General features: G+C 37.7%; 1 protein-coding gene, 1 long non-coding RNA gene and 1 other non-coding gene across 8 annotated transcripts in view; 1 reads left to right on the top strand and 2 right to left on the bottom strand.

Annotated features, from left to right (window-relative positions):
- Window positions 1-5871, bottom strand: part of LOC148114924 (uncharacterized) — a 6716-nt gene extending 845 nt beyond the window's left edge. The window contains exons 1-2 of the mRNA XM_087890628.1: window positions 5444-5871; window positions 1-487 (exon numbers count right to left, since the gene is read on the bottom strand). The exon at window positions 1-487 is cut by the window's left edge and continues 845 nt beyond it. Coding sequence (XP_087746754.1) covers window positions 425-487; window positions 5444-5698 — 318 coding nt within the window. The 5' untranslated portion in view covers window positions 5699-5871 and the 3' untranslated portion in view covers window positions 1-424. The remainder of the gene's footprint in view (window positions 488-5443) is intronic.
- Window positions 5872-37329: 31458 nt separating this feature from the next.
- LOC117672923 (U6 spliceosomal RNA) lies at window positions 37330-37436 on the top strand. Its single transcript, XR_004593420.3, has one exon. It is a non-coding gene; the product is annotated as a U6 spliceosomal RNA (small nuclear RNA).
- A 31084-nt stretch (window positions 37437-68520) lies between these two features.
- Window positions 68521-132117, bottom strand: LOC117672842 (uncharacterized). 6 transcript variants are annotated; one of them, XR_004593391.2, is made up of 6 exons: window positions 131958-132117; window positions 123829-123954; window positions 121500-121543; window positions 117732-117879; window positions 102770-102922; window positions 68521-68646 (listed from the first exon to the last, which is right to left on the bottom strand). It is a non-coding gene; the product is annotated as an uncharacterized LOC117672842 (long non-coding RNA). The 6 variants fall into 6 exon arrangements; XR_004593392.2 differs by lacking the exon at window positions 68521-68646 and adding an exon at window positions 99305-99372; XR_004593393.2 differs by lacking the exon at window positions 68521-68646 and adding an exon at window positions 101201-101371.
- Window positions 132118-144179: the final 12062 nt, after the last annotated feature.

The raw sequence follows: 144179 nt of genomic DNA, 5'->3' as shown, positions 1-144179 counted from the left end.
GACTTGCTTGGTAAAGTGAAAAACATTAATGCAATAGCAGCTGCCCATTCCCAAGAGGTTCGAACAGCCCATTTAGTTTGGTGACAGTGTCTTTGTGGGAGGAGGAGAAGGAGGAGGAGGAGGAGGGGTGGCGGAGGAGGAGGAAATGGAAGAGGAACGGGGTAAGAACAGAAACACCACCACACGTTAAACCTGGCAGTAATTAAATCAGAATCAAATCCTGAGTGGATCCTGTGGCAGGAGGACTGCTTTACCAGGACTGGAGTCTGGTCATCAATGACTTGACTCCTGCAGTGACTGGACAGTGGCATCTGGCTTCTGCTTCTCCACTGCACTGGCACTCTGTTCCAATCCACAACAACAAATGCCCGAAGAACCCAGTTGTCCAAAGACCCCAGCAATAGCAGCAGCACCAGAGCTTGAGCTATCCAGAGGAAGTAGAGGGCGAATCATACACCGCAGGTCTTCTGGATGATACCTCGGTCTCCTATGAAAGAAAAGCAAAAGAGATCATGAGAGAAAAGGTGCCTGCTGCCTGGACCAGCATGAAAGTGCTCAATGGCTGCAGGTGACAAAGGCAGCAGAACTGGGATGAAGAGGGGTGGGAGTGCAGAGGGGAAGGGAGAAGAGGGTTGAAATAAACTGGAGAGGAAAACCTAAGACAAAAGGTGGGGGAGTTTAGTTTCCCCGACTGTCCCACCTGAGAAGAAGAAGCTGCACTTTTCTCTGATCAAGGGTGCCCTTTTGGGCCGTTTGTCTCAAAAGCTGTTTCCACACGGATTAGAATCCAAAACTGGCCCAGGAGTTACATCACAGCCACCACAAGGCTTGTTGGGTTCTTTCTGAGCCCAAACTGAAGCAACCTCTTAGTTTCTCAGAGAAGTGCAGAGGCCGTGCAAAAGACCATTGAAAACAAAAGCTATGCATTCAAAGGCAGGCAGGCAGGCAAGGAAGAATATGAAGCCCCCACCCCCACTCCTTTCACTCTCCCAGATACAAGCACCCCCCTACCCCTAAGGAAAAGGGGGAGGAAAATCCAGGACCATCTCCAGACCTCGAGCAAGTCAAACATCTCTCTGAATTTTGGAGGTAGCTGTCGATCTTTCTCCTGGGTCGGAGGTTGGGCTCTGGGAGGAAAGAGAAAAGGTCCGGAGCTGTCCGACTTGCTGTGTGTTCGCCCTCCTTTGCTGCTTCAGCATTAGGATTAATGGCTCTCCAGCCAAACAAATAAGGCATCTGCCTCCAGTACAAGAGGATTATACGGGGCTGCTGACGTCATCGGGCAGGCAGATGTTTGCTCCAAAGTCCTGCTCGCCTCCCGGTGTCCTTGAAAGCCGCTCTCACCCGCCCGGAAGCAGGTCTAAGCCCCAGTTGGAGCAGGAGATCTGCCCCCTTTCCATGGGGGACTGTCGTGCCTCAAAGCCATGAAAAAACCTCCATGTAAAATACGCTCATCAGGGATTCCAGATTTTTCAAGGTCAGAGCTTCTGATGACTGATTTCCCCCAAAGTCCAGCATTATCAGCCTAGGTTTGACCTATCTCATCAGTGAGACTGATACTGGTGGCCATACCTTGCCCAGCCAAGAGGCTGGATTTCTTCATCTGGCCTCTACCTGAAGAAGGCTTTCTGCAAGCCCAGCACAATATCCCCTCCCCTTGCCATCGAGTGGCCTCATTTACCAGCAACAGAAGGCGGCTGCTGCTCCAGCATCTTGCCCCCACCCCTTCCATGAAATGAGAACAGATTTGCTTTAAATACTCCTGGTGCGGAAGGGGGTGGGGGGAGAAAAGAAGGCAGGGAGGTGGAAGAGGAGGCAGGGTTGATCGCAGATTCACAGCTAAGCTTGCATTATATAAAATTCAGAGTCCTTTCTCATCACAATGGAGGGCAGCAGAGAGACAGAAGAGTTTGTACAGCAATTAATACAACTGCTGTAGATGCTGCATTACTGTGAAAGAATTACTAGCCTTCTTTCTCCAAGGGTTGCATCTTTCCAAAACGGTGGGACAAACAGGTAACAAGGGAGACATAATGTAGCGGTAATGTCATTACATTTGCTCTGATGAGTAGGAAGCATGATCACTTGACACAGTAGTCCCAAGGCAAGGTATGACTGAAGACCTTATCTTCACATCTGCATCAGATGTGACAAATTGTAAGCACCAAACACTGAAGTATCCAGGTATCAAATGCTTCTGGTATGAGTTGGTGTCAGTATGACAGCCCCAAACCCTAAGGTAGTTCATGAGCAGTTGGCAATGGTTGTCTGCAATTGTCCACAAAAGAAGGGTGATGTACTTTAGTACCAACAAGGCTTCGGGTAATATTTGCAGTTTCAGCAGTGTCTTCAGCTGAATTTGTCCAGAAAACTCAGAAAGAAACATTAAACCAAAGGCTCCATCAAGCAAACAAGAAGCAAAGTCTATCTGGTAGAGTTCCTGCAACTCTTAGGATTCCATGTATGCTTTTAGAAGTGCCAACTGGGGCAAATTCCCCTGTTCCCTGCTGTGAAGAGATCAGAATGGCAGGTCTTCTCTGCTGCCTCCATAAAAAGAGGTCCTTATATCCTTCTAATACCCATAAGAAGTAGCTGGAAATTTTGGGATGTGTTGCTGATGAATTTAAAAAGCTTGGCAATGACATCAAGGTCTTCAGGAAGGAAGAACTCAAATTCAAAGTGCGATAGGAAGAAAAAAAAAATATCCAAAGGGACAAATGTTGCTCTAAAGTCAGGATGTTGCTTTGCTTGGCTCTGAAACAGATGACTCATCATCTTGGTCCCTTCGAACTAAACAATAGTGTCATAATTCAGCTCCAACCACTAGGGAAGCCTAGATCCTGGCGTCCCTTGTCAAGAGAAGAATAGATCGCCAGTACTGAGAGGCGAGTGATACGCCTGGCCTGCATGCCTTACTGAGATCGGCTGTGTATTATCTTTGTCTGTCAGCCTGGCATTTCATTTTTTCCATTTGGGAAGTGGGACACTGATAGCATCTATTTAATTTATACTGGTGTCACTCAGCTAATGGAAGAACTGAACTGTAGCTTTTCTTTTGTCTTTCTGAACACGCACACATGCACACACGCTCACATTTTTCTTTGACAGATGACAAAATGTGTGTGGTATTATAACTGCTAATGTCCTGTAAACCTAGCATACTAGGCTAGTTTATAGGGGGAAATTGCAAAGGGTATGCATGCTTTGACATATAATAGCTCTATATGGACTACTTGTGCCTGTCCTTATAAAATTCAAAATAGGCAGCCCCCACCAAGCGTCTATGGATGCTCCTGTGGTGTGGAATGACAGAATCTGCAACAATAATAGTGATATTATTATTCTAGACAGATAATCCAAGTTTAATATCCGTTCGCTGTCCATGGTTTTGATTCCCAAGATAGTCGATGGAAGAGAACTGCTGTCCTTTTCACCATTTTGATTATTTGGTTTAGTGGGTTGTAAAAATGTAGAAGTAATTTCACATTAAATTCTATATTTATTTTGGGACGTTCTCATAGATACACACATACACACACACACACACACACACACACACACACCCCTTTTAGAAAATGTGTGAACATTATAAGAAAGCCAGAATATATGTGTTGTTATGTAAAACAGACTGTAAATCAGAAAGTAGTTTTCAGAAAGAAGTGAGGAGTATGTAATGAAATGTGCACACAAAATAATGGAGTTGTAGCTGAAACACAATGTTTCTATTTCACATTTGATAGTCACCATTTCAACATGAATATAAAGAGAAATAAATGTGGCATGGTGTATTGGAGCAAAAGCTAGTTGCTTAAAAGAAAACTGTTACTGCACTATTCAATTTGAAGCCCTTCAAATACTGCTTTGACTTATACAACAAATGCTTTTTTAAATGGCGAGCAAAACACTAATTTCCGCCATGATTTTGAAAACTTTATGCATGCAGAGGGATAATTTAAGGGATAGCCATTATTTCTACCCAGCTGGAACGTCTCTCATTGTGCAACATCTTTAGAATCTGTGACCCAGCCGCAATCGCAGGCGGTATCAGTAACATCCTCTTTTGCCTTTTGTCTTTGGAATCACGTCGCTTGGGCTAACGTTTGGGTCTCGTTCGGAGGTTAAAAATACACAGTGGTACATTTAATCGGAGAACGCTTGATCAAATCTCTTCCTTCCCACAAGGAATAGCATCAGATCGGCGCCCGTTGGTTTTTCAAGGAAAAATCTTTCTTTCTTTCTTTCTTTTGCCTCGTCTTTCCTTTCCCTGCCGTTCTTCTCTTCACTCCCTATCAGAGAAGGAGGTTTCCATTGCAGGGAAGACACGTCTTCCATTCTTTCCTGGGGCTGCGAGGTTCGGTTTGGGAATAAGGCGGCGATGCGTTGGTGGCGATGGGGCACTCGGAGCCCAACAGGACCGGGAGCCCCCTTGCCCTTTGCCTTTCTCCCCTTTCAAGACCCGAAGTAGCTCACTGGGGAAGGCGGACTGGCCACTGCGGAGCCCACCAAGTCGGAAGAGGGGTGAGGGGCTCGGTCTCCGTCAGGCAGGGCAAGGGGCGGAGGAGGCTCTTTTCAAAGGCTCCACTGGGCTTGAGGCGGCCTTCCCTGCCTCCTCTCTCCTCTCTCCTCGGCACAAAGCCCCTCGCCATTTTCCCCCGGCCTGGCAGGCACCAAAGCGGCGCCGCGCCGCATAGCTTCAGCACCACAACAAAGAGAAGCCCGTCGGAATGCTCCCCGTGGCCCTTTCCCGGCCAAACGGCTTTGGGCTGGCCTTTGCCCCCGCTGGGTCCGGGTTCCCCGGGAAGGAGAGACCGGTCCGGAACCGCGCACAGAAGCGAGGAGCCCTTTCAGCGCAGATCAATCGCGGCAGAATCGGGAGGGGAGAGTGAGAGAATCCCAGCCCCCCCCCCCCCCCAGGCAGTCGCCGCATCCTCCCCGCAACTCTCCGGGCTGCATTCCTTTAAGCCGCGCGCCTCCCGCTGCCCCTCGCCCAGATCGCCTCCCTGAAGTCCCGGCCCAGGAAAAGCCTCGCTCGGAAACCGCCCAGAGACCGCTTCTAGCTTCGTCCCGCCCTCTCCTGCTCCGCCAGTTCTCTAGACCCGGAGCCTTCAAGACACCTTGACCTGCCCATCAGGGCGATCTCTTCTTGGGACGCTCTTGCTCGTCTTGCTTATCCGCTCCTCCGGCTAAGCTCAGAGCACCAGGTGGCTCCTTCCTTCCTTCCTTCCTTCCTTCCTTCCTTCCTTCCTTCCTTCCTTCCTTCCTTCCTTCCTTCCTTCCTTCCTTCTTTCCTTTCTTCCTTCCTTCCTTCCTTCCTTCCTTCCTTCCTTCCTTCCTTCCTTCCTTCCCCTTCCCTTCCTTCCCCTTCCCTTCCTTCCCCTTCCCTTCCCTTCCCCGCGTAGAAACCAGCGCTAGCAAGTTGGGAGGCGATAGCGGTGGTACTTACAGGAGGCGCTGAAGATTTGGTCCGGCTGGGCTGCTGGCGCTGGCGGAGAACCCTCCCTGGGACTTGCTGCTTGACATCCAGCCGAAAACGGCGGTGCGAGCCTGCCCGCCTGCTCCGGGAGCGCTGTAGCAGTAGGTGCACTTCTGCCGCCGCCGCCGCCTCCCGCTTGCTCAGTCCCTTCCTCCACTCCCGCGCTTCGGCTCGGCGTCCCTCATTGCTCTTCTCTTCCAATAGGGGGCAGGTCGCCGCCTGCATCCTAATCGGAGCGAAACATTCCGTCCCTTTCCGTAGGCATCTGGGTACCTCTTTGCAAGCCCACGGCCGCAGCACAAAAGAGCATCTCTCTCTCTCTCTCTTTCTTTCTCTTCCTCTCTCCCTCCCTCCCTCTCCCTCTTCCCCTCCACCCCCCCTTTCTCTCTCTCTCTCTCTCCCACACACCCCTTCTCTTTCTCGCTCGCCTTGTCTGCCTCCCAACTATTTGCATGGTTGTGACCTGTCCTTAATGCGGGAGGGGCAACGTCTTGATTTTTAAAAGGATATTTATTTATTTATTTGGCAGGCTGAACTCCCTCCCCCTCCCCCTTTAAGTATCACGTCAAGTTTCCGCGTTGGAAAAATTATTCGCTGGGAGGAGGAGGAGGAGGAGGAGGAGGAGGCGCGCCGGCAGCCCTCCTGCCCCTTCTGCGCGCGCTCAGTTCCTTCTCCTCCGCTGGCCCCACCGAGTCCCACATAGATCATCCCAGAGAAAAATCCGCGATTACCCTCCCGCTTGTGTCCGAGCGTCGCTCTCAAGGGATTGCAAACTTTTCAGAATCGGGGTTTTAGGCCGTTTGTGTTTGCGAACCGGGTTGAACCAGATGCGGGAGTTTAAGGAATTATATTTATTAGAATCCACCGGGTCACAAACCGACCTGTACCGGCTTGTTATATTTTAGCCGAGGAAGTCCAGTTTTGCTTTGCGTTTCCTTCTTTAAAAACAACCACCACCACAACTTCCAAACATGTTTTACTGTATTCAAGGAAGAATACAAATGAAAAGTCAATGCCTTTTTTTTTTTTAAAGTACTCTAGGCAGCTTGAGAAAAGCGCGCAGCTACACCGTCCTTCGCGTTTGTCTTTGCTATTCATCACAAATCGCAGGAGTTTAGGGAAAAGAGCGTTTCAGTCAGGTACCTGGAAAACGGCGATTGAGGGAACGAGTTGCAAGGAGGCACAGGAGCGCGCGCGCGCGCGCGTCCGCCCACCGCCCCCCCCCCTGTACACGCACACACACGAACCCCCGCGACCCAGAGAAAGCCAAAGTTACCAACGCCTGGCTGCACAGCTCTTCTCCCGCCCGCCCTCCCGCCGTTCAGAATTGCGCGGCTCTTCCTCCGGGCCAGATGAGGGATGGATGGCGAGCTGGGTTGCGTCTCCCCTCCCTTTCTTCCCCCTTCCCACCGCCCGTCGCCCTAATCTTGCCCGCCCGTCTTGCTTAGTGCGAGGTTGCGGTCTCTGGGGCTGGGAGCGCTTGTCAGGCAAGGCGACGAGATGCTAAACCGCCTCAGCTCCTGTGGCCGCCAAGCCTCCTAAATCGGAGCGACGGGTAGTGGCTTGCCGGGGGGGGGGAGACGGGGGACGGCGGGAAGGGGGACCAGCCGCGTTTAGAGCCCCTTGTTTTTCATAGTCAAACTCCTTCGTTACGCCTCCCCTACGTACGCCTAATCTCTAAGAGGTGTCTTCAGCCGAGACTGCAGCGTCTTTCCCGAGGATTTAGGAGCGCCGCGGGCTCTTTGCAGACGTCTGTAAGGGAAGCAGAGAGGTCCCCCCGGAACAGGGACGATTCAGAAGTCCCCATTACCTTAAGTTTCCCCTTTGGGCTTCTTTGGTGCCCCCATTATCTTCCCGGTTCCAACGGGATTGGTTTAAATGGGTTCTAATCCGACTCTGAAGGAGATTAAAGAGACCGACATAGCTGCAGTCAGGATTACCCCAAAGGAAATAAAGGTATCTAATCCCCATCGTTCTTGCCTCCTCCCTCCGGCACGTATTGTCCAGTTGTAGCCTTTCTCACGTTACCTTTGGGGGAAAAAAAAGTGAAATGACCCGAAATCCCTACAAGGCCGAGAGCCCCCACCAAAGATGGAGGAAGACTCTAGGCGCCTCTTTTAACTCCCGAAAGAGAACGGCGTCGGGGGGGCTAAGAGAGGACAAGTCGCCTCAGGATCCTTGACCTCCGTCTGGGAATTGCGCCGGGAAAAAAAGTGGCCGGAGGAAAGAGAAATCAAAATTCACTACTGCCCAAGATCTGGCTGGGGGGCGAGAGCATTGCGGGGAATCTTGAAGACGGTTTTTCCCTGGAGATACGAAGCAAGCGAGGCGCCCGCATTTCCCAGCCATCTGAACTAATGGATGCGCCCCCCGCCCCCGCATATCAGAGCCCTCAGATATGCTGGACTACATCTCCCATTATCCCCAGTGGACATATTGTTAGGTCCTACTGGTGGCTGTCTCAGATACCGAACAGTAGAATTTGAGAGGTGGAATCCAATCAACTGAACTTCACTGGGGTATTGAAGTATTTTGATTTCAGTGGAGAAATAACTTTTCGGAAGATTTGCACTTTCTGCCGACCCTTCTAAGTACGGCTCACCCACAGTTTCCCGAGGCAGGAATGGATGAGGTTGCCCTTCTTCCAGTCCCAGACTATTGCCAATACACCCAGCGCTGGCCAATGCCATTCAAGTGCAAGGCCTCCCATCCTCGCCTTTCTCACTTCAAATGGTAGAGGCAGGCCTCCAGAGGCGGAATAATGCCAGCAGTCTTACTTTAAGACAGGGCAAGGTTACCATGTAATGGTAAAACTCTACAGCTTGAAGCCCTTTTAGCACCATGGTCGTTTGGAGCCCAGTAGCACAACTTCCTAGTTTCTAATGTCTCTCCCTCTCTATTCATCCACTTCCACAGATGTTAGCCATGACACCTGACCGAGTAAGCGAGGCTAGAAAAATTAGCTGCGGTTTTTAGTGGATTCTCAAGATCCCTGACCTGGCTCTGTTTTCATAAACTGGAATAGCACTGGGACTGCTAAAAGGGACAATAGAAGTCTTACCAATCCTTAGGCAATCCTCCCTGCCAACTGTCTTATAACCTCATAATTCCGGCAAGAATGCTTGCCAGCTCATTTTTCGGATGGACCAAGCAATAGGCTTGACCTGCTGCAGTTCTCACTCGTTTGGAAACTCTGATCCAGCCTGATCACTCAGGCAGTTTTGAAAATGTAGCCCAGCCTATTGCAATGATTATCCAAGGCTGCATTTTCGATGGTCAGAAAGAAATGAGTAAGGGAGGGTGGGGAAGGGCTTTTTAGGGCTTTAGGAGCCCAAGGTGTTCTTTGTTGTGTCGTCACAAGGGACATTAGCATATCAAGCGAGGAGGGGAACAACAGTACTGGATTTTTCCCCTCCCCCTCCCCTCCCTTCTTTCATTTGAAGACAATGTAGCGCTCCTCATAGAAAATCTTCGGAGAGAGTTCTTGGCTTTGTGCTGGATCTCCTGCCATTCGCTTCCATCCAATTGCCAGGCTAGACAGGAATGTCATGGTAGAAAGGAGGCTTGAGATCCATTCTTTTGTCCCTTGGTTCCATCTAACTCTGTTCACAAATTTTGCCAGAACCTAGCTATAGTCCAGTCTGTATCTGGTTGCCCCCAAAGCAATTTTGTGGTCAGAGACCTGCCTGTGATGATGTTCAAAGCAACTTGGTTCCCTGCAAATGAAACATAAAAATATCGTTGAGGTACTGCATTTGCTTGTAAGATGCCTTTATGATAGGGACAGTAAAACAATGTCTAAGGATCATTCCTAAAATAAATTCATTTGAGACTGCCTTCTTCTAATCCAATGACAAGGAGCAATAGTAGCAGTAATAATATTGATTATGGTAGCAACACATGTAGGGACCAAAACCCAGGGTTTTCTAAAAACCCTGTGCTTAACTTCATCAAGAAAATTATGATTGCCATGAACATTTCTGCCAATCTTCTGGCCTTTACAATGCTCAGTTTGTGCTTGAGGCTGCATCCCCATTGAGCTCAACACAGTTTCTCCTGCTGGTATTTTATTTTCACAGGATTCTTTTTTGCATTTTCAAGTGGGTGCTCCACACTCCCATTCTCTTCCCAAACTGATCATCTGAATCACCGGGTCCTCTTTCCCATGCCACTTTTTCGGCTGTGTGCCATGACTTCAGATATGTGCCAAAAGGATTTATATAAATAATTGAGGGGAAATTTTAAAAGCTGTGCTGGGAAAAGGAAGAAGTGCTCAGCAGAAGAAATTTTCATGGGGAAAAAAATATACATTCAAATTATATTGTATACCCTACCCTGTCTTACATCATCAATTCTGTCTGTGTTCAGATGAGCCTCAGGTTACTCAGGTATGCATCAGAATGAGCAGAATTAAATATGATCACCATCGTCTAATGTGAAGGAGAAAGCCAGCCAATGCCTATTGTGCAGATGTTTATATTAATAGCAGTTACTGATTACGTAATAGGTGGCTTCAATATTAATTTGGGCTCAATGCTCTTAATGTAGAAGACATTGTAAACTAAAACATTCCAAGAATGCTAGGTTGGAAAAGCCTGCAATGGTGCACAGCTTCTGGCAAATCAAGTTTATTGACTTCTCTTGGGTTCATTCCTAGTTTCTGAATAATTATGGGAAGCATCTTTCTCTAGTTCTGACGTACTGTACTACACATCCCAGAATATTGTCTATAATGGCTAGGAGTTGTAGCCCAATCCATTAGGAAGACTTACATCTGAAAAAGGATAATTTTAGACTCACAGCATCAAGTAAGCTGTAAATCTTCATCCCGTCTTAATGAAAAATGTGTTTTTCCTCTGATTAAATACTGGAGCTTAACATTGTCCTTCTCAGGCTTAATACTAATATAAAGGCCAGCACCATCATAGACACTCAAAATGACATTCAGATCCATAGAATAAATGAAAATTACTAAATCCTAGCTTTGATTTATTTTTCATTAAATAATGTTGAAATTAGTGTAACAAAATAAATAATAGTAGCTTGATATGTAGCAATGTTCCTATCCTATCCATTTGTAAGAAAGGAAAAAAGTCAAGTTTAGCTAAAGCAGAAGAAGTATAAAGTTAAACATTTTTAGCATTTTGTTAAACAGTACTTGCTCATCAGAACTACTGCTGGTTTTAGGAAATAGTCTGGTTGGAGAGAAGAGCTAAGATACTGTGTGTTCTCCACTCTCTGTCAGTGTAGATCCTGGCCTTCAAAACTCTTTTGTGAGGGTATCAGCAGAAGCAGCAACACAGTTTTGATCTGGAAAGGCACAACAATACGGTGCGCTTTGGTTTAATTCAGAAAGTCTGAGAGATGTCAGTGGATGGGGATTTTCTAAATTTGAATGCATTTCTAGAAAATCCAGGCTAACAGCCATTAAGAAAAGGGGAAAAGGAGTGGGGGAGGAACCACATTAAGGATTGCTGTGGCCAAAGTTCCTTTTGCAGGCTGGGACCTGAAAGGGGGCTTTTCCTATTCTGTGTGAAATCTCTGTTGTTGTTTGGCAAACAATGGGCGACTGGGAAGCTGAAGGAATGAATAGGCAATCTGCAGGATGCCTGTGGGTCAGTGCTTGGGGTCTCTGTCCTAAAGCCCTATTTCTCAGCTTGCCACAATAAAGTAGCATGGGGTTTAAGGCTTTGCTGGGTCACTGGCCATCTTCTATTATTCAGCATCTCACAAGGTGGGGGGGATGCTTATTAATCAGCACTGACCAGAGGCCCCCTTTGGAAATAAGAAAAGAAAAGAAGGGGGGCACATATTCATACAGAGAAAGAGACAGAATCCTGAACAAGCCTTCTTGAAAGCAAGCTCAGCCATTGGCACTTTGGGCCCAAGTTTCCCATTGCCCTCTCCCTATTTATCCCTCCAAAACTTCCAAATCAGACCACAGGACAACTGGACTCTGCTCCCCCTGTCTCAGGCCTTCTCTCCTTTCCTTGGCTCTGAAGATGATGGAAACTTTCTTGAAAGTAAGGACAGCTTTTGTTCCAATGCTGAGCCTGGCGGGAAACTGAAATGGGTATTGGAAGCACATACTGGCTTCTGACTCTCAATTTAAGAGAGGCTGCAGGGCGCCCACTGTCCTGGGAATAGAAGGAAATTCAGACTTGGAGCTGTGGGCTTTTGAGTTGATGGATGAGATATCACTCCTGAAATTATCTGAGGATTTTTTCCTTTCCAAGTGGAATGGAAGGTTGTTGAATATATTAACTGGAAGAAGCTGAAGTTTCTTGACAAAGTTTTAACTAGTGTACTTGCTACCGTCCATGAACCACCCTAGGTTGAAGGGCGAAAAAGATTGTGTTGGGAGAAATATGATGAAATTATAGGCAAATGATTAGAGTGAAGCTTTAGAGCTAAATAATTGGTTTTTTCTATGTGTGGTTTTCTTGATTTCAGATTTAATTAAGGGTAAAAGAGGTACTGATTTTCCCAGAGTTAGGAATATATTGGTCTATTATGGCTTTGTATTACTGGTGCTGTATATGTGAAACAATCTGTTGAAATTCGTGTATATACACTCCTGAGAAACTGTCTTTCCCCTTTAAAAGTTTACAAATGTGGTATTGCTTTTCTTTTTTTAAATGCAGTTCCCTACAAGCAAATTTTGACTGAATTTTGTTTAGAAGAAGTGAATAAATGCAGTCATCATGGATTTACTTCGTTGTAAACTCCATTTAACAAAATGCAATTTACTTCTGAATATATATATATATATATATATATATATATATATATATATATATTTCTTAGAAATATATATAGAAGTAAGATATATATATATATATATATATATATATATATATATATATATATCTTAGAAATATATATAGAAGTAAGATATATATATATATATATATATATATATATATATATATATATATATATCTTAGAAATATATATAGAAGTAAGATATATATATATATATATGATTTCTTAGATATGCTTAGCTGTGAGTTATACTAAGCTCAAAGTAACTTAGGTGTGAGTTACACTAAGCTCAGAGTAATTTACATCCAAATAAACATACATAGAATACCACTGCCTGTTTCATTTGATTAGAATCAAGCTTTTTATTGTTGGTTAGTTGGTTTGGCTTATGTATTTATCGAGAATTAGTTTCAAAATGTACAGCTCATGTTAAAAGTGCAAAAGTGTCCATGAAGTAATGTATTTGTTTATCATTGCAAATACTGAATTCTTGGTTATTATTCTGTTCCTCTCTTTCTGTCCCTCCCCCACAGATATTAACATCAACAGTAACCCTCCCAAAGTATATAAGAGAACTTGTCTTTATTTATTTTTATTTTCAGGATGGATTTGGAGCCTGGTCAAATGGTTTATTGATATGTAGGAGGTGATAATGTTTTTTTGGGGGGTGGGGGGGCATTGGAAGCCTCTGTGAGTGTTTTGATTTTTAATGTTTTATGGCTGTTTGTTACCTGCCCAGGGTTATATTACATGATATGAACAACTATATAAATCAAGTATTGAAAGAAACAAGATTGTAAAGAGTCTTCCCTTTCGTCCATATTATTCCTTTGGGTATTCCGGTTAAAATTTTCTGAACTGTAGAAGCTCTATTCATCAGGTCTTGCAGATGAAGACAAGAATAACTTCACTGACACTCCTGCAGGATTTTCACAGTTCCCATTGGAAGCTCAAGATCCATACCATTTAAAACACATTTCTTTCAGTGATTGCAGTGGGCAAAAATGCTTTCTGGATACCCCCCTCCCATTTTCTCTCTCTCTCCCCCCCTTCTTTCTTGTCCTCTCAAGACTGTGTTCCTCAGATTTTACAGAAGTTGACATTTTAGCAAAGAAGTAATCAAATGTTATCTAAATTATTTAGAGCCTGGGATTAAAGCCCTTAATGCTGCATGCTGACAAGCTTTCAAATGTAGTCTGGAGGAACAATTTTGTTGTAGTCTTCCCCCTTAGTGTACTCTTTGAAAATATTTTTCAGATGTACTGTGAATTGTTCCTGGAATTCATGCGTTGGGAGGATGAATAATTCTTTTGCAAATTATGCTCCAAAGGAATTAATAAAACCATTCAAAATACAACCCAAATCTGTTATACATGCTATTGTGGCACCTGTAATGACATTCCGTTAGAAGATTAGTGGCTTTCATGGGTATTTGTTAAAAATATTGCAAACTTGTTCTTTTGAAACCCTGTTTGGTTTCCTATGCAGAATGGACATTAATTCAGTAAATCTTCATATTTTCAGTGTTAATCTCTGCATTTGAAATCTTTCAATCTGCTTCCCTGGTCTTCCCAACTCCCACTGACTTTTTTCTCATACATACCATGGAATAACTGTGACAGTTAATCACAACATTTAACCTTCTCAGTTAATGTTGATAAATGTCACTCTTTATATCAGCATATGGCTTTGGTTTGTGATTTGAATATGTGTTTATTTAACTGGGACTTTCCTTTAGCAAAAACATGTTGCCTTATCAATGAATTGTACTCTACCTGATTTGCTATTCATTTTCAAATGTTGTAGTAAGAGAACAGATTGCAATGTATTCAAATGGAGTGTATCCTGGTGTGAATTTAATGCAGAGTACTAGAATGAGAATCTCTTTGACGTATCATTTAGAGCTAATATTATCTTAGATAATGGGCAACTTTCCCCAGGTTTGCTAACAGAGAAAAGGGAAATGTCAAGGTTAGATTTTGCAGAATGTTATATTTGAATAACATTCATATATTATTCTAAATTAGTAAGATCATTCCTTTTTTTACTTGTATTAATATGCCATTTTATAAGGTCAGATTCTACTGCATTTTCTCATGCTCTAAGTACCATTTTCTATTAGTGGCCTCATCAACTCAAAGAACAGATTCTTGATGCTGGAAGGAATGGCTACACTTGTTCCATAGGGATGCACAGTAGGACTTTGTAGAATGAAGGAAAAAAGATTTTTCATATATTACAATACCCTTCACAATTCTCTAGTGTCATAAATTACCAATTTCTTATTCATGGAAGATGTCATTAATCAAGTAATATTGAAATGAAGATGTGCACAAATTCATAAGTAGATTGTCCTGAACATGTTCAAAATGCTGAATTTAGATTTGGGCCCTCTAAAAATCTCTGCTCTTTCTTCCTTCTGTCTTTTTTTCTTATGCATCTTGGCGGAGGAATTTTCTGGTGATAGCACCACTGTAACATTTGATAAACTCATTGGTTATATCAGACATTTAAGAATCCTTGATGGATTCTTCAGTTTACCAGGCAATAGATATGTAAAATGTTGCATTGTATCCAATAGTAGTTTTGTGGTAGTGGAAAGTAATTTACTCAGTGGAAACTGGCTTATTATTTCCATTTCCTGTGCATGGTAACCCATGTGGTTCTAGATGATTCCATATCAATTAAGAACATATTGTCAGGAAACAGTGGCTGTATTATAAGGATATATTTGTGAAAATCAACATATCCCACACCCACACGTGCGCGCACACACAGAGAGTTCTTTCCATTTATTTTCCAGCACTCCTGTGGAATTCTAATGCACAATTCCTGTAAACCAGAAGCATGGATTTCTATCATTTCTGCTGGAAATGCACAAAAAACCCCCGCATAGCTAAAATGGAAAGAAAATCTTCTGAACATTTTCATCAATGGGGGCAGGGTGAAAGAAAATCACAGCTAGCCTATGTGCGTGTGACATTGCCCCATCTACTTTTCACATCACCCTACCCATTGAAGACTCATCCTTTCTCAATTCTGCCAATATTTATCTGAAAGACAAGCCTGCCCCCACCTGATAATTCCCCTTTAAAATAGGCGCATTGTCTTTGATCTACTGAGAGCATGGTGGTGGGTGAGGATTCCCCCACCCACCCTTCCTAATCTTCCTTTTGGAGAATGGAGGGAAGGAGGAGGGGGAGGGGAGAATAATCTTATGTTTAGTATTTTTTTGCTTTTCAGGTAAATGTAGTAAGTGCACCATATATGCAACCTCCTTACACACTCCCTTCATTATTACATTCCACCCTGAGGTGGATATGATTCCTGGCTATATTTAGAGTATTTATCCATCTTAGCTCTGTGTTGTCTATTCTGATTGACAGGGGCTTTTTAGAGACTCTGACAAAAGGTCTTCCCATCCCTTATTATCCGATCCTTTCAGCTACAGATACCAAGGACTGAACTTATGTCCTTGCACTGAGCTACAGTTCTTTTCCTATCAAAACCAGGATGGGACAGATATCATCTGAAAGGTTTCTCCTTCTTTATCATATAGGTGGTCATATTTTTTTTCTTAAGATGTTTCCTGCTGTGATCCACTTTTTTCATTGTATAAAACACAGCATGCCTTTTCTTCTTCAAAACTATTTTATTCATATGTAAATGAAGCCAATCAGTCTATTAATTAACCAAAGGAACTGTCCTATGTAGGCCTACTTAAATGTAAATCCTTTTAGCTCAATAGGGACAGTGTGCAGCAAAACTTATTTGATTAACCAGCTAAAATTTCTAAGTAGGTTTATTATTTTCCTTTAAACACCCATCAGGACTTGAAATTTCAGTGGGAGCCATTTCAGAGATACTTATGTTATTAATGCTCATTTATAACATCCTCACTAGCTTTTTGCATCAAGCATTTCATTTTGAATTATCTGAGTTTAAAAATAATGTCCCTCTCCCCTCAATCATTGATGTGTCATGCAGGAATGTTTACTAGAAGCAGAAAAGAAGGGCACATTGGTTCAAGCATTTATTTAAAAGAGGTGGAAAACAAAGAGGAAAGTTATAGAAGCATTAGGCCTGGAACATCAATGCTTAGAATGATATATTGAGAAATAAAGTAGGACTCCCTCTTATTCCAAAAGAGTGCCAGAGAGTGAGCACCAACAAACAATAGAAAATTGTGAGCACAGGCCCCTTAGTGTTGGCAGAAAGAGGGGCAAGAGGCACTAGGGCTATATGTCAGACTGGCACCAGCAGGGGTCATCTGAACCAGTAATGCTAAATCATTTCTTTTTTTCTCCTTTGAGATTAGCTGGATCACCAGGACTTCCATCAGAATTCCACCATGATGCCACATCATCGGTGCATTTTTCTTTTTGAATCTGTATGTATGTAATTAAAACAAGAGTAGCAGTGAGCCCAGTCTTGTGAACTCAGCAGTCTGGATCATTGATTTTTTTTTTAAATGAGTGATTACCTAATGTTTGTGGCTAAAAGCTGTCATATTTGATACTGGCACTTGGCAAAGTCTCTGCATTGGAACCTGGATACTATATCTGACATCATTCTTGCCTGTGAAATTTTCCCACCACTAAATTCAGATTATGGTCAACCTTCAACATTTCAAAACCTTCACTACCAGTTCCAAAGGCAAGTCAATAGGCTGCAATAGCTAGCATTAAATGACATGTAGTCTGCAGATGTTCAGAAACCTTCAGAGGTTTCAGATGTATTGAGATAGTTCCTAATTTTCTAATTCTGTTTTGAAATTCCAAACTAGTGAGTGTTTCCAAACTAGAAGCACTGTTTCACTGAAGAAACATGAAAAGCAGATCCTGTTGGATACTGTCTCTCTAATTTACAATTAGAAAACAAAAATATTCTCATCAATAAATTATACTAGCAAGTCTTATTTGCATGGAGTCACTTGTTTCTCTAATTTATTCCTTTTTTTTTTCCAGAAGTCATATTACTTTCATTTGTATTCTACCTTTTCATTCATGGAGGAGATTTTTTTTTCTCCTTTTGCATTGTTCAGCTTTCTCTTCTCTCAGCTGGGAAAAGCATTTCTTACCTGGGAAGAGGAAGGAAGGCATGAAATACAGTCCTCGGTGTTTTGCATATGCTTTAACACTGATCCAGCTTTGCATTTGACCTCAGATTATTTTGGCAAGTGAGGTTATATAGGTATATGCCTGTGTGTGCATGTGCAGTCACACACAGAGAGGCTGTCAAAGATCTCTTTTTTAGTTGCTGAACTGAATTGCTGGATTGAGAGAGAGTGAGAGAGAGATTGCAAATGGAAAAAGTGTGGAAAATATTCAGAATTCCTGTAATAAACAGTACTATAAACTAAAACTCAGTGGAAAGGAATAGATGGATGGATACAGATAGGCAGACAGAGATAAATATAGTTACATAGGTAGCTAGAAAGACTATATATAATATAGTATTATTATATATTATATTGTATTATTAATATAATATAATATAATATAATATAATATAATATAATATAATATAATATAATATAATATAATATAATATAATATAATATTTATTAGTTCGATTTATATGCTGCCCTTCTCTGGAGACTCAGGGTGGCTTACAATGCGTTAAGCAATAGCCTTCATACTTTTGTATATACCTGCTTAGTAGGACTTTTGCCCCCCCCCAAGCGGTGCTCTTTTTTTATACAAAGTCAGCTTATTGCCCCCACAATCCGGGTCCTCATTTTACCTACCTCGAAAGGATGGAAAGCTGAGTCAACTAATATAATATAATGTAATATAATATATGTACTGTGTTTCCCTGAAAATAAGACCCTGTCTTATATTTTTTTGAACCCTGAAATAAGCGCTTGGCCTTATTACCATGCACTCAAAAGCCCGACTAGGCTTATTATCAGGGGATGTCTTATTTTGGGGGAAACAGAGATATATGGATGTGTGTGTGTGTGTATGTATATGAGATAGAAGATAGAAAGACATTAAATAGTGCTTTATTTCCATGCCAGATTTCATTTAGTCTTTTTACAGTAGGCAAATGTGCTCTGAACACACCCCACATGTGAGCAGAGAAATGTTTCAAATGTTTCCCAGTACCTGTATCAAGACTTTATAGAGCTGCTTCTGGGGCCAGCTCAGGAAAAAAGGCCAAGGGAACAGTAGGGGATCAAGGTCAGAGTGAAAAGGTCGGAAGTGATGAGTCTCATGTCAAAACAGCAAAATTTATCATGCCTCTTCTGTGCAAATGAGAATTAGAGGCCAACATTTGTTAATTTAACCTGACCCTCAATTAATATGCAGACTACTTACCTTGCTCTAGTTTTAGACAGCGAAGTCAAGCAGAAATAACAATTTCAGTTCTGTCTGTCTTCAGATTTGTGAAATCAAATATATGTGCATGACTATGAAAGGCAGGGAAAGAGTGAATTAAAAAAAATACATTTTTCCATTACTCAGCAAGTTGTTTAGCACAATATATGTTCCTTTGCAGCTGAGGAGATGGGAATGCTGGGATTATTCCAAGAATATTTTTCAGTTATGAAAATATGGTAATGCTGTTAATAAAGTACACCAAACTCTACCCCAAACTGTCGTCAAACTGGTGGCCCACAGGCCAGATGTGTCATGTGCAGGCCATGCCCACCCCAGCTCCATGAAGGGAAAAAAACATTGCAATAATCACATGATAGCAATGTGATGTGGAAAGTTTGACAACTGTGCTCTACCCTATGACTAAGAGAATTATTTAGAGAGAATTATTCTCTCTAAACCAGTGCAGTTCCTAAGAATCCTCATTGACTTGATAGCATATAATCAAACAAACAAACAAACAAACAAACAAGCAAGCAAGCAATCAACCAATGATAATTAATGATGTCTTAATTAACACCTGTACCAATGGATCCACATAAGGTCTAAGCCATGTTGCCATGTTGTCTGGACAGACTACCAGCCATTTTGGGTTCCTTATAATCCTATCCCTCACCAGACGCCTGTTCTGGTGGCCTCAAATGAAGTCGGAAATAGAGAATTATATAAAAAGCTGTCTGGTCTGTGCAACCATGAAACTGTAGCTAGGGAAACCCATAGGCCTCTTACAGCCTGTGGCTGATCCCTCCTGGCCTTGAGAGGGGATCGCCATGGACTTCATCGTAGAACTGCCAGAGAGTAACAGGCACATTGTGATATGGATGATCATTGACCTCTTTCCAAACAGGCCCATTTTGTGCCATGTTCCGGATTGCCTTCAGCTCAATGGCTAGTGAAACTATTTCTCATACATGTCTACCATCTCCACAGGGTTCTGCAGTGAGTCATTTCGGACAGGGGGGTGCAGTTCACTGCTAAGTTCTGGCGAGACTTCATATGCCTGATTGGTTCCTCCCAAGGACTAAGCTCAGTGTTCCACCCCAGAACAAATGGTGTATCAGAAGGTATGAATGCCATGGTGGAGCAGTATCTGAGATGTTATATCACCTATCAACAAAAGAATTGGGCAGACCTCCTTCTGTTTGGGGAGGTGGCCTGCAATAATGCAGTGCACAGTAGTACCAGTTTCACCCCTTTTTGGGATGGAATTTGTACCCATTCCTGAGTGACCCCAAGACCCGCCTTCCCCCAGTAATCCAAGCAAGTGGGCGAACAAGATATAGGGAGTATGGAGCACTGTAAAGATGGTGCTGAAGAAAGTGGCCAAGTCTCATAAGGCTAGGCTGACAAGAAACGGGCTTCCCACAAGCCTTTTCAGGTATACCTCTCAACTAAATATCTCAAATTGAAAGTGCCTTGCAAGAAACTGGGCCTGAAATACCTGGGCCCTTTCCCAATTCTTTGGGTAATCAATCCCATGACCATGGAATTGGAACTTCCCCTTGCTGGGGACGATGCACCTATTGTTCCACAGCAGCCTACTGAAACCTGTGGAAAATTCCAATAGCTGGCCCCTTCCCCAGCTATGGGTCCTGTAGGGAGGGACCGGTACAAAATAGACCAGGTGTTAGACTCACAACTAGGGGCAAACTGCAATACATGGTACGGTGGAAAGGATACCTCTTGCCTGATGCCTCATGGGTGGCAGACCGGGATATGAGGGCCACACAATTGCTTAAGAGGTTCCACAGGAAATATCCCCACAAACTGGGCTGAGGGGAATACATGTCAGGTTGCTGTGCCTAGCACCTATATCTCCTGTCTTTCAGGTGTGGCCCTGGTAGGGGGGAGCTGCCTGTTGAACCCTGATCCGGGGCTCACCATACCTGGGAGTTGGGATGATGGGAAGGCAACGGACCAGCGCATAGCATAGAGAGTGACTGGAGCGAGAGGTGAGGCTGCAGCTGCGACAGTGGGACTTCCGGTTGCTGTGCCGAATGGCTGCTTACCAGCTGCTTGCTCTCCTGAACGAGTCTCCGGGAAGGCAATGGAGCAGTGCACAGCAGAGAAAGCAACCAGAGCAATGAGCAAGGCTGTGGCTGTGGTGGTGGGACTTTTGGTTATTGCACTGAAAAGCTGCTCGCCAGCTGATCGTTCTCCTGAATGGGCCTTTGGTCAGGAGGAAATGCCAGATATGCGAGCGGCCCGATATGCGAGCGGCCCAGAACATGCCTCCAGTCAGGTGGATATGCCTCTGCTGCCAGATGTGTGACGAGGCCAACACATCTTTGGCTACCGGATGTTAGTTGACCGGTGGGCATGACTGGATGGCCAGAGGATGTGGTCCCTGGACTATAAAGTGTGCTGGGAGGCAAGAGCTCCCAATGCTGACTTTGCAAGGGACTTTGTTTCCTACTCATTGTGTACTGAGGCTCCGGCCTGCTTTTGAGGATTAAAGTTTGGTTTGCTGACTTTTTCGGTTTCCTGAGTGTTTTTCCTTTGGTCCAAACAGGTCCAGCCTTGGACCTTTGAGATCAATAATGTAATTTGGGATAATACAATTATGACAGTCTATATAGATGATAACAAATGTTTCTGGTCACTATTTTTATATTTAACAGGTTTTATATGTTGTCTGAGAGTCAGTCTGATGTAGTGATTATTCCATCTGGCTAAAAATTGGAAAACCCTGAGTTGTAAGTTTACCTTAGGGACAAAGCTAGCTGGGTCATCTTAGGCCAGTCACTTTCTTTCAGCACTAAAAATGAAGCAATAGCAAATTGTTTCTGCCAAGAAAACTTCTTTTCTTATATTCTTTTGCCCTAGGATTGGCCCAGGAGTCTTTTTTTTTTAAAGCATTATTAAAAGGGACCTTTTTATCAATAACTTGGAAGAAGAAATTTGTGCAAATATTTTCCACTGGGTGGGTAATACCATAGCTTCCATCACTTTCCTTATTTATAGTTCCACCCACTGATACTACCGGTACCAGGGGTGAAATCCAGCAGGTTCTGACAGGTTCTGGAGAACCGGTAGTGGAAATTTTGAGTAGTTTGGAGAACCAGTAAATACCACCTCTGACTTGCCCCACCTCCATCTATTCTCTGCCTCCCGAGTCCCAGCTGATCGGGAGGAAATGGGGATTTTGCAGTAACCTTCCCCTGGAGTGGGGTGGGAATGGAGATTTTACAGTATGCTTTTGAGAATTTTGAGTAGTTCGGAGAACTGACAAATACCGCCTCTGGCTGGCCCTAGAGTGGGGTGGGAATGGAGATTTTGCAATATCCTTCCCCCATGAGTGAGAAGGGAATGGGGATTTTGCAGTATCCTTCCCCTGGAGTTGGGAGGGAATGGGGATTTTGCAGTATCCTTCCCCTGGAGTGGGGAGGGAATGGAGATTTTGCAGTATCCTTACCCTGCCACGCCCACCAAGCCACACCACGCCTACCAAGCTACACCCACAGAACCGGTAGTAAAAAAATTTGGATTTCACCACTGACCGGTACCATGTATAGTCTAGAATAAAATATTATCTGGGACAATCAGACTTTTAGAGAAGTTGTTTTTGCTCCTACTTGCTGCATAAACATACATACACATACACACACACACACATATGCCCAATCTGGGAGAAAGAAATTGTTCTGTCCATTGTTGTAGTAGCAAAACTGTGATAGTCACCATTGCAACAGGAAAATTGGTACAGCTCTATCTTGCGCTTTCTATAAAAAAGACAGGCTAAAATGTATCCTGATAAAGCCTTGATCTTGTCTTTGCCTTTGCATTACAGAAACTTTGTCTTTCCATCATTTTTCACTCAATCGTATTGAATGAAATTGTCTTGGTTTTATTCAACCCATTATACAAATTCACTAGCTAGTTAGTAAAGTGACACTGTTGAACCTTGCCAACTCCTTTGACTGCTACTCCCAAATCCTTTGGGAAAACAAACAAGCAATGCTCCATTGATGTCTGGACAAGTTTATGCTGTTTTGCCTATGGCTATCCCACTGTAAAAAAATGCCACCACCACCACATATTGGGTGCATTGCCTTGGGTTTTTTTGATAGCTATGAAATTTTGAAGAACAAATATATAAGAAGGTATGTATTTACTACATGTCATGAGTAGAATTACAGGTAAAGGTATGGAAAATACAGATTTAAATTTCAATTCCAACCATACATTCCATTGGACTGTCACAATTTCTCAGTGAATCATACCACACATTGTTTTTATAAGTTACATGCTTAATTTGCATTCCATGGAAAAAGGGTAACATAAATATATTAAAGTTGTTTTGTTCTGTCCCCCTTCCTCACACAGGCAAACGTAATACTAAGCACGCCTGCCAATATTTTATTAGGTAAACAGATTAGAATTCTTGGCAGACCAAGATTTTGGCAGCAAACTGCCAAATACTTGCCAAGATAGTTTTCACTCCCATAAAGCAGAAGAGAACTTATCTTCAGTCCGTTCCAGGAGCAACAAATTATCCACGAGGCAAGAGTTTAGTCAATGTTCAGTCCAAAATATATCCAAGCTGAATTTCAGAGATCACGATGTGACTTTCAGGGTTTAACTTTGTCCGTCACAAAGCCTGAAGAGCAATCCCACCCACTTTTATTCCTGGTGGGCGTGGCTCCGTGACTCAGCTCAATCTCTGGCCCTCCCACGCCTCTTCCATTGCTGCGCACGCTTCTCCCTCTGACGCTGCCTGGTCACAAGCCAGGATTCATCATCCTCGCTCCCTATCAATTGGTGCTCTGATATGCCTTCCTCCTGGCACATCCCAGGCTGTTCCTCCTGGTCTTTGGATGGAAACTGAGGCATCGCCAGAAAGGAGGGTCCTGGAGAAGGAGGCCTTCTCAGTTCCTCCCCATCACCTTCTGAGTCTCCTTCCTCTGTTAGGACAGGCTTGGGAGTCGGGGTCACAACATGTTTATTATTGGGAATATGTAACAGTAATAGAGTTGGAAGGGACTTGGAGGTCATCTAGTCCAACCTCCTGCTGAAGCAGGAGACCTGGGATTCAAACCACCAAACTGCCAACCTTTCTGATTGACAAGCTCAGTGTTTTAGCCACTGAGCCACCTAGTCAGGCATATAGATATGGGAGATGGACAATAGTTCACCTACTAAGAAATACTTTCTGTGTAAACATCTATTTCTGGGCATCTCTGGACAGGACTACCTGCAGACGTTGAAAACTCCTGTAACTCAACTCAGAATTATAATACCCCAATGCAAAATAAGACACATTCCTGCGTTTCTACAGTATGTTGCAGGTTATGACAAACTAAATCTTGATACCATGTGCAGTGAAGAGAAGATAAATTGCTATTATTTATTTAAGAATTGTTCAACTTCCCATTGAGTTAAGTTAAACAAATATTTTATTTGTAGATTTACAATACTAATGGTATGAAAAGGAAAATAAAAAAGAGATAGGGTGGGTATAGGGAAGAAGGTGCAAACATAAGTTCTCAATCATTATATATTCATTCCTAAAAAGAACAGTTTCAATTAAGGCCACCTAATTAAGGGAGTAGAGAAATAAGATGCCTCTTATCCAAAAACAATGGAAAGGTCTTCTGCCTAGTTTCTTTCTCTGCTACATTGTGATGGAACAACAAACATCATTTTCCATATCAGAGCATTTTCTTCTCAATCAACAACATCTCGGCCCTGCTTCTTTTCACCAAGAAATGCCAATGACTGAACTAAGGATCTTCCACATGCAAAGCATGTACCTTCTTACTGAGCTATTGATCCAAGTTATAGACTCCAAAGTCTATTGATCTTAGACTAAGTTTAGTTCCCACAAGGTATCATAGTGAGGTCTTTGAGATTTATTGGCATCCAGAGCAGAAAATATTTCTGGTAAAAGTATCATTTATACCAGATCATTCATAATATAAACCATAATAGTTATTCTTTTTTTTTCCTTTAATGAATTGTTTCCCAACTGAAGTTCAAAGCACAGGAATTAGAGTGAGAATTCAAAACAGCATTAAGGTAAATAACAATAGCCAATCATTTCTGAAGGATAGGAAACACTTGAGGAGTTCCCAAAGAGTCTAATGCAGGGATGCATTGCTTCCAAGGCCAAGAGCTGTTCCTGGTCTTGAATAGCAGGGCAGTGACCACACTTCCAAAAATAGTGAGTTGGACCAGGATAAAAACAAATCTAATTTAGAGGTAATTAGAATAAAGTATAACTAATCCTGGGCTCCAAGATCACTGCAGATGGGGACTGCAGCCAAGAAATTAAAAGACGCTTGTTCCTGGGTATGAAAGCTATGGCAAATCTAGATAGCTTACTAAAAAGCAGAGACATCACCCTGCCAACAAAAGTGGGTATAGTCAAGGCTATGGTTTTCTTAGTTGCAATGTATGGCTGTGAAAATTGGACCATAAGAAAGGCTGAGCACCAAAGAATTGAGGCCTTTGAACTATGGTGCTGGAGAAGACTCCTGCGAGTCCTTTGGACTGCAAGGCGATCAAACCGGTCAGTAGAGGAGATTAACCCTGACTGCTCTTTAGAAGGCCAGATCCTGAAGATGAAAGTCAAATACTTTGGCCACCTAATGAGAAGGAAGGACTCACTGGAGAAGAGCTCACTGGGAATGATTGAGGGCAAAAGAAGAATGGGACAACAAAGAACCAGGTGGCTGGATGGAGTCATGGAAGCAGTAGGCATGAGCTTAAATGGACTCCAGAGGATGGTAGAGGACAGGAAGGCCTGGAGGAACATTGTCCATGGAGCCACGATGCGTCAGACATGACTTCGCAACTAACAACAACAACAAATAACTAACAAATTAATTTGCAATCATATATTCAGTTTTATTTCTCTCAATAAATACTGATATTCTTCTCATTCAAGTACTCGGATGCATTTCTGCATAGTTTTCATGATCACTCCCAGATGTTATTTCTTATCTAGCACAATTTATGGCTCTTTGAACCATAAGTTCAAAGAATAAGTTTAGGACTACCATAAGTTTAAGGACCACAGAGGGGGCTGAGAAAGAACAAGGGAACATGGCATAAATCCATCAACATTCAAAATTGTAGCATTGGATTTGTTTGGACCTTGAATCCACCATTAGAAAGGCTACTTGGAAAGATTTATGGCAGGAGACACCAGAAGCAAAGCAAAGCTCCTGTAAAGCTATTACCAGCAGTTTGTCAACTGAGACCAATGTTTGATATTTTTTTTCTTTCAAACCCTTCACATAAAGATCCACCTCCACTCCCTTTTCAAGTAGGATGAGCAGATAAGAAGAGAGAGTACAATTTTGTGATTAACTGTGTGAGATTTTAACCAGAGATTTATGGTGACTTTCCAGTTGTAGATCTTTTTGTTTGTTTGTTGAAAAAGACCATTTTGGATTATTGTATCCTTGCAATATAATGCTTTTCCCCCCTATTTACTCTCACAGAAACTGAAAAATGGGGTTCCTGAGAGGAACTTGTGAGGGATTAGTGTTAAAGTTTTTGCCTGGAAAATGCTAGATATTCAAATCCTAGAAAATGCTAGATATTCAAATCCTTTGGCCTTGGCTGAGACCTCTGTTCACAACAGGACTGTCTAAAGCAGGTCTCCAACCTTGGCAACTTTAAGACTTGTGGACTTCAACTCCCAGAGTTCCTCAGCCATCAAAGCTCCTCAGCCAGCAAAGCAAAGCTGGCTGAGGAACTCTGGGAGTTGAAGTCCACAAGTCTTAAAGTTGCCAAGGTTGGAGACCCCTGGTCTAAAGTGCATGGTCAAATGAGTCAAAATGTTGGACATGATGGTGTGGTCGAAGCTGGTTTTCTTTCTTTAAAAGAGAGACACACATAAAGAAATCAGGCATACTATCTTGACTTTTTTTTATCCCAATCTGCAAATATTCCTACCTCACCTAGATCTATGATGGAACTCACTTTCTGAAAGTGTAGAAACCCTACACTTCTGAAAGTGTAGAAACCCTACACTTTCTGTAGTTGGAAAGTTTTGCTAGCTACTTTACTAAATCCCTTGACTAGGTTGTCCTCTGCAAAGAAAAGAGCTTTGAAATAATCAGACACTCTTCCATTTCCTTGTTTGAGGTTTAGGAAGTAAACTAGCAGTGGAATTTGGAATAAAAAGAACCATTTAAAAAGGTTGCGAAAATGAATATTTTTAAGATGTAACACCTTGCTAGTTTTAAAAGTAGAATAACCAAAGACAAATCCACATACAGAAGTAAAATGCCTGTGATCACTTTAGTTTGTCTCTCAATCTAACCTGCTTAACAGGATTGTTGTGAAACTAAAAGCACTCATTGATTCCCCACAGGCAAGCACACTAAAAAGATGGCCAAATAAATATTTAACAATATACAATAAATAATATGAGGATGGAACCGACTAAACCTGAAAACATTATTCTTGAAAAGCAAGCGTGTCGCCCTGTGCGCTTTAAAAATACATCAGTAAGTTTTCGGAAACTGTAGCAAAGAGGCACTTTTAAATTTTAAACAAGTGAATAGATAAACAAGAGAACAGTGTTACTTGGTGCACTCCTAGGAGATTCAGAGAATGTCACCAGGCTTGAAAGTGAGCTGCTTGAGATGAAATTTGTGTCTCTCTATAGGGTGAGTAGCAGGTGAAGAGATACATATTATGGTTTGGTATCTTTTTAAGCTCGTGCTAAACATTTGTGCATTATGTTTATCTAAATGACACAGAGTATTTAAATATTCTTTACTGAACCAGGTGGGATAGTTCTAGGACATGAGTGTACCAAATGATATCAAATACAGACCAGAAGGGTCTATAGCAGTGGTGGTTTGCCCCCAGTTCGGACCAGTTCGCAAGAACCGGTAGTAAAACAGGTGGGAGGCTCTGCCCACTGACCCAGACATCATCATTGGTGATCTGCGCATCCGCAGAAGCTTCTGCGCATGTGTGGAAAAGCGCATAAGGGCGCAATGCGAACTGGTAGTAAAGGTAAGTAGAACCTACCCCTGGTCTATAGCAGTGGTGGTATTCAGCCGGTTCTATCCGGTTTAGGTGAACTGGTAGCGGCGGCGGTGGGAGGCTCCTGCCACCCACCCGGATGTAATCATATCCTGGTTTTGACGCTCTGCCCATGTGCGGAAGATCCTGCATATGCGCAGAGGTGGTGCGAGCGAGCATAATGAGCACACACTTACATTTGCAAACCAGTTGTGAAGGTAAGTGAATACCACTCCTGGTCTTTAGCACAGTTGTAAAATTTGCGGCATCATGTTGCCGTCATGTGACATTTTGTGAAGTTTTTTTCCCTTTGTGGAGCTGGGGTGAGCGTGGTCTGTGTGTGATACATCTGCCCCTCAGGCCGCCAGTTTGACACCCATGGTTTATAGGGTATGGTAGACAAGATGGTGGCTACCATACAGTGCCTTGTGGTTATCCCTTCAAAGAGATGAATTGGTCAAGGTTTCTCCATCACTTCATTTGTTTACCATTCAATAGCATTAAAAAGGAGCTTTGTCTTAAGATTGCTTTGATGCAGCAATACATATCAACATTTTTTTTTATTTCTTCTGCATGGGGACTGCATTAGAAATGGGAATAGCAGCTCCTCACCCTAGGTTATCCTCTGGGGCTGCAAACCACCCAAAAGCAACACAGGACATCTACACAAAAATTGACTTTCTCTGTAGATTAACCACAACTGAGAACAAATCGGTGACCTTTATGTGGGTTGTTGGATTTCTGCCTGTGCATTGACCCAAAAGAGATGCTGGCAGAGGAGATTCAACTCAATTGGACCATGAGGGGCTACTTCAGGGAAACCTGCATGGCACTGTGATAATTAATTTGCCTACAGATACCTTCTTTATAATGTCAAACAAAATGATAAAGCAAACAGGCCGCCCCAGTCTTTGGAATCATGTTTCTGTTCAAAATGCACTCTTAGATCCTAGATGGATGCCACAGTTAGGAAATAAAAACAGGATATGCTGCCTGTGCTACTTTTGTAAATGGGCTGTCTAATGTGTTTGTGATTGGCAAAACACACCGGGGCAAACGTTTTGTAAATACAGGTAGTTCTCAGGTTACAATGACAATTGTGACTGGAATTTCTGTTGCTATGTGACACAATTGTAAAATGCAGTGCCCCATGAGAGATGGCAATTCTGGTAGTCCCCGTTATTGGCATAATTCTATAATCACATGGGTTGTTAAGCAGGAAGAAGAAGAAGTCCCAGGCAAGCAGACTTGTCAATGGGAGGGTGCTGTGGAGGGTATTGTGGGGTGCTGTGGGAGTGCAGATTTGTGTGCAGGTATTATGGAGCAGAGTCAGGTGCATGAATGCTGTGTGCAGGGTGCAATGATAATGTATTAGGGAGCATAACTGGGCAAGAAGATTATGAGAGCAGGAGAGGCTTCTGAATTCCTGCTGGCTTCCCCATTGACTTTGCTTGGGGGAAGTCATCAAGGAATGTTGGAAATTGCAATAATATAACTGAAGTTCGTTGTGACCTCATAATTTCAGCCTGGCATTGAGTGCCTGGATCATGATGATTGACTGCAAGGACACTGTAATGGCCCAAATTTTGAGGACCAGTCATAAGTCTCCCTCATTCAGTATCATTTGTAACTTTAAACACTTTGTAACCCTTTTCCATCCCTGCATGCACAATTGTCATTTTTGTTTAGTAGTATACCATGCTTGTTGAATGCCAAATGTCTTCCTGGCTTTAAAAGATTGGGGAATCCACACGAGAAATGGGGAGCAAGGAAAAGGATATATTTGACTATTAAGCTTGTGATAGTTTAGATGTGACTAAAATGAGATGCTTATACTATTTTTATGGATTTACTTTGTGATCATTCCAGCATCCTAACAGACACAGGTATTAGAGCAGAGATGGTATTCAGCAGGTTCTGACCAGTTCTGGAGAACTGGTAGCGGAAATTTTGAGTAGTTTGGAGAACCAGTAAATACCACCTCTGACTGGCTCCACCCCCATCTATTCTCTGCCTCCCGAGTCCCAGCTGATCGGGAGGAAATGGGGATTTTACAGTAACCTTCCCCTGGAGTGAGGTGGGAATGGAGATTTTACAGTATGCTTCCCCTGCCATGCCCACCAAACCATGCCCACCAAGCCACACCCACAGAACTGGTAGTAAAAACAATTGAATCCCGCCACTGTATTAGAGGTATTAAAAGTAGTAACACAAGACCTGGGAGACTTGTAGGACATACCTACACCTTAACAGACTTAGTAGAAGCAGATCCCTTTGATCATAAGGCATATTCAATTTCTGAATTGAATATGCATAGGATGACATGGTTAATTACAAATAAGTTTGTTTGCTGGTTCATCGAGTCCAGCCTTGTCAAATTACTGTTGCTCCAAACTATTCATTTACATTGAGAAATAGAACTCTGCATAATAGGTTTCTCTCTTTACCAGTTTAAAAATCAATATGTAAGGTGAGATATGCTGATGTTAGTAGACAATGGACCTGTTCAAAGTAAGCATATGCTTTGGCAGTGACACAATCTGCTTCAGTATCCCAAATGGATCCTCAGAGATGATGAAGAGGTCCCTTTTGAGAAGAGGTGCTGTGGGGCATATCAACACTGACTGTCTACTTTCCTAAACATGTGTTGTGCATGCACAGAAAACTACTGAAGGTTTAAGGATGCAGCTAAAGACGAGTAATACAGCTGCTTCAATATGGTAGACAACAGTTCTAAACTACTTACTGGATCTGCTCTAGTAATATGTTTCAATTGAACATGGTCAAACTGAATAATATCATTGCAGCCTTAGAAAAGCTTATAGTTGAATTATCAAGCATCTACCTGTTTATGTATTTCTCACCAGAATGAGCTGGCTATTAGTCTTACAATCAAAAATAATAAAATATGGTTCAACTTCACTTCCTACTTTATTCCATTCATTTCTTTGTCTTCTACCTAATTTACTTAGTGCTCAAATCCTTTCCCTCTCTCGATGTACTCTATTTTCAACAGCACCCTGATTCTAGTAAATTAACTGTTTTAGATTCCACCTGCATTTCAAATTTACTTTCTTGTTTTATAAGGATCCCAACTAGTTGGGCCAGGCTATTAATTTATCCTTTTCTTGGTCTTCTTCTAAATTGAATTAGAATTTGTTACTTTCTATAGTAGAGTTGCACAAAAATTTGCAACCTTCAAATGTGCTGAATCACATACTTTTATACTTAGCTAGGATGTCAAATGTGTATAATATGGAAATTGACAACCAGAGGTTTGTTGATTAGATTGTCAGTTAAGAATTGGGAGAATCAAGGTCAAATCCATACGATGGCTTGAAGCAAATCTTGGTCTCTTTTGATTATTAGGATGAAGATTCAATTCAGAAATCTGAACAGAAGATACATTAAATCTCCAAATGGAATCATATTTCTAAGTTAGTTTGGATCAAATTGCTTAATCAAATTGGCTGCTTCATTATCAGTCTGATGATTCAATGGTTTTTTTCTGTGGGTAGAGTCAGAGAACTGTAAGGTTTAAAGGAATTAGAAGAAGCACATACAGTATTTTAACCTTCTGCAATCTGTAGGAAAATCACTTGTTTATCCATGAGAGGTGGCTTTCCAGTGTCTTCTTAAAACCTCCAGAGATGGAAAAGCCATAACTTTTATAAGATGACTGATACAAATTCTTAAAAATCTTACTATCACGAAGTGTTTCTTTATATGTAGATGAAATTGAGGTACCTGCAATTTTTACTTGCAATAACTGGGCTTAGTTTCTGTAGCTGTGGAAAACAATTTTAAGTATCTTCCACATAGCTTCCCTTTATATAGTTTCTAAGCACAGACCACAATCAGAATCAGACTAGAGCTGGAAGGGACCTTTGAGATCTTCTAGTCCAGCCTCCTGCCAAAGCAGGAGATCCTATACCATTTCAGACAAGTGACTGTCCAGTTTCTTCATAAAAACCTCCAGTGATAAAGCACCCACAACGTTTGAAGGCAAGCTGTTTCACTGATTAATTGTCCTCATAAGTATCATAAATTCCTCTCAATTTTTCTCCAGACTGAACATTTCAAGTTCTTTTAATTATCTTCATAGATTATATCCTTAAGTCCACATATTATCTTTATTAGTCCTTTTAAAATCTGCAGTAAACTGTCAATATTTTTGGAAATGTGGTGTTCCAGACTGTTCATAGTATTTCCAATGTGTTTTAGTGGAGGATAGAGACAAATAATAAATCCACATTTCTTTGATATGCAGCCCAGATTGCCTTCCAGAAACTTGTCACATTGTAGACTCACATTAAATTTGTTGTCAATGACAACAGTAGCCATGAATTCTCCATCTTGAATGTGCTATATAGTTCTTTCTCCCTATGTTTAGAACCTTACAATTTTTCCTATTAAAAGACCTCTTGTTCCTCTCACAACCATTTTCTATCCTGTCAAGATTAGATTGCAATTTTCTTTCAACATCCTAGGTGTTAGCCAGACTTCCCAGTTTTTGTCATCTATAGATTTGATAAACAATCCATCAGTTCTACCCTCCAAATATTGAATAATGTTGGCTCCCAAACAGATCCCTGTGGAGCTCCAATGATTATTGCTCTCTGATTTGATGTAGAGCTGTTAATATTAACTCTTTGAGTATGATAAAAAAAACCAGTTATGGACTCAACCCACTGCAGTGCTATCTAAACCATACCTTTACAGTTCACTAATGTAATATGAAATTTTAGTAAAAATTTATATCATCATCAGTTTTAGTTGATAGAAGGCTATAATTCCAAGTTTGAGAAAGATGATGCTGGGTCTTTAAAAATTGCTCAGTTTATAAATACCAGATTCAGTCAATGCATGAACTATGCTTATTTTTAAAAGACTGCTGGAGAGGGTAGAAGAAGTAATATTCTACCATGTGTAAAATCAATTCTTTGTTTTGAAATGATGAAACACTTCTTCAATAGAGCCCACATTTTCTGTTTTTTTTCCTCTTCCTTTTTCTTTCTTTCTTTTTTTTTTTGCATAGATATGCATGTCTCCAGAGAAGATGAAAGAAAAAGAGGTCTTAAAAATTATGGTGATTTAATTTTATTTTGCCCAAGACTGACATTCTCCTGAGTATTTGTGAAAATGAAGATGAATATGTAGGGATCCATTTGGTTGCTTTTCCGCCAGATGGCCATTGCAGACGCTGAACTAAGCTGAACGAATTGATTCATTTTTACCATATTGTAGGCTGGCATTTACCAGAATTCACATCATTCAAATGTTAACAATTTTGGTGCATTTTTACTTTCTGAAAGATGGCTTCTGCTTTTCTAATTGTTTTCTTCATTCTTTAATCCTTAAGGAGAAAAGCAATTTCCTCAAGCGAACTGTACCCCCTCCATAAATCATCATGAAGATGTAGTGAAACATGATAAGAGGTAAAATGCAAGAGACAATCACACACAGAATGCAGTTTACAGGTCTTCTGCCAAAGAAGTTTCTTTCAGAGTTGAAAAAGCATTGAGATAGGTGACCTTAACAAATATTCTTGAAAAAAAGATTGCACCAATGTCCTCTCAAAATCCTCTGCTAAAATTGTGAGCAGAATAATAAGTGGATGATTTTCTCCTCCTCCTTCTAGAATGGGAACACTTCTCCCTCCAATATCTCCGCCCCATTTTTTTCTGACATGCTCTTTTCTTTCTCCCAAGCAGCAGACTACAGAGAAGAAAGAGGCAGTGCTTAAAAAAGATGATCTCTTCAACAAAGAAGAGCCGAGGTGGCACAGTGGTTAGAGTGCAGTACTGCAGCTACTTCAGCTGACTGCTAGTTCAGCAGATCAGCAGATCAAATCTCACCGGCTCAAGGTTAACTCAGCCTTCCAACCTTCCGAGGTGGGTAAAATGAGGACCCAGATTGTTGGGGGCAATATGCTATTTAGTATACTGTCTTTGCTGTAAGCCGCCTAGAGTCCTCGGAGAGGGGCGGCATAGAAATATGACTAATAATAACAACAACAACAAAAATGAAAATTAGGTTGAGGGCTCCATGAAATTAGCCAGAAGCTTGCATATTTCTTTTATTTATCTCTAAGGAAATGCCTAAAAGATGGGTGATAGATGTTCTTGAAAGCTAAGTTCATGCACTAGGCATCCCTGGATGACTCATAGATATTAATTCCAATAAAATAATGGGAATACCCATGCAGTTCTGACCATTCAGTCCACATTCTGCCTCTCAATGAACATTCTAAATAAGTAACGCATTAGGGTTGTGTAAGGAGTGGTTCAAAACAAGGAAGCTTCAATGGAACCAGATTCACAAATCATGATCTAGACTCACTTCTAATCAAGTGGCTTCTTTTCACAGCTTTTAAAATACTTTGCAGAATAAATGGCTTTTTTTGCCATTTCAGTAAACAATATTATAAATTCACTTTCATATATGTAGAATACCAATGTTGCATATACTGATATATGACATTGACTTGAATAGTTGGACAGGTTTTATAACATCATTAAATTGTCCTCTTATAAATGATCTTTTAGGATGGCAGACCTAACAGTACTTTAGTCTTCATTCATTTCCTCAGCTCAGTTTCCAACTTCTTTGACCACCCATAAGCCTTAACTTTGCTGTTTCTTTTGGTAACAGAATATTATTACACAACTTGAAGTTCAATTCAGCTATTTGCACTCTGAACATGGGTTTAAGTCTGATATATACTTCTTGTGAATATAGGCTATCTACCAACCCCTTATGCCAGAATGCTAGTAGACATACAGGCAAGAAACAGTTACATTTTGGGTCACTTATAGGATCAAATACTCTGCCGGAGGTGGTAGAAAATGGTCATTTTGGTCATTTTAAAGCAAAAAGCAAATTGTGGGAATAGTCCACTCAAGATTATGTACTGAAATTGGGAAAAGTACTACCATGTTTTCCTGAAAATAAGACCCTGTCTTATATTTTTTTGAACCCTGAAATAAGCGCTTGGCCTTATTGCCACACACCCAAAAGCCCAATTTGGCTTATTATGAGGGGATATCTTATTTTGGGGAAAACAGGGTAGTGTAATATAGCCCTTCATAGATTCTGATTAACATTGGATTTCCAAAAAATTAAGAGAAAGCCCAAGTAAAGGAGAAGAACTTTGGAAAATGGATAATTATGTGGAAATAAATAAAATATTTAGGAAGAAATTGTTCTAGGTCTGATTCCTGAAGTCTGATTCCAGATTGCTGTGTTGTATTAAAATTTCATTTTTTATATTTCTGCATAAAAGCTACAAAATGCTTTTATTTCTACTTTGGGATACTTTCCAGAAAATATTTTTTTCTCTGTAGAACATTTGTTTAATCTAATTTTTACTAATTTGGAACTCTCTATTCCAACTCCTTTTCATGGAGAACCTGGGATAGTCAATGGCTATTTGTATAGACCAGCATGATCTGGAGATGTGCCCAGTGCATTGTTTTGAATTTTGCAGTTTTCTTAATTTTATATAGCACAGACCATATTGCAATATACATACAGATAATTATACTAATTATTTTTTTAATTTCCAGAAAGGGAACACAAAGTGTGAAAGTTCTATATCATAGTCCAAGGCCAAGAAGTAGATGTCTCCTGGTAGATAGATGGTAGCAGTAGGAATTTTAATTTTAATATTTTTAATACTCAAAGTTTAAATTTGTTTTAAATTGATTGGGGTTTTAATCTGTCTGGGCCAAACTATTTAATTTGATTTTATTTCTGCTTTTTAAATTTTGTATGTATGTATTTTATTGTTGGCTGTTCACTGCCCTGAGTCCTTCAGGAGTAGGGCGGTATACAAATCAAATAAAAGTAAAGTAAAAGTACTGAGACACTGTCCCAAGGCAGAAGGTATGAAAACCAGGGGACTCCTGAGAGAAGAAAAGTGAAACCTTCAGTATTCTCTATATAGGCTTAAATGCCTACTACAGATTTGTTGCATCTAACCAATATGTACTTTGGGATAAATTTTGTGTGATTGGAGCAATAATGAGTGAGTAAGTGTCAGGGTAATATTATAGTGGCTGGCCCAAACATTTACTATTTTTTTAAACATAGGGATGTATGGCTATGTATGTTACTTTTACCTCTGCCAACCTTGTGCTTTGTGATTTGCCTATTTCTGTGGCATTGAATTTCATTGTGCCAACTTGCTTCTGCTTCCATTGCAAGTCAATTAATTAGCGTAGGTAGGCCAACTAGCTGTAAATTTGATAGCATGAACTTTTTCCAATGATGTAGAAGTTCTTCTCAGGTTGGTCAGGTTTGTTAATTGGCCATGTTTATTCCCTTATGACCCCAGAAAGTTTAGGTTTAGAAGCAGCAAAATATACTGTCCTACAAGAACAAGCCAATGTTTATAATTCAGTATCATGAGAAGCCTGGAAAGTGAATGAAGAAATAGGAGATTACTTTTTAAACTGTTATTCAATGTTTTTATTTTTAAGTTGGAGTAGGACACTTTCATCACTGGTTCCACAGTATTTATGGTCTTTGTAGAAGCAGTGGTGGTGCAGTGGTTAAAATGCAGCATTGCAGGCTACTTCTGCTGCCTGCTGGCTGCCTGAAGTTTGCCAGTTTGAGTCTCACTGGCTCAAGGTTGACTCAGCCTTCCATTTTTCTGAGTTCGGTAAAACGAGTACCCAGATTTTTGGGGACAATATGTTGACTCTGTAAAACCACTTAGAGAGTGCTGTAAAACATTGGGAAGCAGTATATAACTCTTCAGTTCTACTGCTATTGTTGGCCCTGATATCTCTCCTCCATCTATGTAATCTCTGTGTTACAAAAGAATCAGGAGCAATATTTTGAAAATTATTGTGGTGAAACTCTTGAAGAATCCGGCTAAAACTTTATATAGTTAATATCCTCCAAAGGATCTATTATCCTTTCATATTTAATCCAATTATGCTCCAAATGAAACAGCTTTAGGCATTTTGATGCTTTTCCACTATGATTAATGAATGACCTTTCCTTTAAGTGAAATCTTAAATTTTAAAATGTCTCAAATAAAATTAGTTTGCTCTTAAATTGAAATCTTGAATTGAATCATTCCTTCTTAATCTTACATCACAAATTCATAAAATCTACTTTCTTCTTATCAAGTACATTTATATCATACTTAATATACTTTTATTCCCATCTATATATCTATTATTTTGGAGATTTTTAAAAAGAAGATCCTAATATATTTTATTTTATTCTGAGTTGCAATACTGTATTTTAAAATTATTTTAGTTGTGGACTATAAGTTCCAATGGTACAAAAGATAATGTTCCTTCTTAAAAACAGTTGTAGAATTTTTGAGGGAAATTATGAAGCTGGCCTTGGTTGGAAACAGAGATGTCCATGGAAGAGTATAAAGGAAGGCAAGTAACAAATATGTATCATGACTCCACAATGTAAACTTCATACCTTAAGTAAAGGCATACAATGTCGCAACAGAAGCACCAAAGAAGTAGTTTGTATTGTTAAGGTCCATGCTTTATCATTTTTTTGTCATTGTAGTTGGAAACAGACACCTATAGCTAAAAATTGAATGTTAGACAGAAGGTGCAAACTAGTAGTACAGTCTTTAATCTTTATTACTTCCCTTTGTAGAATTGTAAAGAGCTATAACAACATGGAGGAAGAAATCCCTGTGAATATGACCCATAATTTTGCCATTTTATAGTATTTTCTTTTGTGCTTGCTTCAGCAGCACATATCCTAAAATTGGAACCATACAGAGAAAATTAGCATGGCCCCTGTACAAGGATGCCACACAAATATATATATATATATATATATATATATATATATATATATATATGTATGTATGTATGTATGTATGTATGTATGTATGTATGTATGTATATGTATAATGTTTCTCATAGTTGAATTGAAGTCAGCAGGCCATTTTGCTTGACTCTACTTGCTCAGCTGGAAGAAGCAATAAAAAACCATGTCAGTAATACACCAAAAAACTTATAAGGCCATGTCCCCAAGTTCTCAGCTCAGCTTGAACAAGTTTCAGTTGGTAAGATAATTTATGGCAGCCCTCATAGGGAAACAAAACAGCATTGTGCCTATCTTACTATTAACTGGTCTTTAGAAAGTGGTGAACAATGTGATATCTATATACAGTGGCTAGGAGAATTTTTTGCATTTAGAATCCAATGGCCTAAAATGTTTTCAAAAGCAGAATTATGTATAAATTCAGTTTGTTACTATTGTAGCTTTATTCCAACTCTTCAGTACCTTTGCAGACTGAAGCTTGAGTTTGATAATAGAAAGCTTCTCAGTAATTACGAAGTAAATCTTAGCAATGTTACAGTGTCTGAGAAATCCATTACATAATCAAAATAAAACAAAAAGTAGCATCACCAGACTGCTTGTGAAACAAAAACAAGTGTTTCCTACTTGTAATTGCTTGCCTGTTTTCTTCTTCATTTCAGCTGATGGAACAGGTTTACTTACAGATTTGTTTGTGCTCTTGATCTCATGCATGGAAGTTTCACATGTGCATCAGAAATGGCAGTCCAGATCAGAACAACTGAACAACAATCATGCACCTACTTATACACACCTCAAGTCACTACAATAAAATCACAATAAACTTCCATTTAAATATCTGGTTTCAACACATTAATCATAAATTAGCAACATACAACATGTAAGATTAAGATATGGCTGGCTAGTTTGCAGTTCAGCATGTTATGCAAAACCGACTACAGAAAAGCTACTTAAACTGAAAGAGATTAAGGTCATAAAAACAACTGTAGGACTTCAGTCTATGCAATCCATGTGTGCTGCCCATATTACTTGCAAAAAAAAAATAAAATAAAAAAAAATCTGGAATTTTCCTAAAACAGACTGAGAGGAAAATTCTGAAAGGGTTTAAGACTATCTCCAGCATCTTAAAGAGATACCACCAAACTACCAATTAGCAGGGCTATTATTTCCAAAGGTACTATAGATAATGTTGGGGAGCTTTTCTGAATTTGACTTTCATGCAATTTAGTACAAAAGAACATTTTTATCGCTAAAGCATTTGGCACATACCGTACAGTATATATAGGAAAGCTGATAAAGGAAACATTGATTTCATATTTTCATATAGGACTGATTAATATAAAGACCAACATTTTTTTAATAGTCTATCTTACATCAGACCAGACCCCAGCCTATAAAATCAAAAGAGATTAGAAAGAATATTTATTGACCTAGATACTTATATTAACTGATCTGATCCGATAATTATTCCAAGCAGGGCTTACAGTTCTTACAATATGATAACATAACATGCTTTATATTATATTATATGATAACTCATTCACATTGGCCCTTGTTTTTAGGTATAGGGATCTGTTGGGAAAAGAATATGGGTGGTTTTTCTGGTCCCACCAGAGGAGAAACTTATCTAATGTGGTGAATAGCATGTGTGCATATATGCATGAGTTATAAAGATAAGTAGAATGTTCTTTTATTTTCTTAAAGAAAAAATGCAAGGATGCATGCAAATTCATTTTTATTTTTCATTATGTTCAACTTTTTTTAAAAAAAACCTGCAAACTTTCAACTAAGAGGATTTGTGATTTGTAGCTCAGATTTTTTTTAAAAAATGAAAGGATGCAGAGGTATTGCTTTGTATTTAATCTAAATCCCAGAGTCTTATAGAACATGAAAGCCAAACCCATTTATAATGTCATAAGCTTTTGGATACTGTAGTCCACGTATTCAGATAGACAAATACATATGCCATCAGGTACCACCAAAAACTTGTCATTTCTGTTTGCTTCTTTCTTTTCAAAAGAAAGTCGTTTCCAACAGATATTCTTTAGCCTTAACCTTAACCTTTTTGGTATGATTTTAAGATTTCTGGCATGCGAAACCAAGCTGGAATATTCAGAGACAAAATTAACATATGTCTGAATTGTAATTAATTGTAATTAACAACAGAGCTTTCTTAGATTTCCATAATATCACTGTATTCTAGTGATAAAGTACTTTAGGTGGATAAAACAAGAGCAACATCAATAACCATTATAATTTGGGGTGACTGAGCACACAGTAATATGATTTTCTAGAAATTAGAGCAGACAAAAAAGTATACAAATGAAGACATTATTTCTTTTAGAGTAGCGTGTGCAGTCCAATCCTATATAGATCTGCTTGGAAGTTAAGTTAAATTACATTCAATTCCTAGTTAACTATACACAGTATAGTCCTGGACCTAAGCTATTTTTGCTTTCCACTCTACATTTTCTGAATTCCTACCCACCATTTTTAATGGAGTAAGAATCAATCAACCTGAAATTTACTTGTGTACCTGAAAAATTATTTCTACTCACTTAATCAGTGGCTAATTAAAAATCAAAGTTCTTTGAATATTTACATTTTTTGTTGCATTTGGTGCATCTATTAGAAATGAGTAATAAATAAAAGCAAAACTGATATTTTAGTTTTCTAGTTTTTCTAGATTTCTTTCTCTTTTAAAAGAAGTTTTTAATTGTGATTCTTACACAGTTCCAAAGAGTAGTATTGCAGTATTTATGTAAATCCATTTTATTATTAGATACTTCTATTGTTCAGATATTTATAATAATATTTTTTACAATACGTTTTGCTTTTGTCATGCAAAACATACATTATATATTTGCTATTTTTAAAATAATTATGCATAATCCATGCTATGTGCTCAAAGCCTTTTCAAAAGAATTTCTTGGAGATATTAAAAGTAAGTTAAAAACCTGTTTGAATCAATCTCAATTCCTAAAATGTACATGTTTTTCTGGCAATAATGTAGAAGGTTTGCCATTTCTTTCTTTTGGTATATTTCTTTAACAATTCCTAGTCTTATTTATTGTCTTTCCTGATGGTCCTCATTCAAGCACTAACCAGATCTAACCTTCCTTGGTAGTAAAGATTAATCAATGACAATATACTGTAGAACAAAGCATAGTTCCTTCCTTCCTTCCTTCCTTCCTTCCTTCCTTCCTTCCTTCCTTCCTTCCTTCCTCCCTCCCTCCCTCCCTCCCTCCCTCCCTCCCTGCCTCCCTCCCTTACTTACTTTTTTTCAGGGATGAATCTTAAAATGGCATTTCTCCTTATTGAACATTGAACTACATACTGGGACAGTTCTCACAAGGTCAGAAACAAATAGAAAGGCAGGTAGAAATCATCTGTCCTGTCAAAAATGAGGGGCTTCAATTCATTAAATCATACTGGTGGGTTTCATTAGCTTTTCTATACAAAGTCAGAAAATTTGCATACGTGAATACCTTGTATGCCTTCCCCCAGCCTAATATCGTCAAGATAAGCCTTACAATGCAACTGCCCCATGAGTAGTCTGAAATATTCCTGCAAAAACCCATGATTTGATTTTATTGTTACTGGTGACTGAGTCACTCAGTCTTTCTTTATCATGTGTCAATTATTCTTTAATATAGCTGTTCTTGATCTTCTTCATTGGTTGGTTTACCAACCAATTTTAAATAGAAAATTGTTAAAATGCATCCCAAGGTTTTATCTCCCACTATAAATTGTTTGGAGGACACTTGCACAATAATACAGAAACATGATACACAGATCAATATGTTAAAAGTAGATGAAGCAATGAAGTCTGATTTGCACTTTCTCACTGAAAAGGTATGGACTAGATTTGAGATGGGTTGACTGGGATAAGGTTAAAAAGGAATGGGTAATATATCCCACCAGTGGATAACATTTTGTTAGCTTAAATTTTGAAATAAAAACTTGCTTTCTTTTTTAAAAATAATTTTATTGAAGTTTAAAAGAGATAAAAAAACTACTACAAACTAAAGAGAGATAAAAAAAGAAAAGATGAGAAATGCAGAGAGAAAAAAGAAGAAAGGGGGAAAAGGGACAAAGAGACAAATCTATTTATTTATATAAAAGAAATTACCCCCCCCTCTCAAAACAAGTACCAACAATTTCTGCAACTTAACACCTTCAGTAACATTTCAACCAAAAATATCTTCATCCCATATCCATCTTTTATTTATTAGCAAAGCCTCATAATCAGGTGTGAAATCTACTTACCCTCCCTACCGATTCGGAAGTGCATGTACATCCCATTTTCGGCGTCCATGCGTCCCATTTTCAGCCTCCACACATCTCATTTTCAGCCTCCGTGCACTCATTTTCAGCCTCTGTATGGGCATTTATGGCCTCCACGCGTCCCATTTTCGGCCCGTTCCAGGCGGCAGGGATAGGCAGCGGCAATCCACGCTACCTGGAATGGGCCAAAAACAGGCTGTGTGGAGGCCAAAAACAGGATGTGCAGAGGCCGAAAATGGGGCACACAGAGACGGCTATAGGTGCTGGTGACAGCAATGGGTGACAACAGTGGTGGTGATCCCCACAGCCTGGAACAGCTGATCAGCATATTCTGGGAGACAGAATACTAATCAGCTGCTTGTGCTAAATCAGGTTGGGCTGAAGCTGACCAGGCTGTTTGCAGTTTGCTGCAAGGAGGCAAATTGCTGGGAGTCAGAGGCAGATTTTTCTTGTTTTCCATTCCAAAAGCTAGGTGCGCCTTATAGTCCGAAGCGTTTTATAGACCAAAAAATGCAGTAATTCCTGTATTTTAAATCTATATCGAAATAACCTTATTCTCTGTTGAATTCTCTTCTACTCTCTTCTTTTGAAGCCAGTTTTATATGATCAATCTAAAGGGAAAGTAAGCAAATTATTCTTAGGAATCGGCATGAATGATTGAATGATTACTGTTCAGTTTGGAGTAAGTTCCAGTCATACAACCTGTGTCTTTTCAATGATGGAGGTGATGGGGACTGAAGCAGTTGTTAGGCAGGGCTTTTTTTTCTCTTCTTGCCCCAAATGACATATATTCTTATGTATAGTTATGAATGGATAACGTAAGAGGATGCCTTATATAGAATCATAACTAGGACATCTACAGTACATTAATTGTCAAGAACCTGTTCTGAGCTTCAGAGAATGATTTGTCCTAATCCTGCTTGCTGGGGAATAAATCTTGAACTCTCTGCAGGTTAAGTCACATCCTTAGGCACTGAGTTACAGACCTTCCTCTAAAGTGAGAAATGTGCATGGTTTGGATGAATCTACACATCCACGCATAAATGGATGGGGACAGGATAATCTATAGTGTGAGACAGGTCTGTATGTTAATTCCCTCCTCCTGGTTCTTTTTTTTTTTTTGGGTGGGTGGGGGAAACCATAGAAAACTTATATATAAGAAAAGGGTGAAAAAACCACCAAACAATTTATCAAGAAATTCTATGAGGCTAAATTAAACTTGAGAAAAAGGATGGAGGAAGAAAATGATCTAGTAACATTGCATCGTTCCTTTCAAATAAGCACTTTCAAAACACAATTCTATATTGACACACGCCAAGATAAATCTTATTATGATCAATAGGACTTTCATGTATATTTACCTTCACATAAATAATAATGGATTGCAACATTAATACAATACAATAGTTATGAATACAGAACACTCTTTATTATAGGATTAGCCCATATTTCACAATTTAATATTCTGCATGTTTTGGAAAAAAGTTACATTTTCTCCTGTATTATATTCTTATTAAGAAAGAATATTTTTGCTAATCTTCTAGTACTGAAATATTCCTTCTAATATTAAAGTACATCTATCCTCTAGAAATTATATTAATTATAGTTTATTTAGCTACATCCAATTTGTATTGCTTTTATAATTTTTTTCAGCTTTGAAAATCACTTTATGCTATTCAAGAAGAATATTAATAGTTGTGTTAATGTTTTCTCTTTCTTTTTTATATAAATAATGAAATGCTTACAATTTCTTGAAAAATAAGTCTTGAAATTTTTATAGGTGATTTTATTTTATTTTTTCTGAGTTTGGAAAGTTTTTAAAAATACAAAAGGGAGACCCAGATTTTATATTAAAATAAAATTATATATTACTATGAAATCGAATTTGTTTCATTCAACACCATTAACATACTTTATATGTAGACCTTCATTAAAGACTTGCCACATTTTTGGAATTGTTTTCAAACCTAAAACATGAGTTTAGTACATAAAATATTGCTGCAGCTGGCTTGGTCCAAATCATTACAACATTTTCTAATATTAGATTAGTAAAATCAGGTACTATCAGTTTAGCAATAATTCTCCCTCCTGGTGTTATTACTATGAATTATTTGCTAACTGTACATGAAAATAAGTGTCTGGCTAATTGGATATATATGTACAAATATATAAATGAGACTTCTGGCTAAGAAGTCTTTTAATTCTATAATTTACTTTGGTGCATGGGTAAAGCTAATATTCTGGCAAAGAAATAGTAAATGTGACTATAGTTTAACTTAGATATGAAGAATCTCAAGTTTGCACAATGGGACATGTTTAAGTCTTAAGAAGGCATATGTTTATATTTTTCCAATTTACACTTGGTCTTGTAAAAACAAAATTTCCACTGAATACTGACAAGATTTCAGGTTACAAAAAGGATACTGTTTTGGCCAGTATGTCATTTTGATTTTGTTTGGTTGTGTGCTTTTAATCTCTCTCCTTTTTCTTTCTCTATATAGGTCTTATGTAGATAAGAAGTTCAGTATCTTAAAAAAAGATACATTTCACTATATTAAAACAATTTATTTTCATCTTTTTTGTTCTGTTTACTTTCATTTGAATTTTCAATTACACTGGACAAGCAAATGTTTGCCTGACTTGATAATAAAAAATAATGGAGTCGTTAATAGTCATGAACATAAGATCTGACACTAGTCTTTTAATGTGGACTTCAGAAATATTTCTGTTCGTTAACTCTTTTTAACCACTGATTATTTATATCAGATAAACAATATTTGTTGCATGACATAAACGCAAAATAAATCTTAGTATTTCATACTAAAATGCATTTTTGTGAATGCGCACATGCAAATAAATTTACCTATCCATGAGAAAAATGTTTGTGCATAGTTTCTGCAAGCTAGTTTGCTTTACTTAAATTTTTTTTTTAAAAAATACATCTTTCACGTAATCATTAACATGATTATTTTCATTCTTTTACAAATCAATAAATAGGCTGCAATCCCACCATTGTGCTTCGGTGGGACTGTCAAAACGTCCTGTGCACTTGTGGTAAGTAGGCCACATTGGCTATGCCTATTAACTACTTAGTATCCTTGGCTAAGTACAGAAACATTGACTTGTAGAAAAAGAAGGGGCATCATGGCTGATTTTATGCCAAAATGTGATGGACTGACAACAGGATGCAAGGAATCCACATCCTGCACTATTGCTTTATATTTATGAGAAACTTGCTCTTTGATGTCTAGAATACTGAATAAGCTCCAAAGGGACAAATGGACAGCCACAGTAAATGCACAGCTTATGCTACATTGAACATTCAATTGTTATCCAAGAACTCACGTCTGACTTATCTTCCTATATGCATATTGTGTGCTGATAAGGCTGAAAGAAGGAAGAAAACTATATGTATCATTTGAAACATCTGTTTGTGTGTGTGCGTGTGCATGTGTGAGCGCTTGCGTGCATGCATGCAAACGTGTGTCTTTATACACGTTTTCATATCCTTGGGTGAATGAATCAAAATGAATATAGTATTTCCTTATGAAAAATATCTGTATGTAGTAAGGGTAACTCAAAACTATTCAAAATGCATCAGAGAAACTGTCTAAGGCTGAGACCACAATTTAAAAACATTATTGACTGAGTTGAAAAGTTGATTTCACTCTCTTAATTGCTCCCTCATACTATTTATTTGTTTATATATCAACATTTTTATCCTGTCTTTCTATAAAGTGTGCCACCAAGATAAAATGTACCCAAGAAATAAAAACAATAAATGTTTAAAATATTTAAAAATGTTTAAAAACTAAAGATAAAAGGATTATATTGCCTCTATTATGTTGTTGCTAGATTTTAAAAAGAATGAAAAAAACGCCCCCACGAAATAGCAAAATATATCAAAAATTAAGATGGGGTTAGTAACAATTAACTGCTGAGAAATAAATGATTTAAACTTGTACAGAATTTGAATACAAAAAATTGGGAAATATTTTTTTTCAGTATAATTTCTTCTGCTTTATCTTTTTTGGCAGGTGATAGCACAGTGAAACAGTTGAATTAAAATTGTAACCTTGTTTATGAAGGCTCAAGTAAGTTTAACCATTTCAAAACTAATTTACAAATTAGTTTTGTATTATTTTACAAACCATATAGCTATAGGAGTGTAGCTTGGTGTCATCATTGTCTTACTATAAGTTGTGTTTGCATATATTGTAAAAGAATTTCTTTTGGACATTTTAAATTTCACAAATTGCTCAACCCAATTACAAATTTGCTTTCCTGCTTCTTTCTTTTTATAAAGTGTCTGAAAATATTGCTACATGTTGTTTCATCACAATCTTCATATGAGTAAAATAGAAAAATTGTGTTCCTTGAATACAAAGCAATACGAAATAAAAACCTTTGCACAGGATTGACTACATTTTCCCCACATATCTGAAACTACATATTAAGCATTCAGCTTCAGCACGATACTCATGGAGATGCTAGAACTGTCCTTGCTTTTTTTAGCTTTATGGAAAGGATTTGCATCCCTCCCACTAATCTACACTGATGCCAACATTAACTACAGCCTAGACGAGTCTAGTTTGAGATAATGGTCCGATTCCTATCCAATAACATTTTAGTTGTTTTAAAAGCACTTTGACTTGGGCAGTTTGTAGTTTCAGGGTCCTTTTCATCCTTGCTTCCTAAGATGTTTTGCAAATATGAATAATTGAATCCCATTGGAATCAAAATGTCTTTAAACCAGAACTACCACCAGCACAAATCTACTAGAGACTCAAAGACAGGTGAACATCATTTTAAGGTTGTAATCAAATTAGGCACCAGTCAAAATATTTTTATCAACAACCCTTTTTGCAGCTTGATCTCCCAATACAGAGTTTATTACAGGACAGCTTAATGTTGCAATGTTAGTTATCAAGGCCTATCTCCAAGACATTTCAACGTAGCAGGCGGAGTAGTTGGGGGGGGGGGCAGGAAGGTGCTGCATTATCCCTTGAAAAGGGGATCCCCCTCTGATGTTATATATTGCCATGGATTTCCTTCAGCCCATTTTGCAGAATGCTTGCAGTTTTAATTTATTTAACACTGAAGGAATCATTGATGCTTGCTGAGGTGAGAGGCAATAAACATTTGCTTTCATATGGTCATTTTTGCTGATCTGAAGATTGCATTATGAGGTACTCCTAAAGGTTGGGGGTGATGGTGAAGAATTCAATTTCTCTGTGTTATTTTCTTTGCCCTGATTAGAAAATAGGTCACTGTATGCTATGTGCATTTGTTTTGTATAGCAGCACCTGCCAGCATTACTATAGATAAAGGTCTATCTCTACTCCTATTATTAACCTCTGTCTTTAGAGGTTTATAGACTATAATGCGTTCAGAGAAATCAAATATTGTCTGAAGTAGTATGTAGCACAGAGTTCATATTTCTACTGCATAATTTTGCATGGATTTGTAGAAGGAAAGAGCTTATATCCTACAATTTCCACCTCACAGTCCTGAAGTAGAAATATCCACTATTTTAGCAAGGCAGGAAGAAACCTATAAACACTATGTCTAGTTGTTTTGAATATGGATAATACTTTCTGTTATGTTTAAAAGCCAATATGCTCCATAGATATTTCAATATATGTTTTAGTAAGAATCTGGGCAGAAGAACTTATTAAAATTGGTTATTGTGTGTTCGCATTGTAATTATGGTAACCTACATTAATGCATAACCTTTATATTAGAAGCTGCATATGAGTCAGGGAGCTCTATATATTTAAAAATAATGGACTGCTTTATGAGGTACATAAATATTAGCATAAGTAATACATCATACCAACCAAATGAATTTCTATTTACTCAAACTGTATTTGTTTTGTTTTTCTCCTTTCCAAAATAGCAAGCCATATGTGCACATATTCTAGCTGATTTATTTTAATCATGGCACAGACTGCTGTTGTGTCCCAGTTATAAGTGTGTGAAATCCCACCTAATGAGTTAGATATGCAGCACAGTCTATGCATGTCTATGTAGAAAGAGTTCAGTTGTATGCAATGAGGATTCTTCTATTAGTTGAAGTGTGTTCAGGATGATACAAATATGGCAGACCTATGCAGGTGTAGGTGCCATTGAGAATTGCCTTCCAATAAACATGCAGAGGTTTTCTGTTTAATATGTGTTACTTGGTTATTTATAACTGAAATGTGACCTCTGATTTACAGATTGTTTTATAATATTTATCATTTATCTTTTCAAATGATCCTGGCCCACAAATATAATAGAATCTAGCACACAGAATGAAATGGTCCAATCCATTTTTATATAATCTATAGGTTTCTTCTATATCATTGAATATATTTACTTTTACTTGTAAGGAGGTGGGAAAACCCACCAACACATTTACACAGACAATATATTGAAATGTAGCATTAGATAGTAAATAAAAAAAAACAAGGTAGTGGAATGGAAAGCAAATAAGAAATATGAAATTCATCATACTGGAATTATATTAATTGCTATGTCAAGACTTTTAGAGAATAAACTATCTTTTCATATTCGATATTTAATAACTTGTGTCACAATTTAGAGAAATGATACAAATTATCTTAGCCAGGTATTAAATGAAAAGTACTCAAGGTATGTGATATATTTTTTGACTTGTGATACAACTGTAACCTTGTGTTGATATATACTTATGAATGTTAATGATGAAAAACGCACTGAGAAAAGCATGTATTTATAGAGCCAATTTATACTGATTTTTGAGATCAATTTCCTCTATGCCTGATTGTTTTTGAGTGATTATTTCTAAGTGATCATGTAGATATCACAACCCCTGGATAACCACAACTGAATCACAAAAATTGGAATTGGCAGCAATGAATTGTCTGCATTTCTTGGCTTCCTTCAACTGGTCATCCTGATTTCTGCAATCCAGATATAGTACAGTAGTCCTAATATTCTCAATCTTAGCACATAATGGAAAGAGCTGGAAATGAAATTTCAGCGCATTTGGACAAGTGTGACTTGCTCTTTCAGCTTGATAGTCAGCATTAGGAGATACTTTCATGAAATTCTGTGAACGAAAAACATATTCAAACAAAGCTGAGATTTCAAAGGTAGTTTTGCATACAAAGCCATAGTTTTACTTTGGACGTTGTGTTCTGTCATATGATGCTTCTGGCTAGTTCTCTTATTTTCACCCTCTGTAGGGTCCAGGCAGATGACTTATTTTTTTGCTTTATTTTGGCTCAAAAATGAACTATGGGTTTACTCTGAATGGACTTAAAACATAGTCAATGGTAGCAAATTCAAACCATATAATTTTGCAATTTTAGTTTAGCTGTAATTGTGGCAATAAAACATAGGAGGAAAAATAATTGTTGAACATATGTTTCTGAGCGACATTATTTAGGTGAGTTTCCCTTTACAGCCGTGTGCTGTCTATTTGTCTTCCCTTTTCCGTGCATTGGAATGACAAACCTGCAGCTCGGAGTTAATTCTGATTGCAGCAGCTGCTTACACATGGAGTCGCCATAGCAACCATAGAGGTTGCCATGCAACCATATTCTTTTAGGGACAGTGAAAATGCCCAAAGGCTTACTAAAAATATGTTGGGGAGGGGGGATGAGAGCCTCTTTTATATACTATATATATATATATATATATATGCGATTTTTTAATGTCAATAAGGACCTTGTCCATTTGAAAGCAGAGGTCAAGTAAATATTACCTTCGTCCCGACCATTCCAAAATTGCCTGCTCTTTTTTGGGATTGCAAGCTTTCTTCACAAAGATGAATCTTGATCGATTATAAAATTGGTAGCTTACATTAGCCAGTCCTTGCAGACGGCCCATTGCAGCATTGTACTATTGGTATTCTTCTTGGGTTAAAGGTCATGCGAGAGTCATTAATGCAATATTGATTAGTAGTGTGGAAAAAAAATGCCCATGTTCACACCTTCTCTTTGCTCAAGGCTGTATTGCTAGCCATAGTTTGTATTCCTGCCTCTCTACCAAGAAGGCAGCATCCTTTTAATCCAGTGTTTTTCAATCATGGTAACTTTAAGGTGTGTGGACTTCAACTCCCAGAATTCTAAGAGCTGAAGTCCACACATCTTAAAGTTGCCAAGGTTGATAAATACTCATTTAGCCAAAGACCTGTTTGCTAAAAATAGCCTAATAAAATCTATCTTTTGATAGTAGATACCACTGTGAGGTTTTATGTATCATTGCTTCCACCTTATTGCTACAAACCTAGACACTGTGACTGCATGGCATATTATGACATTTATTATTTTTCCACTTATGTACAAGGAAAATGTACTAAGATTTTAATGAGAACATATAAAAGAAAACCAGAGAAACAAGTTTCACTTCATATAAATGATTACTTTCACAATACATGCAGATACCTCCTTGTATCTGTGTATATACATACCATACACCAAAGCATATATGTACATATACACATAATTTAAATGTGCTTACCAAAGTTACATTTTAAAATTCTCAAGATGGCCAAAATTGGGTGAAGCATTATTTTCATGTAAATTCTGTCCCTTCAACAAGAGAACCAGATAAACATGCAAAAACACAAACCAAAACATAAAACCAAAGCAAAACAAACATACTCCATAGCACTCTAAGCTGCTGAATAATTATGAAAAAGAATTTATTGTTGTTGATTAGAAAAATACCATGGAATTTTGTAAAAGACCCTTGATATGTCTTTTTACAGATGACAACTACCTAATCAAGGGCATAAAGAGGAAACAAGTCTGTCTTTAATAGAAATATTGAATTCACACCATAAATTGAAAATATTGAGCCAGCCTTTTGTGACATATATACACGAGCACATCTATACTTTTGATGTGATCTGTGCAGAAGGAAAATGTGGATAATGTAGACAAGAGGGAGGAGTCAGCCATCTTTGGAACTTTTATTCTCAGAGCTTGTTTCAGCCTTTAAGGTTTTTATTTTGGGCATTTTCAGGAGTCACATATTTCAAGGAGTTATTTCTCTTCCAATTCTGCTGTTGTGCTATCATTTACTATGCTAAAAACTGGATTCTTTATTATGTATGGACAAAGGTGAAACAAGGATAGGTGATTGGTTAGCTTTTAAACAAATAATGTTTTAGTCTTTAAGTTACGTAAGATATACAAAGCTTGTGGATGTATATATCTCCATTACATAATAGGTGGCAATTTCTTTTGGGTATTGGAGGTATGCAGCTTGTTCTGTTCCTATAAATTACCTGAAAGTGGATTGATGAAGGGGTTATGAGAAGCATTTGTGAGTATGAGAAGATATCTTAAATGCTAGCTCAGTTTCCCTCTGAAACAACATCAAACAACAGTAAGCAGAAAACACATATATTAAACACAAACTGAAATGTAGATTCTGAACAGATATTTTCTTCCCGTGAAATAAAAATATAAGAGATAACAGCATTTAACTTTGGGAAAGAGAATATAAAGCACAATTGGCTGAACGGCATGAGAGAAAGAAAGAATCAAGAACAGGCTCTCCAAAGAATCCATCTTGCATCAATGAAGGCAGACATACCTCTCCTAGGATAATGTTGCAGGATCGAATCTGGGTCAGTCACTGGGACCAGAGGATCCTGCAATCCATCTTTGTAAATCAGCATCTGCAGTCATGATTCCAAACAATAAACATCAGCTTTACAAATATGGGGGACCTAAGCAAATCTATTTCACTCTAAACCTTATCGATGAATTTGATGTACAAAGAAAGGATCCCACAGAAATGGGGACTAAACAAACTTGGATTGTGGTAGAATAATCACAGAGAAAATTAGGAAATAATGAACTAACTCAAGGATTTTTTTTTTAATTCTTACAGACCAACAGCCTATCTGTGCATAAAGTTACAAAACTGGTTTTGGTTCTAAGACATTAAAGATGGGTACATTCACATGATAAATTGATAAATGGAAGATGTCAAACATAAAAATAATGCTATATACAAATGAAATGCAGCTTTCAAAGAAATACTAACTGTGACATAATCTTTTTGAAAACTAAGCAACAACTGAGGAAAAACCAAGATTCAGAGAGATGTCTGAAACAGTTTTAGTTACTTTACAAATTGAAAGTAATGCATTAATAAATTAAAATGGCTCCAAATAATCTAAAAATTCATTAGTTTTTCTTTTCTAACACTGTACTACAATCAGCTTATACACAAGCACTTATACACAATCAGTTTATACACAAGCACTTCATATCATTTCTAATCAATCTCCTTGCAAACACTCTCTCAGCCAGGGGCATCTGCAGAGTGTGGTCAAAAAATTCAAGATGGCAGCCACACTACCTATCTTTTAGGTGTGCTAGAGTCACCACTGGTCTCAGTCTTACATTTTATTTTCTTGCTGTCCATGGTATTCTGTTCTGTCTCTGTCTCATTAACCCCACCAAAAGTTTCAGATATGATATGACTTAATTTCATTTTGTATTATTTGCAAATTTTCATGTCTATCTTATATACTTAACTAGGGATAATTCCATTAAACCAATTTTTTAAAAATTTGATTTATATGCCGATCTTCTCCGGAGACTCAGGGCGGCTTACAATGTGCTCAGCAATAGCCTTCATCCTTTTGTATATTTTATACAAAGTCAGCTTATTGCCCCCACAACTGGGTCCTCAATTTACCTACCTTAGAAAGGATGGAAGGCTGAGTCAACCTTGAGCCTTGGCAAAATTCGAACCTGCAGTAATTGCAGGCAGCTGGTCTTAATAACCAGCTTCCTGCAATAATACTTCTAAGCAGGTGGTTTGTATTGGAAAAGTATATAAAATGGATGTATTTATATATGATTATCATTGCAAAGGCACCTTCAAAATGCCTAAATTTCAGGATACTTATAAAAGGAATAGTTTTGCTGAGCAGTTAGAATTGACTAAAGATAGATTTCTAACATGATATGAAGTTAGCTGCCATGAAAATAACTCAGGTTTTCACTAGTGGAAAATGAAGAACTGTTTAACATCTGAAAAGGGTTCTCCCCCACCCCCATATATCTAATATGCAAAATTTCATATTTAACAATGTAAAATCTTATGATTCATATCATTTGTATAATATGGTAACTATAATGGAATACATATGCATATTTAATCAACAAACTGCTGCATCTTTAGTTAGATACTTCTAGTTTTAGTAACGATAAGGACTGGATATTTTCATCAATTTGTGAAAATGCAAAGTCATTGCTGTTGGGTATTTGGGTTTTTTCCCCAATTAGGTCACACATCTATCATCTGTCTCTTTCTAATTTCAAAGCCAAATCATTATAATATACTTTATGAGGACCTATTTTTCACTTATTCTTTTAAAGTTGACCAAGTTGTGCCTTTTTAAATGCAAATATACCAGAGCAGTGCTGTAGCATCTAAATTAGTTTGTGTTCCTAGTAGCTTATTTTATCTAATATAGGCTTATAGTATGCTGACTAGGTCATCAACAATTGCATTCCAATACATTTGGAGAGCTTTAAATTGAAGACAACTTATTAAATCCTAGCCCCTTTATTTATATCATATAGTAGATCAAGGCTTTTGTTGCTGTTATTATTTAATATTCAGTAACTTGTTACTAGCTAAAATTAAAATTAGTAAATAAGCAAGATGGTAGATACAATAGAAACAGGTAAAAAGGTTGTATTTTCATTCAAAGATAGCAAAAGATATTGAAACATTCAACATTGCAAAAATAACAACTTCAGTTTTATTGATCATGTTTAACATCACCCCAAGAAGCTTTCTTCATTAAAGAAATAATAACAAAAAAAGTTAACTTATGCTGATGTTTGATTGTTTCTGAAGGAGAATTTAAGTTAAAAGAAAGAGAAGATTTGGAATTGGAAATTTACATATGTCACTGGTTTTCTTATGTTCACTTAATGGAAAAAATTGATAAGAAGAGACTGATATGGAATTGTGTACAAATGATGACCATAATAATACTAAGATGCATAAACTGTTAATTTGGAAACAGTTCTGAAACAGTTTTGGAAACAGAACATGAAGAAGTTAAAGATAGTCTGAGGATAGATAGGTTAATTTAGCTTATGATTGTTAACTGAAATACCTTGTATTTTGCTCTGGGAAGTCTGGGGGGAGGGGAGGGAAAGGGTGGGGGGAATATTGGGGGGGAATCTTTTTTTTCTGTAAAATTTTTCAATTAAAAAAAGAAGTTAAAGATTGTATTGTAAAATGGACAAAAACATTGGATATAATATAGTTACATTAATGTGAGATATGTGGAAGAATAAAGGACTATAATTTACATTGACTTCTAATCTTAAAAAGAACATTTATAAAATGATGTATCCCTGGTCAAAATGTTTAATGGGATTTCAAATATTTGTTCAAAATGTAACCAAACTGATGTACATTCTTTCATATTTGGTGGATGTGTAAGAAATAAGAAAATGTTGTATTCTGATTCAGAAGATTTTAAAAGTAAATATACACTTGAAACTAGAGACTTCCCTTTTGGAATTAATGGACAAATAGATTAAAAGATTTTTTTTGGAATTTTATTTTTACATATGATAACAGTGTCAAAATTCCTATATGTGCACAAAAGTGGAAAGACTTACAAATACCTACAATGAAGAATAGATGCAAACTATGTTTCTATGGTTAAGCTGATTGAATTGATAGAGATGGCAAAATTGACAGCTTTGATTAAAGAAAGATTTTGATCAATTTTATTTCTACCTGGAAACCACTTTTGGAATGTTTCTGAGAATCTGAAACAGATGAAATTGTGATTCTGGGATGTGATGATTAAAACTATATGGGATTAAAGAAATAATGTGGACCACTTTTAATTTTAGAGTCAGAGTTTCATGTATTTTTATCTATATCTGTACCCAAAAAAAATCAGAAGTCATATTTTTTTTATTATTTTATACTTTTTTGTTCCTTTGATAAACTATTTGGTTCATTTCTCCTAGTGCAGCCTATTCTAGCAGCAAAAGATCAAGTTATATCCTGTCTCTGGTACAAGACTTATTCAAAGCAGACCTTGAAAGAATGATAGAGTTTGCCCAAGTCTTTAACTTTAGGTTAAAGTTGTGGATCAGTTCTAAAGAATAACTATTGAGGAATAAAGAAAGTGCAGATGATAGTCATGTTCTCATTATTCTTAGTGAGAGTAGACTGATTAACCAAACCATACTCCATATCTAGCTGCAAATGTGAGGCTTCCTTCTTTACTTCTGTTACATTCTTTCCTATGATTGATGAGCCATTAATTTAAAAAAATCAAGCATGTATAAAGCACCTACTTTATTTCATTTTATTAGTATCAAGGTTAAAGCTGATTTCCCCCCTAAAACTCAAGAGTTTTCCCTTCTTCTTTCTGCAGAACAATGCTGAGTAGAATGTAGCAAGAACTGCCTTCATAGCTGAACCATTGGAAATCTCCTGAGTAATGTCAGGGAGGGCTGGATCATGCATGGATTGCACCTCACCCAGGATGTACTGTTGCCAGTGAGATTCTGAATAACCAGACCCACCTGCTAGCTAACTGATAACACTCTAGGGTCATTTCCCTGAAGAAACTGACAGGCAGAGGATATTTAAATAAAGCCACTGATGAATTCATGACCTGCACAGCTGAGATTAATAAAAGGTGTAAAAGAAGAAAGAAAATGTAGATAAATGCACATTCCTTTGTATCATAACAAAACTTTGACATGTAAATCAGCTGAATGGAGCAGAATAGGCAAAGAATGTGTCTCCCTGTACAGGAAAAGCAAGGGCAATTGTTCTGCACAAACTTGGCCAACAGCCAAAGCAGTCGTGTGCCATGCTTGTTTGCCTACCAGTGCAGTTGAGATTGGCAAATGCCCATACAGCTTGAAGGCGGAGGACTGGATGCCTGCCAGGAAGTGTGTGGGCTTGATGCCACTGCTGGACTCCATAGCCTGGTAGGAAGGAAGAATACAAAGGCATTCAATAATCCAAATGTCCCTCTGCTTCAAGAGAGTGGTGCCAAGCAGCATTTAATGAGAGATTGCTTTGTTCCAAAGTCCTCAACATCAAGTGGGCTGGTGAGCTCATTAACCTGACTGCAGCAAATAAAAAAGGCACACTCAGAAGACTCCCATGATAGCCTACTCAATTGTGTAAGAGCCCTTTTGCTTTCTTTAGGGGGATCCATTAACAAGCAGCAGCATAAACATCACAAAGCACGCCAGTTTTCTGATTGTTCAGCTAAAGTCTCTTCCCCCTTGGGGATTAGGGCCTTTCCTGAAGATAGGCCGGGGAATGTGCGGGAAATGTTCCATTTTTCTCAGTTGTTGCATGGTGTTCAGCCATATTTTTCTCAGTGACTTCATTTGTTGCAAGAAAAACTGTCCTCAGAAAAAAAAAGAATGCCTCTCTCCCTCCTGTCAATGAAAAATTAAATGTTTAGGTATTTTTTTTCAATGGTGAGTTTGGGGTGCATGGAATCCTGTTTGCTATTGGATTTGGCTATGAATATTGGTGATAGATGTCCCAACTCTTCCCTTTGTGGCTAAGATTAGCAAGGAATTCATTACTATAAGACATACAGTAATTATGCTCATTAAATTGAATGGCTTTTAAAGGATTGGCTAAATTCTTGGAAAAAATGGGTATTTAGGTATTCAGCAGCAAAAGTATGGCTCCCATAATTTTATTCATTTTCCTTTCTTAGTACTGTTACACTGCATCACCACACAACATGAATGAGGGAGGAAGACATGGGTATGATTGATATTTGACTTGGAGCATATTGCTGGAAGGGCAGGACATTGTCATTACTTCTGCTCTTGATGAGATACTCCACTCCTGTTCCAAGATTCATGTGAATATCAATATCAAATATCAGGCTGGAGATTAACTGCAGACACTGACATCCTCTGAGGCACAGCAGTGAAGCAGAGACAGCAAAATCCTGCAGAGCCCTTGACAAGGACAGTGGTAATGTGATTCATCATCATGTTGATCATGTGATGAATGTCTTCTCTCGAAGTGTGTAAAGTGCCACACACTTCTCTTCTTCTACTGTCCCTCTCAATTCTCCATTGTCCTACCTGCTGAAAATAGAAAGTCTCATATCCTAAGTGAGTTTAATCAGGATTTGAAAGCACTTTTGCCCATCAAAAAGTGGTAATATAGTAGTATTCAGTACATAAAACTATCTGGAACAAGAAGTAAATTTTTAAGTTCCTCTTTGTGCATAGCTTTATTCAAGAGCAAAAAAGTAGCAAAAATGCAGAACAAGGTAATTCTAATTTCTTTGAAATTAGAGATGCGGTTAGAAACACAAACACAGACACAAAAGAGTGATCATGATCCTTTACTCTAACATATTACTTTTTCTGTACTTGGAATTTTGTACTAATATATGAGTTTTTGACAAAGTTACATAATGTGATTTTCCTCTATTATTCAGTAGATATGGCACTTGCCCTCAGGAATTGTGTTTCCAGTGCAAATGCCTATTCTATTACCATTTAAAACCTAATAGTCTGCTGATCTAGTCACCAAGAAGGAAAACTGAACCACATTTCCAGTTATTTAAAATTTAAAATATTTATAGTGGGCACAATTATACTGCCTAATAAATAGCTAGGTGGTCAAAGAATTTGAGTTATTAGATTGTGGCCAAAAGTCAAATTAATACAAACAGCAGAATCTCTTCTGTGGTCTTCCATGAAGATTAATGTTGCTTTGTACCTGAACATATAAGCAATGGAAGCATGTCTTTGAAATATGAATCTAAGAAAGTTAAGCACTGGCAGGGGACAAGGGGTAACAAGTGATGTTCTGCATGTTATCATGTTATTATGCAAATGATGCAAATGACATAATTTGCATCACTTGTCCAATGATATCATGAAGTTCCTGAAGTCACTGAAGTTTATTGAAAAGGGGCTCAATTCAGGCCATTGCATTTTAGATATGTGGATTTGTATATTGTTCCAATTTTAACTAAATCCCGCTAATGGCACTTCCCGGGAATGAATGGAAGCTGGATGGAAGTTTTTACATGCGACTCAAAGTTGTATTCAAAATTTGTTTGCAATGCAGTGTTAAAAGGCACAGAATCTTTTACCAAATCACAGTGTGAAAAGACAGATACTAATTTCATAACTTTATTTATGCTGAAGCTTTTATGTATGAACCAAGCCATCATGATGGGATCCATATGGTTTAGCATAACAGTTGAATATATACTGTTTATCTTTGTAGTCCAGCTGTATTTAGTCTGATGAGTAGCAACAAGAAAAAGTCTGTACAGTCAATTTCTACCTGATTCTTATCAAAATCAGAGATGCTGGGACTAGGATCAGATACTATATTAAATAATGTGGTTAACAATATATATCTGGATCAGTTCATTTTCAAAAATGTGGGTGTGGTTACTCGATTCAATTAAAATAATGTCTTATTTGGCTCTAAGCAGGAGAAATACTCAAGTGTATTGCTCTTGAGTTGCTCAGGGAAAACAGGATTTACTAACTGAATGAATCATGTTTCTTTCTCTATGTAACCTAATGAATGTTGATAGTCTTTTACTAATTGCTTGCCTCCTCATTTTTTTTCCTTTATGCATTTAGCTTACCCAGAGCTGAAATTCTAGCTCAAGAAGAATGCAGAGCTGATAAGTTATACAACATTTTCCCCCCTGGCCATTAAAAAGCTTACTTGCCTCCTGATCATTGAAGCTTATGGACTGCCAATTCACTACTATATATTACAAATGATTCCGATTCTTCAAAAGGCATCTGACAGTTTGGCAAAAAAAAAGAACCGAATAAGCATTCAGCAGTAAAATTGGGGTGTCCTGGAACTTACTTATTTTTATTTATTAGACGCTATTACTCAGAGCATCACATCACAGTGCTCTCTGGTTGGGGGAGGGAATGGCACAGTCCAGAGATAAACAAAATAGATAGAATAACATTTTAAAAACTTCAAATGTGCTTTTTTAATAATTTATTTTATGTTCTGTTGCTTTACATAGGTAGGAGCTCAGTAATATAGCAAAAAAAAAAAAAAGGTCAATAGTAATATAGCAAATTTTAAGAACAATTGGTGTATCAAAGCCCTCTTTGGTTCTTTTAGCAGGGTGGAAGGTAGGTAATGTAGCTTCACCCATTTTATTGGTCTGCTAACACGTTTCTTTAGATTCTAATAAGAGGAAATGCCAGCTTTTACATTGGAATACTTCACATATTGTTTGATGTCTTTTCACAAAATAGAAAAGTTATAATTTTGAAGAATTATTAATTTGTTTAACTGTGCATATGCATACCTGTATTTAAAACATATGCATTTTTTTTAAAAAAAGAATCTAAACAAAAAGAATCTATTTAAAAGAAATCCATTTTTGCAAAAGTAAAATAATAAATATACACATTCATTGCAGATTGGAGCGTTTTGAATTTTCACACTTAAATAATTGTCAAAGTGTTACTGGACTTCAAGCAATTTTGAAATCTAGCTTACTTGAATTATTTGTACTCTAGACACGCATGCATTCTCTGAGACACACATGTAAACATATCAGTTCTTGACATGGCAAGACCTGTTCTTAAATGAAAGCATTTATAGTTTGACTTGGGAGTTCAGTTAATATTAATTTTATTTCATTGCTATGGTTTCCACATTCTGGAACAATTATCCATTCCAATCAAGGAGAACATGCTGTTAGAGTTGTGTTTACTTCTCATGTGCAGCAACTGCTGTGTCTGAGGGAACTGCAAAGATGAAAAAGCAGAAGCAAAAACAAGGCTCCTCTTTGCTTGATGGACACATTGCTGGGATGTCCCATGAACCAAAGAAGATCCACATAGCCTATCTTTATAGATTACGGATTTTTATAGAGTGGGAACAATTTTTTTATCACAGATGCCAAAATGCTCACTATCCAAATCCTGCCACTGGACTTACTCCACAATAGTGCATTGTTTGAATGTGACATTCTGTTTGTAAAGAAGGAAAAATCCTACAGGTGTGAGAAATGGAATAGGAGGTAGCAAAGGAAATCAGAAATGGATAGAAATCATATACATGTCCTTTCTGACAGGATCAATGTGCTGTCAGCATTCCAGAAAACCCCCGACTCCCAGTAAAGATGCGGAAGCAGGCATTTTCCAAAGTTCTTTTTACTAAAAATAGGTAAACTGGCATATCTGGGAAATCCCGAATCTGAAAAACCCAGGCTTTCCTTCAGTAATCCAAAGCTCCCAAAACCACCCCTTTTCTCCTCAATCGATCACATGCTCCAATCATTGTCCGTTCCACCTCAAGTCAGCCCCTGACCACTCCTCCTCCAGATGCTGGCTCACCCTGACCTTGGCCAATAGGAAGAACGCTATTATGTCTACTAACTCCCCTCTCCTAAATCTCCCCTCCTACTTTCCCACATATTAGGAGATGGCAGCATTGAAGCTTCCGGCCTAATATGGCTTCCAAGACTGACAGGCGTCCCCCCCCTGCAGAAAGAACCACATCCTGAAAAATAAAACAGCCAAAACACAAAAGAAGGGGTTAACACTTAGCACCAATCCCTTTAACGCCCCTCCCCCCCCAGGGGGACCTTTCGATTTGTCAGGAAAATCAGTTAGTGTCTGGGGCTTTCCTTGGAGCCCTCCTGCCTCGTGCAGTTTCGGGGGGTCATTGTTGTGGAACTGGGGCAGGGGCCAGTCACTCAGAAGCTCGATGTCCTGTCTGTCCACAGCGATAGCACTTCATCACCCACCCACCCCAGTTGAGGGTAGGTGAGATTTATAGTTTTTGAAATGGGGTTGCTAGATAACATTTTATGAGGCGGCTGCTGTGCTGGGGTTTGGCTGGGGGGGCGTTGGACTTCTCTGTCTAAAGCAATGGACATGGTATACCAGTCGTGGAGATGCTCAGGCACTCCCAGGATCCCACAGGCTTTTCTGACTTCTGGGTCAATAGCTTCTTTAAAGTAGTGCAGGAGTATGCGGTCAGACCAATGGCCTAGATTCCCTGCGACTCATCTAAAGTCCCATACAAAGTCTTTTATAGGTTGATTACCTTGCTTCATGACCTTTAGCGTGGCTTCGTTTTCATTTACGCGGTCTGGGTCCTCAAATCGGGACCAGAGCAGTGTGATAAACCCATCGGCATCATTTAGTTCAGCAGCGCCCTCATTATGCAGCTGGGATATCCATTCAGAAGTCTCCCCCTCATTCATTCCATCTGAGATTGCCGACACGAAGTCTTGTTCTGATTCGTATTGCTCACCATACTGATCTACGTGAGCCCAGACCCTGCTGAGGAAATAAGCTAGCTTGGCTGGCGTCCAGTCAAAGGTTGCTCTGAAGCGGGGTGGGGCTGTCCTCGCAGGTGGGGGGGCAGCGGCTGCGGCTGGTTGCGGTAGAACTTGCGGGACTGCTGCTGGTTGTTGCATTCCAACAGGCTGTTGCATTCCAACAGGCTGGTGTAAAGTTTGCTGGGCTGGAGGTGGGGGCACTGCAGCCGACTGTTGGATTAGTCCCCCCTGTAGTGCCAGGATCATTTGGCCATAGGAGGGGGGCCAGGGGGATCCCTTGAAGCTTGGAACAGATGGCGCGGGATACCACTGGTCCTGGATCCATCCCTGGCAGGGACAGAAAGCCCATCTGGGCGGTATGCACTCCGCAGGAGTAATGCTAATACAGGTTGGCGAGGGACCCAAAAAGTGGGGTTTTGCATTCCGTATGTCGGCTGAGCCTGATGCCCCATTGCTGCAGGATTGGAATGTTGTGGTAATCCTGTTGTTTGGCCTCTGTGTGTGTAAGGGGAGGTCTGCGTCCTACGAATCCCCCCCCATGTCCCAGATCAGAGAGGGTGATTGGTTTTGTTAGCCTCCAACTCACCTTCAGGGGTTGGGAAGGGGAGGGTGAAGCTCCACCCTTCCATCAGCTGGAACCTCTCCCAGGAATCTGACACTTCGGCCCAAGCCCCAAGTTGAAGGGCTTCCTCTGCAGCCTCCATGGCTTGTCCCCTCTCATCAGAAAAATCAGGCGAGGGATCCGCAATTCCTCAAGCATCCAGGGCCCTGGCAGGCCTCCCTCCGATTTCTCCTTTCTCTTCCATCTTCACTGAGTTTTTGCATCACCCGGGGTTTTAGGTCGATGCTGGGGCTCAGTACCCCTGACAGCCCGCTTACGGGGTGCTGTTAGGTTTTAGGGAAATTCGGGATAATGTCAGTGTTCCAGAAAACCCCCGACTCCCAGTAAAGACATGTAAGCAGGCATTTTCCAAAGTTCTCTTTACTAGAAATAGTAAACTGGCACATCTGGGAAATCCCGAATCTGAAAAACCTGGGCTTTCCTTCAGTAATCCAAAACTCCCAAAACCACCTCCTTTCTCCTCAACTGATCACATGCTCCAATCATCGTCCGTTCCACTTCAAACCAGCCCCTGACCACTCCTCCTCCAGATGCTGGTTCCCCCTGACTTTAGCTGATAGGAATAACGCTATTATGTCTACTAACTCCCCTCTCCTAAATTCCCCCTCCTACTTTCCCACACATGAGGAGGTGGCAGCATTGAAGCTTCCGGCCTAATATGGCTTCCAAGGCTGACAGGTGCCTTCTGTGCATAGAAGTAGCCTCCTCCCATTTATAAAATAGCCCATTTAGATCCATTCCAGTAATTTTTTTGCACATTACAGAGATGAGATGCCTTCTTTTTTTTAAGGACTTGAATTTTGCCTTGATAAGTAATCTACTGAGAAATAAATGTTTTTCAGAAAGAGTAGGCAGATTTTGATATTGATGCCAAGGGAAAGCATGCCAATAAAGATAAAGAAGGCTGCTAGGAAGATGTTAAGGGAAAGTAGATAGTAGCTACCATGAGATTAGGGTCTTCTTATCATTCAGTGTATTCCCATTGCTTTCAATGGCATTATGTTTATTCTGCAAGTTAATGAAAAATGCTACAGCAGAGTCATTTGTTTAGTTCAAAGTCAGGGAAATGATATGGCTGTGTATTCTGTTTTGTTTTAGTTTTTTTAATGAGAGAAATGTATAGAAAAGGATTTGAATATCTGACTCCAAGATTTGCAAGAAATACCAGGGTAATATGACCAGTACTGTTTCCCTCTAAAATATACCGTAAAATGGATCAAGTAATCATTCCTAGTTAAACCAGGAAAGTGATACCTGTTCAGTGTGAGATCCAACTTCTCAGTTTTAGGAATTTTTTTTGAAAAGTCAAAATCAAACATTTCATTTCAACTCTCTTTATCCTGCTCACCTAGTGAATGGAGTCAAGAGTTTAATAACATTGAGAAATTCTTTCCATGTCAGCCAAGTTGCTTCTTCAGTTATCATTTTCTAAAATTCAGTTTTCAGAACATCTTTTATTACTAAAGTTTGAAATAGGTTGTACGGTTTTTCCCCCATTCAGGACAGTCCTTATATTGACAACTATCCTTATGTAGTAGTCAATAACACAGCTATGTTTTAAAATAAAATATAATCTTCACTAAAACTAAATCTGAATCATAATTTTAAATGGGGCCAAAATCTAGTAACTTTTGGTGAATAAGTCCTATTCATTTCCATGCTGATTGTTAGGGTTTCCTATAAATGTATTGGACAGCAGATTGAAATTGTTTAAATGACCTTTACATTTTATTTTTCTTGTAGTCGTATCTGTTATCATGAAATCCATAAAATCCCTTCTACAAACACATGTAGAACCGATATTTACAAAGAGAATAGACAAATAATTCCCCTTTTAAAACATTCATTAGATTTTGTAGATATATTAAGCAAGTATTTTTACTGAATTTATTGGATAAGGTCACATCTATCCCTGGCAAATTCCTGGGGAAAACCTTCTTAATAGAGTACCAGAATGACGGGTAGAAAATTTGGTCACTAAACCAGTCCTGTAAAATCTATGCTCTATATGCATTGTTAGGAAAGGATGTGAAATATGAAAATGCTGACAGCCCATAAGCAGTCAGGAAAGGACTGTAGCTAACACGGAGAGCATACCTGCTTGATATACACAGTTATCAAATTCCAATCTCTGCAATTCCAGTTTATTAATAAAGAGGAAACACCAAATGATGGGAGAAAAATCTCTGCCAGAGGTTGCGAGATGCTGCTGCCACCTCTGAGTACTGGACAGGGGAATATTCTTTGATAGCTGGCAGACATTTTTGGCATTCTAGGCTCATGATGTGAGCTGATCATAGATATATTGCCATGTAGCCGAGTCTTGCAATCTAGTGCTTGTATGGTACCCACAATACTCTTAATGGTATTTACTGAATCAAAATAAAAGATATCATTGAAAAAAATCATCAACATGAAAAATATTGTAATAATCCCTTAAAAAGCTCTGCAGTCTTGCAAGATCACCAAATTTTTTGAGATTTCAGTAGTCTTACATGAATGAGCTTTAAAACATTGTTTTAAAATCTGTACACTTCTTGAAAAAGTTGCTGAATCCTGCTGTAGATAATACATATGATGTCTTGGGGAAAACCTGGAAAATGGCCTGTTTCTAGGTTGCCCTTAGAGGTTTAAATCAGAAATCTAGAGAAGAATCTTGAAATGAAAATTAAATACATAATGCTTTCATACAGATATTATTAAATCCTCCTCTACTGGGTAATATTTACTAATAAATATTCAGTGGAAACACCTGTTTAAAACCTCTAGTAAGGTAAGCAACTCATAAATACTGTTAACATTTATATAGCAATGAGTCATATTTAAGACACAGGTCATTAAAAATCAATAGAAGAAAATTTTGGATACAACTTCTGATCAGCAATGAACAGTTTGGGTAACCATGTAGTAAAAGTAATGTTCACGAGTATCTCAGTTAGTATTCTACCATGGAATACTTTTTGCCACCATCATCCTTCAATCTATTACATATATACCAATATTACAACTTCATGTATTTTTAAGACATGGACCGTAAACTAAAATGCAATAGAGACAAATCAAATTCTTTCTCTCCTCTTTCTCTTCTCCATGGTAAATAAGTAATGTACTATGCTGAGTGATGAATGGAGCATTACACAGGATATTCTGGGTACTGAGTTGTAGGATTAAAGCATTTTAACAGTAATCCTATGGTTGCAAGTCTATGCATGAATGCTTAGGAAAAATCTCTTTGGACCATACAATTCAACAAAATGCGATAGGATCTTGTCACTAAATATTGCATTTGAAATACATTGAGATGTATGTGTGTGTTTCTTTCTTTGTTTGTTTGTTTATTTATTTAGTATGCAATAAACTATTTTGATCCCAAAATGGCAGTCTTTTCCACGTGCACAATCTGGCTAAGGCCTTGATTAATCTTTACTTATTTCATTAAATTTACTATGGCTGCCCACAGTCTACTGGAGTGTGTGGCCATAACAAATTTAACGAAATAAATAAATGCATACATACATACTTTCTATAAAGGGTGTTTGAAGAACTGAATAAATAATAGCGATAAGAAATGAGATTTGTCTCTTTGAACAAATAAATGTGGATTTAATGTGAAATTGATTATCTTTTATTAAAATAGATAATTTTCCTCTAAGATTAGTTTTTCAGTTAAGGTTGGAAAAAGGGACCAATTTAATAACATCACTTTCAAAGATGATCTGAGGAGATGAAAGAAACATTAGATGGCTTAATATATATTCTAGAATACAATAGAATTCTTTATTGGCCAAGTGTGATTGGACACACAAGGAATTTGTCTTGGTGCATATGCTCTTGGTGTATATATAAAAGAAAAGATACATTCGTCAAGAATCATAAGGTACAACACTTAATGATAGTCATAGGGAAACAGTCAATATAAATCTTAAGGATACCAGCAATAAGGTTACAGTCATAGAGTCATAAGTGGGAGGACATGGGTGATAGGAACGATGAGAAGATTAATAGTAATGCAGACTTAGTAACTAGTTTAACAGTGTTGAGGGAATTATTTGTTTAGCAGAGTGATGGCGTTTGGAAAAAAACTGTTCTTGTGTCTAGTTGTTCTGGTGTGTAGTCTCTATAGTGTCGTTTTGAGCATAGAAGTTGAAACAGTTTATGTCCAGGATGCAAGGGGTCTGTAGATATTTTCAGAGCCCACTTTTTGACTCGTGCAGTATACAGGTCCTCAATGGAAGGCAGGTTGGTAGCAATTGTTTTTTCTACAGTTCTAATTATCCTCTGAAGTCTGTGTCTGTCTTGTTGGGTTGCAGAGCCAAACCAGACAGTTATAGAGGTTCAGATGACAGACTCAATAATTCCTCTGTAGAATTGTATCAGCAGCTCCTTGGGCAGTTTGAGCTTTCTGAGTTGGCACAGAAAGAACATTCTTTGTTGTTCTTTTTTGATGATGTTTTTGATGTTGTGTGTCTGTTTTAGGTTGTGAGATATGGTAGAACCTAGAAATTTGTAGGTCTCTACTGTTGATATTGTGTTGTCTAGTATTGTAAGAGTATGGGAGGGTTTCTCCTAAAGTCCTCCACCATCATCATTCTAGGTAAACAATGTAATATATATCAGATGTAATAAATTGCAATAGTGATATTGTATATTATCTTCTGATAGTAAATTATCAATACTTTTAATTGTGATGTTATCAGAGTAAACAAACAATCCCAAGTGATCCATATATCCTGATAACACAAACTGTATAGAACCTGTTAACTAATCCCATCAAAAAAGACTGCTTGCCATAAACTTTAGCTTGTCTAAAGTTAATGATTAATATAGTCTTCTACTTGATTGTAATGACCTCTGGTAACCCTAAGAATGGACTATATTGAAAATCAATATTTCGAACAATTTTGCAATAAAGAATTCCCTCATGTTTTCTTTTTGTTCAGTTTTTAAAATCAGCATCTTAAATGCAAGATAAGATTTTTTAAAAAGCTATAGCTTGCTCCTTTTTTGCCTTTTATTAAAGTTATGCATATCTTTTTCCAAAGGTTTATTGAAGATATGTACCTACCCACCTAATAAAGACAAGCTAAACATAGCAACATATCTGTTTGAGCCTTTCTGAAGGAAAAAAAAACTAGAACAAAACAGCTTGCATACAAAGATTAAATTCTTGCATACAGACACATGCAGCTGAACAAAGGCATGTCTTCACAATGGCTGAAGACATGTACAAAACACATCCTTCAAGAGGATTTTGGGATATGCTTCCCTACAGGGGCAGATCCCTATACATGTATGCATCTTATCATAGGATATTACTCTTGGCATGCGCAATCATCTTCTGAAAGGTGGTCATGTGTATAGGCATAATCATGAACATTTCTAAGTACGTTCAGAATGATAACTCGGGAGAAGAAGTAGATATGGCAAAAAACATTATTGAAATATTTTACCAACTGGGGGACTGGGAAAGAAGAAATATCACAGAGAAGCACCAGTTATCCTTTGTCATCCTACAGGTTTTTTTATGAAACACAGAGAATGGAGCAGTGACTTAAGTAAATATGACCATGCAAAATTGTGATTTCTATTTTACCAGATTTAAGATCTGTCTGTCTGTCTGTCTAGTTACTGTATCTAGCTACATCCTGACACATATAAACTGATATTCAACAAACCAAATATACTTAGTAATGCATCAAATATCTTAAAAACTCCTTAAAAAAATTAAGAGGGCACAACAAATGCCCTCTAGAAGGGATCATCTTCTTCCAAGCATCTCTAAAAGAGTTCAGTTTCCTCCAGCTTTTGGAAAGTCATCAAAATATTTGCTAACTGATTAAAGAAAAAGCTATTCCATAAAACAGGGGAGACAACACACAATGTTATGGTCAGTTAAAGTTTAAATTGTTTAAAGCAAAAGATAATTCATTTAACAATAATATTTGGGAATCATTTCAGTTCTGGATTTTCAGTCTAAATAATATTTTATTTTATTATTTTATTTTATTATTATTTTTTATTGGTGTCCTGCCTTTATTATTTTTACAAATAACTCAAGGTGATAAACACATCTAACACAACTTCCTCCTCCTCTTTTTTCCCATAACAACAATCCTGTGAGGTGAGTTGGGCTGAGAGTGACAGACCCAAGGTCACCAGCTGTTATTTTAATTTCATATACCCATTAACCTTGATGTTATAAATTGTCATTTATGTGTAAGTTCATATGTATCCATTTACTTCTCTATATGTTCATATTAACCTTTTTTCTATTTTTGCTATCTTTCCTTCCATTTTGAGATTTCATAAATTAAAAAGAAAAGTTCCAATTAACCTAAAATGTAGATACATACATTTTGCTTGCCCATGGTCAGCATGAACTAACTACCCAGCACTTAGTGTGTGTAGGAATGGATGCATCTCCTTCCTTCCATTCTTCTTCTTTTGCAAATCTGCCCTATATCCAGGTTTTCCTGCTTTGATTTCAAAACTGCTTCCCCCCCCAATCAAACTGTTTTAAGCCCTTAGAGTGGATGGTTCCAGCACTGCATTACACTTCAGCAGCAGTCTCAGCTCTGATTGGCTAGAGGCCTGGCCTATCCCCCTCCCTTTAGTGACTAGCTGCTGCCCTGGGCTGTCATTTCATCCTGGATTGCTGGGACATTATGTTCTCTATTGGTTGTCAGTTCTTCTTTTTAATAATCTTGCCACTGAGTCAACCATGGCCCATTAAGTCAATCAGCTATCATCAGACTTAGAAGTTTATGCTCCATCCAACTCTTACATCTCCCAGCTGGTATCCTTTGTCTTTCTTTCCAGGCAGAATTAAGCTTTCCTTGCTTTCCCATTCCCAGTCCCACAAAGCTTCCTTTTCCTTTCCTTTATTTCTTAAACATTAAATTACAACATATAGGTGTTGCTGTTTTGTTCCTATAATGCTGAAGTCTCAATTCTTCCTTGCTGTAAGGTTTCTCCAGACCAACAGAGGACCCTAGAAATAAAAGAACAAACTGTTGCTTTGATTCCTGTATCACCAGAAAAATGATGGTACAATTAAAGAAAGTTCATTTCAGATGTGGGGATGGCACCCTTGTTACAAACATTTGGGAAAACAAAAGCTCAGGGACTAGTGAGAAGAAACAATCATTAAAAGGAAAATGAATAGTGGTAGACCAATCCACACAGATGCCAATCAGCAAGGCTTTGTCTTCCCTACATAGATGAAAAGGGCAAGTAGCATGGAATCAACCAATCAGGACCTGAGTTGGCCAGTGCCTGGACTGATCCCCAACAGAACCCTATAGCCAACCCAATGCAATCCACTAGAATTTAAGGTGGTTTACAGCTTAGATTGCAGTGCCAAAAGTCTACCTGACTAATTGCAATGATAACAGGAGGGAAGTAAAGAGAAAAGGATATAGATAAAAGGGGGATTTCTATATTGAATAAATCAGTGCATGTTTCCGTAAGTTCTCTTGCTAATGCATCATGCATTTGAGAGCAGAAGGATCAGAGATTTTAAGAAGCAGATCAAGTAGACTGCAATGCAGATATTAAGGCAGTTTCCTCCATTTGGATCCTGCACAGGTGTCAGGCTGCAAATCCTTTTATGCTAACCCTGGATTCAGGAAGGACTCATCTAAAGAGCATTTGGCTTGGCTTGGTACTTTCAGAAAGCCATATTACTAATTTTGCTAGCTGATACAGTTATGTCTAAATCACATTTAACATAAAATAGACTCTGTAATCTATCACTGTTGCATTCCCAGCAAAAGATATCTCCATTGTAGTCCATTAATTCTCTTGCAGCGACTGCAGGAAAAGCAACAACCTTTAGGATGCATTAGTGGTATTGATTGATCTGTCGGTAGGTATTAGTAAACAACAATGTCCTTTTTCCGGGAAATAGCACTTTTTATGGTGGCCTTTCATTATATGTACCTCTCCAGTTAAGAGTAATAAATTATTACAAGAATAATTTGCTAGTTTCTTATTTTAAATAGAAATAGAAACCCCACTTTAGATTGACATTTCCTTTTTTGGATTTTAGCCCAAAGGTGAACTGTTGGAAAGTTTGTAATGAATTAATCTTTTCTCAGAATTAATTAATTAAGATGTGAGATTGGGAAGAAGTGAGTTTATTACTGGGCATGGTAGCTGCCAAGCTTCACTCATGAACTTAATCTTGACTGAATTTGGAAATGTGGTAAAAGAAAATGTGCATTCTTTTTTAAATCTGTTGGTGAAAATCAATGTCAGATTCAAATCTAATGCAAATAACCTTTCTTTTTGCCTGCACAATGGGATTGAGACCTGGCAGCTACCTCGACAAGGCTGTACAGTTTTCTATGCAGCCTTTTCAGAAATGATTTGCCCTTGCCTTCTTCCTAGGACTGAGGGAAAAAAAATAAACCCAAACTTGGCCATTTGACTTTCACAGATAAGCCTTTCTTCAGTTGCAGATCCCAGGATGCCCTAAATTAACTGAGAAGCTCCATGAAATGAAACTGATGAAGACATGTCTATAGTGTTGATTGAGAAAAATAAGAAAAATAAGAAGGGACCATGATCAATCAATAGTATAAGACTCACATTCAGCTCCGTACTATGGCAATAAACACAGTGAAGCATGCTTATTTATTTATTACTGGGCTGAGGGTAACCCACTTCTTAACAGGTACAGTATAAGAAATGGCCAATGAGGACTGAACTCTTCAAGGATAAAATGTGCGATGACTTGGATAATATCTGGTGGAACTATTCAGGATTTGTTTTTGAAAACTGAGGAAGTGGAGATAGTTCTCTATAGTGTAAATGCTATTGCAAGTGATCTAGACCAGTGGTGGGTTGCTACCAATTCTCCCCGGTTCTTGTGAACTGGTAATGGAAATTTTGAGTACTTCGGAGAACTGGTAAATACCACCTCTGCCTGGCCCTGCCCCCAATCTATTTGCTGCCTCCCCAGTCCCAGCTGATCAGCTAGAAGGAAAAAATCAGGGCTCACTTGACAAAGAAGAGAGGAAAAAAATCAAGACACCTTAGTTTTAAATTGAGAAGCCAAGAAGCCTCCCAGCTGATTGGCTAGAACTGATCCTCTCCTTGTAAACTGCTCGGTGGTGGTAGATTGGCAATTGAGGCCAAGCTGCTTGAAAGCGGTTTCTGATGCTCTCGGTGGTGGCAGAGCGGCAAAAAACTGTTTAAACTCTTGCCACGGCGCTTCAAAGGGCCACTCTACAGCTGATCAATGGTAAAAGGCAGTGTGGTGGTAGACCAGTGCACTCCAAAAACTAATAGGTAGACCGGCACGTTCCAAAAATAAATGGGTAGACCAGTATGCTCTAAGAACAAATGGGTAGACTGGTACGGCTCTGCAAGCAGTTAAAAGCCTGGTAGACCAGTACCTCTGCTAAATCCTAAAGAATTGTCACATGACCATCAAACCACGCCCACAAAATAAGCCACGCCTACAGAACCAGTAGTTAAAACTTTTAGAACCCACCCCGATCTAGACCCATAAACATCTTGATGATATTTAATTTTATATTGCCATCCCAGATACTATGGAAGCCTAGAGGTACTGTGAAAGTCCAAACCTGGGTCTGGAGTCTCTGAGAAACTGGATAGATAGAAACAAACTTGATCTAAATACCAGCAAGACAAGAGTTATCATTTGTCTATTGTCCAAATATTGTGATTGCTGCTAAATTACTGCTACATTTATATCCCATAATTTTCCCTTAGAAGTCACTTTCCCTCTAAAAAAGTTGCCCCTCTTGGACTCTAAGATCCTGCTGATCGGTGCACCAGTTGTTCTGCTCACATAAAGATGCCTTGGCAACAGGGTTTCATGTGCTTATTACCACTCATCTAGATTATTGCAACACATTCTACATGGGGCTGCCTTTGAAAACAGTTCAAGAATCATAACCGGTACAAATAATGATGGTTGTTACAAGCAAATAAGAATGGCTATCTTTTTTTTGGTCTTCACATTGTTTGTAGATAAGTTTTCAAATTCAGTTCCAAGTGGTTTATGACTAATAAGACCCTTATTTGGTTTGGGTCAAAGTTCCAAAAGTACTGTCTTCTCCAAGTTAATGCATGCAATGAGAGTCCCTACAAGATGGCATAGATCCATCTTGCTCTGGTGATACCTCCCATGTTATGGAATACCACAGAGCACAGCTGTCAAACTCCCGACCTGTGGGCCGGATGCGTCACACGCTGGCCATGCCCATGCCTGGTTTAGCGAAGGGGAAGAAAGTCCCGATAAATCTCGTGATGCCGCCGTGATGACGTGAGTTTGACACTCCTGCTGTAGAGAGCCACAAATATAAGCCTGAAAAAACTATGCAGAAACAGTTACAAAACATGCTTTAAGACCAGGAAACAGAAAAAAAGTGTTAGAAAAAAAAATTCAGATTGCTGCACCCTAATTCATAGAGGTAAAAATGAAAACACAATATGTTTTCACGGTTCTTTCATTGTAACCTATATCAATAAAGGACAGTTCCAGTCCAATTTGTATGTCTGTTTCTTAATCTGGTCTTGCATCTCTTCCCTCTGCAATGGGATTTGTTTGGGTAAACCACTTTTCTTTTATGAGAAGTTTGTGTCTCTTTCCTTGTTGCTTGCTATAACCAGAAGAGACTTCTGTTCAAGCACTGTCCCTGGACAGAATTGTTCAAATACTGGTAGAGAGAACTTCTTTTGAACAGCTTGCTAAAGCTTGGGGGCAGCCATGCCAGAGATGACAAATAGTACATCTTCTGCAGCTCTCACTTTGTCAAGCAGTCAAAGGACAGTAGAGCACTCCCTACAGTCTTTGGCAAGTAGTTCAAGGGAAGATGAGCACCACATTCTTCTCTAAGAGATGGTAAGTGCTGTCAGGGATGACGTGAAGTAGCATGGGTTAAGCAGCTTCAACTGAATGCTTCCCTTTGAAAGAGTTGCCATGCCCTTATTTATTATTTCCACTCAATGCCATCAGCAAATAAATTACCACGAATCATTAAACTTGCTTAAATCAATTAAAGGTGAAGACAGTGAGTTCTCTAAACATATTATGACTGGAAAAAGGACAAAGGCGGTGTTAAAGTAATGGTGGAGCAATAGTAAATCAGACCCATCTTCTCCTAGTTGTGTGAATTCATATGCTAGTTAGCTGTCCTAGTTCTGTCCAATCTGTTATTCTAAGAAAAGAAATGGAGTCCCAGAAAGGTTGAAACAGGGTTGGCAGATAGAAAATATGCCTGGCATGCCTATCAAATACTGCAGGTCAGGACTCAAGACACATTCACTATTCCCCAACTAGCCAATGAGGAAAGAGTTCTTGATGCAACAAAGCCTTGCTGGTAATCTCCTGGAATATAAAACAGGATTGGATACATTGGGGCAGGGACCCTCTATTCCCTGAAACAGGGGCTCATTGTGTACTGCCAAATTCAGTGGTGATTGGATTAGTGGATAACTGGATTAAACATATTGCATATACTAGTCCATAGATCAGATAATCAGAATCATTTTATTTAAATATCATTGCAAACTAGTAACAATCATAAAATAAACATATGCAAATTCAATCATTTAATTCTTACAGGCAATATATTCTGAGCACACGATTTAGGTCTGGCAAATTTGGATTACAAATTTGCCAGACAAATTTGTAATCCAAAACAGATTACAAATCAAAGAAAATATAAAAAATTACCATTATCCATATGTGTTGCCTACTTGCTGTGCTCCCAAAGGTGCTTTTTAAAAAGGCAACTGGACTTTGTTTTTCCTTGAAGATGTTTCACTTCTCCTCCAAGAAGTTTCTTCAGAATTGGTTTCTCTTCAGATCATATAAATCTTTCGCCTTTTAGAATTGAAGAACTGGTGAAGCTTCTTGGATGAGAAGAGAACCTTATTCAAGTAAAAAATGAAGTCCAATTGCCTTTTGAAAAAGTATCTTTGAGACAACCATGACCCTGGATGACCAAGAATCTCATTTGACTACTTGCCCTGGACTTCAGCTTTCCACAAAATTCAGTCTCTAGCAATTCAAAAATTGTTTGGCTTTGGTATAAATGACTGTTGCAGTTATAAAAAATATTTGCAATTCTATCTTAACACCGTAATCTTCTTTTTTGGGATCTCAACCAATTGTGTCCATGACTCTACCCTCTATTTGACATTTATTTCCATCTAGTTTCCAATGTAGATCTTAGTGTTTTAATAAAAAGCAAAAAAAAATAAATAAAAAAATCTAGTTTTTTGATCAAGACAAAATATCTTAGCCAAACATTTGAATGACTTAATTATTTCACTTTAGAAATGGCAAATAACAGTAGAATTATTACTCTCTATCTTTTGATTTTATTCATAGTGTTAAAAAAATTTAGAGTTTCTTTTTTTTCCTAATTAAACATGTTGTTGACAGAAAAACAGAGAAGAATTTTGAGTAAGTTGAAATAACAAGAGCATAATTCGGGCTTATTTTTGTGGCTGGAATGTTTCACACCTGAAAATGGCTGGCCTAATGCTTCACTGTCAACATAAAACTGTACAGTACCAAACCCAGCTCATTTCTCAAGCCAGTGAGCAAACCTGAGTTGTGAGCTAATCTCCAGGGTATTTTTCTAATTTGTTTTCCTCTAGTTCTCTTTTAGACAGAATCATTTGGCAATCTATTCTGCCACTATAAAAGGTTGTCTGAACAATGGTAAAGCCAAATTTGGGTTGAATGTGAAGCCCTGGTATAGCAACAAATCCTGTTCTTCATTATGCTCACTTGGTGGTGTGTTTTGACCTTTAGAGCTTTCCATGCTTTGTGCTGCATCTCAGAGTATAACATAGCAACGTCCTCATAATGACTACGTGCAAAGCTACAGTGATGTGGGAGGGCACAGTCCATATTTAAATTGCCTGTGTTTTTAAAATATTTCAATAGCACAGATTTATGTCAAGAATAACCAAAAGAAATAATGTAATAGTATTTGTTATTATCTATAATTTGATATAGGTTGCAGCGTTTGGAAACAGCATTTAGAACCATGCAGAAGCAATAACAATGGGGTTGGTTATTTTACATCTTTCACCCTAAAAGCTTACAGCCCTGTTGAATACGGCATTTCTATTTCTTAGTAAAGGTTGATATCAAATATGGCACCAATTTGATGCTGAGATGGGCAGGTAAATCACGGTATGTTCTTCCCCTAACCAGCTGTAATGTCAAAAAATAATAAAGAAGGCATTATTTCTCAAAGTCCCATCCAGATAAAATTATACTGAAAAAGCACCTAATTTGAAAAATGAATATTTCATAGCCGATCTGATATAGAAACTGAAGATGGATATTTTCTATCTATTTATTGCCATTTGTCTATCACGGTATTGCTATGTTATCTGAATTGGGCCATCCAACCTTTGCTCAATTTAGGTTAGGAGAAGGGGCTTCTAACTACTGCCTTGAAATTATCCTGCAATTCAGTGGTTCAACATTTTAATATTTATTTCGGTACAAAAACATTTAGGATCATTAGTCTTGAGAAGAGGCAGCAAGATCTTAAGCTATGATTATTTATAGTCAGATACATTTAGAAAGAAATGATACAATTTCTTATCAAACAAAACTATTTTTCCATGCAACACCATGCTTTAAAATGTCAGGGTTCTTGATTAGTAAGATCTCAGGAGTTCAAGAAATAATTCAGCTTCTCTCATTGGAGACCAGATTGGAATTTCAGTTTAGGTTTGGTATACCTGCATCGCTATTATACTTGTACATGTGTTTTATGGTTTGCCTGATCCATTTTTATAATGTTATACAAGTAAGCACGTCTTTACCATTTTTAAAGCCAATTTATAAATCAGGGCATTGGAAATATTTGAAACTATAATAAAAAGGAAAAATAGGCATTTTAATGTGATTCAATATTTTAAAATAAATGTGCTGCATGTACATATAAGATAACATAATTTCACAATTTTGGTTTAATAGGCTTATGAAATCCCATATTGATAAAGGGAAGATCTAATTTCGAACCCTGCAACAAACTAATTAAAATTATTTCTAAGTGAGGGGTTTTTCATTAAATATTGCCCATTGTTCAAGAATGTACAATTGTAATCTGTGATACATATATATTTATATCTCTTTCCAACTACATGCATACCACTATTTTTATTCAATACTTGTTGTGAAAATAAAAGACATTCATATGCTTTGTGGTGGGGGGGAATTCATAAATAGAAGGGATATAAAGCCTGTCAAAGCTCTAATTTTCAGGATTCTAATGAATATCAAAAGAGTCCAGCATTTCTGACTTTGACAAATTGCAGATGAGATTTTATTCATTAAGAGGACTGCTAATGTTTATTTAAATGCAATTTACTGTTGCATTATTGATTAACTCCTGCAAAATTATCTTACAAGGAGCACGTGTAGCAAGAAGATTTCAGGTTGAGAAAGGATTTATCTAGGGAAGGCCTGTAGGCTTGATTTAGGCCCCAGGACATGAGAGTTTTAATTTATCTGGAAAGAAAGGCCTGGTGGAAGGTTTGCTTTGTTTGCATTTAGACAGCAGATGAAAGGGGTTTTGATGTTGAGCTGGGAGAAAATGTCTGCCATTCTTGCTATTCATACAGAAAACTGAGTACAAGGCGGAAAATCTATTACTAGGGACAAGGCTTTTTTTTCCCCTTAAAAAAAAGCTGCTTTCCTCAATTGGACTATGCACAATATATTATCTGATACTAGAACTTGTTTTTGTTCCTCTTCTAGAAGCTCTAAATTTTCTTTAAATATATATTTTTTTCATTTACTATAATGTTTGCGATGTAGTGAAATATATTTGTGTAATACAATTCTAATGAAACTTCTTTTCATGGCATGTTAATGGAATTTCCGATTCAAATAATAATAAAAAAAAACAGTCTCTATCAGCAGCTTCTCTTTCTCTCTCTCTGCACAAGTTGTTGGAACAGGCATTGTAGGCATAAATCTAATGTGGTGACATCAGTGTGCAGTCTGCTCATATGGCATGGCTCCCCAATGCCCTGAGTTCATTTAACGGTTTTCAGTAGTGTACATTCAAATATACACTCTCATCAACATGCCTTCCCCAATCTGTCTCCTTTTAAATGTATAGTTCTGTAGTTCATATCACCACGATATGGAAAAAAAGCTATTTATTCTCCTCTTTGAAAAGGAAATATAGGTTACTGTGAAATCGTCTTCCTAAGCTGCTGACCTTCATAATTGAAAAAAACAACAGTGTTTTTTTGTCATCTAGATCATTGTGAAAGTATTACTATATTCCCACAATGTTCCCATTGTGGGAACATAGGGAAGAAGGTTAGTTATGCCATTCATGAAATTTCTAGGTGTTTCGATTTAGCCCTGAACAAATCTATTTTGTGGAAACATACAAACCCAATTAATTGCTCTATTTTGGCTGTTTAGTTTTCCTGGAAAAAAATCCTGGAAAGTGTAGGTTTTTTTTTTAAAAAAAGGCTTCTCCGTGATAGAATTCTCTCTCTAGATCTACAGCACAGAATACAGCTTCCAAACAATGATTGACTTCAGTGATCAAATCATGTTTACTGCTGTTTCCTTGGCCAATGGGTGAGGACCTAAAGTTTTCATAAATTTTTCCCAGTACTTTTCTGGTACAAGGACTCATGTGATACCATATACATCCTGGAAAAATATTCCCAATTTTTCACACAGTGTGAGTATACAGTAGTGGCCAAAATTGTGGAAACCTTTTGGGAAAAGTGTATTTTTGAGGTTTGATGGCTAATAACACTACTTTTTTTGGAGTTTCAAGATAATCATATTCCACTGCTGGAATGGCCTGGGAATATCCCAGATCTTAACCCAATTGAAAATCTATGGAGCTAACTAAAGAAACTTGTTAGTCAGAAGCGACCCAGCAATAAAACCCAGTTTATAGAAGCAATCATTCAATCTTGGTTTCATATTATAACAGCTGCAGAAATAAAGACTTGGTTCACTCCATGGGAAGATGTTGTAAGGCCATAATTCATGCTAAAGGTTACTCAACTAAGTATTAACTGATGTGATAATTTTTGTATATCTGTTTTTTCTATGGTGATAATTTTTGTATATATCGTTTTTTCTATGTGTTTCACTTTTCTTCTTTATACTGTAACTACTATTCTAATAGCAAATCCTTCATAAAAGTTATTGCATTACATTCTTGATTAAATTATCTTTCCATTGGTATATAATTTTATTGTACTACTTCAAAAAAAAAAAGTGGTGTTATTAGCTAGTTTTAGAAAATACACTTTTCCCAAAAAGTTTCCACAATTTTGGCCAGTACTGTATTCTGGTAGAACCACTTTTGAGGAGATTTGATATTTAAGTGGCTTGACTAAGTTAAACTAGTTGAGGTAATATGGCCAGAATGTTATACGTTCAGTCAACACTAATTTGGGAATTACATGACATAGGAGAAATTGATAAAGGGAGTAATGATTTATTGTATATCTGTGACTTTTATTTATTGTTGTTTTGTCAGCAAGCTTTCAATCAAAGGAGGATCTATATCTGAATATGAGGATACATCCATTGCTTATGTGTTGCTTAGCTTGTTTATATTTAATATTGAAATGTAAAAAAATTACATTTTTTAAAAAATTAAAAAAAGGGGAAATGTAGATAGTGATTAGACAGCAAAAAACAGAGAGCAAGAAAACAACTTCAGTGATGAGAAAGCATAATGAATCACAAAAATAAAAAAAACAAGATACCAAGAACCAGAATTCCAACAAAACTAAAAGGGGTTGACGGATGTTCTTTGTTTTCTTTTAGAAATACTTTCCCAAATTTATTTTTCAGGGAAAATATATTTATTAATTCAATGGGAATATCCTTGCCAAGAAAATAAACTAAAAAACAAAAACAAAAAAACAAGTTGAGCCTAATTTAACTATTGGGCTTTCCAATAAAGAATTATGATAGATGTGATCTAATGAGAAGCAAAGATTTTTTACTTTGTATTACAACTATAGGGTTCAATATTTGTCAAAACTGAATCAAAGGCATATACATATAAATACACATACATACATACATACATATATACATACATACATACATAATGAGGACAGCAAGCATTTAGGTGTCTGTTATCCTACCTGTGCCAGCACATTCTCTAATCTTGCCATACTAATCAGGATGGTCCCAAAGGTAATTCTAGGCATATATTGCTGGAATGTTACATTGTTAGGTTTTCAGCAATGACACAAGCATAAAGCTTCTTCAACCAAAATCCTCCTTCAGACCCATTCTAGTATCCTACCTGTTTTATCAGTTTCAAACTTTTTTATTTGCCTATATTTTTGTGTTTGCTTAGTGATTCAGAATTGGGCTATAATGTATCTATTTCTAATGTGTTTACCATTTGAGCTTAAAAGCCCAATCCAGTAATAAGACTGCAAAACTGTACTTTCTCAAAGTTTCTTGAAAAACATATTACTTTAAAAAAATTGAGAGCGCCATTCAGATTAATGAACTGTGTCATACCCATAGAGACTGTATGGATATTTGATGTTATGTGTCTTTCAGTTCAAAGTGAAAATATTGTATTGAGTTGTGTGTGTGTTTTCATTTAGCTGGATTACATATTCATCATTTTCCTTTTTCATAAAAAGGCATTCTGTAAATCATCCACATGTTTCCTTTTTGTTTCCTTGATACGCCTCCCATGAAATTGGTGCCTTTAATGTCAAATCAAGGAATAGTAAAGCTTAGCTGGAGTCTCTGCTCCAAATTCTGGTATAAGTCCAGTGAGTTCAATGGAATTATACAGAGGATAAATCAGTCCCTTCATGTCTAGCAGGTATACTATAAATTTAATTTCATGGCAAACTGAAGTCTATTACAGAAAACCACAGAGAAAAGCCATCTCAGCAATGCCATCTTTCTTTTTTATGGAGTCCTTTTGCGCACATTTCTAGTTTTCACAAACTTTGCCTGCACCTGCTAATAAAAAGATGCTTTTTGTTGGAGCACAATGACAACAAATTAACCACCAAACGGATTTCCAGTAGATGGCCAAGCAGTAACTCAGGAAGAAACTGATGGGCTGATTTTACCTTTAGGGAAGCAGAGTGCTATACTTGTTGGAAAATTTTGCTAACCTAGTCAAGAAAGTGTGCTATGAATTTCTAACCATTTCACTTGAGAGGCTGGAGGCCAGGGATAAAAAAAAAAAAAGCAGCATAATTCAAAAATGGTTTGTTTTGTTCCAATTTCAAGGCATTTAAGTTGGAATATTCAAAATACCCTATGGAGTAGAATAGAGTTATTTAATACTTGGTATCTTGCCAGTATGACCTCTTCCTGCCCCAAGGACTGACACTGTGTCCCTTTCTCTCTCTGCAGAACTAATTGCTTATCAAAATGAAATTAGAGCTGCAAATCAGCACCCTGCTGTGATTAGACTCTGTTGGAACTGGATTTTGCTGTAACAATATGAATTTAATCTGCTCCTGAAATGGCCAAAGCTATCGTTGGTTTCACTACATATACACACTCGGTTTCAGCTATACACCATTTTTTTAGCTTAAAATGTCTTAGAAAATATGTTTAATAAAAAGCTTTAGAAAAGGGTGGAGTTTGTTCAATGAGCACAATTATAGCTCTTTTATACAGAAATTGCATTAAGCTGTCAGACTCACTTTAATAATATGCCTTTTTTTTTCAAATGTTACATCATTTTAGACCTTTGCCATATATTTTAGAAGATCCCCCACACTGAACCCCTCATCCTTCTTTCTGAAACCCTTGAAGCTACATCTCATTAAGTTAGATGTCATTTAGCTGGAAAGATCTGTGTTCTGGCTCAATGTAGCAAATTCCTACCTGAACTGATTGAACACACAAGCTTTAACTGATTAATCAGTCGATATCTCCGATATCTGTATATGAGGAAAAAGAGTGTTAAAGGGGAAGGGCAGAACCAATGAGCTATACCCCATACCCTAATTTCTGTGACTCCTATAGCAGGCCCAGATTTCAGCACTGCAGTTTGGTAGTAAAATCATCCATTCATGGCAGCGTATTTTTTTCACGTTTTGAGGGAACAGAAAGACACATTTTAACTTCTCTGCTCCCAAAGCATACACAAAAACAGGCTGTCCTGTTTTTGATGATGGCATTGTATCCTCTGTCATGCTTGTGACCTTCATCGATTGATATTTTTAAAATTAGAATGTGTGGTTCCTGTTTGCAAAAAAGAGGGAAGTGTTTTCAGAACTAGCCTGTGTGAAGTCTCTAGTATCCTGTGAAGTCAGCCATCTTGGTGTGTATCTATCTTGCCCGAGAAATGTGTCAGTGTATAATTCTAATATTCACATCCTACATATTTACAATTTCAGCTCAGAAAACCTCCTTATAATCTGGGTCAATGACTATTAAATGGGACTAAATCCTTTTAACTAAAGAGGTTTTACTTATCAGGAGTGAAGTTGAAGGTCTTTTCAATGTTATGATTTACTGGCTGGTTTACTTGCTGTCAAAATAACAATAGTTTGCTGACTGTCGTATGGAGGTATTCAACCTCCCCCTATTCCTCACTTATCTCACTGGATGTTGGTCACAGATTTCCCTAGAATGAAACTAAAGCTAACTTCTCTACTAGGATTAGCGGCCTGTCTAGGAAAGACGACACCTAGTTAAGAGCATCTAATGAGGCATAGGGAAGAGACTATCTAGGATTTCCTCATTAATTATTTATAATGCCTTCTTGAGTCATACAGTCATCGTGGTACTAATATAATAATCCTGACATCAGGCTTTCTATTACCTAAATGATGTTGGGTGATGCCTTAAAGATGAATACCTAGTCAGGAATAGCTCATATGCCTTAACTTTTGAGATCAGAGAACCTATTCATTCCAGCCAAATAGATGGAGTCCATTTAAGTACTTATGTCCTGTACAAAAGATTCATGACAGCACTGTTGATTCTTGTTGTGGCTCCGTCCTCCGAGCCTATCTTATCGGAGGAAGAAGGCTCCGAACATGAAGGAGAGGAGACGGCCAGGCCTCCCTCTCCAGGACCCTCCTCTCTGGAAATGCCTCACGTGTCTCCCGAAGGAGAAGAGATTGGCCAGGAGCCAGGTGTTTCCAAGCCGTCGGATAGTGACAAAGAAACATTGTGGTTGGACCCACGCCAGCATCAGAGAGACAAGCGTGAGCAGCAGAAAAGGAGGCGTGCCAGAGATTAAGCTGAGTCACTGGACCACACCCCACAGGCTATAAAAGGGAGTGTGGTGGCCATTTGGACTCTGTGACGGACAAAGCTAATCTCTGGCGAGGCACTTGCACCTTCGGACACAACACCTATTTGCTGTGGATTTAATTACAAACTGGACTATTCAAACTGTGTGTATTTTTGTCTGTGTTATCAGAGTAAAAGCTCTTGGCAGGCAGCCATGGAGTTGCTGCCAAGTTCCTTATCACTGACGTTGTGTGTTTGAAGACTTTATTTAACCCTCAGCTGGCTGGTTGGGTGTGTGCATGGTACGGGGACAGAACAATTCTAGAACAGTTATTGGCATTGGCATTCTGCTGCCCTACAGGTTTCTACCAATTTTATGATGCCAACTCTTCAGATTCAAACTTATTTTAACTAGGGATTCTTTATGAATTATTTATGAAGCCTTCATAATGAAATCACTATCTTCCAGGAGCTTCAGAAACCAAATATAGGCTTGTTAAAGATCTCTAAGCAGGTACATCATTTATCCAGAATAATCTGAATTTCTATAGTTGTTTGCATTAGTTGTATGTGGGAGAGGTTTTTAATTATATCTACAGGATGTTAGCGAACCAATCATTTAAATATGTTATAATCTTCCTATCCAGGCTGGAAAATCTCACTGTATTCCTACTTTATTTTACTATAAATATTTGTTGTCTAGATCATACAGTGGGACAGTTAGTTGAGATACTGTATAGACACAGCATGGCTAAAAACTCAGTGTGCCTTCTTTTAATTACCGATTGATTTCTCTTATATCAGTACAATGGATTTTAAAAGCCACTGTGAATAATAAGGTAGTTTTGAGATAAATCAAGGTGTAAAAGAGTGATAAGGGAAATGATGGCTTTACCATTAAATACAATAATCTTCAAATGAGAAACTCTACGATATCTCATCAAGATTAGAGACTCAAGACTCCCTTGAAACTTTAGTGAATACTAATTTACTAATGTCTGGAAATACGTACTTGGGCTAGCTTCTGTTTTCAGGTCTAACAAAGTTGCCAAAACACAGTTTGAGTAGATCATAAGAAAAGTGTAATTTAGGCTCCCAGTCAAATGCAGGTAAATCTCTTAACATGTTTTTTTTAAAAAAAATATTTATAGATACTAATATCCACTTTTTGGTGACTAAATTGCTACGGTCATTATACTGTATACCAGTGTTTCTCAATCATGTCAGCTTGAAGATACTTGGACTTCAACTCCCAGAATTTCCCACCAGCATGCTGGCTAAAAACATTAGGTGTTGAAACACATACATTTTACAGCTGCTGAGGTTGAGAACTACTGCTTTAGATTATGAATATCTGGAACCAATATGGGTAAAATAACAGTACTGGTTATATAAAATGTTATATAGGTTGCTATTCATTGCATAGGAACACAAGCACATTATTCTACCAATGACAAAGTGTTAAGTATGGTAGACTTTGAAACAGAGCCTAAGTTTGCAACCCTAGCCTTAATGAGGGCTTACTGGTCCATTTTGGCATGTGACTATTCCAAAACAGAGTCAGGACAAAGAAGAGGAGTAGCTAGGATGAAATTAAATATGCTGAAAAATAGATTAAATGTTTCCTACATATTTAATCGTTTCCTTGGATCATGCCCTATAGAATAGAATAGAATAGAATAGAATAGAATAGAATAGAATAGAATAGAATAGAATAGAATAGAATTTTTTATTGGCCAAGCCTTGTCTGCATGAAATACAGACATGTGCTGCATGGCCACAACAGTATACAGGAATCATTTGGATTTTAGCAGGTTAAATCTGGTAGCTTTAGTCTTCCCCTAAGGCTTTTTGTTGTGTAGACAAAAGCAGAAAAAGTAATTATTAATGGTTATTGTCAACTCTATAGTATGGAACACTTACCGGATTTTCCATTAGTCTGTGTTTTTAAGTTATTAATGTGTTAAAATGATTAGGGCAAATATAAAAACATGTGTTGGGGATTTTGGACATCAATTTTTTATATGCGTTCACTCAATTTTTCTCTATTCATTAAAGGATGGTGGTTAAGCATTCTTCGTAACGAAGATTATATTTGGAGATAGTTTATATTTCCAAAATGATTATATACAGGTGAAATAGTTTAGGTGTCCTTTTCTTCCAGTAATCACTATAGCATGCAACAATTTTTTACTGCTATGTCTCATGATCCTTGAAAGATTGTCAAACTTGAACAAAAGTTTCTTAGGTAACAATCAAGGGCACCGCTCAAATAGTCTTTCTCCTACCTGTGTGATGTCACAGGACGGGAGCCACTCACTTTGAGCAGGAAGAGTAGCTGACACCTCTCTGTCTTATTACTGCATTATCGTTAGTGAGGTTGGCCTGGTGCTAAAAACCAACATCTGCTTGAGGAACTGTATGCTGATAACAAATCAGTTTGGACTGATTTGGACAGAACTTAGAACAATATTTATTTAATTAAGATTTTTTTAATCCCACATATTACTTTTGCAGATAACTCAAAATGGCAAACAGTTTTAATATTCCTTCTTCCCACCCTATTTCCCCTACCACCACAACAATCCTGTGAGGTGAATAGGGCTAAGAGAGAGTGTCTGGTCCTGTTCTGACCCAGCCTTAGCAGAACCAAGAAACAGACTCCTTGTCCCAAAAAACCCCTCTTTATTTAGCTACTGTGAATTCATGGCATTCACACACAGAAAAGTCCAAGCAATAATCCTTCCAAGGATTAATTGCCATAACAGACTTTATCAGTCCTTGGATAATTGCCAGGTTGAGAACTTCCAGTTTCAAAGCTGTAAATTAATTCCTGACAAGAAGTCTCTGAGGCACAAACCACAATAAGCAAATCTTCTGAAAGAAATACGAACTGTTGTCTCCTGCAACCACCATTCCCCTTTTGCTTCTATTTATTCCCTAGCCATGGAGGGCCTATTCAGAGTCCATGTGTGCCTTTCTTCCCAAGTCGGCCCCTGTTCCTCTGTTGTTCTCCTGACAGCTCTACGCATATGTGCATCTGGAACAGGCCCCAGCTATTCTTCTTCCCCACTTATCTCTGACTCCGAAGGCAGCTGGGAAATGTCGGACAATCCTGGCTCTATCTCTGCTTCCAACACAGAGCATCCATCAGAGCTTTCCCCAGACTCCAGGACTGGCCCAAGTTCTTCTTCAACATCCTCATTGTCAGAGTCTGCTGCCAGCTCCGCTGGCGGCTGATGGGCCACAACAGGTCCAAAGCCACCCAGCTGGCTTTCATGTGGGATTAGAATTCACAATATCCTGATTTCTAGCCTGTTGCCTTAGCCATTAGACCAAATTGACTATATAGTTATTGAAATATTAAGAACACAATATTAATTAATTACGTATATGTAATTGAGTCATACAAGGTTCATGACCTTGGTGCAGTGGTGAAGTCTAAAATTTGTTACTATTGGTTCTGTGGGCGTGGCTTGGTGGTGGGGGTAATTTGACTGGGTGGGCGTGGCCAATTTTTTTTATTACTTTTAAAACCATTTTTCTTACAACGTCTTTGGTGAAGAGGTTGTAAAAAAATGCTTTCAAAAGGCTCTGACAATCAGGCAACTCAGCTTGGATCGTCAGAGGCATTTAAAAGAAAAAAAGGGTTTTTTTCTTTTAAATGCCTCTGATGATCCAAGCTGAGTTGCCTGATCAGCAGATGCTTTTTTTCTTTTAAAAGCCTTTGACGATCCCAGCTGAGCCACACGATCATCAGAGCTTTTTTTTTTTTTTTTTTTACTTTTAAAAGCATTTTTTCGGCCAAAGAGGTTGTAGAAAAAATGCTTTTAAAAGTTTTTTAAAAAGCCTCTGATGATTGTGTGGCTCAGCTGGGCATGGGGGGGGGCAGGGATTTTTGCTACCAGTTTTCCGAATCACCCGCCTCCATCGCTACCGGATCCGGTCCGAACCGGGAGCATTTCACTGCCTTGGTGACTATATGGACAACTAACACCCATATTGCCCTATCTTTGAGATGATCCATAGTTCTTCAAAAGATATTCCAATGATCTATTTGGTGACATTCTTTCATTTTATCCAGTAACTTGTGCTTCTGCTTTATCTTGCCAACTCCTTTTTTTTCTAGTCCATCTTTTATAGATGTTAAAATATGTATGTTTTTATTTGTTGATCATTGCCATTTCATTTGCTCTGGATGGATTGATTAGTTCTTCTTGAAGAAGGACTTCCTATGCTTAATCCTTATTTCTTCCTATTAACTGTCTCCAAATCTATAATTCAAAGGTGTTAATCTTCTTTGCCTTCTCAGTTAATGTGAATCTGTTTCATAGCTATACATGATTACTGAAAAAAAATAGCATTTTTACTACCTTGATCTTTGTTGTCATAAAAACATATTATCCCTCATGATCTCATCTAAGTATTTAGTATTGCCTTTTTCCCTAGAATTAATCCCCTATTTCCTTTCCATCATACTGCAGTTTTTATCCTGTTGCTGAGACCAAGAAAACAAAACTATCTTATTTTTTCTGCATGAACAGTAAGTTCTCCAAGCATGATGGTTAATGATGGCATTCTTTCTCTCTCTCCTTCACTATAAAATATTAACTGAAGTTTTTCATTTCCCATTTTTTATTTTCATAATTATTAGCTGTTCTAGGTGCTAACATTTGGCTAACAATGTGAAAGATAGTCTATGACTTGCAACCATTTGTTTAGTGACCATTCAAAGATACAACACTAAAAAAAGTGACTTACAACCATTTTTCATACTTACGACCATTGCAACATCCCTATGGTCACGTGGTCAAAATTTGGAGTTGCCATGCAATTGCTATGCATTTATGATGGTTGCAGGGTTCCAGGGTCATATGATCACCTTTTGTGACCTTCTGACAAGTATATTCAATGGGAAAGCCAGATTCACTTAACAACCATGTTACTGACTTAACAACTGCAGTGATTCACTTAACAACTGTGGCAAGAAAGGTCGTACAATGGGGAAAACTCACTTAACAACTGTTTTGCTTAGTGATGAAAAATGGCTCAGTTGTGGCCATAAGTCAAGGACTACCCGTATTTCATTTATTTTATTTATTTATTATTTATTTTATTAGATTTCTATACCGCCCTACTCCCGAAGGACTCGGGGCAGTGCACAGCCAAACAATAAAAACACATACATACAAAATTTAAAAATAGAATAAAATCAAATTAAATAATTTTGGCCACGACAAATTTAAAACCCCAAACTTTTAAAACCAATTTAAAATTGAATATATAAAATACTAAAAGTTATTTAAAATTTTAAAAATCTCTTATAAAAGAGGGGGAAAATTAGGCCAGGCCGGCCTGGTGAAATAGTAAGGTCTTTAAGGTGCGGTGGAAGGTGCGCAGATCCGGAATCCTCCGTATCTCTGGGGGGAGCTAGTTCCAGATAGTAGGTGCCCCCACAGAGAAGGCTCTCCCCCTGGGGGCCGCCAGTCGGCATTGTTTGGCTGACGGCACCCGGAGGAGCCCCTCTCTATGGGAGTGTACCGGCCGGTGGGAGGCTATTGGTGGTAGTAGGCGGTCCTGCAAGTACCCAGGTCCTAAGCCATGGAGCGCTTTAAAGGTGGTAACCAGAACCTTGAAGCGCACCTGGAAGACCACCGGGAGCCAGTGCAGCTCGCGCAGGAGGGGTGTTACATGGGAATGCCATGTCGCTCCCATTACCACCCGTGCGGCCGCACTCTGCACCAGTTGGAGCCTCCGGGTGCTCCTCAAGGGGAGCCCCATGTAGAGAGCATTGCAGTAGTCCAGGCGGGAGGTGACAAGGGCATGAGTGACCGTGCGTAACGAGTCCCGATCCAGAAAGGGACGCAACTGGTGAATCAGGCGAACCTGATGAAAACTCCTCCCGGTCACGGCCGTCAAGTGCTCTTCTAAAGACAGCCGTGAATCCAGGAGGACGCCCAAGTTGCGAGCCCCCTCCGTGGGGCCAATGATTCACCCCCAATAGTCAGTGATGGCGTCAACTGACTATATCGGGACGTCGGAAACCACAGCCACTCGATCTTGGATGGGTTGAGCCTGAGCCTGTTCCTCCCCATCCAGATCCGTAGAGTCTCCAGGCACCGGGACATCACTTCAAGGGCATCGTTGGGGTGATCCGGGGTGGAGATGTACAGCTGAGTGTCGTCAGCATACTGATGGTACTCCACCCCGAAACCACGGATGATCTCGCCCAGTGGCTTCACATAAATGTTGAACAGGAGAGGCGAGAAGACCGACCCTTGCGGCACCCCACATATGAGGGGCCTTGGGGTCGACCTCTGTCCCCCTGTCAACACAGACTGCGACCGGTCAGAGAGAAAGGAGGAGAACCACCGCAACACAGTGCCTCCCACCCCCAACTCTTCCAACCGGTGCAGCATGATACCATGGTCGATGGTATCAAAAGCCGCTGAGAGATCTAACAGGACCAGGACAGAGGAGCACCCCCTGTCCCGAGCCCTCCAGAGATCATCAACCAACGTGACCAATGCCGTTTCCGTGCTATACCCGGGCCTGAAGCCCGACTGGAACGGATCCAGATACGTCGTTTCATCCAGGTACCGGGGAAACTGTCGTGCCACCACACTCTCAACAACAAAGCGAAGGTTGGAGACCGGACGATAATTTACCAACATTGCCGGGTCCAGGGAAGGCTTCTTGAGGAGAGGCTTCACCACCACCTCTTTCAAGGTGGCGGGAAAGTCACCCTCACCCAGCGAAGCGTTTATAATCCCCTGGAGCCAGACTCGTGTCACTTCCCGGGAAGCCAGTACTAACCAGGAAGGACATGGGTCCAATAAACAAGTGGTCACGTTCAGTCTACCCAGAATCCTGTCCATGTCCTCAGGGGTCACAGGATCAAACTCATCCCAGATAACATTCTCAAGACATGCCCCTGTCTCTCCCTCTGAGACTACCCAGTCGGAGTCCAAATCTTCCCGAATCTGAGTGATTTTGTCATACAGATACTGAACAAAATCCTCGGCTCTACCCTCCACTTAGTAGTGTTTTGGTCTCCAGTTTTAATACTAGCTATCTTGTAATCTTCTCCAATGCTGACATTCATACAATATATTTGATATATAAGTTAAACAGATACAGGGACACTATGCTTCCTTACCTCACTACATTTCTTATTATGGATCATTCTGTATTTTTTTTTTAACATTCCTGTTCATTTGGTATTTTCTCTCTCCCTATATACCTCTATTCTTTATAAAACTGTAAGCAAAACTTTGTTTGCATAAGAAATTAGTACATGGTACAATTTTTTTGCATGTTGTTTTACATCACGCTTTATGTGATGTACAGTCTCTGATCTTTTCCAATCTCTAGAGCATACAGTCTTGTTCTATATTTGTTGTTAGCACATTAACTTCATCTTTTCCTGCAGCTTTAAATAATTAAGTAAGTATTTTATTTGTTTCTGGAGCTTTTTTATTGGCTTGCTAGTCTATTGCAAATCATACCTCCCTTTCTAAAGGAGCTGAATATGTTCCCCATAAAATATTTCTGTTGTAGTGTAATTCTCATTGTAAAGGATTCCAAAATAGTCTTAATATTTGTAAAATGTCTTTGTTATTTATTTTCTTGAAAATATCTATTTTATTTCTCTTTCTACTTCTTCCATTGTTGCCAATTTTTGATGGTTCTTTTTCTTTGATGTTGAAAATCTGTATTCTATCATTATATATGGTCTACTTGTCACCTGAGACTTTAATCCTCCATCTTTATCTGGCAATCAGGATAGCAGTCTTAAATGATATTTAGAATTTTTCTCTTTGAAAATTTAGAATATGTTGGTTCTCAGAATGTCTCTTATATGTTCTCTTAGCTCCTCAGTTTCTCTTTTACATAGGTTAAATCTACTGAGTGTGTTCTTTACATGGATCTTACATTTTAATTGTATATCATCTTTTTTCAATAAGGAACTTAGTTTAATTAATTTTCTACTTGTAACGTTTTGTTTTGTTTTGTTTTTTGTTTTGTTTTGTTCATAATACCAGGTCTGAAAGTGCCTGGTTGAATGGATTTCACCTTTCCATCTGTTTCTTGTTATGTAATCAGTTTGATTCTCTTATTGTTCATCCAATGATGTCTAGGTATAAGATTTGTATTTATCTTGCTTAAAGCAGTTATTGCAAATATATGCAGACCAAATCTGTCTCTAATTTTTTCAATGTTTTTATTCCAATAGTACCATTTCTTTTTCTAGATGTTAAACTCAGCTTTTCTTGTATTTTCCCCTAACATTCTTCATCATTGTCCATCATTGTATCTATACAGAAGCATTAACTTGTAGAAGTTAATATGCAGGACATGAAACAAGAATGCTGATATGCAGGACATGAAACAAGAATGATCTTGCTATTTGTTGAGCTATAGCTCAGCACAATACTTAGCAAAGTCCTTTTAAAGTATCTGTTCCATTCCACAAAATAGATGCCCTAAAATTTAAATTGTCCTTGATTTATACTTCTCATATTCTATGTTCCAGTTGGATATATTCTTTGGGGGCAGGGGACCTATTTCAATACTGGTTCCATCAGCAACCAGACCTCTTTGTGGCTTTGAATTGGCCAAATCAGCTCCAGTTCTACTCATGAAAAATTGATGAAGTTCCTCCATAACTAGAGGATTGCTTTCTGACCTGAGAGTCTCATTCAATTAAATATTGCATCAAAGTGCAAGTAGTTGTATTAGAAACAATACAAAATGATTTTATTCTTCTCTGTTTTATTCTTTCTCTTGTCTTGAAGAATAATTTGGGGTTCCAACTCGAGCCAGGGTTGCATAAGAATAAATAAAAATGAGATCCAGACAGCTATGCGGAAAGAAGAAATATTTATTCCTAAAAGCAAAACGGTTTGGGGAAGGCTGCAGAGAAATGGGATACTGTAGCAGATTTTTTATAAGGGAAGCTTGTTTGGAGTGTCACATGCTGATTCTAGAGTGACACTTGAGGGGCATATTTGTGTATGTGTATGCAGGTATGTTTATTCTTGTGAACATGCAGTTCCTCTGGGAGACACAAGTTAATTAACTGTTTGTGTTTGCAGACCTTATTCTTTTGATATGTGGATTAGGTCTGGATAACTTATTTTGGGTGTTGGGGAAGTTTGCTAATTTGATTAACTTGGAAACACTGATTCTCAGACAATTGTGGATTCTGTTAATGTTTTAAGGGAAGATGGAAACAGTATAAAGAATAAAATATATTTGGATATAAAACTTCTCACATTCTTTCTCTTTCTCTTAGCTGAATTGGCTTTTTTTTTTTTATTTACATCTACACAGCCTCACTTTCATTATAAATTGCTTTCAGCTTCACCCCTTTCCTTTTAACATTATCCACAAGAGTAACCCTACCCAGACCTGATGCTTACTGACATCAGGGCCAGAACTGATGCTTACTGTCAGGGCTATTGAAATTCCTGAGCCCTCCCTTTAGATAAAAAATAGAGCATTTCCTAAAAGGAAATGCAATATTAAATACTCTGACAATAAGATATGAAAACCTATGATAAATTCGCTCATGTTACTTTCTGGAATTGGAATTTACTGGAATTAATGGGACTGGCAGGAGAGCAGACTTGCAGAGTTGGATATGAAATTCAAAGTTTAGTCTCTTCCCTAAGATTGTGTCCTACTGAGATTGTCATTAGCTGGCTTTCTTTCCCTTTCCTAACAAGGAATGGCCTTAGGCACACACACCTTGAACTGCATATCACCTATCTGTTAATCAGTCTGACTGCAGTGCAGCAACTTACATTATTAGTGAATTCAGCACTGATTGAAACCCTCTGGTGATCTTGATGCAGTACAACTTATTGTTTGCAGCACTTGTCTTCACCACATTATCACTGTGTGTATTTACTATTTGTCATTATAATTAAAGAGGCTAAAAGGACTGAGACATGGCGGGAGCAGGCAGAATTTAGATCCAAAATAATAAAGGAATGTCACTACTGGCATGCTATTTATAGAAGATAGTTTAAACATTTTTTTAAAAAAAAATTGCCACCTTTTGATGAAAAAGCATATGGCACCTATCTAATACACATGCTTTGAATTTCAAAGATATATTCTCTTATATATTCCTAAAGTTAGAAAAGAAGACTTCAGATACATGAAAGATAAACAGATACGATGGCAAAATTTTGGGGGTCAGTTCAGGGGTGAAATCTACTTACCTTCCTTACCGGTTCATAAGTGCACGCCCCACACACAGATGCTCTTGCTTCGCTCGTGCAGGTGGGTGGAGCCTTGTGCTGCCACCGCTACCGGTTTTCCGAACCACCTGCCACAATCGCCTCCAGATCGCCTGATCCAGTCTGAATCGGGAGCATTTCACCCCTGGGTTAGTTGCATAAAAGAGCCTAACAATACAGTTATTGTTCAATTTCTTAGTCGTGTTCGACTCTTTGTGATCCCATGGACCATAGCACACCAGTCCATCCTGTCTCACTGTCTCCCAGAGTTAACAATACAGTATGTGATACATTTGTGATAAAATGGCTTAAGTCCACAAAAACCTATGTTTCAACAAACATGTTACTCATGCGTTTCCCTTGAAGAACGAAATAACATCCAGTTAGTGGTTGGAAAGTCCATAAGTTGCTTCGTCCCTAGAGGTAACTTAATATATATGGAAGTTATTCATTAAACCTTTTAAAAACCTTCTTGTGATAGTGTTCAGTTTCATTAGACATAGTGGAGATTAAATAGATTTTCAGTTTCCCAAAGAGTGGAGTAGGGTGGCCATCACATGGAAATGCCACTTGTCACATCCTATACAATCTAATATGAAAACTGGTAAGTATTGTTTACATCAGAGCACTTTTGATGCTGTCACTAATACGATGTCCCCCTTTACCTGGTTTTGTTTGCAAGGTGAATTGTCAAGGAAAATCACCATCAGTAAATGTTGTATTTTAGTAGCACAGTAAACAGAATAATCCTAAAGAAAGATAGAGAAGCTACCCACTCTAGGTGGAGGGAAGGAAATACTTCTGCATTCTGAAATCTTGTAATTATGGATTCAGGTGGTCATGAATTCTATATAGAGAGTATTGTCTTTTTAAAAAGAGGATAAGCCTTTATTTAAAAGTGATTTCTATTTACAGGATTACCCAATATAAGGATACAGTAGCATACTAGGAAGGAAGCTCAGCTGCCTTGAAATTGCCTATTACAGCACCTGAACAAATGAATAGGTCATTGGATCAAAGCCTTCCCCACTACAGAAAGGTTCATTGCTGTTCTGTTTTTAGCAATTATTTCTGGAATCAGCAACTGCAAATCTATCTTGTCTTCTTTTGGAATAATGCACTCCCTCTCCTTTGGTGATGTGGAAATAACATGATTGAACATGATTCAACAAAATAATATTATATTTGTGCCAATATATTAGTGAAAATTGCTATTGATATACTTAAAATGTTCTTGGTCATCTTAATGAATAATAGTACATCGTGTATCATTAGCACTACAATTCAGTCTATTAATATACGGTCTAGTTGCTAAGATCTTATTCAGCTAGCAAAGCAGTTTGTCATATGGCTTCTTTAATGCATGCCACAGCACTCTTAGAAATATATGGGAATGGGTATTTGAAGTGTGGAAATGGGTTTTCTCTCAAGTTAGACTTCCCTGACACTGCATCATAAACTACCTAATCATGTTTTATTTAACCTAATGTCAGGGTCATCTGCATAGTGGATCAAAAAGTCAAGATGATGATCATGCAATTAAAGCTCTCTCCTTTTTAATGTGTGCCATCACCTTATATGTTTTGTGGAATCAGCCTGGAAGATTAGGTGATGGCCCAAGCCATGGTGCAAATCTAAAAACTTAGACTGAGTGAAGTATGGATAAACAGAAAATTCTATTCTACCACTGTAAAATGCATCAATCATATCATAAAAATATTAATATTCATTACCCAATTTATACTGATTGAGACGTAGTAAATATGATATATGCCATTAACTTATCTGGGTTGAAATGAAATATTGATTTATTAAGTTACAGTATATTAATCTAGTAAACAATGATTAGAGAAATAAAATATATAGAAACTTAAGCCTACTGTAATAAAAAGACAGAAGACCACAAACGGCAAACTATCTTTTTTGTCCAAATTGTCTTTGTACAAATACAGGATTCACAGGATATAGTCCTGATTAGGACTTTGTGTTTCTGTTTTCCAGCAATAGAACAGAGCAAAAAAGTTAAACTTTTTTGGACTTTTCTGCTTAATATAAATACAGGAAAATTTGTTAAATTCTTATTTCACTGGAGCCTAGCTGTTCAGCGTGAAATAGTGTCTTTAACCCTTTTCATGAGGATATCCTCAATCAGTAAACTTCCAGAAAAATGGTTTGCTGTGCTTGCATAAAATTATATATTTTTACAATCCATTTTCAGTGAAATCATTATAAGCAGTTCAATATTAACAAGCGCACCACAACTTTCCTGTTTTCTCAGGAAGTGGGCATGTTTACTCATTATCTTTGAAAAAACTGAACACTTGTGTTTTCAAGAGGGCAAGAATTGGTTGTTTCATATTTCACTCTTATTCTTAGGAACAGTATATTTCAGAACAAATTAGCAGATGACCAAGATTAGGATAATGCAAAAATGGTCTGTTTGCAAGAAAGCTAAGAAGACTATGCATAATAATTGTGGCAAGGTTTAAAATTTAATTATTCACAAAGTTATACATTTCCTCTGGAGGCAGAAAAGTAATACCAGTAAGTTTCTTCCATGCTTCATATGTTTAAAAATGGTTTTGAAACATATTTTTGCAAACTTTGCAACTATATTGTTCTTAAAACATTCTTAAAGCTTGCCTATAATAACAGAAGAATCTTACCAAGAGCTTTTGTGAGGCTGTTTGTAACACATATATTCTTTATTGGACAGATTATTGTTAAAACAATAATGCAAAAATAACAATAAGAGATAAATATAAGCTCTGCATCAATTAGAGAATTAAATATAATTGATTCCAATGAACATATCAATAAACAGATATCAATAAACATATCAATAAATAGAGCCTTGGTAGTACAGGGGTTTAAGGCACCCTGTTATTAAGCTTATTGAGATCAGCTGCCTGCAATTACTGCAGGGTTCGAATCTCGCCAAGGCTCAAGGTTGACTCAGCTTTCCATCCTTTCTAAGGTAGGTGAAATGAGGACCCAGTTTGTGGGGGCAATAAGCTGACTTTGTATAAATATACAAAAGGATGAAGGCTATTGCTGAGCACATTGTAAGCCGCCCTGAGTCTTCGGAGAAGGGCGGCATATAAATCAAATTAAAAAAAAAACAAAAAACAATTGATAATATTAATAGTGTGGTATATGATTGCACAGTATACCAATGCAGCGTATAAAAATGATTGAAATCACTTTCAAAATAAACCTCTTTGATATGCTCAAGTATTTGCAGGGAAATATGCTTTTAATTGAAAAAAAACCCCTTCTTTGAAATGTATTATTAGGCTTGTTGAAAAACAGTCTGTTATTTTGTCAAGTGTCTCAGCTAACAAGAATGTATCTTTCTTCAGATTGAATTATTACAGGGAGCTGGTATTTTAGAAAACACATATACAATTATGATCTAGATTCTTTTATTCTTTTCCACAATGATGTAAAATTCTTTTTTACTATAATGCAAGTAGTCTGTTGTGGCCCGTATGTGGCCTGTGTGGCTGGTGGCTGATTCGGACAGTGAGGAGGCTGGTATGGTGCTGCGCCAGCAGTCTATGCAGCTGGCACTCGAGTCGGACAATGAGGCTGGAGAAAATGTGGTACCAGAGGCGAGAATTCAGCCAGGGCCTTCAAAACCTCCAGAAGCTCCCTTAAGTGAAGAGGACGAAGAGGAGGAGCCTCTGCACGGGCGCGCAGAGCTGCCAAAAGGCAGGAGTGGTTCCTCAGGAGGAGGTCTCCTTGAAAGTAAGGCTTGGGGCTAATTGGCCACTCCCTTAGCCTATTTAAGGAGGAACACTGACTGAAGCAATTTTCAAGGAACAACTTTGTTCACTCTCCTTCGTGCCTTGATCTTAGTTCTTTGCAAATTGCTTCTGGGCTTTCTGCCAACCATAGTAAGATTAAGATTATTTATTCTTTGGATTCTTGTAGGCTGTTAAGAAAGTTAATTAACAGCCTTTGTTTGGAAAAAAAACTTATTTAATTTAGTAAACTAAGGTTTGTACAAACTTTGTGTGTGCTGCATTCTTTGGGGTCCGTAGCTGGGGCAAAACATAGTCCTTGACTTACAACCACAATAAAGCCCAAAATTTCTTTTGAAAAGTGGGACAGTGGTTAAATGAATCATTGATATTTTTATAGCCTTTTTTTGTACTCAATTTTAGATTTTGCTATATATACATTATACCTTGTTAATATTTTTTCATAATTAAACTGGGGGTAAAATCAAATACAATAGTAGTGAATCTTGTTCTGAAATTTAAAAAGGCTGCTTTTAGTATATTGTGGGTAATGATAGCTAGTAAAACAATTTCTATTTTAACTACAACTTCAATTAAGTAGTTTGCAAGTGTTTTATAAAGTTTCATGAGTTAATAGAAAATGCAATAAAATTTTGCTTTGTTATTATTATTAGTTTTATTTCTACTTTATATATCTGAAAACCTTTTTCTTTTTTTTATAACAGAGAAAAGAGGGTTGATAGGGTTACATTACCTTATTAATACTAAAATACCATTTCTATTTTACATAATTTAACACAGCAAACTATAAAAAGGTGAAAACCGCAACCCCTAGGCATGTGTTTAAAACATCCTCATTTAGATGCTAATTTTGATTCTTGGTATATGGCTTGGTAGTTGGGGAAAAAAAGCATTAACAAAGGGATAGATTACTTAAAAGGCATTATTAGGCAAATATGTATGAATTTTCTAATGCTGAATGGCCTTTTATGACTGAATACAGCTATTACATAGAATAACACTGACACATTTGTTTTAAAAGAAAAGTAAAAATACTAGATTTTTACAGAAGAGAAACAATAATTAAATAAACAAAGCATCATGGGGTAACAAATAACAATAGAAACAACCTCACTTTCTTAAACTGCTAACACATCATATGGTCTGCTACCAATCAGCATTCTCAGTAAATAGTGGGACATATCTAATGTTTAGTAAATAACTGATGTTATGGACTTTACAATGCCAAAATTAACATGTATATAATTACACAACATTGGCAAAAGAGTGAGATGAAGAACACAATTGCCTCCTGCTGAAATCATACTCAGGACCATGAGGAAAAAAATAACCATTAAAAATTAAAACTCTTTGGATAGAAAAAGTAGGTTGTGCTGAATTAAGCCTATGGCTGTTTTAGATTGGGGGTGAGGGAGACAGAGAGAGGGAATTGGGATCTATTTATAGCTCCTGGGCCAGCTTCAGAAATAGGTTTTTAAGTTCAAAGGCATTTAAACATTATTTTGAGACTTTGCAGTAGGCAACTATCAATACGGTTGGAAATTACTTTGGGAGACTATACACATGGAGCTCAAGCTTCCTTCTGTCAAAGCTGGTCCTCTTAACAAAAAAATCTTTCAGTGGCAATCCAGGGACAAGGATTGCCTCATTTTAACCCACTTCAACTCTTAGTTAACTGAAGTATGATTACAATCACTGTCATTCTGTTGTATACCAATCGATGATCTGTAATTTACATTTATTTTTTCTCTTAAATTGTATTAGACCAGGGGTGTCAAACTCGTGTCGTCACGGCAGCATCACGTGACATATCAGGACTTCCCCCCTTCACTAAACCGGACATGGGCGTGGCCAGTGCATGATGCCTCCGGCCCGCGGGCCGCAAGTTTGACAGCCCTGTATTAGATCCACCTGTTCCTTATAGAAAATGTTAATTAAAAAATATCTTCCAATAGGAAGTTTCCTTCAATGGGATAAAATACAATACCCATTCCCAAATAGTTGTGATGGTTAGGATTGTTAGAGTAATACATACAAGGCACCAGGTTTCTAAGGCGGGAGAAATAATTCTTCCCCAGTTGGTGACCAGGTAGCCCAGGGGCACACACCTGAATCTTGGTAAGAGAGTCAGCACTTGCAGGGTTTTTGACTCTGGCTCTGCTAACTTGGGCTTGGGGCTCCTAGCCTACAGTCTCACTCCAAAGCCAAGTGCAGCCTTCAGACCATTGACTTACAGAGCTTTAATGGTTAGCCATGCAACCAAACACCAACACCTGGGGCAATACCAGCTAGCAATGAAGTCAAATTAAATGAGAAGAATGAAAATTAAATTTAAATAAAGTTGTTAATCTTGACAAATGCTTCATGTCCAAGAGCACTGCAAAAGATGGAATAATTCTGTTTCCTTTCACAGACTTCCCCCCCATCTTTTCGGCTGGGCTACAGCCTAGACAGGAGGTCATTAATTTTCTCCACTCAGTCACCTCTCCCTCTGGAATTAATAAGGCTGCTTATTAATCAGTGACTTCTAGGCCTCTCTTTGCAGAAGAAAGTGGTGAGAGAGAAGAGCTTCTATTTATGCCATTAACTTTCATTGACAAATAAAGGCTGCTCTGCCTGCTGGGCTGTCACTTAAGATACTTGGCTACAGCTGAGCCACTGGTACATTTGATATTTTATGGGGTGACAAAAAGAGGGAAAAGGTTAAGTGTGGACTATGCAGTACACATACAATACAGAATTTAGCTGCATGCAGCGAATATGTTCTTTGCCTGGAATCACTCTTCAGATGTCACTTATCCCACATTGCACAATAAGCATCTGTTCCAAAAGAATCTTGCACAGCTGTAAGCAAGTTTGAGATTAAAACTGTAGGGGGCACACCATGTTTTCACAGATGGTCATGCACTAGCATCTTTTATATTCTTTGATAGCCACCAAAGCACTCTTTCTAAATCTCAGTGCTAATTTCTTTTACTTTTCTTTTTAACCAGTATCAGCAGGGCTGAGTGCTTTACAATTGCTTATTTAGTAAGAAAAAGACTTTTCGGTAATAGACAAAGCCATTGTTGTCCCCTTGCTCCACATTTTTAAATTTTACAGGGAAGTTTATTTACCATACGGTCTGACTTCCCTTCACTACTTGATTAGTCCCTGATTTTTTTAATTCCATTCATCTTGTTGTTTTAATAGAGTATAATCTCTTTCCAGAGGCATCGGTATCCTCAAGATGTTTGGCTTTCTCACTGTACTGGATAAAATTAAATAGATACAGAAGGAAAAGAAGAGAAGATGTCATATTGTTTTATTTTAAAAATATTTAATCATATCAGGATAAAACACATGGGGCACACGGGAGTTTCATTAATTGCCTTTGATGAAGATCCAGAATCAGTATTTCTGTAGGTGCTCCAGTGATGGTGGTACTCCTTAAAAGGTATCATTCTGCAGACGGACAATTCCTAATTCAGTGGTAGAGAAGGGGATGCGTTGCATGCAGGAAATTCCATTTTAGGGAAATAAAAGGTCTGTAAAATTGCCTCATTTGTAGCATATTAGGATCATCAAATTATTATTCTTTCCTCACCTGTCAAGGTTGCCTTGGACACCTGTTTTGATTCTCCCTGGAACCTGATGCACTTCCCTGTAACTAGAATTTGACTTGAACATTTCTTTATTGACTTTAACTTTTCTTTATTGCACCAATGATAACCTAAATGAGATGATGTTCTGCTTCCTCCAATGTGTGAATAACATGTGGTTAAATCTGGGGTTTCTTTCTGCTGCCTGTCATTGCCAAGGACTTGTGGCTGTTCTTTTCAAATTTTATCTTTATGGTACCTTGACCTGTGTCCATAATGAACTTTTCAGTTAATCAGATTATTATATACATAACAATGCGAAATCACTGCTGGCAGTTCTTTAGCTGAAGTTGACCTTCATACACATTGAGTTCTTCCAAAGAACCTAGGATGGCATAATGTATCAGCGTAGTATATGTGTGGATCCAAGGACTGTGGCCTTTTGTAACTGACCGATGGAAACTTTGTCAGTGTGCAGATTGCCTAAGTGCTGTCCAAGATTTTTTTGTGTCCTGATAATCACCATGGCTGCTTTATGCCATAATCTTTTAATTTCAATTTTCAGAACTTGATAAGTTGTGATCTTCTACAATCCTTTGTCTTCTATTCTACTATCCCCTGGTGTTGGCCCCATTAATTATCCACACTTTCTATTTTTCAATCACAGTTATATCTGGCATATTATGAGCTAAGACTTTATCAGTTTGTATTTGGAAACCCCACAATATTTTAACCTGCTAATTTTTGACTATTTTTTCAAATATATATTCCCACAAAGTTAAACTTGGAGTAGGTTGGGCTTGGATTGCTCCTAATCCTTATGAACCAATGAAGCTCATAGACACACACTTCTGTGATATACTGGCCACTTCATTGCTCATTGTTGATTATCAGACTAACTGTAGGTCAGTGATATGCAGGGAAATTTGTAAAGGCCCCTGTTGAAAAGCAAACATAGGGATTGTTTTGAATGATCAAACCTCTAACCATGCAACATATAAAAACCAATGGAAGCATCGACACTGCTGTAGTCACCTTCTTGATGATTATTATTTTTACCATACTCTGCAGACTCCCTTGCTCCTGCTGAAACTCTAGAAAGCCACATTGAGATAATTTTTGATTCACAAATCGTGCTGCTTTAAGCTGTATACAAAGGCCAGGAAAGGAATCAATCAATCAATAATTTTAACCATGGTTTGTTGAACCATTGTTTGTAAGCTTCCCAGAGCCACTGAAAGTGAAAGGACAGTCATATAAATCCAAACAAACACACCAAAACAAAAAGCCCCAGTTGGCTGGAGTCCTATATCATACAAAGTCAAAACTACACTATATCAACAGAATTGGACTAGATAAATCACATATCTATTTGGTAATTTCCTACTCTCCGTTAGCTTTCTACCTTTCAAGTAAATTTGTTCTTTTGGGGGGAATTCTGCCTTTTCTAATTTGACCTCTAGAGTCAATTGACATCCACCACTGGAAATCCTAATCCATTATTCCAAATGTACGCATACAACAAAAGAGGAACAAGAGTGATCCATTTGTTCTATTTCTCCTCCTCCTCCTTCTCAATTTATAGGAAACTTTAATCATTAGCATGCAATAAATTTTGCCAGACAGGACAGAAATTGGTGGAGTTTTGTAATTACATAAGCTAGAACATCCTGCTGATTCATTATGGCAAAGGACTGAAAATGCAGTCTGGTGTACTTCAACTTTATTTTAGTCAAGAGTTAGAGGTCACTATTTCCATTCCTTGAGCATTGGAACATATGGAAATGTTTCTTCTATGAATCTTGCCTATTCTTGGTTTTGGGAACATTTTCCTGTTAAAAGCATCACATTGAGGCTTGCTTTCTCCCCTAAACTTACTCTTTAAAATGAAAGGGAAAAGAAATTGTTAGTTTCATATTGATTCTTGTCTCTTCTCATTCATTCATTCATTCATTCATTCATTCATTCTTTCTTTCTTTCTTTCTTTCTTTCTTTCATTTTCTATAGCCCAATTCAACCAACTGACTCTGGGAAGCTTATAATTCTAAAATTATAAAACAATTAAAAACATTAAAGCAATAAAAACAAAATAAATAAGTATAAATAGCACTCATGATAGCTAATCAACTGATAGTAAGGCCAAATAAAAGGTCCTTAACATTTTCCAAGCCCCATAACCAAGTCCTTAAAGCTTTGCGAAAAGGGTTGAGGGGGAGAATATTCCATAAGTCAGGGGCTACAGCAAAAAAAAAAAACCCTGTCTAGTTCCCATCAGTCGACACTCTTTTGCTGAGATGATCTGCCATATGCCCAATCTTTTGGATCAGATTGGATGAGCAGAAACTCTTAGAAAATGACAGTCCTTCAGGTAACCCAGTCCCAAGTCATATAGGGCTTTAAAAGTGACAACCAGCACCTTGAATTGCAGCCAGAAACACACCAACAGCCAGGGTAAGTCACAGAGAAGTGGTGTTACATGTGCCATGTAGCTGGCATGATTTTAGCCATGCAGACGCATTTTGCCCCAGTTGAAGTTTCCAAATGATCTTCAAGGACACTGTAAAGTGTGCTACAGTAATCTAAATGGGAGGTTACAAGTGATTTGATTTTATCAGAAGGTTGTCTTTAACTGTACCCCCATTTGCCTGCTTCCTAGGGCTGGAAGAAAGTAACAAGTCCAAAGTCATCCACTTGGCTTTGAGACGAAGAGAGACTGGAACTCCCAGTTTCTAATTTGTTGTCTTAATCACTACACCAAACTAGGATTTTAATTGGACATCTTTGTGTGTGTTCTTTCAAGTTAGTTTTTGACTCCTGGAGACTACCTTGGCCCTCACAGTTTTCTTGGCACACTTTTTCAGTAATGGTTTCCCTGAGCAGAGGGTTGGACTAGAACACCTCCAAGGTCTCTTCCATTATTCTGTTATTGCTTCCTTCAAAAAGCTGAAAGAGACTCTCTGGCCCAAGGTCACTCAATTGGCTTTGTGTCTAAGGCAGGACTAGAATTCAGGTTCTTCCAGTTTCTAGCCTGGTGTCTTAACCACTATACCAAACAGACTCTTAATTGGAGTTAGGAGCATTTAAAAACACTATGTTGCCTTGAATAAATTAAAGACCCCATCAGTTCATCTAATTCTATTCTAGAATTTGGATTTAACACTGAGTGGAATGTTCTCTACATAAAACAATACATTTATAAACCTTGGTATACTATATTATATTAATAATATTAACAATCATAGGATGTATCATGCAGTGTGAGTAAGTTTCCACTGACCTTTGAAATCCATGAGGTATGATGTGATGTGAGGTGGCTACTTCAAACGCAACAGACTCTTTTCTCTTTTTATCTCCAAAGGCAATTTTGTAGTAACCAGACCCCAACATTAACCTTGGCTTGGTCCTTTCGAAATGTTTGAAGAAGAGAGAGCTGCAAGTGATATTTTGGCATAGGAAATCTTGCTTTTAAAGAGAGAATAACTAGCTGAATCAATCCTGTTACTTCTTTAATGTGTGAAAAATCAGTCTTTTGAAGTCATAATGGAAGATACAATATTGCACTCTGGCACTAGGAAGATTCATGTTTTGCAAGATGTAATTTAAATCTTGACACATACAAAATAATAGTTCCAATACTCTCTTTTAGCATCAACTTTTTACATTTTGGCATTGACAATTTAGTTTAATTCTTTTTTTCTTTTTCTTTTTTTTAGGATTTCTGTAGTTTATTAACTTTTCTCTCTGAATAATTTAAAACAGAGATGGGCAAAATGATTCCCCATAGTACCAGACAGCATAGTCAGACATAAGAGTAGTTATTCTAACAATTTCATGGGCACAGGTGTTCTTATCTTGGTATGGGAGCTCAAATTATGATATTAAATAATGGTAGCAGCAGTTTTAAAAAGTACTTTTAAGTATGTAACATGATTGTTCATTGAAAGAGTAAAAAAAAAAAAAAATCCCAAACCACTTTTCTCCCTAAATGTAAATAATATGTCATTTTGTGTGATGACTGCATATGCAAAAATAGATGCTTATTTTACAGTATTATTCAAGTCTTGTGGTTTCAAAGGATTCTTCCTTGCTTATAGCTGTGCTGTGGAAAAGCTCTCATTAATATTCATTAGGCTAATATACAGGGGGAAAAACTCAGACAAAATGCTGCTTCTTATAAGAAGGAAGCTATTAAGGTGACAATTTCAGCAGATCACAGAGCACCACAAGGACAGTAGGAAAGGCACAAAATTATACCTTGTTGGTATTTGCAACAGATTTTCCTTGTTTGACCTAAGCAGGGAGGGTGTACACAACTTCCTTTGAAAATAAGCAACCACTGTTCAGAACATAACAAGCCCTATAGCTAAAAGAGGAAATTTCTCCCCATCTTCATTCAAGTTACTATTTTTTTGTCTTTAAAGCACAAAATGGGCTCCCTGCAAACCTGCTCCACATAGTTTATGATTATAACCTTTATAGGGAATACAGAGATAGTGGTACAATACGCCGAACACTGTTTCATGTCTATTCTCAGTCTTTTCACTGGCAGCCAACTACTTGCTTTTGGTGTATCTTTGTCTCTCTATACATCAGGTTCAATGGCTTATCTGAATAGTTTACCATATGATTCTCTGATGTATTTAGAAGACCAAATGTAATTCTAAATATCTATTGTCTTAACGAAATATGCCAGGGATGACATGTGGGAGTTTTCAACAGGGTGACTGACCTAAAAGCAATTCTAGCAGAAGGGGAGCTCCTGTGTGTATAAGCAGTTTCTCTCATCTAGAATAATGCTCCATGTATCTGATGAAGTGAAACAGGGGTGTCAAACCCGTAGCCTGTGGGCTGGATGCGTCATGCGTTGGCCACGCCCATGCCCGGTTTAGCGATGGGGAAAAAAGTCACAATATGTCACGTGACAACACCGTGGCGATGCAAGTTTGACACCCCTGAAGTGGAATGTATGATATTTTATCTTTATAAAGGACTTACCCAAAAGGAACATGAGCCAGAATTGTAAGCTACACCCTTCTCTAATGAAACAAAACAAAATAGAAATGTTTAAACTGCCACAAAGCTACTACTTCCACTGTAAGATTCAACATGGTTTGAATAAATCCACCCATCTTAATATGGACACTTATACAACCTTATTTATTTATTTATTTATTTATTTATTTATTTATTTATTATTTTATTTATATTATTTTATTTATTTTGTTCAATTTATATACCGCCCTACTCCCGAAGGACTCAGGGTGATGAACAGCCACAAGATAAAAATACATCATACAAAAGTTAAAAACCAATTAAAAGTACATTAAACAATTTTGGCCCAAAAAAAAACGAATTTTAAAACACCCAATTTGTATAAAACTTAAAAGCAAATTAAAAGGGAGAGTCAAGCCAGTCCAGCCTGCTGAAATAAAAATGTTTTGAGGGCGCGGTGGAAAGTGCATAAATCTGGGATCCTCCGTATCTCTGGGGGGAGCTCATTCCAGATGGCAGGTGTCCCCACAGAGAAGACTCTCCCCCTGGGGACCACCAGTCAACACTGTTTGGCCGACAGCACCCTGAGGAGCCCCTCTCTATGGGAGCGTACTAATCGGTGAGAGGCTACTGGTGGCAGAAGGCGGTCTCGTAAGTATCCTGGTCCTAAGCCATGGAGCACTCTAAAGGTGGTGACCAAAACCTTGAAGTGCACTCAGAAGACCACCGGAAGCCAGTGCAGCTCATGCAGCAGGGGAGTCACATGGGAGCACCACGTGACTCCCATAACCACCTGCGCGGCTGCATTCTGGACCAGCTGGAGTCTCTGGGTGATCCTCAAGGGGAGCACCATGTAGAGAGCATTACAGTAGTCCAGGCGTGAGGTGACGAGGGCATGAGTGACCGTACGTAACGAGTCCCGATCCAGGAAGGGACGCAACTGGCGAATCAGGCGAACCTGATAAAAAGTCCTCCCGAACACAGCTGTCAAATGCTCTTCTAAAGACAGCCTTGAGTCCAGGAAAACACCCAAGTTGCGAGCCCTATCCATGGGGGCCAATGACTCACCCCCAATAGTCAGCGATGGCACCAACTGACTATATCGGGACGTTGGAAACCACAGCCACTCAGTCTTGGATGGGTTGAGTCTGAGTCTGTTTCTCCCCATCCAGATCCGCACAGCCTCCAGGCACCGGGACATCACTTCAAGGGCATCATTGGGGTGATCCGGGGTGGAGATGTACAGCTGAGTGTCATCAGCATACTGGTGGTACTTCACCCCGAAACCACGGATGATCTCGCCCAGCGGCTTCACATAAATGTTGAACAGAAGGGGCAAGAGGACCAATCCTTGTGGCACCCCACATACAAGGGGCCTCGGGGTCGACATCTGCCCCCCTGTCAACACAGACTGCGTACAGTCAGAGAGGAAGGAGGAGAACCACCGTAAAATGGTGTCCCCCACTCCCAACCCCTCTAGCTGACGCAGCATGATACCATGATCGATGGTATCAAAAGCTGCTGAGAGGTCTAGAAGAACCAGGACAGAGAAGCAACCCCTGTCCCGAGCCCTCCAGAAATCATCAACCAATGTGACTAATGCCGTTTCCATGCTGTACCCAGGCCTGAAGCCTGACTGGAACATAAATAAACTATGTTTGTTTGTTTGTTTGTTTGTTTGTTTGTTTGTTTGTTTGTTTGTTTAGTGCATGGCAATGTTACATTAGCCAGGAGACTGGCTACAGTGTGAGAACAAAGTAATTATTTGGCTGCCAATGAATTGTTAGTCCATTCAGTTCATGCATGTGCGCTATCCAGAGTGCACCACAGAGGACAGATTAGCTCCATACTCTGAAAGGTTCAACAGTGTTCTGCAGTGACATTTCAGGCTTCTCCCTCCACTGATGTCATCGCACACTTGGGCTTTGCATTGGGAAAGGTCTGACACTAATTGGATTTACTCTATTGCATGAAACGCTATTATTTTCCCACCAAAATGGTACCTATTGACCTACTTGCATTTAACATGCTTTCAAACTTCTAGGTTGGCAGAAACTGAAGGAAATGATAGGACCTCACTCTGCCACTCAATGCTAGGGGCTGCCACTGGAGGACACACAGAATACTATTGAACATAGGATTTGTTTTATCAATGGTTGGATAACAGAGGTAGAAATTAGGATTTAAAAAACTATGTAAGCAACTGATTTAGGCAGTACGCTGTTCACTAAGCACTTATTGTATGTAAATATATATACATGTATAAACATCCTTACTGAGATGAGTGAATTTGCTCAATTTTCTCAAAAACAGATTGTTGAACCAAAGAGATGCATTGAATTTTTCCAGACTTTACTTCTCTATTACTCAGCTGACTAGACATCTGTTTTTCATCTTTGATACTGAATCTTGGTTGTTTTATATATTATTATTAGATTTTTGGCCTGCCTTATTGCTTTATAAGTAACTCATTGTACGCATTTTAAGCCGCCCTGAGTCTCTGGAGAAGGGCGGCATATAAATAAATAAATAAATTTTTAAAAAACCTCAAGGCAGCAACGTAATACTCCTTTCCCCTTCTTTTTCCATGACAACAACCCTGTGTGGTAGATGGTACTGAGAGAGAATGACTGGTCCAAAGAAAAAGTATTCCAGCAAATGGAGTAGAGTGGAGTAGAAAGGTCTAGGTGTTGTTTTCCGTTATTTTATGTTAATCTATATATCAGACTCCTCTCCAGTCTTTCAATGTACTACTTTCTGTGTGACCAAAGCAGTTTTATGTATGGTTTTATATATTGATATGATTCCATCAAATTTAATCAGTCTTCAAGCTTAATCTATGTTTATAAGAGCCCAGTCCATTTATCACCATTATGCTCCAGAGTTTGCAAAGTTTTGGTGCAAGAATGCAAGGATCCAATGCCTGTTCATCCTCATTTATCTGCTTTAGCAATAGTTTAGCAATATTTGGTTTGTTTAAATACTTACATATCTCACCTTTTATTTATACTATCAATATGGAAATTTCAAATTCCACTTGCTTATCTCCTTGATTCATAAGACATACAATTGAACCATCAACTCTCATTTTTGTGCAACCTTCTATTTACCCCAAGTTAATGTACTCTACTAATCTTATGTATAAGTATTCAGATTTAGAAAGACCTCATGTAATGCATATCTGAGGAAGAGACAAAACTTTCTACCAAAAGGTAATGTAGACTTAAATATGCATATATTCATCTTGGTAAAAATGCAGGCATAGAGACTATTTTTCATTTCAATAGCGAGATATTGCACTCTTTATACTACCAAACATTTGAGGTGAGTGGATTGCAAAAGTGAGATTATAATTGGCAGTAGGGACACTGAAAATGGGGATCTATTAGGATCACTGGGATTGGAGTGATTAAAACCATTTTGTCCTTCCAATACAAGTTTCATTTCAAACACAGTATTGTCACTACAGTTTTTCCAGACCACCCTTTGCTACATAGCAGATTTTTGTTTAAACAAAATTTCCTCATCATCTAGAAGATACCAGTACAGTTTAGTATATTGTTTGGGGCCTATTTGTTATTTAAATGTATTTTTTATGCTGCAAAATGTCAGATTTGTGCTGACAATATTATCCTATTAACAGAATTTGAATGATTCAAAAATTCCCTCTGCAAATAATTTCCAAAAATTCATTCCTTCAGACTCTTAATCAACTATACTTCTTCAAACAAGTTACAATATATTTAGTCACCTAGCTAACTTCCAAAGGTCAAATAGATGGTTTGAGGTGAGTCAAAGCCAGCATTCGGCAATTTATTCTAGGGGTTTGCCAATCCTGGAACTCATACGTATTTAGATAAAATGGGTAAAGGATGTGCAGATAGGTCACAAGGATTATTTCTGATTGACCAATGTGGAAGACAACAAGGACAATTATGGATGTATGTCATAATAAACAAACATCTAAGAATTCCTCTCCTATAGAAACAGATGGAACATAGTGATATAAATGTCAGAAAGGTTTTGATGAGAGTTATGCCATGACAGCATGGGCTTGGATAAAGGCATAAGCACTCTGAAAGGGTACCATTGTTCCTGATAACAGCATTGTAACAATAATATTTTTCTACCATCTACTTGATGGATGATCAGGTGGGAGTAGAAGAAAATGGGTAAGACTGCCTGAGGCTGTGTATATGCAGAAAAGATACTGTAGACTACTGATGGCCTATATACGGCCAATTAGGAGGAAATAATATAGGGAGAATTATGCTTCAGATAAAAGAAGAATAGAAAGAGAAACATTTCCCTTGCCCATGTTGCATTCTAAATGTTTCTATATATACCCTGATTTCCCTTATGTTTAGAACGCATGGCCACCATTTCTTCCATTTATCTCAAACATCAGTGCTTAATTTAGGTTCAAATCATTGGCCTTTATTGCTCTATTTTTATTTTACTGGCCTTTCAATGTAAACAGGTTTAATGGAAAATTGTTAGACTGTAAAAATGCACATGCGTCAATTTCCTAGTGACCCAATTCCACTAAAACTGTCACCAGAAAGGGTCATAATCCTGTCTTTCTATCTCTGGCAACATGTTAGTGGGTACTGCGGATTTTTACTACATCCAAGTAACTGAAGATAATCCCAACAGAATCAATAAAATTGGTTCAAATAAAGTTTTCAAACTGTAAATAGGAGGACAGAAACATCCATTCATCCATCCACCTATCCCACCCAAAACAACTTTACTTTCCTTGCGCAAGGCTGCCCCTATCACCAATTTCATCATCTAGGACAGGGGTCCTCAAACTTTTCAAACAGGGGGCAAATTCACAGTCCCTCAGACTATTGGGGAGCCAGACCAGCTGGGTGGATGTGGCTAAGTGGGCATGTGACCGGGTAGGCATGGCCAATTTAGCAGTCCATTAAATAATATACACAAATTAAACTTTAATTTGTTATGCTCCTGTGGTTATAAAGCAGGTTAGTGAAGGGATGTGGCTGCCTTGGGTATGTGTGAGATACTTCTCTCTCTCTCTCTGTCTCTCTCTGTCTCTCTCTCTGTCTCCCTTTTTGTCTCTCTTCCTCCCTCCCTCCCTCCCTCCCTCCCTCCCTCTCTCTCTCCCTCCCTCCCTTCCTCCTCCCTCACCCTGGAGGCTGGTGCCATTTTTGGCCTCCTGAGGCCTACACGCATCCCATTTTTTGCCTCCTTGGCCTCCAGAAGGCGGGTGGGGTTAGGGTTAGGTTGGAGGATGTGGGTGGGACAGCCTTGTGGTCCCATGCGGGCCACATTGATGGCTTCAGTGGGCCGTATCCGGCCCGCAGGCCGTAGTTTGAGGACCACTGCTCTAGGACCATATATGTTAGACAGTTTTTGTTTAAGATGGATCAAGTCCTTTATTTGTAACTAGTTATTTCAAATAATTTCTGTTCTTGAAAATAAAACAAAAACAGCAGAATCATATTAACAGAGACTATTACAAGGGCAAACAGTGTAATGATTATAGGCAGCAATCTTTTTCAATCACTACTAGGCTCCCAGCTATACCTGATATATTTAGATGTTTCTAAATTAGAAAAAAATAAATAAAAAGCCAGTATATACATTTTGTAATATACAACCCCATAGGATATTTATAGCAATGCCTTCAGGCTGCATAAAGGCCCTACTGAATTGATAGAGGCTTTCTGGGGAGTGGGGGATCTTGTGTTCATAGCAACTTCATACTCCCAAAACTCCAAATATTCTTGGGCTCAAAAAGAATCTAAACATTAGTTTATTAACTAGTTCCAGGTATTATTTTACTTCCCTGTATTACATATTATAAAATTTAAGTGTAGCATATATTATAAACATAGAAAACTGATGGCAGAAAAATACCGACTGGTTCATTGAGTCTGTCCTTTGAGTTTTCATTTTTGTTTTTGTTTTCATTTCTTTATTTATTTTTTATTTTATTTTATTTTATTTATTTATTTATTTATTTTATTTTTGTTGGATAATGGATGTGTTAATCAGTTTTATTTATTTATTTTATTTATTTATTTTATTTCAAATTTATATACCACACCTTCTCCCGAGAGACTCAGGGTGGTGTACAGCCAGATAAAAACATACAATACAAACATTAAAAACAATTAAAAGGATATATATTAATTTGGCCCCAATTTAAAATACCAAGCCAATTAAAAATATTTTAAAAATATGTTAAAGAATATGTTAAGCCAGCCCGGCTTGCTGAAAAAAGAAAGTTTTAAGGGCACGGCGGAAGGCACCGAGGTCTTCGATTCTCCTTATCTCTGAGGGCAGCTGATTCCAGTTACCAATGATTGACACACTACCTCTGCTGTTCCAAGCTTCCACTACTCTTTCTGTGAAGTAATACTTTCTAACATTTCTTTTGAACTTCCCTCCTGGTAGTTTGAGGTTATGACCCCGTGTTCTTGTTTTTGCAAATTGAATATTGAATATTAATGTTTTTGATATTGTTTTTGATAACATATAAACATAGAAAACTGATGGCAGAAAAAGAAAAAGACCGGGTGGTCCATTGAGTCTGTTCTTTCAACATTGAACATACTGCCTTTTAAAACCTTATTCACACCCTTAATATATTTCAAGGTTTCAATCCCCCCCTTTTCTCTTCTGTCCTCCAGGCTATCCATATTCAGTTCTTACAATCTCTCCTGCTATGTTTTGTCCCTCAGACCTTGCACCATTTTTGTTGCCCATCTCTGGATTCACTTCATCCCTACTGTATCCTTTACAGATTTTGCAAGATTGTTTTAGGACATTTAATCAAATATTTTTCTGTTTTGTTTTTTTTAATGACAGCTCTTTTTCTGGTTTTTTTAAAAAATGACAGCTCTTGTTATTTAAGAACCTGTATAGTAAGGGATTCAATAGTATTTATTTTTTAAAAAATCATCTAATAGTTGGCAGATTTATTAGTTAGCAAAATTTTAAAGTTCTAAAGCACTGGCTAGTTTCATGGGCCTTATTTATCCTCCAAGACAACATTTCTCAATCTTGATAACTTTGAACCATACTGGCTAGGTAATTCTGGGAACTGAAGTTCACACATCTTAAAGTTGTTAAGGTTGAGAAATACTGTTCTAAGATATATCTATCCCTTGTTATAGAGACAAAAACGAGCCATGCTTTTGAGTGCTCTTACTAAGAGATGAAGAACTGGGAGAACATTTTCCCCCATGCTTAAATACATAATCACATTTGCTAGCGGTAGCTTTGAATTGGATTTCATCTATCTAGATATTCAAACTGGATATTAATCATATTGTCTCATCTACAGTATATGTTCCTGTCCAATATCTAGACAAAAGTTTCTGTCGTTAGACAAATTTTACAGGCTCTCTATGGTATATATGAAACTCAGATTATCAAAGCTGAGCCTTGAATGTCATGCTTAGGCAAATATACCAGTGGAATTAAATATACGAGGTGAGTCAGAGAAAGCCATGCAGATGATTGACTTATTACTGAGATGGGGAAAACAGCTGAAAGTAAAGCTAGATCCTAAGGGATTTATTCATCATTCCTTATATATATAATTCCACCTCTCATCAAGAGTATTTGTATGTACTGAAGGAAGAATTGACCCTTAGGTCATTTCTAAGCTTTGTTTATTAGGAAGAAAATGATAGATTACAATCTGAAAAAAAATCCACAAAACTAGATGTAACTGATTATCTGAAACGGCTGGCCATCTGTTACTAATTTATTTATATATTTGATTTGGACACCCCTTGCCTCCAATTGACTCTGGGCAACTCGCAGAAGAAAAACAACAACAATGTACACACAACCCAGATTTTTTTAAAAAACAACAAGGTGGCAAACAACAGCAACATATATGGACCCTATTAAAGGCTCCAACTGAACTTAGCCTATGAACTGAATGTTTAGAACAAGTTGATTCAAGAAGAAAAGCACAGTTCTGTTGTAATTATGTGACAGGGAAAAAGTCTGAGGAATTTAGCAATTTAATATGTAATAGTTTAAAATTGAAGTTCCATCCATTTCCCCATTATTATTCATTACCAGCATTATTTAAACAAACACAAAACACACTAAAATACTATACCATTCTTCTGTATCAGTGATGTAGGACTGGACTGTTTGAAAAGTTAGTATAACTATTAATATTTATATTAATAATACTGATCGCCTTTATTTTAAAATTTTGCTTGAAAACCCTTTCTGAATAGTTTTAATGAGAAAGTAATTGTAGCTTTTTGGTATTAGTAGTTTGCAATGCAAGCTATAGGTGCTTATTCAGAAGAAAATCATGTAGATTATTAAAATAGAAAACAATCTGTTAATCCTACAGAGTATATCTACACAACAACCAACAGATATATATCAAAATTCTATAGTAAAGCAAACTTAAATTTTACCTGCTTTGACTTGTGTTTTAAAAAGAGCAAAAGGCTACCTTTTCTTCATTTATAGTGTGTTACATCTCTTTATGAACTTTAAATTATTTTTTTTTACATATCCTAAAGTTGAAATGCTACTTCCCTCCCCCTTTCTTTTCTTTTCTTTTCTTTTCTTTTCTTTTCTTTTCTTTTCTTTTCTTTTCTTTCTTTCTTTCTTTTTTTTTTTTTTTGCTTTAGGGAATTTATTTTTTCCAGCAACAACAGCAGCAGCAACGATACTTTTGAAAGAGCATCAAATCAAACTGAAATATAAACAGTACTGAAGAGCAAGATTTTTGTTATGCATGAGGTCCACTGACCATTTTAGAACAGCTGTCAGTGTCAGGAAACCAAGCTGATGACAGATGGTGAGGCTGTCCTTGAAAATTTTTCACCTTAACATGTCAGGCTATATAGAAATCCCCTATAATCACTGGGGACCTTCAAATGTATCTTGGTACAAGGAGACATGCTTCTTTTCTTTTGGAAAGCTAAATAAAAGTTAAGCAATTTCTTTATGATTCATACAGTTTCTTCATACGAACAAATCTATACAATTGATCCATCAGTGCTTACAATGCAGAAAGAATAATGCTTGTCAAAATGCAATGTCTATTTCAGACTTTGAAAAGCAGATTTTGGCTCTGAAGGTATGTAAAAGAGTTAAAAGAAAAAAGTCTGAATGTATTTCTTAACTTACATTCACATTCATGTAGTTGTATCACCAGAATCAAAGCAACTTTATTTGTATTGCCTTTGAAAAATAAGGCAACTTTTCATTTTTATTTTTTTTCTTTAAGAAAAAAAATGGTATGATCAAATGCTTCCAAATATGGAACATTTAACCATATTGAATTTTGGATTCAGGCAATAGAAATCGCTATGTACCAAAAGCTGCTGTAGTATATTAAACATGCTGTGACACTCTGTTTACTTGTCTGAATTTTGTAAATTCAAAAGAAATGCTAAAAAATACACCTCAGATTTTTTTTCTGTTAATGCAAATGATAAGACATTGAAGCCACATAAAATCATAGGCCCTCTACGGATCGACATAATATTTCATACGTTGAAAAGATTTCATAGAACTGCACAGACTTGGGTTACTATTTTCAGCTAGTTCACTCTGAAGGGAACAGGTTTTAAAGACAGAAAGCCAAGTGAATATGAAGAATAGATAAAAACTCATGCATATTCCCATAAAATTAATTTCCCTTAATTAAGTACACAAAATCACTTCATACAATTGTTTAATCAGGACAATTGAAGTTTTACCAAACAATTACCAGCTTTTGAGTTCAAGAACTCTTTATTAAGAAGGAGGTGGCTTATTTTGTTGCTATTATGTGTACCAGATTAAATTGTTGGATGGAGTGATGGACAGCTTCTAAACATGCAAATTGGGTCTGATCAGAAGGAGAGCTGTGTAGTAGCAATTTGTCCAAGCTTGCTGGGAAGAATAAACAAACAAATGTTTCAATAGAAGAGAATATTTATAGCTCAGGGTTGAACTGTAGAATTAACACCAGCATTAACAGCAGACCAACATTCAAGCAGTAAACAATACCTCAGTCAAGGAACTACCAACTCAGACAAACAATCAAATGGTAAGCAACAGCCTAAACAAGGAACTACCAAGAATAAAACAACACTCCCACCAACACTAACAGGGCAAGCAAACCCAATTTTCTTCTAGCATGGACGATGTTGCCTAGTTGGGTAATGAAATATCTGCAAGAAAACAATCAAGCTCAGAGAGTTTCAAGTTCTCCCTAAATAAATGTTTCTCAATTACTTATGTACGAGTACTGAAATTACAGCTGTTAAAATCAAGTCATAGTTCAGTTGACAACAAATAACACAAATATATTACTCCACCTATGGATTTTGAATCCCCCTTCTCCATGGTTTAATAGTTGTTCTTAAAGTACTAGAATGCAGTTTCTGGAAAGCAAGTTGGGGAAGAATGATGTGTGTGACAACTAAGACATAAGAGATATAATTTATATTTTTCATATGTCTAGAAGCAAGGATTTATTTTACTGTAAGGGAAAATAAAGAATAAAGAATTTTTTAAAAATACTTTAGTGAGTCATGACAAACCAACACCACTGGTTTGGAGAATAAACACAACTCTCAATGGGATCAGAACATTAATTTTCTAAATGTAATTCTACATTGGCACAGCATTTTTGTCCATAGGGAAGGCATAAATCTTTAAGCAATTGTAAATTGTACTTTGATCTTCTAAGTCAAGTAGTTCATATATACCAGAACACGGTTTTATGGGATGGTGATTGTAAATAATTTTAAATTTTTTTTCCAGTATGATTTTAATGAGAAAATTTTGCTGTCATTTCTTCACTGTCAGTAACAGGTCCTATAATTTGCTCATGTAATACACTGCCTTAAAGGTATTTTGCCACCAAGCAAAATGATTTCATAACAAAAGATTCAACAGCTCATTATTTGTGAACCCAGAGTAGCTTGCATGTTGCATTAGAAATTTCATTACATTTAGATTATTTGCAAATTAAACAATCTTTGGTACAATCCATTAAATTGTCAGTTAATCTTCTTAAAAAAGACTTCGGTTTAAGCTTCATGTAAAAACGTGTGTGTTGGGGAGTGGAGGTTGTAAGGTATTTTGTAGAAGATTTGACCAGTTTAACAAAACCATAAATAGTATTTTTATTTTATGGTATATATTTTACTATATATAAATATATAGTATATATAAATATATAGTATATAGTGTATATAGTGTATATATGTGTGTGTGTGTGTGTGTGTGTGTGTGTGTGTAGGTCTTTGGTTATTTGGGTTTTCTCCTGCGTAAAATTGGAGGTTTCTTGGCAACGTTTCAACGAAGTCTCATTCGTCATCTTCAGGCTGGTGTTCTCGGCTTCGTGCTTCTAGGAGCAAATTGCTCCTAAAAGCACAAAGCCGAGAAGACCAGCCTGAAGATGACGAATGAGACTTTGTCGAAACATTGCCAAGGAACCTCCAATTTTACGCAGGAGAAAACCCAAATAACCAAAGACCTACATACAAACACCCTAGAGGTCAAATATTTATTTCTTTTAATTCATAGGTATAAATGTGTGATATTTTTGCAATCAGGGTTTTTTCCTAGGTTGAAAGATGTTAAATGGCCATGGTGGGATGAAATCTCTATTCATCGCTTTCAGGCCTGTCAGACATTTTATGTTGTTTCTTCTGAGACTTATGGGAGACTGGGATAGCACTATTTCAGCCTTCTTGGACCTCTTCAGCCAGACACACCCATATTTTATGACTCGTCCCTGTAGAGGTCAAATATTTATTTCTTTTAATTCATAGGTATAAATGTGTGATATTTTTGCAATCAGGGTTTTTTCCTAGGTTGAAAGATGTTAAATGGCCATGGTGGGATGAAATCTCTATTCATCGCTTTCAGGCCTGTCAGACATTTTATGTTGTTTCTTCTGAGACTTATGGGAGACTGGGATAGCACTATTTCGGCCTTCTTGGACCTCTTCAGCCAGACACACCCATATTTTATGACTCCTCCCTGTAGAGGTCAAATATTTATTTCTTTTAATTCATATATATATATGTTCTTACTCTTCGTAGGATTTATGTGTGTTTTTTCTTTTAGCCAGGTTTTTCCTACGTAACCAAGGTTTTTCTGCAGCCCTAGCTCAGTGGAGTCACATTCACTCAATTCTGGGCTTTTTTCCTTCTGGCAGCCAGCAGGCCCTTGCTGCCTGGTGAGAGACTTATATAGATCTATTTCTGGCTCGTTAGCCATCATCAGTAAGCCACATCCACATCTCATGTATCCTCCCTGTAAAGGTACAATATCTATTTTCTTACTCTTCGTAGGATGTATGTATATATATATATATATATATATATATATATATATATATATATGTAGGTCTTTGGTTATTCGGGTCTTCTCCCACGTAAAATTGGAAGTGTCTTGGTGACGTTTCGACGAAGTCTCATTCGTCATCTTCAGGCTGGTGTTCTCGGCTTTGTGCTCGGCTCCTGGAAGCACGAAGCCGAGAACACCAGCCTGAAGATGACGAATGAGACTTCGTCGAAACGTCGCCAAGACACTTCCAATTTTATGTGGGAGAAGACCCGAATAACCAAAGACCTACATACAAACACCCGCGAAAACCTGAGAAAACATATATATATATATATATATATGCCTTTAATAAATTAGGATTATAGACAAACAAGAATAATGAATAATTTCATTCCCTTCCATTTACATTAACTTCTGCAATCCCTGAGGACACTCTAACCTTGTTGACGTTCCTCTCTTTAACAAAAAGGTCTAAACTCAATTCTTGAAGGAAGAAGGAAAATTAATTTTTGGCCTTTTAGGGAATACTTCAGAGGAAAAGAATACTGTAACTTTCTGTTTGGTTGAGGAGCCTTGGTGGCATGGTGGTTAGAACGCAGTATTGCAGGTTAGCACTGCCAATAGACAGGAGTTTGATTCTGACCAGCTCAAGGTTGACTCAACCTTCTATTTTTCTGAGGTTGGTAATATGAGGACCCAGATTGTTGGGAGCAATATGTTCACATTTGTAAACTGCTCAGAGAGTACTGTAGAGCATTAAGTAGTGGTATATAAGTCTAAGTGCTATTGCTATTATGCTTTTAAAAAAAAAAAATCTCTATGCCACTTCTTTGGGAGCTTTGGACCATAATCTCCCATGCAGGCCCAGTACTGGTTGTATCATCCATCATAATCTTTATATGAAAAATGTGATATAAAGTACTTGAAGAAGAAAAAATTACCTCTAAAATATTGGGGTCAAGTAATTTCATGTAAACTTGCTCTTTTCTTCTTTGCACTCCAGATGCTTATGATAAATTGAACACATCTTCTCTGTAACTTCCTTATATAATCAGGTCAGCCTTTATTACCACTTCACTGGATTCTTTTCTTTGGGAAGAAAAAAGAATGAGCTTTGATGATAAATTTTCAGTAATTACAGGAGGAAAAATGCAATTACATCTTCTCTTCCTCCCAGGTTGCTGAAGTCTTTTTATTTGATCATTCTCATTGTTACAGAAAGTGTTTATGAATTTTTATGTTTATTGCCCTTAAGCTTTATTACTATGTAGAATGCAACTATACCATGGTTGCTATTGAAGGCTTTTTTTTTACCTGTGATATTTGAGATACCATTTTCTTAAATATGACAATCTTCAAGTTTCAACGTTTATGTTTATTAATGAAAGTTGGAGTGCATAGAACTTGTTAAGCTTTTCAAGGGCAGCTAAATTGAACTGTTAAACAGAAAACAAGTTTGTTGGACACTTGTTTAAGCTAAACAGATGATAGAAAGGTATTCAGTGTATGTGCATACATTGAACCTAAATGGAGAGAATATTATTATTATTTGTTAAATATATTTGCCACCTATCTCACCATGAGACTACTCTAGGCAACTTACAGCTATAAAAAGGGAGAAATGTAAAGTGTGTAAACAAAACAGAAGTAAATAATGTAACAATAAAATAAACAATGAAAAAGAAAACAATGAGGACACATCAATATGGAAATGGATGGGTAGATAGCAAGGTGGTAGTAGAATCTGCCATCAATCCAGCAGCCATCTCCAGCATTTCCCCTTAAGATCCCCATTTTTGTAAACACCTTGATTATTATTTCCTAAAATGATTTGTATCCAGACAATACACTGTTCAATTGAAATTGGAAGTTTTGTATATTATAAAATAAAATAAAAACTTATTACAAAAAAAAAAAAAAGATCCCCAGGCTAACTGGCAGAGCCAAGTCTTCAGTCTCTTGCAGAAGGATAGGTGGGAGGGCAGACCTTACCCTAGAGAGTAGGATGTTCCAAAAGGTGGGTGCTGTGGCAAGAAGGCTCTTCTTCTAGATCCCAAAAGTAATTGATTGATCAATGGGATCCATTGTAGTTACTTCTTTATTTAGTTATTAGTAGTATAATAATTCTAGTTTATTGATACAGTTTGCATTAAGTCAATGGCCAAGCACAAAAATTAAAAAAAAAATCCAAATCAAAGAAAGGTTTTAACGAAAAGACATGGTTACCTGGTTTGCCAATGCTATTCTGGGTAGACCAATGGTGGGATTTAGCAAATGAATAATATAAAAATGTAACCAATATTGGAAGAATCTGAATATTCAGTGATTTTTATTCTATTTAGCCTTTTGAAGGAATCCTGTTATCATGCTGTCTATTTTGTTGGTAGTAGCAGAGATCATAGACTCCTCTTGGCTTTTAAAAAAGTTTCCAGTGTACATATGAACCTGGAAGGACATCTAAATCTATGTCCAGGGAGGTGAAGTCTCCATGTCCAGCTGTCTCTGCATAACTTTTAGCTAGCCGTGTGATTATGTCAATGGATGTGAAGAGCAATGCACTGGGAACCTTTCCTTCCAAATCACAACTGATTTCATACACCTCTACTGAAGGCAATGTACCAGTAGTGGGTTGCTCCCAGTTTGGTCCGGTTCTATAGAACCAGTAGTAAAACCGGCATGAGGCTCTGCCCACCGGCCACAACATCATCATGGGTGATCTGTGCATGCACAGAAGTGTACGCTCCTGTTGCAAATCAGTAGTAAAGGTAAGTAGAACTCATCTGTGCAATGTATACTTGACCATAATCTTTGGAACAGAATATATAGTATAATGGTGGAAGGGCTTGTGCAAGATATGCAGAGACAGCTGGATCAGGTAATGAAGACTTCACTTCCCTGGACATAAAGATGTAGGTGGTCTTGCAGGTTCATCAACAAACTGGAAACGTTTTCAAAAGTCAAGAGGAGCCTAAGATCTCTGCTATGACCAGCAAAATAGACAGTATTAGATAATATGTTTCCTCCAAAAAGCTAAGTAGAATAAGCTCACTGAATATGCAGATTCTTCCAATATTGGTGAAAAATGAGTGGTCATCCATTTTCTATGTTTTTTTCTGTTGCTTTCTATCTTCTTTCACTTTTCTCCTCACAATGAGCAAAACAGGAGCAGCTTTTATCCTTCTTCCCAGAGGTCTAAATTGCCTGCTAGCAGAAAGCTTTTGAAATTATTCTGAGGATAGGAGAATGCTTGTTACAATTTAGAACTTTGTATCTTTGCTTTTGTAAAAACAGTATCTGACTAAAAAATAAAAAAATTCATCCAGGAAGAATATATGGTACAATATTTGTGTAAATGCAAGGAGACATATAAGAGAGTTGGAATCTAAGAGCAATTTTACCCAATGGCAATAGCAATAGAGTATGACATCCCAAAGGACTTTCAGCAAAAAAGAAAAAGAAAGAAAGAAAGATGGAAATTAGATTAGCAGAGGCACAGTGGATAAACCATCTGATTCAGGGTTTGTCTCTTTCCCAGCCATTACTGGATGAAAAAAATAATTATTTATACTTTGAAAAATGATCACAAGATTTAAATGAATAGAATGATGTCCTGTGGAATTATTGTCAAAGTTGTGCCCATGGCTTCTGCAATGTGAATTGAACCTAAACTGAAATATCTTTTTTTAGTATGTTACTAAACCTAACATGAACCTAACATTAGGTTCATGTTATGAACCTAATCTGAGGTTCTGCTCCATTGTAGCTGATGTCAGCCAAGTTAATGAAAGGTAGACTAAAATCCATTAGTTCAGGCTTAATCATCATCTTGTTGTTGTTGTTTAATTCCGAAAGACTTTAATAGCTGATGTTTTATAATGTGACAGGAACAGCTATCCATGTTGAAATTTTTTTCTTCTCTTCAGATGAAAGTTACTTATTATTATATATCATGCTACCATATTATCTACTGGTACCGTGTGTTTCCCCGAAAATAAGACCCTGTCCTATATTTTTTTGAACCCTGTAGAAGTGCTTGGCCTTATTGCCATGCGCTCAAAAGCCCGATTGGGCTTATTATCAGGGAATGTCTTATTTTGGGGAAACAGATATCTCTCTCTCTCTCTTCCTTTCTCTCCCTCTCCCTCTATCTATCTATCTATCTATCTATCTATCTATCTATCTATCTATCATCTATTATCTATCTATCTATCTATCTATCTATCTATCTATCTTCATATATTAATATTTTTCATATAAAATTACACATTCCAAGTGATTTTATTTATTTATTTACTTATTTATTTACTTATTTATTTACTTATTTATTTATTTTTCATATTTCTATGCCGCCCAGTCTCTGAGGACTCTGGGCGGCTTACACCAAGGACAGTATACTAAATAGCATATTGCCCCCAACAATCCTCATTTTACCCACCTCGGAAGGATGGAGGGCTGAGTCAACCTTGAGCCGGTGAGATTTGATCCGCTGATCTGCTGAACTAGCAGTCAGCTGAAGTAGCTGCAGTACTCCACTCTAATCACTGCGCCACCTCGGCTCTTCTGATTCAGAAGTTTGAGGTTTACTATGGTAGTTATATATTATTTATTATGTGAATATACAAAAATTCCTTGAGAAATAGTAGGTTAACAAAAAGGAAAGGAAACCATAAACCTCAAATATAAATCTTAAAATATTGGCCCATCCCTACCTTCACAATGATCCAAGGAGGAAGGCCCATCATCACCATCCTATCTAAAACCAAGTTATAAACTCAGAAATGTTTTAAGTGCCTTTTACAGAAATAATTATTATAATAGCTAAAGTGGTTGATATGTTGCTAAATCTTTTAAAACTCAGTTGAATGACTCATAATATTTTAAACAAAACTTTACAAAAACAGTTATGTCTGCCTCCTGAATTCACTTGCATAGGGAAAAGTGTATGTTTTTAATACAAACGTTTGTTAAATGTATGCTTTTCCCTAAAATATATGTACTGAATTACTATTAATAAATTTATTGTGATCTTCAAAATAACAGTAATAATAATAATTATCCCAGGTCCTTTAGAAGAACTCAATAGATGGATCAAAACTGCCATCCATTCTAAACCTCCAGCTGACTGTGTAACCAACCATAATAATAATAGTTATTGTTTTAGAAGTGAGTCACGAGGCCTAAATAAATAACCTCTGGTAGAGTAAATGGAATTAAAAATAGAAGTGAATAAGTGAGAATGATTGTATTAATATGTTGAAAAGTAGAATTAAAGCAAGAAAAAAATGATTAAAAAATACTATGAAAAGGTTGAAAATGGTGAGATGCTAGGTGCAGACAGTGTCACTAAATGTTAAAATATGGAAGTGCTTTGCTTTTGGAGTAGCTAACTATTAACTTTAATAAGAAAACAGAATCTATATTTAATTATTGTAGGAATGCTGTTATTGGCCCTACACATATGGAAAGTAGCAACAGTGATTCTAAAAACTACAAGGGAATTCATTTCTTAACTGTGTTCTGGAATGTGCTTAGCAGAAACCTGATTAAGAGGAAGAAAAAGTGAGAAGGAGCAAAATTTGGGAAATGCAGCATAACTTTATGCCACTCAGGTGTCCAATCAGATTTGCAACAGACTATTGAGGAACATATGCATATGAGAAAGAAATGTATGTGGAGATTCTCAGTCATCCAGATCATGGTTGTCCCAAAGGTGCTTTTTTAAAAAGAGGCAACTGGACATTCTGGTTTTTCTTTGAAGACATTTCACTTCTCCAAGGATGAAAAGCGGAATGTCTCCAAAGAAAAATCAGAAAGTCCAGTTGCCGCTTGAAAAAAAACACCTTTGGGACATAAGAAAGAAATCACATTTCTTGAACTAAATAAAATATATGATAAAGTGAATAGGCTTGAATTATGGAATATTTTATGGAAAGACAGGGATGAAGATTTTTAGATAAGTGCTATCTTATCTAAAGTGCAGCATTGATGAGAATAAAACATGTGAGAATAGATGGAATGCATGAATGTCCATATTGATCAGAGAATATTAAGACACTGCTATGGAATATCCCTTGGTTTCCCAGAATATTTGTAGATAAAATGATGAGAAATGCCTGAGATGATATTACATGTTTGAAGTGATGAGAATTTATGTGTACATAAGTATTTGGATGATATTGCTTTGTTGCTTGAGAACCTGAGTGGTTTTCAGTGAAAGTTAGATTGCATGATGCAGTCAGGTATTTGGATATTAAAACCAAAGAATAAGGTGGTCTGACAGAGAAAACAGAATGAATGATTGCAATACTGTCTAGATCTGTGATGGCAAACCTATGGCACACGTGCCACAGGTGGCACACGGAACTATATCTGTGGGCATGCAAGCATTGCCCTAGCTCAGCTCCAGCATGCATGCGCGCACCAACCAGCTGATTTTTGGACCTTCTGGGTCACCAGAAGTTAGACAATGGGCTGTTTCCGGCCTCTGGAGGGCCACTGTGGGGGTGGGGAAGGCCATTTTTGCCCTCCTCAGGCTCCAAGAAAGCCTCTGGAACATGGGGAGGGCAAAAAACAGGCCTAACAGGCCCACCGTGCCATCATGTGCCAAAAGCATGAGGAGCGTGGGTGTGTGTGTGTCATGTGTACATGCACAGGGGGCGCATTAAATTATGGGTGTGGACATGCATGTGCATGACCTTCCCGTGCTTCCCCCACTTTTGGCACGCGATGGCAAAAGGGTTAGCTATCACTGGTCTAGACCATATAGCTAAATTAGTGTACCTTGGTAGAAAGCTAACTATATTTGAAAAAAGTCATGGACAAGTTTTGATGTCAAGGATTGGTAGAAAGGTAGTGGATAGTATGATAAGGAATGAATTTGAAGGGGAGGGAAAATATGAGCATATTATCTCCCCTTTGTTATAGAGGAGTGAGTTATGTCAGAAGAAACATTAACGCTTAATAGAAAGGGGCACTTAATATATGTTTGCAGTATGGATAATACAAACAAAATTTCAAGTAGACAAATGGCAGACATACCTTTGTGTATCAAGGATGATGATGAAGTGGAGTTTGGCAGCCAGGCCTCTGAAGCTTTTCTAAACAAGGAGGAGCTTGAGATTGCCCACCTTAGCTGCAGAGGACTTGCAGATAGAGTGCTGAGAGCTGAGGAAGGAAAACCAAACTCATAACTGAAGTAGGAAAATACTTGATAAGTGAATATAATATACTTTTTTGACTGACAAACAGAAAAAGATACCATTTCTTTAGGATAAACTTGAAGGAATGTAACTTTTAAGCAACTAAATTTAGTCCAAAAGGCTCAAGACTCTCTCTCTCTCTTTCTCTCTCTCTCTCTCTCTCTTTCTCCCCCTCCCTCCCTCCCTCCCTCTCTCCCTCTCTCCCTTTCTCCCTCTCTCTATCCCTCCCTCTCTCTTTCCCTCTCCTTCTCTCTCTCTCTTTCTCTTTCTCTCTCTCTCTCTCTCTCTGTCTGTCTGTCTGTCTTTCTATATTTTATTTTCTTACTGAAATTGTTCTTTTCTTTATTCTTACTGTATATTATTTCATGTTTATCTTTAATTTCTTGAAAATAATTTTCTGGGAAAATAATAAAATTATACATAATGGGATAGATTTAAAAATGAGTAGATACTGGGTGAATGAGGTTTGAATGCAAAAGTGAATGATGATCTGAAAGATCTCTGCAGAAGTTGTTTGTCCCTACAAAGGCAATGAATAAGGAAATAAATTTATGAAGGAAGAGTGAATGGTCAAGAAAAGTTATCATTAGATAAAATTGACATGATCTTCAGGAAGAGGAAATTGAGAAATTTGAAGAACAAAGGCGATGTATGAAACATTGACATAGTGGAAGGAAGATCACTTGCAGCTAGAAAGACATATAGACATATACATAGTGTGGGTGTACACTAGATGTTTTCCTTTCCTTTCTTTCTTTAGGTTAGTATTTCTTAGTACTTTTCTACTTTTCTACTTTTACTATACATTTCAAAATAACATTCTACTATAACATTGTATAATAACTTCTGGTTTAGCATAGTAATATTATTATAACTCCCAATTTAGCAATAATCTGCCCTTTTTCTCCTCCCCCATACATCTCTTAAATCAAACCTTTTATGTATATTAATATAACATTTCAAAACAACCTTCCACTTTAAGACTGTATAATAATATAACATTTCAAAGCAGCCTTCCACTATAAAGCTATATAATAAATCCTAATTTAACATTTATTCAACTCATAGTCTATCCATTTCGTCCACTCCCATAAGTATATCTCTCAAACATCCCTTTTCTTAAACTAAACAAGCAATAAGCTAGCCTGTATCCACCCACTTTCCTACAAAATTACCATACATCTTGACTTTTTGTGGGTTTGATCTCCATCCTGATTTCCTTTCTATGAGTTGTATATCAACTGTTCGATTTTCGTACTGATCTATAACTTGATCTTGTTGGTTTTGCTTTTGTGGCTTAGATCGCCATTCAGGTTTCTTTTCTATAAGTTGTGTATCAACTGGTTGATTTCCATGCTTGTCTGTGACTTGATGAGTCATCACATTAGAATCCAACGCCGCTTCTCTCGTATTTATAAGTAGTCCAACTGAGACATCTAAAGGATCCAAAAGTGATTCATCTATAAAGACCTCTGTAGCTCGATGTTTTTCCATTATTTCCAACTCCTTCTGCTTATCCTGTGTTATATATGAAGATGTTGAACCCATTTTTAGAATCTTATAATAAAATTCTTCCGCTTTTTCAACAGTATTTAATTGGTATCTTTCTCCTTGATATCTCAATATTATACCAACTGGAACATCCCACCTAAATAAAATATTTTGTTTTTTAAGCTCAGTCACCAGGAATCCAATTTTTTTTCTGTCTACTAACATCTTGGGCGGTAGCTCTTTATATATCCAAATCTTTCTTCCATACAGTTGTAAAATAGAATTAAAAGATTTTTGCACAATATTATTTCTTATTTCTTTATCTGTAAAATAAATCACCACATCTCTAGGCAGTTGCCTTTGCTTTGCAATCCAAGAGTTTATTCTGTAGACTCTATCAATCTTGCAAAATACCTCCTCAGGATGAACCTTTAAAATCCCAGCCAGAATTTCAGCAGATATTTTTCTTAAATCATCTCTATTATTTTCCTGTAATCCTCTCATTCTGATCGCAAATTCTGTGAACCTGTGTTGCATCATTAAAACTTCTTTTTCAATCCGTTGTTTTATATTTTCTACATTGCAAGTCTTATGATCAACTTCCATTTTAAATTTTACTTCTGAGCTATTGTCTTGAATATTTGTCAAATCATTTTCAATTCTTTGTATTTTATTATCCAAATTATAAATCTTGTCATCAACTTCCTCCATTTTAGACTCTAATAACTTAATATTATTATCCATCTTTATAAGTATTTCTGAAAAAGTATCAGCCATTGTTATAATCTTTTGTTTCAAATTGTCATACTTTGATTGTATCAATTCTTTAATTTCCTGCTTGAATTTTTCAAAATTCTGGTTCACAATCTCATCCCTTTTTGCCATCTCCTCCAAGACAAATTCTTTTAAGTTAAAATCATTTTTCTGAGTCTGTAGGTTTGAAGCTTGTTCACGTAGTTTGTAAATGGGGGAATCCCCCCCCCGCTGCTTGTTTGTCTGGCTTTGTTACTTTAAACGCCATCCTGCCACACAGACAAACTCTTTTTTAAGAAAAGAAAGCTTCTTTCCAAACAAAATCAATATCAGATCTCCAGAAAGAAAGAAACATAAAAGTAGAAATTTTTCTTCTCAATTGTAGCCAGCAGTATTTATTCTGCTACTTTGTAGCTTGTTAAACTATTCAAACGGAAGGACTCTCGCTTTCAGCTTTCCCTTCTCAAGCCTCAGCAGTCGCCATTTTAAATTTCTTTTTTCCTTTCTTCAATATCATTTATAAAGTCAATGAAAATACTTGCGATTTAGGGTCCCAGGTCCAGATCTCATCCTCTTTGATTAAACAATCTGTTAATTTTCATTAAAAGGCTTGTTCTCATCGCCTGGCTCTGCAAAAAGGCAGAGGTTTCCTGAAGCCCGGAGTAGCAGCGAGGGAAATAGGGAGCCTCATCTGCTTCGTCCCCAAGAGTAAAAAAAAAAACTCTGGGGACTTCGCAGAGAGCTCTACCTGCCCTCACCTGCTCTTTCTCACATTTCCTTATGGAAATGGAGTTTTTCGAGCCGCCTTTCAGCTGTAAAGGCGGCTCTTTACAGGCGATGGGGCTGGCAGTCCCGAGGGACCGTCTGGCAGCGACGGAGAGCAAAACCGGAAGTCTAGATTAATTTTTGATATGCTATCTTACTTCCAAGGTATTTTATGCATCCATTTAATTTTTCCAAGTAGAGACTGGCATAAGGCTTTCCATATGTTTGGTCATGGAAGTGATGTAAGCAACAATATTAATGTTGAAAGCCACATGATATTAAGTGCTCCCTGTTTTTTCCCATATTTTGTTTGAATAGCTGACAATTATGCATGTTACTATGCTCTTTCTTCCATGGGTCTTTGTTTCTTAGGTTTGCTAGAAGTAAGAAGACTTCACTCATTGCAAGGCAGTCATGTGCAACTGCACAATTCATATTTGAAACCTTTAATTATAATGCTTATCACTTCTACATTTAAATGTTTAATTTCCTCAAGTGTGCTACAATTACAAGAGAAGATGATGTTTCATACACTTATGATTAGTGGTCACAGATAAAGTATCTAGAGCAATTACAAATATGTATAACAAATGTGCTAGTGGTAATGATTTGTGTCAGGCATTAGGGTCACTATCCATGCTCTGCCAATTGTGTTAAGCATGTCAGAGCTGAGTGACGACAGTTCCAGAAGCAAAAAAGAAAGATAGCAGAAAATGTCTGGCAGAAGAAAGTTTATTATATGAGTTAATTAAAATGGCTGTAAAGTCTTGGAGGACAAAAATGGGAGTTATTTTATATCCTTTTTAAAATGCATCTTAAATTATTAGGATGCTTAGACATTCTTCAGTGTGGATTGATGCTTTCTTAATTGAGAACAAGACCAGGATACAGTCATATTTTGTTGTCATGTAGCCATGATGGGAAGAGTATAATATGTGAATTTTAAAGTTTTAAGAGAGTTGAGCTGAATTTACAATTACTGTGTCTGTGTTTAAACCCATTTAATTTTTAGTGTATATCTGGATATGCAAATGTGTTTGCTTTATTTGAAGACAAAAAAAAAATCTAAATATAGTATGGTGCACAATCGCTTTTTTAATATTAGTGATGGGGCTTAAAAAAAGAAAAGTGCTATTTACAGATATACATTATAGTTAATAATTATAATTGGTTCTGGTAAATGTAATCAGTGAAAATTATTTCATTTTTGCTTTTTATATAAATGTAAGAGAGTCAACCAAAGGCTTGTCTTGTTCTGCACTCCATTCTTCTTTTCATGCATTTTCTTTTCCCCATTTTAAGAGGCAAGAAATAAAAGTGAAATAAATCTGAGGCTTTGCAATCATGGATTCTAATTTAAATCTAAGCTCCAGATGTACAGAGATTTCAAGATTATGTGAAACTGGTGAGATTATACGCTATGGATTATGCTGCCTTGTTATTACTATGTCTGTGGATTAATCTATGTAAATCAGTGTTTGTGGTAGCCAGTCATTTCTCCAGAAAAAGCAGTCTTTTCAGTGGATGTTACTAAGAGTTGCAGCAGGCCCACAAAATTGCCCCCAAAACTATCTAAACATAACAAAAACACATGAACAAGGGTAACATGTTAGTTGAGACAATCTAGTATTTAACGTCTAATGTATTTATTAAATTATATAAAATATGCTGGGGCTAGAGCAACTGAAGTCAGTACTATTCTTTTTAAAAAAAATTTAAGACAAACAAACATTTAATACATCAGTCGTCCCTTCCCTGTGACATCTCGATGTTATCTTCCTCAGTTCTTTTTCTTCTTCTTCCAAAAGTTTCTTCTATCTTGATCTTCATCCAAACCATTATAACAATTCATTACTATAACCATATTCTAGTCATCAAGTTTTTATACATAATTATGAAATTAATCATTTATATCTCTTTTCCAACCAACAATAAAAATATATTTTTTTAAAAAAATTGATTTATATGCTGCCCTTCTCCAGAGACTCAGGGCGGCTTACAATGCATTAAGCAATAGCCTTCATACTTTTGTATTTATACAAAATCAGCTTATTGCCCCCACAAACTGGGTTTTTTACTACCTTAGAAATTTTACCTACCTTAGAAAGGATGGAAGGCTGAGTCAACCTTGAGCCTGGTGAGATTCGAACTTACAGTAATTGCAGACAGCTGGTGTTAATCACAATGCTTTTAGTCTGCTGAGCCACCATATCTTAAAATATTCTAACTCTTCCATATCCTTAATCATCAAAGTTAATCTATTAATTTCTGCATAATCTAAATTTTTTAAAATTACTTCTTCTTCCAAAGTCGATACTATTCAAAGTATTTAGTGTAAGTTAAATGATCGAATAAATGTTAAGGTATAGGAAAAGAAGGGAGGGAAGGAGGCCTGTCTAGCCATATTACATAAATTATGTTTGCTATGTATATTTCAAGCAGAATTTCACCTGCTGAAGATAATTACTCTTTAAAAATATGTATAATTTTGTTAACACCATTGGGAAGGACTGAATAGGTAGATTGAAATGCAAAATCCAGTCTGAATATCTGTCTGACTGTGTAACAAACCATATAAGAATATTGTACATTGATTGATTTTATTTATATCCACTTCTATCCATGTAAAATATATGTACACATTATATATGCATATTATATATCATATGCTACATTATAGTATCAGGAAATAGAAACAAATTAACCTCATGAAACCACTACATCATGAATAATTGACAGTTTAGTTTCCTGTTGACAGGAGATTTCTGTTTATTTATTTATTTAATCTAATTTATTTGACCAGTCATCTCACACAAAATTACTCTGAGTATATTTACCAGGGGAGCTTCATGCCTGATTTTTTTTTAAAAAGCATGTTTTAAGGGCTTTCTGGGTGCCATGAGATTTGGGACTAATATCACCTCAGGAGGGGTAATGTTCCAGAGGGCAAACTCACCTCCTAGGTCCTATAAAATACAACTCCTTCATAAGACGATTTAAAGCACGCCTCTCCTCCTAGGAAGAGTCAGTCTCTCTCTGATAGCCTCTCCCGATCCCATGAAGGACTTTAAAGGTCAAAGACAGCATTTTAAATTTGATCTAGAACCAAACTGATAACCAATGCTGCCCACAAAGCAGGGATGTAACATGTGTCTTCTTAGGAGCAATCTCAAGTAGAGCACATTATATAATCCATACAGGAGGTGGCTAGGGAATGAGTAACTATGACCAAAGCCTCATTTTTTTTTATTTATTTTTTTTATTAAATTTGTATACCGCCCTACTCCCGAAGGACTCAGGGCGGTGAACAGCCATAAAATAAAACATGTAGATACAAAATTTAAAATAGAGATAAAACTAATTAAATAAATTTGGCTGAGACATTTTAAAACCCCAATAAATTAAAACCAAATTTAAAATTCCATTTAAAAGAGGAAAAGTTTAGGTCAGGCCAGCTTGATAGAATAAAAACATCTTAAGCGCGCGACGGAAGGTACGCAGATCCGGAATCCTCCGTATCTCCGGGGGGAGCTCGTTCCAGATCGTAGGTGCCCCCACAGAGAAGGCTCTCCCCCTGGGGGCCGCCAGTCGACATTGTTTGGCCGACGGCACCCGGAGGAGCCCCTCTCTATGGGAGCGTACTGGTCGGTGGGAGGCTCATGATCTAGGAATGAATGCAGAACAAAAATTTATACAAAGGTCTTCCTAGCTACAATGCAACTTGGGTATGTTGATATAATGGAATTTGAGAATGACCTTGCAAGCCATGAGGAAGAGATTCTGCCCAGGGAACAATCAGATAAAAGGGGTATGAGCCCACAATTGAGTAACAGGCAAAGTAAGAAGCTTAGAAAGGAGTCCCCCCCACACACTGAGAGGTACATAAACTCTGCATTGTATCTTATTGTCAAGTATAAGAGCTGCGGTGGCGCAGTGGTTAGAGTGCAGTACTACAGGCTATTTCTGTTGATCACTAGCTGCCAGCAGTTTGGCAGATCAAATCTCACCGGGCTCAAGGTTGACTCAGCCTTCCATTCTTCCGAAGTGGGTAAAATGAGGACCCAGATAGTTGGGGGCAATATGCTGACTCTGTAAACCGCTTAGAGAGGGCTGGAAAAGCACTGTGAAGCAGTATATACTGTAAGTCTAAATGCTATTGCTATTGCTATCTTTTATTTTGTTTAATATGTCTTATTTGCCCATAGTTACTATATATGCAAAGGAGAGAGAGATACTCCAGCACCAATGTATATATGCCTAAGGAATCTGGTATTTGCAAACTTCTGCACAAAACAGTCTGAAGTGCATACCACTCAGATCAACATATAGATTGAAATAAAATGTAAGTATGTCAGTAGATATTTTGCAACACAAAGATGAGAAAAACTGGAAGACTGCCACTTAAAAGGGTAACCATCTGCCAGGTCATCTATAGATTTTCAAAAGTGCAAACTTGAGGTTCACATTAAAATTCAAATCAAACAATTCTCTCCCCCACCGATCTGGAGACTGAAATCTAGCTTTAATTCAGTCATCAGGATCAAAGAACCCATTCTGTTTTCAAATATATTGAGTCAGAATATGATACTTTTTATACTCCCCCACCCCTATTTTAGAAGGAGCCATTGACTACTCTTGGTAGTTAGATTCAATGCAGAATTTAAAGATATTTTGCTAAGAATCTTGCGGCTTGCAATCCAATTAAACATGGCCCTCATATATTTCTACCAAATACTCATTTTCATTCTTCCTTTAACCTCAGTGCAAAACCATTTTCTACAAGCTACAGTTATTGGGCTTTGCTGCTGAATGTTTACTTGCAAATATAACAAACATGAATAGCTCCAAGTGTTGATTGATGCTCTCCTTTCAACTCCAGTATGCTACAACTGCTAAAAAAGCCACTGCAGTCCTGGGCTGTATCAACAGGAGATAGCAGGTCATGAGAATTGATAGTACCTTGCCATACTGCACTATGGAAGCCACACTTGGAATACAGCATCCAGTTCTGATTGGCACAATACAAAAAAAAAGATGCTGAGACTCTAGATAAAGTGTGGAGAAGAGCAACAAAGATGGTAAGGAATCTGGGGGTGAAACTATACAATGAATGGTTAACAGAACTAGGTATGTATCACAGAATTCTATGCACGCCAAGGATAAGAATGTTATGATTATGACAGTGATCATAGCATATTCCTGCATCACCATTCTAATAACTACTAAGAGTGAAACAAAATATAGAAAGAGACATTAATTCATTTTATTTACAATATTTCTAAACCACTGCCTAGCTTAAACTAATAAAATACTAAGATACAAGAACATTCACTCTAAAATATAAAAATAATAATAATGAAAAGCAGAATAAAATTTGTGTTGCAGAACAGAATAAAATAATACAATTAGTAAAATAGTGTAACTACATTACTAAAATAATACACTTGATATAATGTAAAATTTAATAGGTTGACTAGTGATAGAAAGTCTACCTCTGAAAATTATTTTTAAAAAATCACTTCACTTTAAGAAATGGGAGTTCTAAATCAGGGTACCATCTTTAGCATCTCAGATTATGGGGTATTCAGAAGTTTCCTGAATGTAACTCAGAAAAGTATAGGAACAAACTAAGCATCAGACTGTTTCTCAGCCTTGGCACCAGGGGTGGATTCCACTTACCTTTACTACTGGTTCACAGAGGGAGCATGCTTGTGCACTTCTGCAATTGCACAGATCAGCCATGATGATGCTGTGGTGGGTGGGCGGAGCCTCCTGCCGGTTTTACCACAGGTTCTATGGAACAGGACTGAACCGGAACCAACCCATCACTGCTTGGCACTTTTAACATGTGTGAATTTCCACTCAATCTCATACCTCGCTGGAGAATTCTGGGAGTTGAAGTTCACAGATCTTAAAGTTGCCACTGTTGAGAAACACTGAACCATTTAGGTATATTGAATTAAGAGTAAAAGAAACTTTGGGCTTGGATCTAAGTAAGCAACTAATGAGAAAGTGGGGAGAGATTCAAAATCCCAAACAATTTTTAGCATGCAGAACCCTCAATACAATGGTAACAATAAAAATATGATAGCACCTTGCTCCAGTTAAATGTAACAAATGTACTGTTCAATATTCGAACATCACAAATAGCAACCCCAAAAATAATCAGAAAATAATCACAGACCATTCAGAACAACTATTGTGCCTTTAATTTTATTTGTACATTCTGTTTACATATGATAATTGATGACAGACTAAACAGTGCATATTAAATTAAAAACACAACTGAGCTTTTGAACTCGATTTACATAATTCTAGCAATAATTGTTAAAGGCCATCATCAAGTGCCCAGAGCTTAAATTTACTAATGTTAGTTATATAAAGGTGGAACAAGTTCATAAAGGACAACAAATAGATGCTCTCTGACAATTATCAGTATGTCCTACACTATAAAAACACATGTATACATAAACATATTTTTGCATACCTTTATTCTAAATATACCTTTTTGGATTATTTTGTGGTGATCACCTTCTTGCTAAATGCAGAAGTTTTTGTCTGATAGCTATGTATCAGAATAAGCCAAAATAAAATGGGTAGAGAAAACATTAAGCTCAAGAAAATGGTTCAGCAGAAGTAAGCAATAAAGCCTTTTCCCCACTATAAGCAACAAATCAGAGTGCTCACATTTTTATTTTTTAAAAGTATAGGAAATAACAATCATAAATTTCCATTGGGCATATTTAGAATTGTAGAATTCTAGAGAAACCATTTATATAATTTCTTCTCAGTTCAGAAAACCAAATTTAACTTTCTCAATGTGCATCTAGCCATCCAGTGAAGAGAAACCCACGGTTTTCTAGGAAGCTGGTTTACTGTGAAAACTATCAAGATTTTTTTTTTAAAAAAAGGTTTAACCATTGACTGTTTTCCTATAGCTTGAGACCAACACTCCATGTCCTGCATTCTGAGAAATAGAGAATAAATGTTTCCCTTTATGTCAGATATCTTCAAATATTTAGAATGCTTTCAGATCCTTTTTTTTAATCAACTGTTCTCAACTCATTTTCTAAGGGTAGTTACACTAAATTATAATGGTTTTTGCTGGCTTGAGCGTTCTACCTTAAATCTGCAAAGGAAAGAAAAATATAAAGAAGCTTTCCCAAATCTAAAAGGGTTTGCTGGGATTGGGATGAGCAAACTATTGCTAATTGTCTCTGGACTGTAAATGAAAATAATTTTAATATCATAATGTAAAATCTTCTAAAAACCAGTCTTCTAAACTGGTTCCCTGTGGGATTGTTTCTCCTCCATTTTTCTGAGTGATCAGATGATCTAGAAGAGTTGGGATGCTACAGTCCTGGTTGTAAAGCGTTGTCATTTTCTGGGGCCTTAAACATGCACCTTGTCCATAGTTATGCTGGCCTGTGGAACTACACCTCTTCAAGGTTCACATGGTGCTAAACCTGTTGGGCTTTCATACAGTTGTGAAAAGTTGGTACTTGCAGCAAGCCCTGGGATAAGGTGAAGTGATTTCCCTTATAATGTATTCTGAATGTTATAATTGTTTTGTTATGATTATCATGGCAAATCTATGCATTATATTCTGTTTCACTGAAAATAAGACCTCCCCGGATAATAAGCCAAATTGGGCTTTTGAGCGCATTTATTTATTATTTATTTATTTATTTATTAAATTTCTATACCGCCCTTCTCCAAATAGGACTCAGGGCGGTGCACAGCCAAGGTAAAAACAGAGCATACAAAATTTAAAAACAGTATTAAAATAATTAAATATTTGGCCGTAAATTAAAACAACCCAATTTAAAATCAATTTAAAATTTAACTCAAGGCAGCCCAGCTAGTTGAAATAAATAGGTTTTCAGGGCCCGACGAAAAATCCGGAGGTCTGTTATTGTACGTAACTCTGGGGGAAGGTTGTTCCAGAGGGTGGGCGCCGTCACAGAGAAGGCTCTCCCCCTGGGGGTCTCCAGCCGGCATTGTCTGGCGGACGGCACCCTGAGGAGGCCCACTCTGTGCGAGCGTACTGGCCGGTGGTAGGCTATTGGTGGCAGAAGGCGGTCTCGTAAGTACCCCGGCCCTAAGCCATGGAGCATGTGCTAAAATAAGCTCTCTCCTGAAAATAAGCCCTCCCTGAAAATATTTAACCGCATGCGCAGCAGGTCCTCACCATTTTCTCTGGTTAGAGTTAGGGAGACAGAGCTGGAAATCAGGTAAGATGGCAAGAGGAGCCCCGTCTTGCTCCACACACCCCAAAATAATAAGACCTCCTTGAAAATAAGGCGAAGCGCTTATTTTGGGGTTCAAAAAAATATAAGCCAGGGTCTTATTTTCGGGGAAACATGGTATTTGTTTCATACTTTCTCCTTTATAGGAATGTTTCAATACTGTTTTAAAACTCATGTTTTAACCCCTGTTTTTTTTTTAAAAAAATCAGTGTTGCCCTGGGGACACCAGTTGGGGGCTCGTTTCATATCCCCAGCAGGAGCTGGTGCAAAGTATGGAAGCTTACCCAGTGATGGGATTCAAGTAATTTAACAACCAGTTCTCTGCCCTGGTTGTCGGAAGAATGATTTCTTCCGACAACCAGTTTGCCAAACTGCTCAGAAAGTTAACAACCGGTTCTCCTGAAGCAGTGCAAACTGGCTGAATCCCACCACTGAGCTTACCCCATGGAAGCTCTCAGATCCTTAACAAGGGCTTGCTAACCTCCAACCCAGCATCCTAACCATTAGAGCCATTATACATTATACTCTTATAGTTACTGGCATTAACACAATAGAGAAGAACAAAATGATAACAGCCATTCACTTGGATTGACTAAAGCTTTTTGAATGGATGATTTGTAAAGGCAATACCATGTGTAATCTTGCTTTGTAATTATTGGAAATAATCTGATGCCATATCAAAACTTTTAGAGGTTTTAGCTTGAAGATGTAGTGATGTTTTTATATAAATAGGGCTTCAGATAAGCATTTGATTAACATAAAAGCATCACCAAATCTTAAAATTAAAACCTGTGATGTTTTAATACAGATTAGGGTTATCTCTCTCTCTCTCTCTTTATATCTGATGAAGCTAAATAATATGTACCTGATTTTCAACATATTAGAATCTGTTAAATGGAATCTCTGGTACAATATAGCCTGTTCTGTGTAAACAAAGGTGACTAGATAATTAAAATACAAATGTAAGAAATTCAACAGTATTTATCAGCCAAGGCTTGCTTGTTTGCTTGCTTGCTTGCTTGCTTGCTTCCTTCCTTCCTTCCTTCCTTCCTTCCTTCCTTCCTTCCTTCCTTCCTTCCTTCTTTTCTTCCTTTCTTCCTTTCTTCCTTCCTTCCTTCCTTCTTTCCTTCCTTCTTTCCAGCAGAGAGTAGGAGAGGGCAGCTGAGAGGAACCATTTCCAATTATTATCTAATGCAGCATCTTCTTCATAAGTGAAAGAAATGTGCTCCAGTAACTAAATCTTATTAATGAAGTCTGCATTCATCCTCTGTAGTCATTAATATTACTTTTTTCTTTTTGAGAGGATTACACGTAGTTACTGGTAAAATTATATCTAATATAAGAATAGCTAATGCTTAAATGCTTCAAGAAGTAAACTCTCTTAAGGTATGTGTCATGCTAGGTACAGAATAGAATGGACCAAATATTCCTATTCTTTATTTAACTTGTGTGTTAATCAGTGGGAAAGAACAATTGCATCTCAACCATCTATATTGTATTTCTTTCACGTCAATTGAATCAGCCATAAAACCTGATACCTAAGATTATACACAAATACAGTAACTGTGATAATGTAACATAATCCACTGAAGTAGAAATATTAATAGACAGACTTTATCCTCTAGTCACTTTCCTTGCAATTGCAATATTAAACATTACAAATTGGGTCACAAATTGGGTCTTGTAAATGTAGGATAAGTTCCTAAAACTTTAAGCATTCAAAAATATATGTTCCAGGAGTGAATTGGAAGCCCAATGTATTGTACTTAATTCACCCCAATATACACCCTAATATACTGTACTTAATTCTATACTGTGTGGAATGTGGTTCAATTAAAAAAGTATCTTATATGAAAAGTCTGTCGGGGTAATTTTTCTTTACTTGACATGCTGATTCTATAACTGTACCATATATTATGAACAGACATCACTGCATACAATGCTACAGGATCTGTTCTCCTGTACATTTACCACTGATGACCTCTTACATGAGATTTGTGTAAAGATCGGAACTGATTGTTGTTGTGTGTATATTTTCACAAAGAAAAAATTGACCTGAATTAGCATTTAATTTGATCATTTAGTATTTATTTTACTCTGACCTTTCACATCGTATTCTTTTTTTGTGTTCAATTTGCTGTTTCAAAGCAAACCTGCCATATTCTCTAACATTGTATTATATTCAGATTCATCATAATCTATTTCTCTAAGGTCACCTTAAGAGGGTGAGATTAATGTACTTTATTAACCCATTCTTTTTATAAACCTGTCTACTTTGAAGCAGAAAATGGAAAAATTTACATGGTCAATATTAATTTAATTAACTTTTTTTAAGGAAAGTGATGGTGACAGCCTTCCATTTGGACTTCTTTAAGGACCACTGTAAAAAACATGGGAAAATCATTGCCAATAGAAATCAAACTAGGGTTAGGGTTAGGGTTAGGTCTACTTGGAGTCAGGACTGAAAACTAAATTCTTAGAGGTTTTCTAAGAGAAACAAAAGTAACAGCTTTTTGTTTGGACTTCTTTGTGGACAACAGTAAAATACATGAGAAAATTCCATTGCCAATGAAAGTGAAAGTAGGGTTAGGGTTAGGTCTCTTGGAGTCAGGGCTGGAAACTGATATAAGGGATAGATTCTTAGAGATGAAAGCTTTGTGAAAGCTTTACTTTTGGACTACTTTGTGGACCTCACTAAAACCCATGGGAAATTCCATTGTGAATGAAAAGAAACTAGCTTTAGAGCAAGGATTAGGGTTAGGATCCATTGGATTCATGGATGAAAATTAAAGTCATGGATAGATTCCTAAAGACTCTTTAAAGAAAGTGAAAGTGACAGTTTCATGTTCAGATCTGTTTATGGACCAGAGTAAAATGCATGGAAAAATCCCATTGTTATTGAAAATGAAACTAGGATGAGGGTTAGGGTTAAGGTTAGAGTTAGGATAAGAGTTAGGTTTTACTATGGTCCATACACAGGTCTGAAAAGAAAACTGTTAAATTCTCTTTCAGTAGAGAACCTCAAAAATCTATCACTAATATAAGTTTTGGCCTTGACTCCAAGGGGAATGTGGTCCATAAAAAATTCTGAACTAATTGCTGTGACCTCATTTTCCTTAGAGAATTTCAAGAGTCTCCCTGACTCTAAAGTTTTCAGCCCTGACTCTAAAGAGAACTAATCCTAACTCTAATCCTAGTTTAATTTCCATTGGCAATGGGATTTTTCCAAGGTTTTTACTATTGTCCACAAAGGCATCCCAAGAAAAGGCTTTCACCATCAATTTCCAAAAACTGATGTCAGGGATAGATTCAAGTACGTTTTCTAAGGAAAGCAATGGTGACAGTTTTTCGGTTGGATTTCTTTGTGGACTATAGTAAAAATACATAGGAAAATCTCATTGTCAATGAAAATGGAACTAGTTTTCCTGTTAGGGAAACTAGTGCCATTTTCATTGACAATGAGATTTTAGGGAAACCAGTCCTTTCAGGGCTGAAAACCAATGTTGGGGATATATTCTTAGAGGTTCTCTAAAGAAGATGACAGTGATAGTGTCGAGTCCTACCGGAGCTCGCCATCGATGGGGGTGTGTGGGAGACGAAGGAGTGGAGATAAGCAGACAAGCCGAGAGATAGCTTTATGTTCAGACTTCTCATTATTCCACATTTAAAACCATGGGAAAATCCCAGTGCAAATGAAAATGAAACTAGGGTTAGGGTTAGCTTTCCTTGACATCAGAGATATATATTTTAGGTGTTCTCAAAGGAAAGGAACAGTTACAGCTTTTCATTTGGAATTATTTGTGGACCACAGTAAAGTACAAGGGAAAATCCCATTGCCAAAGAAATTTTAGGCTTAGTGTCCACTAAATTTTAGGGTTACATTAAGTCAGAGCTGAAAAGTGTTACAATAGAATTGTGCTGCATCCATGCCATGCTGACAGGAGAACATGTTAACTTTGTTCCTCAAGTCCATGCACTATTAGTAGAGAAAGTCTATTATTTGCATCTCCTGTACCAACATTAATAGGTGCTTCCTAGATATCCTTTGGAAATTGAGTGTAAGAACTTCATCTGATTGCACATATACTTTCGTTTGAGCTTCCATAAAGGCGTAGTACTCATATTTTTTCTCACCAGGAAAGTCTTTGGTCTTACATGTTCTGTCCTGCTGTCTTCTTCAAACATTCTTTCTGAATATCTGAAATGAACATTATTAAAGTTTATCTGCTTTAATAGATAACTCTTTCATTAAAATAGTGTAATCTAAGAAGGCAAAGGTCTTGAAATATCCTAAAGATCAAAAGAAATCCCTGTCATTGATAACAAGAACAAACCAGGTGTTTTTAATTTGTCCTGCTAGAAATGCATAAAATGCTGAAATATATCATTCCAATCTCACCCTTTCAACATCCAATTCATTTGCAAGAGACTCTGGGTCTAAATTAGTGAATTAAAAACAAACATGTTGATGTGTTTAATGAGGCATGAAGAACAGAAAGGACCACAAATATGACAGGAAAATTGATTGTATTGATTGATAGGCATAAACTAAAAATATCTCAACAAAATGGAAAGAGATTGAAAAGAAAGTGTTAGTTCTACAAGACACAACTGCAATTTTACTGTGTTGTACATATTAGTGTATGAATAAATATATATATATATATGCGTGGGTGTATGTGTGTTTGTCTGTGTGATAGGATAGGATAGGATAGGATAGGATAGGATAGAATTCTTTATTGGCTAAGTGTGATTAGACACTTAGTGTGTAGGTGGTAGTGTGTTTGGGGATTATTATGTGTGTTGGACCTGGTCTTTGGGTGTTAAGTGAATTTCGTTGTATGGGTATACTGTGTATACACATACAATGACAATAAAGTTATTTATTTATTTATTTATTTATTTATTTATTTATTTATTTATTTATTTATTAGACACACAATGAATTTGTCTTGGTGCATATGCTGTCTGTGTACATAAGAAGAAAAAAAATACATTCATCAAGAATCATAAGTTACAACACTTAGTGATAGTTAGAGGTTACTAAATAAGCAATCAATCATACTAGGAAACAAATAAAACAATATAAACCATAGAGATACAAGCAACAAGGTTATAGATATAAGTGGGAGGAGATAGGTAATAGGAAGGATGAGAAGAATAATAGTAATACAGTTTTAGTAAATAGTTGGACAGTGTTGAGGGAATTATTATAGTGATGGCATTTTGGGGAAAAACTGTTTTTGTGCTTAGTTGTTCTGGTGTGCAGTGCTCTATAGCGTCATTTTGACGGTAGGAGTTAAAACAGTTTATGTCCAGGATGCGAGGGGTCTGTAAATATTTTCACAGCCCGCTTTTTGACTCATGCAGTATACAGGTCCTCAACGGAAGGCAGGTTGATAGCAATTGTTTTTTCTGAAGTTCTAATTATCCTCTGAAGTCTGTGTCTATCTTGTTGGGTTGCAGAGCCAAACCAGACAGTTATAGACGTGCAGATGACAGACTCACTAATTCCTCTGTAGAACTGAATCAGCAGCTCCTTGGGGAGTTTGAGCTTTCTGAGTTGGTGTAGAAAGAACATTCTTCGTTGTGCTTTTTTGATGACATTTTTGATGTTAGGTGTCCATTTTAAGTCTTGAAATATGATAGAACTTAAAAACTTGAAGGTCTCTACTTTTGATACTGTGTTGTGTAGTATTGTAACGGGTGGTAATATAGGAGGGTTTGTCCTAAAATCTACTACCATTTCTACTGTTTTGAGTGTGTTTAGTTCAAGATTGTGCCAGTTGCACCACAAGTTCAACCTCCCGTCTGTATGCAGATTCATTGTTGCCTCCAATGAGACCAATCACTGTTGTATCACCTGCAAACTTCAGTAACAGAGGGATCTTTTGAGATCCAGTCATTGGTATATAGAGAGAAGAGTAGTGAAGAGAGCACCCAGCCCTCAGGGGGCTATACCCTTCTGGGATTTGAACCTGGGCCTGCTTGCATTTTAGGCAGATGTATTAACCTCTAAATCACATTATATATGTGTGTGTTAAACTTACCTTTATTTTTATATAACCAAGTTAAATTACAATTTAGGAAATATAAGAGCATAAACTACAAAAGATCAATATTTTTAACAATGAAAAGCAAGACCGTATTAAACTGCAATGTTTCTAAGTCTCGGCAATTATTTAAAGGAACCCAGATAATTTCTTTGTAAAATAAAGTTTTTCTTATAATTTTGCTATTTCTTAAAATAATGGAATTTTTATACAAGGATCACACTTAGTCTTTAAAAGATGGGATTATTTCTGACATCCAAATCAAGCAGTTTAAAATGCCTACGTGGATCTCTAGGGACCTTGAACTAAATAGTCTTAAATATAAACCATGATTGTGATGATTTGTTGGTCAAATGCTAAGGGAGATAGCCAGTACCAACACAAGAAAACAAGGCCAAATTAGGATCCGTTTCTCACCAAAACTATCAAAAGCCTCATTATTTTATTCTAACCCCAAATCCTGCCATTATTTGGTTTTGACTTACAGTATGTCTGTAGCCACTAAATCAAACTGGCTTCTCTTCAGAAACTAACATGTATCATTTTATGGAACATATCAGATATGTTCTAAGCAATTAATTATTTCTCAAAATGCTTAAAAAGCTTAACTTTCTAAAAATGCTAAACTAAAAATCAATATTGAAAACAACACTTCAAAATATTTGTGGAGAAATAAAAATTGTTCAAGGAAAAACTGATTCCAAACATATTTTTTTAATTTAACAGCATAAATTTGGAGAACAATATTTCTATAAACTAACTGCATAAGCCTATGTGTGATAAATATGCTAGGCATGAAAAGATTTTCCCTTAAAAAAAATCAGTTTTGTTATATTTCAAACTGAGAAGCTCAATATATAAACTTCTACAAGGGCAATTTTGGGCACAATTTATATTGAAGATTTGCTTTAAATAATATGGAATAATCTAGAGATGCATGTTATCTCTCATTGGTAGAAACTAGACTAATAACATTTTATTCCTATAATGCAGGTACCTTGTTTATCTTGTTTAAGATGTTATTTTGAAAAGACCATCTTTTAAAGTTGATAGTGTTGCATCATTTTCACATTAGCTCTTCAGAATTCTGTTTGTTGTCCATTTTGAGTCCTTGATCCAGCAAAGTCACATTTCAGCATACAAGACTATCTTTCAAATGGAAATAAGCTCAAGGAGTGACATACATACATACATATCCATCAAACTCTTCCCTCTTGGGGTAAAAAACATTATGCAGAGCTTAGAAAAGAAAGTGAATCTCAAAAGTAAAGGCTTCAGATAAGAAAAAAGAAAAATAAACAGAATTAATGCTACACACCAGTATCATTCAGTATAACTTTCCATATATTTCTTTCCTTGCGATACTTAATTTCACTATGTCGATACACACACACACACACACACACACACACACACAGAGTGACACACACACAAACACACAAACACACACACACACCTTTTTATTTTTTAAATTTTTCACCACTCCCTTTTTGAGGTTTTACCCAACCAATGATAAAAGCGTTCAAGACTTTCTTGGTCTTCTCCTTCCTCTCAACCCATTTACCCTTCTTTCAAATTTTTGTTTTATAATTCAATGCGGTAGTGAGGCCTCTCCTCAAGAAGCCGTCCCTGGATCCGGCAATATTGGCCAACTATCATCCTGTCTCCAACCTTCGCTTTATGGCGAAGGTTGTTGAGAGTGTGGTCGCGCGACAGTTTCCACAATTCCTGGAGGAAACTTCTTATCTAGATCCATTCCAGTTGGGTTTCAGGTCTGGGCACAGCATGGAAATGGCATTGGTCGCGTTGGTTGATGATCTCTGGAGGGTTCGGGACAGGGGTTGCTCCTCTGTTCTGGTCCTGTTAGACCTCTCAGCGGCTTTTGATACCATCGACCATGGTATCATGCTGCACCGGCTGGAAGAGTTGGAGGTGGGAGGCACCGTATTGCGGTGGTTCTCCTCCTTTCTCTCCGACCGGTCGCAGTTTGTGTTGGCAGGGGGGCAGAGGTCGACCTCAAGGCCTCTCGTCTGTGGAGTGCCTCAGGGGTCGGTTCTCTCGCCCCTTCTGTTCAACATTTATGTGAAGCTGCTGGGCAAGATCATCCGTGGCTTCGGGGTGAGATACCATCAGTACGCTGATGACACCCAGCTGTACATCTCCACCCCAGGCCACCCCAACGATGCCCTTGAAGTGATGTCTCAGTGCCTGGAGGCTGTGCGGATCTGGATGGGGAGGAACAGGCTCAAGCTCAACCCTTCCAAGACTGAGTGCCTGTGGCCAATATAGATCAGTCAGTTGACTCCATCACTGACTATTGGGGGTGAGTCCTTGGCCCACCCAGAAAGGGCTCACAATCTGGGTGTCCTCCTGGATATGCAGCTGTCCTTGGAGGAACATCTGACGGCTGTAACCAGGGGGACCTTTTATCCCTGTGCACAGTCACTCACGCCCTTGTCACCTCTCGCCTTGACTACTGCAATTCTCTCTACATGGGGCTCCCCTTGAGGGGCACCCGGAGGCTCCAGCTGGTCCAGAACGTAGCAGCGCGGGTAGTGATGGGAGCAGCATGGCGCTCCCATGTAACACCGCTCCTACGCGAGCTGCACTGGCTCCCGGTGGTCTTCAGGGTGCGCTTCAAGGTGTTGGTTATCACCTTTAAAGCGCTCCATGGCATAGGGCCTAGCTATCTTCGAGACCGCCTGCTGCTACCGACGACCTCCCAGCAACCCGTGCGCTCCCACAGAGAGGGCCTCCTCAGGGTGCCATCAGCCAAACAATGTAGGCTGGTGACCCCCAGGCGGAGAGCCTTCTCTGTGGGGGCACCTACCCTCTGGAATCAGTTGCCCCCAGAGATAAGGAGAATCCAAGACCTCAGT

This window comes from Pantherophis guttatus, chromosome 3 (genome assembly GCF_059756535.1).
Source record: "Pantherophis guttatus breed Tessera chromosome 3, ASM5975653v1, whole genome shotgun sequence".
Taxonomy (NCBI): Eukaryota; Metazoa; Chordata; class Lepidosauria; order Squamata; family Colubridae; genus Pantherophis; species Pantherophis guttatus.
This window is presented reverse-complemented; position numbering and strand designations above follow the sequence as displayed.